This window comes from Salvelinus alpinus, chromosome 2 (genome assembly GCF_045679555.1).
Source record: "Salvelinus alpinus chromosome 2, SLU_Salpinus.1, whole genome shotgun sequence".
Taxonomy (NCBI): Eukaryota; Metazoa; Chordata; class Actinopteri; order Salmoniformes; family Salmonidae; genus Salvelinus; species Salvelinus alpinus.
The window spans coordinates 95,051,964-95,167,938 of NC_092087.1; the positions used below are offsets into that span (position 1 = coordinate 95,051,964).

The window sequence follows — 115,975 nt, forward strand, 5'->3', positions numbered from 1 at the left end:
AGACAGACAGAATGTAGAGTAGTGGACCAGAGCCTGTGTAGTACTGATCCTCCCATGGTAAGACCTTCACTGATAAGACAGACAGAATGTAGAGTAGTGGACCAGAGCCTGTGTACTACTGATCCTCCCATGGTAAGACCTTCACTGATAAGACAGACAGAATGTAGAGTAGTGGACCAGAGCCTGTGTACTACTGATCCTCCCATGGTAAGACCTTCACTGGAAAAAAAGACAAGTTGAATATGTTTCTATTACATTTCTCTTCATAATCTTTCAAATCTATTGTTTTTCAATTTTAGAGGTCTCTTGAAAACTTTGAACCAGAAATCTATGATCACGAGGGCAAGGGAGCATACAGGTAACTCAGTATTATTTTACTTGTTTTCTCATGAATAGTTTGTAAGGACAATGCCTTATTTTTCAAATCATATTCAGGGAATGTAATTAAAATGTAATTCTTCACCATTGTTTCCTCTAGGTTCCAGTGCCCCAGTGCAGGTCTGTTCCAGTGCAGTATAACAGGCCTGGTGTTTAGGATGGAGGGAGAGGGAGAGGTGTTCTATAAGACAGTCCACTGGGACAGGAGGCTTCTATCCCAGAGAGGCAAGAGACCTGCAGGACCCCTGTTCAACATCGACTGCCCTCAGAAGTCTGTCTGTCAACTACACCTCCCACACTGTCAGATTCATTCTGGTGAGTATTTTCATGAATGAAAGATGTTCAACTGCCCTGAACAAGATTGTAAATTTAATTTGTTCATTGCCTCATTTGTCATTGCTATTGTAGTATATCAGAGAAAGCTCAATGTTCTCTTTTGGGAGATTCTCAATTGGACCCGTCTGCCTAAAAAGAATAGTAATAATTACTAATGATGATGATAATAATAGAACGCTGATTGCCTCCTGCAGAAGAGGATGCTCAGGTCTATCCTCCCGCGGAAGAGTTACGAAATCAGCCCTTTGAAACAGCTGTTTTCTCATAAGAGAAAATAATTCATACCTTTAAAAACAATATGTTACTTCTCCATTCATCTATGAAACATCTAGCACAACTAACGACATGTCATTTGGGATTCCACCCCTGTAAATTTCATTTGCCTGATGACTCGCTAGTGGAGAAGGAGTCTCATTTCATACAAGCGCATTTGTTTCCACATTCCTTCTTCAATTACCTTTGACCTTTTTCAGAAGGAGGTGAGGAGAGGATGTGAGGAATTGAGGAAATCCAATTGCGTTTCTGTTTCTTTCCTAGATGGTGGATGTGACTTCCTGTCTGTTGCCCATGTGACTGATGACAACGTGGAGTTTCTCCCTCCCCATGAGACAACAGACACACATGTCATAATAAGCATCATTGGATCCTCTGCTTATGGTGATGTCACGGATGAGGATGCTCCCATCTCCCCTATCCAGGGGCTTGTGTTGTTGTTCTACCAACCGTTTGTCTCTGAAAAGAGGTCCATCCTGAATGTGTTGTTGCTTCCCAGAAATGTTGTGATCAGGGAGGTAAGCATAACTAAGATTTCAAATCCCACTTCTGTCTGGAATTCCATCAGGCTGGCAGTGTCACACAACATAGAAAAATAACATTCTCTCTGTGCCACAAGAATGCATGTTCATATACTTGTTGACACCAAACCAGAATCAAAAAATAATAATTCTGACAAAGGGCTTGAGTTTGCACAACATGTGTATTTGATTGAAGCATTTCTGTCCATTGTTGATTCTCAAGGTGCAAGAGGAGAGGAAGAGGAGGAATGGAGACAAAGAAACCTTTGTTGAAACAAATCCTCACTGCAATCTAACCCCGAAGAAAGCATACATCCTCTCCACAGATATTACAGATGGATATAAGATCACCCCAAGAGTAATTACTATCTAGACGTCATAAAGAGATTACAACTTTAGATATTTATTTAACTCTGACTTCAGTATCTTCACACTTCATGTAAGATCGTAGATACTGACTCTGGCTTTTTGTGTTCCAGACAGCAGAATTTATGGATTTCCAGTCCTATGAAAACTACTTCCCCACATTTCAGTTGTTCTTGCTGACTGTTGTTAAAGAGTTTGATCTTCTTGTGAAAGAAAATGGCAGCACTGAACATGAATGGGAGAGACGTGTCTGGCTTCCAGGTAACAGACATTTAGAGCTGAACTCAAATGAACTCTGACATGTGGTGTAGGTGGAAGTAGCATTAGGAATAGAAGTACAACTACAGGTGCTGCTGTTATTGAATTATGATGATATGTTCTCATCAGGTCTTCTATGATGATGATGATATGTTCTCATCAGGTCTTCTATGATGATGATGATATGTTCTCATCAGGTCTTCTATGATGATGATGAAATGTTCTCATCAGGTCTTCTATGATGATATGTTCTCATCAGGTCTTCTAGTTCTATTAGTCTCCTCCCTGATGGCCACCACATCACAAACAATGATAATATGAGGAAATCCCTTTTTTTTTTTTTTTTTTACGGTTCTTCTAATGGTTCTGTGTTGTAAAATGTATTACACCTGCAGCTCCTGTCCTGGTCCAACCCCATGGGCCTGTGGCACCAGTACCAGCAGCTTCTGTCCAGGCCCAGGCTCATGGCCCTGCAGTTCCTATCCAGCTTCAGGCAGTTCCAGCTCCGCATCAGCCTGCACCTCAGCCAGCAGGCCCCGCCCAGGTCCAGCCTCATGGGCCTGCAGCTCCTACTGCTATTGTCCGTCCATCTGTCCGTGAAGATTAACTAGACTTGAGATAATCAAATCAGCGGCTTCCAAATAAACATTTAATGAAAAGTATCTTAAAGGAGCAATCTGTGATTTAGTAGAGCTGGGAATTTCCAGGCACCTCTCAATACAATACTTAGGTGCCGATACGATATGTATTGTGATTCTGTACTGAACAAAAATAGAAATGCAATATGGAAAGTGTTGGTAACATGTTTCATGAGCTGAAACAAGGACCCCCAAAAATGTCATAAGCACTAAAAGCTTATTTCTCTCAAATTTTATGCACAAATTAGTTTACTTCCCTGTTAATGAGCATTTCTTGTTTGACAAGATAATCCATCCACGTGACAGGTGTGGTTTATCAAGAAGCTGATTAAACAGCATGATCATTACACAGGTGCACCTTGTGCTGGGGACAAAAGGCCACTCTAAAATGTGCAGTTTTGACGCACAACACTACAGATGTCTCAAGTTTTGTGGGTGTGTGTAATTGGCCTGCTGACCGCAGGAATGTCCACCAGAGCTGTTGCCAGAAAAGTTTGATTGTTTCTCGGCCGTAAGCTAACTCCAACGTCGTTTTAGAGAATTTGGCAGTATGTCCAACCGGCCTCACAACCTCCGACAAAGTGTAACCACGCCAGCCCAGGGCCTCCACATCCGGTTTCATCGTCTGAGACCAGCCACCCGGACAGCCTTTTTGTGGAGAAAAAATCATTTTGATTGGGTGGGCATGGCTCCTAAGTGGGTGGGCCTATGCCCACCCATGGCTGCGCCCCTGCCCAATAGTGGAATCCATAGATTAGAGACTAAATAATTAATTTCAATTGACTGATTTCCTAATATGATATCAGATATTTTATACACCAGGGTTGTGCTCAATTCAGAATTTGGGAATTGACTCCCATTCAACTCATGAGTTGAAATTAAATTTCAATTGGCCACACCACAGGATGTAGAATATGATTTTGAGTGACAGGAAGTATAATTTAATTCTGTGTAATTCAAAGAAATGTCACTCAGTCACAGAACATGGGAGTTTAATTGAATCTGACAGCTCACACTTCCAGATACCAAAGAAAATATCACTTTCTCCGTAAACAATGTTCATATAATCTATTAACCTTTGTGCTTAGAACAGACCATTATATTTCCTCCAACCATTTCATTTGTTTGACTTTGTCTTGAAGGCTTTAGGGTAAAATTGTGCATTAAACTAATGCATTGTGGGAAATGTAGTATTTCCCCCATATTGAACAACATTTAAGTAATTCATGAAATATAATAGCTACAGGTTTTGTTTTCCTTGTTTTCATTCATTTTAAGAGTTTGTTCTGAAAATCAATTGTTTCATCAATATTTTATATGCATGTATATAACATGTTTGGTATTTTATTTTCAATATGTATGTTTGTATAGACTACAACTATAGAATCGAATAGGCATTTGAATATGACTGAATTCAACTCTATTTCCTTGAATTGCAATTCGGTATCCTGCTTATTAATTCAACATTCATTAATTGGATTTATGAGCCATTCTCAATTCAATTCTGAATTCACCACGACTCTGTTATACATAACAAAATATTTCCCTGAGTGAAATGAGTCCCTGACATTGTCTGATTAAAGCTGGAATCCTTAATGGTTAAACAGCCACGTCCATTTGCAATATTACAAAGAAGCTACTGTAAACAACACTGTTTACCCCTTGAACATCATTTTATGCACAATAGAAGAGCACAATATTCACTTTAATTATTTTTAACATGGTACGCGACGCTCTGTCGCTTGGCAACAAAAACAACGGTGGTGGGGCAGACTGGTGCTGCTTCCCCCTACTGCTGATATACAGTATTTGTAATCTCAATTGAATTGAGGGAGATTAAATAGATTCATGCAACTACAAAACACTTTCCCAGATATTTATACACTACAAAATATGACATCTTTCCCTGAGAGTGAAATGAGTCCCTGAGATTCAGCCTGATGAAGTCTGTAATGGCAGAGAAGTCAAACATAAAGGACATATTCCTTATCTCAAGAGTTGCTCCTATTTCTCCTGATCAATCACAAAAGGAGACCACTAGTTACTATTGTTGGAAAATAAGGACATTTTAAAATATGCTCTTAAAATGACCATGATATAAACGTATACACTATCTAAACAGAGATATATCTTATGTTAAATCTCACATGTTGTTTCCTGAGACCTGCCCAAGATGATTCAACATTCACCATGTTCCAGATAGAAATTCAATGATCTTGTAGTCTGCAGCCAGTGTACCAGAGTAACACAGGTAGGTTGTCTGGTAGACAGTAGCCCTGATCTTGTAGTCTGCAGCCAGTGTACCAGAGTAACACAGGTAGGTTGTCTGGTAGACAGTAGCCCTGATCTTGTAGTCTGCAGCCAGTGTACCAGAGTAACACAGGTAGGTTGTCTGGTAGACAGTAGCCCTGATCTTGTAGTCTGCAGCCAGTGTACCAGAGTAACACAGGTAGGTTGTCTGGTAGACAGTAGCCCTGATCTTGTAGTCTGCAGCCAGTGTACCAGAGTAACACAGGTAGGTTGTCTGGTAGACAGTAGCCCTGATCTTGTAGTCTGCAGCCAGTGTACCAGAGTAACACAGGTAGGTTGTCTGGTAGACAGTAGCCCTGATCTTGTAGTCTGCAGCCAGTGTACCAGAGTAACACAGGTAGGTTGTCTGGTAGACAGTAGCCCTGATCTTGTAGTCTGCAGCCAGTGTACCAGAGTAACACAGGTAGGTTGTCTGGTAGACAGTAGCCCTGATCTTGTAGTCTGCAGCCAGTGTACCAGAGTAACACAGGTAGGTTGTCTGGTAGACAGTAGCCCTGATCTTGTAGTCTGTAGCCAGTGTACCAGAGTAACACAGGTAGGTTGTCTGGTAGACAGTAGCCCTGATCTTCTAGTCTGCAGCCAGTGTACCAGAGTAACACAGGTATGTTGTCTGGTAGACAGTAGCCCTGATCTTGTAGTCTGTAGCCAGAGTAACACAGGTAGGTTGTCTGGTAGACAGTAGTCCTGATCTTGTAGTCTGTAGCCAGTGTACCAGAGTAACACAGGTAGGCTGTCTGGTAGACAGTAGCCCTGATCTTGTAGTCTGCAGCCAGTCTACCAGAGTAACACAGGTAGGTTGTCTGGTAGACAGTAGCCCTGATCTTGTAGTCTGTAGCCAGTGTACCAGAGTTACACAGGTAGGTTGTCTGGTAGACAGTAGCCTCAGTGATGTCACCTTGCCTGAGACCTGGGGCTTGTATAGTAAACTACAGACTGATGGGAGTGCTGGTGAGAATGGTGTCCAATCACGTTACACACCAACCACCTCTGGTCAGGATGGCTCCTCCTCAAAGTGCTGCTCTCTGCCTCTGATACATTTTTTGAGATCTTCTGAGGTTGTGAGGTGGTATCCATGGCTACCTCTCAGTCTGTCTGTCTCTCTCAGGTCATGTATTAGTAGTAAAGTGATATATCTCCTGGTGTTGTTGTATCCAAGGTAACCTCTCAGGCTTTCTTCTCCAGGTCTCTGACCAGGAAGTGGTCTGCTTCTCTCAGGACTTGGTAGAACACTTCCTGGGCTTCAGCCCCTTTCCTTACCACCATGTCCAGCAGGGCCTGGTTCTGTAGGGTCTTGGTGGATTTACTGACCACCTCCTCCCTCTCCTCGCCAATCAGAACCCCACGATCCTGGAGACGCAGGAATAAGGGCTGTAAGAGTCCCAGGCGAGTCTCTAGAGACATTCTGTGTTTTTTTATGAAGGCTCTGCTGGAGGAGGTAGAGGGGTTGGCAGGAGGGGCTTCAGGGAGAGGGGGAAAGAAAAAAAAGAGTACCTTTAACATCTAGGATGATAAAATCAAGACTTCTGCAATCATCAAAGATAAATATGAACCAACAGTAATTAGTCAATATATTACAATTCTTATTAATACACACAACCAGCAGGTGTTATAAAGAATTGTTTTGTCATATGTTGTGAGGTTGCTGCCATTTGGTGATGTATCTAGTTTGTTATTGAGGTTTATAATGGTGGTGAATCTCTAGTTTGTTATTGAGAGGTTTATAATGGTGGTGAATCTCTAGTTTGTTATTGAGAGGTTTATAATGGTGGTGAAACTCTAGTTTGTTATTGAGGTTTATAATGGTGATGAATCTCTAGTGTGTTATTGAGAGGTTTATAATGGTGATGAATCTCTAGTGTGTTATTGAGAGGTTTATAATGGTGATGAATCTCGAGTTTGTTATTGAGGTTTATAATGGTGTTGAATGTCAGTGGAAGGTTAACAGTACTTGTAGAGATGACATCTGTCGGTGAGGCTGAGGATGAAAAGAGGTGTTTTACTATGTGATAAAAGGTATGTTGATTATAACCAACCATAATCACATGATATAAGCACATCATTGTTCAATAACAATAATACTATCAGAGAACTACACCATGTAACAGTCCTACTATCAGAGAACTACAACATGTAACAGTAATACTATCAGAGAACTACAACATGTAACAGTACACCTATCAGAGAACTACACCATGTAACAGTACTACTATCAGAGAACTACAACATGTAACAGTACTACAATCAGAGAACTACAACACGTAACAGTACTACAATCAGAGAACTACAACACGTAACAGTACTACAATCAGAGAACTACACCACGTAACAGTCTTGCTATCAGAGAACTACACCACGTAACAGTACTACTATCAGAGAACTACAACACGTAACAATACTACTATCAGAGAACTACAACACGTAACAGCAATACTATCAGAGAACTACAACACGTAACAGTACTGCTATCAGAGAACTACAACACGTAACAGTACTACTATCAGAGAACTACAACATGTAACAGTACTACTATCAGAGAACTACAACATGTAACAGTACTACTATCAGAGAACTACAACATGTAACAGTAATACTATCAGAGAACTACAACATGTAACAGTAATACTATCAGAGAACTACAACATGTAACAGCCCTACTACCAGAGAACTACAACATGTAACAGTACTACTATCAGAGAACTACAACATGTAACAGTACTACTATCAGAGAACTACAACATGTAACAGTACTACTATCAGAGAACTACAACATGTAACAGTACTACTATCAGAGAACTACACCATGTAACAGTACTACTATCAGAGAACTACAACATGTAACAGTACTACTATCAGAGAACTACAACATGTAACAGTACTACTATCAGAGAACTACACCATGTAACAGTACTACTATCAGAGAACTACAACATGTAAGAATAATACTATCAGAGAACTACAACATGTAACAGTACTACTATCAGAGAACTACAACACGTAACAATACTACTATCAGAGAACTACACCATGTAACAGTACAACTATCAGAGAACTACACCATGTAACAGTACTACTATCAGAGAACTACAACATGTAACAGTACTACTATCAGAGAACTACAACATGTAACAATACAACTATCAGAGAACTACAACATGTAACAGTACTACTATCAGAGAACTACAACATGTAACAGTACTACTATCAGAGAACTACAACATGTAACAGTACTACTATCAGAGAACTACAACATGTAACAGTACTACTATCAGAGAACTACAACATGTAACAGTACTACTATCAGAGAACTACAACATGTAACGGTACTACTATCAGAGAACTACAACATGTAACAGCACTACTATCAGAGAACTACAACATTACTTCCGGCGCCGAAAAGAGATGGCCGCCTCGCTTCGCGTTCCTTGGAAAATATGCAGTATTTTGTTTTTTTACGTGTTATTTCTTACATCGGTACCCCAGGTAATCTTAGGTTTCATTACATACAGTCGGGAGGAACTACTGAATATACGATTAACGTCAACTCATCATCGTTCCTACCAGGAATATGACTTTCCCGAAACGGATCCAGTGTTTTGCCTTCCACCCAATACAATGGATCTGATCCCAGCCGGCGACCCTGTGCGACGCCGAAAAAGGGGAAAACGAGGCGGTCTCGTGGTCAGGCTTCGGAGACGGGCACATCGCGCTCCACTCCCTAGCATACTACTCGCCAATGTCCAGTCTCTTGACAATAAGGTTGATGAAATCCGAGCACGGGTAGCATTCCAGAGAGACATCAGGGATTGCAACGTGCTCTGCTTCACGGAAACATGGCTAACTCAAGGGACGCTAACGGAGTCGGTGCAGCCAGCTGGTTTCTTCATGCATCGCGCCGACAGAAACAAACATCTTTCCGGTAAGAAGAGGGGCGGGGGGGTATGCCTTATGATTAACGAGAAGTGGTGTGATCATCATAACAACACACAGGAACTCAAGTCATTCTGTTCACCTGATCTAGAACTCCTCACAATCAAATGTCGACCGCATTATCTACCAAGGGAATTCTCTTCAATCATAATCACAGCCGTATATATTCCCCCCCAAGCAGACACATCGATGGCCCTGAACGAACTTTATCTGACTCTTTGTAAACTGGAAACCACACACCCTGAGGCTGCATTCATCGTAGCTGGGGATTTTAACAAGGCTAATCTAAAAACAAAACTCCCTAAATTCTATCAGCATATCGATTGTGCTACCAGGGCTGGAAAAACACTAGACCATTGTTATACTAATTTCCGCGACGCTTATAAGGCCCTCCCCCGCCCCCCTTTCGGAAAAGCTGACCACGACTCCATTTTGTTGATTCCAGCCTACAAACAGAAAGTCAAACAACAAGCTCCCGCGCTCAGGTCTGTTCAACGCTGGTCCGACCAATCTGAATCCACGCTTCAAGACTGCTTCGATCACGCGGATTGGAATATGTTCCGCATCGCGTCCAACAACAATATTGACAAATATGCTGATTCGGTGAGCGAGTTCATTAGGAAGTGCATTGACGATGTCGTACCCACAGCAACGATAAAAACATTCCCAAACCAGAAACCGTGGATTGACGGCAGCATTCGCGTGAAACTGAAAGCGCGAACCACTGCTTTTAACCAGGGCAAGGTGACCGGAAGCATGACCGAATACAAACAGTGTAGCTATTCTCTCCGCAAGGCAATCAAACAGGCTAAGTCTCAGTACAGAGACAAAATCGAGTCGCAATTCAACAGCTCAGACACAAGAGGTATGTGGCAGGGTCTACAGTCAATCACGGATTACAAAAAGAAAACCAGCCCCGTCGCGGACCAGGATGTCTTGCTCCCAGACAGGCTAAACAACTTTTTTGCCCGCTTTGAGGACAATACAGTGCCACTGACACGGCCCCCTACCAAAACCTGCGGGCTCTCCTTCACTGCAGCCGAGGTGAGTAAAACATTTAAACGTGTTAACCCTCGCAAGGCTGCAGGCCCAGACGGCATTCCCAGCCGCGTCCTCAGAGCATGCGCAGACCAGCTGGCTGGTGTGTTTACGGACATATTCAATCAATCCTTATCCCAGTCTGCTGTTCCCACATGCTTCAAGAGGGCCACCATTGTTCCTGTTCCCAAGAAAGCTAAGGTAACTGAGCTAAACGACTACCGCCCCGTAGCACTCACTTCCGTCATCATGAAGTGCTTTGAGAGACTAGTCAAGGACCATATCACCTCCACCCTACCGGACACCCTAGACCCACTCCAATTTGCTTACCGACCCAATAGGTCCACAGACGACGCAATCGCAACCACACTGCACACTGCCCTAACCCATCTGGACAAGAGGAATACCCATGTGAGAATGCTGTTCATCGATTACAGCTCAGCATTTAACACCATAGTACCCTCCAAACTCGTCATCAAGCTCGAGACCCTGGGTCTCGACCCCGCCCTGTGCAACTGGGTCCTGGACTTCCTGACGGGCCGCCCCCAGGTGGTGAGGGTAGGTAACAACATCTCCACCCCGCTGATCCTCAACACTGGGGCCCCACAAGGGTGCGTTCTGAGCCCTCTCCTGTACTCCCTGTTCACCCACGACTGCGTGGCCATGCACGCCTCCAACTCAATCATCAAGTTTGCGGATGACACTACAGTGGTAGGCTTGATTACCAACAACGACGAGACGGCCTACAGGGAGGAGGTGAGGGCCCTCGGAGTGTGGTGTCAGGAAAATAACCTCACACTCAACGTCAACAAAACAAAGGAGATGATTGTGGACTTCAGGAAACAGCAGAGGGAGCACCCCCCTATCCACATCGACGGGTCAGTAGTGGAGAAGGTGGAAAGTTTTAAGTTCCTCGGTGTACACATCACGGACAAACTGAATTGGTCCACCCACACAGACAGCGTTGTGAAGAAGGCGCAGCAGCGCCTCTTCAACCTCAGGAGGCTGAAGAAATTCGGCTTGTCACCAAAAGCACTCACAAACTTCTACAGATGCACAATCGAGAGCATCCTGTCGGGCTGTATCACCGCCTGGTACGGCAACTGCTCCGCCCACAACCGTAAGGCTCTCCAGAGGGTAGTGAGGTCTGCAGAACGCATCACCAGGGGCAAACTACCTGCCCTCCAGGACACCTACACCACCCGATGTCACAGGAAGGCCATAAAGATCATCAAGGACAACAACCACCCAAGCCACTGCCTGTTCACCCCGCTATCATCCAGAAGGCGAGGTCAGTACAGGTGCATCAAAGCAGGGACCGAGAGACTGAAAAACAGCTTCTATCTCAAGGCCATCAGACTGTTAAACAGCCACCACTAACATTTAGCGGCCGCTGCCAACATACTGACTCAACTCCAGCCACTTTAAAAATGGGAATTGATGGAAATTATGTAAAAATGTACCACTAGCCACTTTAAACAATGCCACTTAATACAATGTTTACATACCCTACATTACCCATCTCATATGTATATACTGTACTCTATATCATCTACTGCATCTTGCCATCTTTATGTAATACATGTACCACTAGCCACTTTAAACTATGCCACTTTATGTTTACATACCCTACAGTACTCATCTCATATGTATATACCGTACTCTATACCATCTACTGCATCTGCCATGCCGTTCTGTACCACCACTCATTCATATATCTTTATGTACATATTCTTTATCCCTTTACACTTGTGTGTGTGTGTAAGGTAGTAGTTGTGGAATTGTTAGGTTAGATTACTGTTGGTTATTACTGCATTGTCGGAACTAGAAGCACAAGCATTTCGCTACACTCGCATTAACATCTGCTAACCATGTGTATGTGACTAATAAAATTTGATTTGATTTGATTTGATTTAACAGTACTACTATCAGAGAACTACAACATGTAACAGTACTACTATCAGAGAACTACACCATGTAACAGTACTACTATCAGAGAACTACAACATGTAACAGTACTACTATCAGAGAACTACAACATGTAACAGTACTACTATCAGAGAACTACAACATGTAACAATACAACTATCAGAGAACTACAACATGTAACAGTAATACTATCAGAGAACTACAACATGTAACAGTACTACTATCAGAGAACTACAACATGTAACAGTACTACTATCAGAGAACTACAACATGTAACAGTACAACTATCAGAGAACTACAACATGTAACAGTACTACTATCAGAGAACTACAACATGTAACAGTACTACTATCAGAGAACTACAACATGTAACAATAATACTATCAGAGAACTACAACATGTAACAGTACTGCTGTTCCTGGTCTGACTTGATTTGATTTGAGCTCTGAATGTCTGTTACCTGGCAGCCAGACAAGTCTGTTCCATACAAGTTCATCACCTTCCTTTTCTTTCAGAAGCAGATCAACTTCTTTAACTATAGTTTGTAAGAACAACTGAAAAGTGGGGTAGTAGTAGTTTTCATAGGAATCAAATTTCACAAACTCTGCTTCCTGAAATAAAGAGACATTACTAGTCAGTGAGTGAGAATGAAATGAAAAATTACATAGTAATAAAAAAATGTTTAAGTCAAATATAGCCCAGATTTACTTTTGGCTGTATTCGATGTCCATCTGCAGAATTAGTGGAGAGGGTGTATTCTTGCGTCGGGGTTAGTTTACACGGAGAAGTTGTAAGAATTTCTCTAATTCCATCCCTTTCAATCACCTCCCGCACCTTGAAAGGACCAACAATAGACAGGTTAGTTGTGCTTCAAAATTACTTTTTAAAATATTTAATTTATGGGTAAAAAACAATACTTAAAGCTTGAGAATAATGCAAAAAGGTCAGCAGATGGAATTCAGTCTAACTTGCTACTTGGTCCTTGCTACTCTCCATAATGGTTTGACTACATGTTTAGCCGTCATGCTGGTATTACCTTTCCCATTGTGTGTTTGATTGAATACCAGCCAAATATAAGTGGGTTTGTAGGGTTGTAGGGTTCCAGCTCACCTCTTTTCTCACAACATTACTGGGAAGCAAAAACACATTCAGGATGGACCTCTGTTCAGGGACAAACGGTTGGTGGAATAACAACACAAGCCCCTGGATAGGGGAGATGGGAGCATCTTCTTCATGGACATTTCCATAAGCAGAGAATCCAGTGATGTTAATTATGATGTGTGTTTCTGTTATCTCAAGTGGAGGGATAAACTCCATGTTGTCATCAGTCACATGGGCTACAGACAGGAAGTCACATCCACCACCTGGGAAAGAAAGAGAATATTTAGAGCTTTCTCAGATATACAATAGAAATGACAATGAAGACAATGTAGCATATTAGCAGAGTTATCTTGTTTAGAGCAGTCTTGACAGAGAAATTCCTCTTTCATTCCTGAAAGTTACTTGTAATGAATACTTACCAGAATGAATCTGACAGTGTGGGAGGTGTAGTTGACAGACAGACCCCTTAAGGCATGTAAACTTGAACAGGGGTCCTGCAGGTCTCTTGCCATTCTGGGATAGAAGCCTCCTGTCCCAGTGGACTGTCCTATAGAGCACCTCTCCCTCTCCCTCCATCCTGAACACCAGGCCTGTTATACTACACTGGAACAGACATGCACGGGGGCACTGGAACAGACCTGCACTGGGGCACTGAAACCTAGAGGAAACAGCATGAGGAATATAATGTAATAATATTTCCTATCTACGACCATACAATGAGAAAACAAGAAATATATGTTACCGGTAAGTTCCGTTGCCCTCATGATTCAAGACGTCTGGAGTAAATTCATTACAAAGTTCCTAAAATGTAATTACAACAGCTCTTAAACCAACTGTTTAAATAAAAGGTTAAATAAAATCAATAAAACAAAAATGTGGTTTGTTCATGATGACATTTGACCTCTCAGACATGACCACTAGTGTTACCTTCATGAACCTCATCTCCTTCTTCAGACTAGAGATCTCAGTCTCCAGACGGCGACGCTTCTCTCCAGACCAGGTCGACCTGGACACAGGAAACAGTCACACACTGTTCTGTTCCCCTACACCACCACCACATGCTGTGGTCACTACACTGTTCTGTTCCCTACACCACCACATGCTGTGGTCACTACACTGTTCTGTTCCCCTACACCACCACCACATGCTGTGGTCACTACACTGTTCTGTTCCCCTACACCACCACCACATGCTGTGGTCACTACACTGTTCTGTTCCCCTACACCACCACATGCTGTGGTCACTACACTGTTCTGTTCCCCTACACCACCACCACATGCTGTGGTCACTACACTGTTCTGTTCCCCTACACCACCACCACATGCTGTGGTCACTACACTGTTCTGTTCCCCTACACCACCACCACATGCTGTGGTCACTACACTGTTCTGTTCCCCTACACCACCACCACATGCTGTGGTCACTACACTGTTCTGTTCCCCTACACCACCACCACATGCTGTGGTCACTACACTGTTCTGTTCCCCTACACCACCACCACATGCTGTGGTCACTACACTGTTCTGTTCCCCTACACCACCACCACATGCTGTGGTCACTACACTGTTCTGTTCCCCTACACCACCACCACATGCTGTGGTCACTACACTGTTCTGTTCCCCTACACCACATGCTGTGGTCACTACACTGTTCTGTTCCCTACACCACCACCACATGCTGTGGTCACTACACTGTTCTGTTCCCTACACCACCACCACATGCTGTGGTCACTACACTGTTCTGTTCCCCTACACCACCACATGCTGTGGTCACTACACTGTTCTGTTCCCCTACACCACCACCACATGCTGTGGTCACTACACTGTTCTGTTCCCCTACACCACCACTACATGCTGTGGTCACTACACTGTTCTGTTCCCCTACACCACCACATGCTGTGGTCACTACACTGTTCTGTTCCCCTACACCACCACATGCTGTGGTCACTACACTGTTCTACATTCATTTCAGTCAGTTCATGAGGATGATGTAATAGAGGTATAGAAGAGATGTTCGAGGGTCAATTCACCACTTTTAAAGTTGATTATCTCTCCAGCACCAGAAGACTCATATATTCAATGTTACCAGTATCTATAGCAAATCAATCAAATGTATTTTATAAATCCCTTTTATATCAACTGATGTCAAAGAGCTATACAGAAACCCAGCCTAAAACCCCAAGCAGCAGGCAATACAGAGGCAGAAGCACAGTGACTGGGAAGAAACCTAGAGAGGAACCAGGCTCTGAGAGGTGTCCAGTCCTCTTCTTTACCGGTAGTGTCACGTTCTGACCATAGTTCTTGTGTGTTTTACTTGTTTTAGTGTTGGTCAGGACGTGAGCTGGGTGGGCATTCTATGTTGTGTGTCTAGTTTGTCTGTTTCTATGTTTGGCCGAATATGGTTCTCAATCAGAGGCAGGTGTTTTGTGATGTCTCTGATTGAATCATATTTAGGTGGCTTGTTTTGTGTCGGGGTTTGTGGGTGGTTGTTTCCTGTCTTTGTGTTCGTTTCACCAGAAGGACTGTTTCGGTTTGCCACGTTTGTTATTTTTGTATTTTGTAAGTGTTCACGTTATTCGTCTTGAATTAAACATGTTGAGCACAAACTACGCTGCGTCTTGGTCCGATCCCTGCTACACCTCCTCTTCAGACGAAGAGGAGGAAGGCTGCGGTTACAGGTAGAGAACAGACTAATACAGAATGTGAATTACACCTGGGGGGTCTCTATTATGATTAATGATAAAAATGTCATTTAATTTATGACCTTTTTAACGTGGCATGAACACAACCAGTCATGATGCTTTCATCTGATTGTCAAACAAATCCCTTCTAAAAGTAGGCTCCCTGTACATGTTCATCCACTCCTAAATAATTACACCATCTAAACAGTGGACTGCATGTATACTGACACCATCTAAACAGTGGACTGCATGTATACTGGCACCATCTAAACAGTGGACTGCATGTATACTGACACCATCTAAACAGTGGACTGCATGTATACTGACACCATCTAAACAGTGGACTGCATGTATACTGGCACCATCTAAACAGTGGACTGCATGTATACTGACACCATCTAAACAGTGCGACTGCATGTATACTGACACCATCTAAACAGTGGACTGCATGTATACTGACACCATCTAAACAGTGGACTGCATGTATACTGACACCATCTAAACAGTGGACTGCATGTATACTGACACCATCTAAACAGTGGACTGCATGTATACTGACACCATCTAAACAGTGGACTGCATGTATACTGACACCATCTAAACAGTGGACTGCATGTATACTGGCACCATCTAAACAGTGGACTGCATGTATACTGACACCATCTAAACAGTGGACTGCATGTATACTGACACCATCTAAACAGTGGACTGCATGTATACTGGCACCATCTAAACAGTGGACTGCATGTATACTGACACCATCTAAACAGTGGACTGCATGTATACTGACACCATCTAAACAGTGGACTGCATGTATACTGACACCATCTAAACAGCGTACTGCATGTATACTGGAACCATCTAAACAGTGGACTGCATGTATTCTGGCACCATCTAAACAGTGGATGCATGTATACTGACACCATCTAAACAGTGGACTGCATGTATACTGGCACCATCTAAACAGTGGATGCATGTATACTGACACCATCTAAACAGTGGACTGCATGTATACTGGCACCATCTAAACAGTGGACCGCATGTATACTGGCACCATCTAAACAGTGGACCGCATGTATACTGACACCATCTAAACAGTGGACTGCATGTATACTGGCACCATCTAAACAGTGGACTGCATGTATACTGACACCATCTAAACAGTGGACTGCATGTATACTGACACCATCTAAACAGTGGACTGCATGTATACTGACACCATCTAAACAGTGGACTGCATGTATACTGGCACCATCTAAACAGTGGACTGCATGTATACTGACACCATCTAAACAGTGGACTGCATGTATACTGGCACCATCTAAACAGTGGACTGCATGTATACTGACACCATCTAAACAGTGGACTGCATGTATACTGACACCATCTAAACAGTGGACTGCATGTATACTGACACCATCTAAACAGTGGACTGCATGTATACTGACACCATCTAAACAGTGGACTGCATGTATACTGACACCATCTAAACAGTGGACTGCATGTATACTGACACCATCTAAACAGTGGACTGCATGTATACTGACACCATCTAAACAGTGGACTGCATGTATACTGGCACCATCTAAACAGTGGACTGCATGTATACTGACACCATCTAAACAGTGGACTGCATGTATACTGACACCATCTAAACAGTGGACTGCATGTATACTGGCACCATCTAAACAGTGGACTGCATGTATACTGACACCATCTAAACAGTGGACTGCATGTATACTGACACCATCTAAACAGTGGACTGCATGTATACTGACACCATCTAAACAGCGTACTGCATGTATACTGGCACCATCTAAACAGTGGACTGCATGTATACTGACACCATCTAAACAGTGGACTGCATGTATTCTGGCACCATCTAAACAGTGGATGCATGTATACTGACACCATCTAAACAGTGGACTGCATGTATACTGGCACCATCTAAACAGTGGATGCATGTATACTGACACCATCTAAACAGTGGACTGCATGTATACTGGCACCATCTAAACAGTGGACCGCATGTATACTGGCACCATCTAAACAGTGGACTGCATGTATACTGGCACCATCTAAACAGTGGACTGCATGTATACTGACACCATCTAAACAGTGGACTGCATATACACTGACACCATCTAAACAGTGGACTGCATGTATACTGGCACCATCTAAACAGTGGACTGCATGTATACTGGCACCATCTAAACAGTAGACTGCATGTATACTGACACCATGTGATGAATAGAACTAGACATCTGTTATAAAACACCATAAAGTGAATAATGACATGCAGCGACTGCCATTGATTAGAGATACATTAATTGATGCTTCTTGATGACAAATGTGCTTTTTTGGGGGGAAATCTGAAGTGGGACTGAAACTGTCCCAGGAACAACTGGATCGTCACCCTGACACACACGCTGTCAATTTACTAGACTAGACTACAATGTGTATTACCATGAACTTCTAATAGGCCTACCAGTAACCGGTGATGTAGTGGTAAGAAAATAGATGGGTAAACTCTGATAGCCGGTCGCGGTGAAAAGAGTAACGATCCCAATACTTTAATGCATTTCTCTGAAAAAGTTGGTCAACTGTGTTTTCTTGTGTTTACCCTCCACTAGACCTACACCACTGCTGGTAGCCTACACTCTCAGAAGAGGCAATTTTACACACTTGAACACACACAGAACAATATAATATATGAGTTGAATCAAAACATGTTTACACCCTAGTTCATGAGTTGTCCATAATTCATGAATGTTTGGAGTCTTCACAGATCATGTGACATAAAACACTACCTTTCTTTCCTTACATTAATTACATTTGACAGTTTTATTTGTCATTATTAAGAATTGAAGACATTATTTTGGATTTGTGTGCCCATGACAACTGTTTTCACAGTGAAACCTAATTCAATATTATGTAGGCATAGTTACACTTACAGTGTATTTTCAGAGATCAAGATAGAAGATTATTACAGGGTTTAAATTCAATGTTCTAATTCAATTGTTAAATTATTAATAATGACAAATTAAACTGTCATAAATGTAATAATGTAAGGAAAGAAAGGTAGTGTTTTATGTCACATGATCTGTGAAGACTCCAAACATTCATGAATTATGGACAACTCATGAACTAGGGTGTAAACATGTTTTGATTCAACTCATGTATTATGTTGAATGTAGGCTACCTGTTCTGTGTGTGTTCAAGTGTGTAAAATTGCGTCATCTGAGAGTGTAGGCTACCAGCAGTGGTGTAGGTCTCGTGGAGGGTAAACACAAGTAAATGCAGTTGACCCACTTTTCTCTGAAAAAGGTATTGAAAGTTTTGGGAGAGTTACTTTTTTCACCGCGACCGGCAATCAGTGCTGAAGGTAAGACGACTCAAAAGGGGGGTTACAAGTTTATCAACTTTCAAAGCTGAATTACTTTCCCATTGTTCCTCAACTGCAGTGTGTGAAATACCATTTAGTAGCTCTGAGTCTCTACTTTTATCCAATGTAAAAAATACAATTTCAGATTTTGCTACATAAGACCAAATCCAGGTGGTGAGTCACATATGCCATTGTAAAACCAAATACTTTTCACAGAAAGAATCAATTATAGGCCTCCTGTCATTAACGTATACTTGTTGGATGGATTGGATGCCCATTGTGTCTAAAGGAGCTCAACTGAGGCTGAAATGCAACACTACTGAGTGGACAGCACCTCTGTCTAGCCAGCTATAGAATTCTACAGTACACCATTCATGGGCAGGGAGAGAGTTTACAGGGTTGGGGAGTAAAGGATTACATGTAAGGGATTACAAAAAAACTGTAATCCATTACGTTACCAGCAAAAATATTGTAATCAGATTACAGGTACTTTTGAAAAACTAGATGATTACTTTGAGGATTACTTTTAAATTCAGAAAATATGTTTGTGGAAAAAAATCTTTGACACTTCTCTGTTATCTCAATGACATTTAAATCAGCATTGAAAAAAGGCGCAAGTTTAAGTTTGTTCCACCTGAGCGAGTCTGACCACAAATCAGAGACCACTATGATGACACACCAAATGTGTTTGATGGATCGCGGGAAACGAGCAGGAATAGGCTTTTGTAAGCTACAGTCTAAGCTACGTCTTCCATTGGTGCGACTGCTGTCAGTATCAAACTTGAATAAACGCTGCGAGGTAAGGATGACGGCGATACGGATATCACTTAATATTGATCTACATAGCGCATGGATGTGAATCACACTGCTGCTCTCTCATTTACCTTATGGATTGTGGTTGTTGTGGATGGCTGTTCACAAATCTAAATGTGTATTTGAACCCAATAATGGTTGAATTCAAGAAGTTTAAGCTGCCTATCAATCATTGTTTTTGAAATCAGTGGCCAGCGAGTGAAAAATGAGCTTTTGCAACAGCTGCATAGTGCAGATCCCGGCTTATGGAATAAAAGTGGGGCTTTTTTTGCTAAAACTTTTGCTAGACTTAAAGGTCCAATCTGTAGTTGCTACATCCATTTTTTGATTTTTAAATTACATATACAAGACCAGTCAAAAGTTTGGACACACTTACTCATTCAAGGGTTTTTCTTTATTTGTACTATTTTCTACATTGTGTTGAACAAATCAAAATATATTTTGTATTTGAGATTCTTCAAAGTAGCGACCCTTTGCCTTGATGACAGCTTTGCACACTCTTGGTAAAACATGCCATTTCATGAGAGCAGCATTTATTTCTCAACTAGAATCAATGAGCCCAATCAGTCCTCCATGACAACAACATCATAAACAACAGAGTAGGCTGGCTAAGTCCTTCGTTTTGGGGTCATGCTCAGGTAAAACAATTTGGCTAATCTATACTTCCATATTTCCAAGTCCTATTCTTGAACATCAAGGGGTATAACATTATTGGAATGACTGGAATCTTGATAGACTTTGTTTTTTAATGTAAAGATATAATTGAATAGTTGTATTATATGAAGTGGAAAGTGATGGTTTAGAAGAAGCCTACATAACCACCACAAAGTCAAATTTTCCATCCATATATGGCCAGCTATGTAAAATTTAACATTGATTTATCCTGCAATAGATGTCGTTCAATTGGTCACATGCATTTTTGTCTACTTCTAATGTCTCTTAAGGGGAAAGTAATCTAAAAGTAACGGAATGTAATCAGATTACGTTACTGAGTTTGGGGGTAATCCAAAAGTTCCGTTACTGATGACATTTTTGGACAGGTAACTTGTAACTGTAACGGATCACATTTAGAAAGTAATCTACCCAACCCTGACGGTTTATTTGAGCTCCCCCATAATTCGCACCCTGGACTAATATACTCTATGTCCACTCATATCCACTCTGAGGGGTGTCCCTGGCTGTACCAGGTAGATAATATACTCTATGTTCAGTCATATCCTCTAAGGGGTGTCCCTGGCTGTACCAGGTAGATAATATACTATATGTTCACTCATATCCTATAAGGGGTGTCCCTGGCTGTACCAGGTAGAGAATCGATAATATACTATATGTCCACTCACATTCCAGAAGAGGTGCTGGGGAGTTCGCTGGAAGGCTCTTCACTCTCCTCCCCTGCTGGCTTCCTTTCCTTCTCAGAGGCAGCTACCTCCTACACACACACACACACACACACACAGTCTGTCTTGACTGAAGTATTTTCTATTGAGGACCACATTGAGGGTCTAGGCGTGTAATAAAACTTAATGGATGAGACAGTCATTGTTGAGAACACTATGTCTCTTGACAACATCTCTTGAGGTGCTTTAACATATGAGGGTAGAACTGTAGAACTGACTATAACAGTGAGTACAGGTGTTTTAACATATGAGGGTAGAACTGTAGAACTGACTATGACAGTGAGTACAGGTGTTTTAACATATGAGGGTAGAACTGTAGAACTGACTATGACAGTGAGTACAGGTGATGTAACATATGAGGGTAGAACTGTAGAACTGACTATAACAGTGAGTACAGGTGATGTAACATATGAGGGTAGAACTGACTATAACAGTGAGTACAGGTGATGTAACATATGAGGGTAGAACTGTAGAACTGACTATGACAGTGAGTACAGGTGTTTTAACATATGAGGGTAGAACTGACTATAACAGTGAGTACAGGTGTTTTAACATATGAGGGTAGAACTGACTATGACAGTGAGTACAGGTGTTTAACATATGAGGGTAGAACTGTAGAACTGACTATGACAGTGAGTACAGGTGTTTAACATATGAGGTTAGAACTGTAGAACTGACTATGACAGTGAGTACAGGTGATGTAACATATGAGGGTAGAACTGTAGAACTGACTATAACAGTGAGTACAGGTGTTTTAACATATGAGGGTAGAACTGTAGAACTGACTATGATAGTGAGTACAGGTGATGTAACATATGAGGGTAGAACTGTAGAACTGACTATAACAGTGAGAACAGGTGATGTAACATATGAGGGTAGAACTGACTATAACAGTGAGAACAGGTGTTTTAACATGAGGGTAGAACTGACTATAACAGTGAGTACAGGTGTTTAACATATAAGGGTAGAACTGTAGAACTGACTATGATAGTGAGTACAGGTGATGTAACATATGAGGGTAGAACTGTAGAACTGACTAGAACAGTGAGTACAGGTGATGTAACATATGAGGGTAGAACTGTAGAACTGACTATAACAGTGAGTACAGGTGATGTAACATATGAGGGTAGAACTGTAGAACTGACTATGACAGTGAGTACAGGTGTTTTAACATATGAGGGTAGAACTGTAGAACTGACTATAACAGTGAGTACAGGTGATGTAACATATGAGGGTAGAACTGTAGAACTGACTATGACAGTGAGTACAGGTGATGTAACATATGAGTGTAGAACTGTAGAACTGACTATGACAGTGAGTACAGGTGATGTAACATATGAGGGTAGAACTGTAGAACTGACTATAACAGTGAGTACAGGTGTTTTAACATATGAGGGTAGAACTGTAGAACTGACTATGATAGTGAGTACAGGTGATGTAACATATGAGGGTAGAACTGTAGAACTGACTATAACAGTGAGAATAGGTGATGTAACATATGAGGGTAGAACTGACTATAACAGTGAGAACAGGTGTTTTAACATATGAGGGTAGAACTGTAGAACTGACTATGATAGTGAGTACAGGTGATGTAACATATAAGGGTAGAACTGTAGAACTGACTATGACAGTGAGAACAGGTGTTTTAACATATGAGGGTAGAACTGTAGAACTGACTATGATAGTGAGTACAGGTGATGTAACATATGAGGGTAGAACTGTAGAACTGACTATAACAGTGAGTACAGGTGATGTAACATATGAGGGTAGAACTGTAGAACTGACTATAACAGTGAGTACAGGTGTTTAACATATGAGGGTAGAAGTGATCCTACACTTCTCTAACCGTCCTCTTACCTGTGAGCTGAGCTGTCCTGAGCTACCAGATATTGATGACAACTCCTTAGACGAGCCAGGTTGAAGGAAGGAGGGGGAGATGGAGAGATGTTGGTATTTGCGTTTCATTGGGGAGAAGATGGGTCGGTGCCTGGGTTGGTCAAAGAACTTGTGTGAGGAAGTGACAGTACCTGAGAAAGAGGGAGAAACTGGGGAAACAGAGGGGAAGACAGGAGGGGGGATAGAGAGTCAGTTAGGGTCCTTGTCTACAATCCTACTTCTCTGATCTCTAATTTCTCTGCCAGATTATTCTGGTTCATCTTCCAGATTAGGAAGCTCAGGAAGAGATATACAGTCATGATTAGAAAGTCTCATCTGTTTGTGAAATCTTCACTACTGTATTGGTGATTATATGTATGGAATGTAATGAATGTTGGATTGTTGTTTAATATAATGGGGTCACCTGGATACATCATCATTTCCGCTCGGGCAGCCGAGCGGAAATGGAGGAAAACTCGCCTCCCTGCGGACCTGGCATCCTTTCACTCCCTCCTCTCTACATTCTCCTCTTCTGTCTCTGCTGCTAAAGCCACTTTCTACCACTCTAAATTCCAAGCATCTGCCTCTAACCCTAGGAAGCTCTTTGCCACCTTCTCCTCCCTCCTGAATCCTCCTCCCCCTCCTCCCCCCTCCTCCCTCTCTGCGGATGACTTCGTCAACCATTTTGAAAAGAAGGTCGACGACATCCGATCCTCGTTTGCTAAGTCAAACGACACCGCTGGTTCTGCTCACACTGCCCTACCCTGTGCTTTGACCTCTTTCTCCCCTCTCTCTCCAGATGAAATCTCGCGTCTTGTGACGGCCGGCCGCCCAACAACCTGCCCGCTTGACCCTATCCCCTCCTCTCTTCTCCAGACCATTTCCGGAGACCTTCTCCCTTACCTCACCTCGCTCATCAACTCATCCTTGACCGCTGGCTACGTCCCTTCCGTCTTCAAGAGAGCGAGAGTTGCACCCCTTCTGAAAAAACCTACACTCGATCCCTCCGATGTCAACAACTACAGACCAGTATCCCTTCTTTCTTTTCTCTCCAAAACTATTGAACGTGCCGTCCTTGGCCAGCTCTCCTGCTATCTCTCTCAGAATGACCTTCTTGATCCAAATCAGTCAGGTTTCAAGACTAGTCATTCAACTGAGACTGCTCTTCTCTGTGTCACGGAGGCGCTCCGCACTGCTAAAGCTAACTCTCTCTCCTCTGCTCTCATCCTTCTAGACCTATCGGCTGCCTTTGATACTGTGAACCATCAGATCCTCCTCTCCACCCTCTCCGAGCTGGGCATCTCCGGCGCGGCCCACGCTTGGATTGCGTCCTACCTGACAGGTCGCTCCTACCAGGTGGCATGGCGAGAATCTGTCTCCGCACCACGTGCTCTCACCACTGGTGTCCCCCAGGGCTCTGTTCTAGGCCCTCTCCTATTCTCGCTATACACCAAGTCACTTGGCTCTGTCATATCCTCACATGGCCTCTCCTATCATTGCTATGCAGACGACACACAATTAATCTTCTCCTTTCCCCCCTCTGATAACCAGGTGGCGAATCGCATCTCTGCATGTCTGGCAGACATATCAGTGTGGATGACGGATCACCACCTCAAGCTGAACCTCGGCAAGACGGAGCTGCTCTTCCTCCCGGGGAAGGACTGCCCGTTCCATGATCTCGCCATCACGGTTGACAACTCCATTGTGTCCTCCTCCCAGAGCGCTAAGAACCTTGGCGTGATCCTGGACAACACCCTGTCGTTCTTAACTCACATCAAGGCGGTGACCCGTTCCTGTAGGTTCATGCTCTACAACATTCGCAGAGTACGACCCTGCCTCACACAGGAAGCGGCGCAGGTCCTAATCCAGGCACTTGTCATCTCCCGTCTGGATTACTGCAACTCGCTGTTGGCTGGGCTCCCTGCCTGTGCCATTAAACCCCTACAACTCATCCAGAACGCCGCAGCCCGTCTGGTGTTCAACCTTCCCAAGTTCTCTCACGTCACCCCGCTCCTCCGCTCTCTCCACTGGCTTCCAGTTGAAGCTCGCATCCGCTACAAGACCATGGTGCTTGCCTACGGAGCTGTGAGGGGAACGGCACCTCCGTACCTTCAGGCTCTGATCAGGCCCTACACCCAAACAAGGGCACTGCGTTCATCCACCTCTGGCCTGCTCGCCTCCCTACCTCTGAGGAAGTACAGTTCCCGCTCAGCCCAGTCAAAACTGTTCGCTGCTCTGGCACCCCAATGGTGGAACAAACTCCCTCACGACGCCAGGTCAGCGGAGTCAATCACCACCTTCCGGAGACAATTGAAACCCCACCTCTTTAAGGAATACCTAGGATAGGATAAAGTAATCCTCCTAAACCCCCCCTCCCCCTTAAAAGAGTTAGATGCACTATTGTAAAGTGGTTGTTCCACTGGATATCATAAGGTGAATGCACCAATTTGTAAGTCGCTCTGGATAAGAGCGTCTGCTAAATGACTTAAATGTAAAATGTAAAATGAATAAACATTATAAAAGAGGAGCCTGCTGAATGTTATAATGAAGTCAGTTGAATGTTCTTTCTGGTTAGACCTACACTGAACTGTGATGGTGATGTATAGATTGATGTACATTCTGGCTATGTTACCTCTAGTGTAATATCTCTCTAAATTCTCTGCCAGATCATCCAGATTAATCTCCCTCAGGATTCTCAGTGTTTTCCTAACAGCTTCCTCAGGGCTGTATCTCTCCACCATCTGATCCACTGTGTCCTGTCTGTCAGAGTTCTCCAGCTGACTCTCTGGGATGGGAGGAGAGCCTAACATCCTGCCAACATTCAGTTTAGACTGAAATGTCTTCAGCTGATCTTCAGTGAGCTCCTCCAGACTGATCAGCAGTAGAACTGGAAAGAGAGAAACAGGGGAAATAGAGGGGAAGACAGGAGGGGGGACAGAGAGTCAGTTAGGGTCCTTGTCTATAATCCTACTTCTCTGATCTCTAATTTCTCTGCCAGATCATTCTGGTTCATCTTCCAGATTAGGAAGCTCAGGAAGAGATATACAGTCATGATTAGAAAGTCTCATCTGTTTGTGAAATCTTCCCTACTGTATTGGTGACTGTATGTATGGAATGTAATGAATGTTGGATTGTTGTTTAATCATAATGTGGTCACCTGGATACATCATGAATACACATTATAAAAGAGGGGTCTGCTGAATGTTATTATGAAGTCAGTTGAATGTTCTTTCTGGTTAGACCTACACTGAACTGAGATGGTTGATGTATAGATTGATGTACATTGTTGTTATGTTACCTCTAGTGTGATCTCTCTGTAAATTCTCTGCTAGATCATCCAGCTTCATCTCCCTCAGGATGCAGAATGTGATCCCCACAGCTCTCTCAGGGCCGTATCTCTGCACCATCTGATCCACTGTGTCCTGTCTGTCAGAGTTCTCCAGGTGGCTCTCTGGGATGAGAGGAAAGCCTAACATCCAGCCATTAGTCAGGTGAGACTGAAATGTCTTCAGCTGTTCTTCAGTGAGCTCCTTCAGACTGGTCAGCAGCAGAGCTGGAACATCCAACATGGAGAGTCTCTAAAATAACAAAGATGATATGATGTATCATCATATCATAGCTCTGGATAAGAGCGTCTGCTAAATGACTTAAATGTAAATGTAAATGATGTAAGGACGAGAATATAAAAACTGACTAGTGATATCAAATAAAGATCATTAATATATTAATATTTTTAAGACGTACTAGAATATTTATACAGGTCACTCAATATCTCATATGATCATGAAATACATTACATTAGGAACTTTAACACACACACGCACGCGCACACACACACAGCAGTGTATTCAGAGAATACTGTGATCTACTGTATGTGGTTTGCTCACATTGACTTTAGACATGGCCAGTAGTCTTACCTTCAGCACCTCCAGGTTCCGCTTCAGACTAGAGATCTCAGTCTCCCGACTACGACACTTCACTTCAGACCAGGTCAACCTGGACACAGGAAACAGTCACTCACTGTTCTGTTCCCCTACACCACCACCACATGCTGTGGTCACTACACTGTTCTGTTCCCCTACACCACCACCACATGCTGTGGTCACTACACTGTTCTGTTCCCCTACACCACCACCACATGCTGTGGTCACTACACTGTTCTGTTCCCCTACACCACCACCACATGCTGTGGTCACTACACTGTTCTGTTCCCCTACACCACCACATGCTGTGGTCACTACACTGTTCTGTTCCCCTACACCACCACCACATGCTGTGGTCACTACACTGTTCTGTTCCCTACACCACCACCACATGCTGTGGTCACTACACTGTTCTGTTCCCTACACCACCACCACATGCTGTGGTCACTACACTGTTCTGTTCCCCTACACCACCACATGCTGTGGTCACTACACTGTTCTGTTCCCCTACACCACCACCACATGCTGTGGTCACTACACTGTTCTGTTCCCTACACCACCACATGCTGTGGTCACTACACTGTTCTGTTCCCCTACACCACCACTACATGCTGTGGTCACTACACTGTTCCGTTCCCCTACACCACCACCACATGCTGTGGTCACTACACTGTTCTGTTCCCCTACACCACCACCACATGCTGTGGTCACTACACTGCTCTGTTCCCCTACACCACCACCACATGCTGTGGTCACTACACTGTTCTGTTCCCCTACACCACCACTACATGCTGTGGTCACTACACTGTTCTGTTCCCCTACACCACCACCACATGCTGTGGTCACTACACTGTTCTGTTCCCCTACACCACCACCACATGCTGTGGTCACTACACTGTTCTGTTCCCCTACACCACCACCACATGCTGTGGTCACTACACTGTTCTGTTCCCCTACACCCCCACCACATGCTGTGGTCACTAAACTGTTCTGTTCCCCTACACCACCACCACATGCTGTGGTCACTACACTGTTCTGTTCCCCTACACCACCACCACATGCTGTGGTCACTACACTGTTCTGTTCCCCTACACCACCACCACATGCTGTGGTCACTACACTGTTCTGTTCCCCTACACCACCACCACATGCTGTGGTCACTACACTGTTCTGTTCCCCTACACCACCACCACATGCTGTGGTCACTACACTGTTCTGTTCCCCTACACCACCACCACCACATGCTGTGGTCACTACACTGTTCTGTTCCCCTACACCACCACCACATGCTGTGGTCACTACACTGTTCTGTTCCCCTACACCACCACCACATGCTGTGGTCACTACACTGTTCTGTTCCCTACACCACCACATGCTGTGGTCACTACACTGTTCTGTTCCCCTACACCACCACATGCTGTGGTCACTACACTGTTCTGTTCCCCTACACCACCACCACATGCTGTGGTCACTACACTGTTCTGTTCCCCTACACCACCACTACATGCTGTGGTCACTACACTGTTCTGGTCCCCTACACCACCACATGCTGTGGTCACTACACTGTTCTGTTCCCCTACACCACCACCACATGCTGTGGTCACTCCACTGTTCTGTTCCCCTACACCACCACATGCTGTGGTCACTACACTGTTCTGGTCCCCTACACCACCACATGCTGTGGTCACTACACTGTTCTGTTCCCCTACACCACCACCACATGCTGTGGTCACTACACTGTTCTGTTCCCCTACACCACCACCACATGCTGTGGTCACTACACTGTTCTGTTCCCCTACACCACCACCACATGCTGTGGTCACTACACTGTTCTGTTCCCCTACACCACCACCACATGCTGTGGTCACTTCACTGTTCTACATTCATTTCACTCAGTTCATGAGGATGATGTAATAGAGGTATAGAAGAGATGTTAGAGGGCCAATTCACCACTTTTAAAGTTGATTATCTCTCCAGCACCAGAAGACTCATATATTCAATGTTACCAGTGTCTATAGAAAATCAATCAAATGTAATTTATAAAGTCCTTTTTAAATCAGCAGTTGTCACAAAGAGCTTTACAGAAACCCAGCCTAAAACCCCAAGCAGCAAGCAATGCAGATGTAGAAGCACAGTGACTGGGAAGAAACTCCCTAGAAAGGCAGGAACTGAGGAAGAAACCTAGAGAGGAACCAGGGTCTGACATCATCTAAACAGTGAACTGCATGTATACTGACACCATCTAAACAGTGGACTGCATGTATACTGGCACCATCTAAACAGTGGACCGCATGTATACTGACACCATCTAAACAGTGGACTGCATGTATACTGGCACCATCTAAACAGTGGACTACATGTATACTGGCACCACCTAAACAGTGGACTGCATGTATACTGGCACCATCTAAACAGTGGACTACATGTATACTGGCACCATCTAAACAGTGTACTGCATGTATACTGGCACCATCTAAACAGTGGACTGCATGTATACTGGCAACATCTAAACAGTGTACTGCATGTATACCGACACCATCTACACAGTGTACTGCATGTATACTGGCACCATCTAAACAGTGTACTGCATGTATACTGACACCATCTAAACAGCGGACTGCATGCATACTGGCACCATCTAAACAGTGGACTGCATGTATACTGACACCATCTAAACAGTGTACTGCATGTATACTGACACCATCTAAACAGTGTACTGCATGTATACTGACACCATCTAAACAGTGTACTGCATGTATACTGGCACCATCTAAACAGTGTACTGCATGTATACTGACAACATCTAAACAGTGTACTGCATGTATACTGGCACCATCTAAACAGTGTACTGCATGTATACTGACACCATCTAAACAGTGGACTGCATGTATACTGACACCATCTACTGACACCATCTAAACAGCGGACTGCATGTATACTGGCACCATCTAAACAGCGGACTGCATGTATACTGGCACCATCTAAACAGCGGACTGCATATATACTGACACCATCTAAACAGCGGACTGCATGTATACTGACACCATCTAAACAGCGGACTGCATGTATACTGGCACCATCTAAACAGCGGACTGCATGTATACTGGCATCATCTAAACAGTGGACTGCATGCATACTGACACCATCTAAACAGTGGACTGCAAGCATACGGGCACATCTAAACAGTGGACTGCATGTATACTGGCACCATCTAAACAGTGTACTGCATGTATACTGGCACCATCTAAACAGTGGACTGCATGTATACTGACACCATCTAAACAGTGGACTGCATGTATACTGACACCACCTAAACAGTGGACTGCATGTATACTGGCACCATCTAAACAGTGGACTGCATGTATACTGACACCATCTAAACAGTGTACTGCATGTATACTGACACCATCTAAACAGTGTATTGCATGTATACTGACACCATCTAAACAGTGTACTGCATGTATACTGACACCATCTAAACAGTGTACTGCATGTATATTGACACCATCTAAACAGTGGACTGCATGTATACTGACACCATCTACTGACACCATCTAAAACAGTGGACTGCATGTATACTGACACCATCTAAACAGGGGACTGTGTGTATACTCACACCATCTAAACAGTGTACTGCGTGCACACTGGCACCATCTAAACAGTGTACTGCGTGTATACTGGCACCATCTAAACAGTGGACTGCGTGTATTCTGACACCTTCTAAACAGTGGACTGCATGTATACTAACACCATCTAAACAGTGGACTCCATGTATACTGACACCATCTAAACAGTGGACTGCATGTATACTGGCACCATCTAAACAGTGGACTGCATGTATACTGATACCACCTAAACAGTGGACTGCATGTACACTGGCACCATCTAAACAGTGGACTGCATGTATACTGACACCATCTAAACAGTGTAATGCATGTATACTGACACCATCTAAACAGTGGACTGCATGTATACTGACACCATCTACTGACACCATCTAAACAGTGTACTGCATGTATACTGACACCATCTAAACAGTGTACTGCATGTATACTGACAACATCTAAACAGTGTACTGCATGTATACTGGCACCATCTAAACAGAGTACTGCATGTATACTGACACCATCTAAACAGTGGACTGCATGTATACTGACACCATCTACTGACACCATCTAAACAGCGGACTGCATGTATACTGGCACCATCTAAACAGCGGACTGCATGTATACTGGCACCATCTAAACAGCGGACTGCATATATACTGACACCATCTAAACAGCGGACTGCATGTATACTGACACCATCTAAACAGCGGACTGCATGTATACTGGCACCATCTAAACAGCGGACTGCATGTATACTGGCATCATCTAAACAGTGGACTGCATGCATACTGACACCATCTAAACAGTGGACTGCAAGCATACGGGCACATCTAAACAGTGGACTGCATGTATACTGGCACCATCTAAACAGTGTACTGCATGTATACTGGCACCATCTAAACAGTGGACTGCATGTATACTGACACCATCTAAACAGTGGACTGCATGTATACTGACACCACCTAAACAGTGGACTGCATGTATACTGGCACCATCTAAACAGTGGACTGCATGTATACTGACACCATCTAAACAGTGTACTGCATGTATACTGACACCATCTAAACAGTGTATTGCATGTATACTGACACCATCTAAACAGTGTACTGCATGTATACTGACACCATCTAAACAGTGTACTGCATGTATATTGACACCATCTAAACAGTGGACTGCATGTATACTGACACCATCTACTGACACCATCTAAAACAGTGGACTGCATGTATACTGACACCATCTAAACAGGGGACTGCGTGTATACTCACACCATCTAAACAGTGTACTGCGTGCACACTGGCACCATCTAAACAGTGTACTGCGTGTATACTGGCACCATCTAAACAGTGGACTGCGTGTATTCTGACACCATCTAAACAGTGGACTGCATGTATACTGACACCATCTAAACAGTGGACTGCATGTATACTGACACCATCTAAACAGTGGACTGCATGTATACTGGCACCATCTAAACAGTGGACTGCATGTATACTGACACCACCTAAACAGTGGACTGCATGTACACTGGCACCATCTAAACAGTGGACTGCATGTATACTGACACCATCTAAACAGTGTAATGCATGTATACTGACACCATCTAAACAGTGGACTGCATGTATACTGACACCATCTACTGACACCATCTAAACAGTGGACTGCATGTATACTGGCACCATCTAAACAGTGTACTGCATGTATACTGACACCATCTAAACAGTGTACTGCATGTATACTGACACCATCTAAACAGTGGACTGCATGTATACTGACACCATCTAAACAGTGGACTGCATGTATACTGGCACCATCTAAACAGCGGACTGCATGTATACTGACACCATCTAAACAGTGGATTGCATGTATACTGACACCATCTAAACAGTGGATTGCATGTATACTGACACCATCTAAACAGTGGACTGCATGGATACTGACACCATCTAAACAGTGGACTGCATGTATACTGGCACCATCTAAACGGTGTACTGCATGTATACTGGCACCATCTAAACAGTGTACTGCATGTATACTGGCACCATCTAAACAGTGGACTGCATGTATTCTGACACCATCTAAACAGTGGACTGCATGTATACTGACACCATCTAAACAGTGGACTGCATGTATACTGACACCATCTAAACAGTCTAAACAGTGCATGTATACTGGCACCATCTAAACAGCGGACTGCATGTATACTGGCACCATCTAAACAGCGGACTGCATGTATACTGACACCATCTAAACAGTGGATTGCATGTATACTGACACCATCTAAACAGTGGATTGCATGTATACTGACACCTTCTAAACAGTGGACTGCATGTATACTGACACCATCTAAACGGTGTACTGCATGTATACTGGCACCATCTAAACAGCGGACTGCGTGTATACCGACACCATCTAAACAGTGGACTGCATGTATACTGACACCATCTAAACAGTGGATTGCATGTATACTGACACCATCTAAACAGTGGGCTGCATGTATACTGACACCATCTAAACAGTGGACTGCATGTATACTGACACCATCTAAACAGGGGACTGCATGTATACTGACACCATCTAAACAGTGGGCTGCATGTATACTGACACCATCTAAACAGTGGACTGCATGTATACTGGCACCATCTAAACAGTGGACTGCATGTATACTGACACCTTCTAAACAGTGTACTGCATGTATACTGACACCATCTAAACAGTGGACTGCATGTATACTGACACCATCTAAACAGTGGACTGCATGTACACTGACACCATCTACTGACACCATCTAAACAGCGGACTGCATGTATAATGGCACCATCTAAACAGCGGACTGCATGTACACTGACACCATCTACTGACACCATCTAAACAGTGGACTGCATGTATAATGGCACCATCTAAACAGCGGACTGCATGTATACTGGCACCATCTAAACAGCGGACTGCATGTATACTGGCACCATCTAAACAGTGGACTGCATGTATACTGGCACCATCTAAACAGTGGACTGCATGGATACTGACACCATCTAAACAGTGGACTGCATGTATACTGGCACCATCTAAACGGTGTACTGCATGTATACTGGCACCATCTAAACAGTGTACTGCATGTATACTGGCACCATCTAAACAGTGGACTGCATGTATTCTGACACCATCTAAACAGTGGACTGCATGTATACTGACACCATCTAAACAGTGGACTGCATGTATACTGACACCATCTAAACAGTCTAAACAGTGCATGTATACTGGCACCATCTAAACAGCGGACTGCATGTATACTGGCACCATCTAAACAGCGGACTGCATGTATACTGACACCATCTAAACAGTGGATTGCATGTATACTGACACCATCTAAACAGTGGATTGCATGTATACTGACACCTTCTAAACAGTGGACTGCATGTATACTGACACCATCTAAACGGTGTACTGCATGTATACTGGCACCATCTAAACAGCGGACTGCGTGTATACCGACACCATCTAAACAGTGGACTGCATGTATACTGACACCATCTAAACAGTGGATTGCATGTATACTGACACCATCTAAACAGTGGGCTGCATGTATACTGACACCATCTAAACAGTGGACTGCATGTATACTGACACCATCTAAACAGGGGACTGCATGTATACTGACACCATCTAAACAGTGGGCTGCATGTATACTGACACCATCTAAACAGTGGACTGCATGTATACTGGCACCATCTAAACAGTGGACTGCATGTATACTGACACCTTCTAAACAGTGTACTGCATGTATACTGACACCATCTAAACAGTGGACTGCATGTATACTGACACCATCTAAACAGTGGACTGCATGTACACTGACACCATCTACTGACACCATCTAAACAGCGGACTGCATGTATAATGGCACCATCTAAACAGCGGACTGCATGTACACTGACACCATCTACTGACACCATCTAAACAGTGGACTGCATGTATAATGGCACCATCTAAACAGCGGACTGCATGTATACTGGCACCATCTAAACAGCGGACTGCATGTATACTGGCACCATCTAAACAGCGGACTGCATGTATACTGGCACCATCTAAACAGCGGACTGCATGTATACTGGCACCATCTAAACAGTGGACTGCATGTATACTGACACCATCTAAACAGTGGACTGCATGTATACTGGCACCATCTAAACAGTGGACTGCATGTATACTGACACCATCTAAACAGTGTACTGCATGTATACTGACACCATCTAAACAGTGGACTGCATGTATACTGGCACCATCTAAACAGCGGACTGCATGGATACTGACACCATCTAAACAGTGGACTGCATGTATACTGGCACCATCTAAACGGTGTACTGCATGTATACTGGCACCATCTAAACAGTGTACTGCATGTATACTGGCACCATCTAAACAGTGGACTGCATGTATTCTGACACCATCTAAACAGTGGACTGCATGTATACTGACACCATCTAAACAGTGGACTGCATGTATACTGACACCATCTAAACAGTCTAAACAGTGCATGTATACTGGCACCATCTAAACAGCGGACTGCATGTATACTGGCACCATCTAAACAGCGGACTGCATGTATACTGACACCATCTAAACAGTGGATTGCATGTATACTGACACCATCTAAACAGTGGATTGCATGTATACTGACACCTTCTAAACAGTGGACTGCATGTATACTGACACCATCTAAACAGGGGACTGCATGTATACTGACACCATCTAAACAGTGGGCTGCATGTATACTGACACCATCTAAACAGTGGACTGCATGTATACTGGCACCATCTAAACAGTGGACTGCATGTATACTGACACCTTCTAAACAGTGTACTGCATGTATACTGACACCATCTAAACAGTGGACTGCATGTATACTGACACCATCTAAACAGTGGACTGCATGTACACTGACACCATCTACTGACACCATCTAAACAGCGGACTGCATGTATAATGGCACCATCTAAACAGCGGACTGCATGTACACTGACACCATCTACTGACACCATCTAAACAGTGGACTGCATGTATAATGGCACCATCTAAACAGCGGACTGCATGTATACTGGCACCATCTAAACAGCGGACTGCATGTATACTGGCACCATCTAAACAGCGGACTGCATGTATACTGGCACCATCTAAACAGCGGACTGCATGTATACTGGCACCATCTAAACAGTGGACTGCATGTATACTGACACCATCTAAACAGTGGACTGCATGTATACTGGCACCATCTAAACAGTGGACTGCATGTATACTGACACCATCTAAACAGTGTACTGCATGTATACTGACACCATCTAAACAGTGGACTGCATGTATACTGACACCATCTAAACAGCGGACTGCATGTATACTGACACCATCTAAACAGTGGACTGCATGTATACTGACACCATCCAAACAGCGGACTGCATGCACACTGGCACCATCTAAACAGTGTACTGCGGGTATACTGGCACCATCTAAACAGTGTACTGCGTGTATACTGGCACCATCTAAACAGCGGACTGCGTGTATACCGGCACCATCTAAACAGTGGACTGCATGTATACTGACACCATCTAAACAGTCTAAACAGTGCATGTATACTGGCACCATCTAAACAGCGGACTGCATGTATACTGGCACCATCTAAACAGTGGATTGCATGTATACTGACACCTTCTAAACAGTGGACTGCATGTATACTGACACCATCTAAACAGGGGACTGCATGTATACTGACACCATCTAAACAGTGGGCTGCATGTATACTGACACCATCTAAACAGTGGATTGCATGTATACTGACACCTTCTAAACAGTGGACTGCATGTATACTGACACCATCTAAACAGGGGACTGCATGTATACTGACACCATCTAAACAGTGGGCTGCATGTATACTGACACCATCTAAACAGTGGACTGCATGTATACTGGCACCATCTAAACAGTGGACTGCATGTATACTGACACCTTCTAAACAGTGTACTGCATGTATACTGACACCATCTAAACAGTGGACTGCATGTATACTGACACCATCTAAACAGTGGACTGCATGTACACTGACACCATCTACTGACACCATCTAAACAGCGGACTGCATGTATAATGGCACCATCTAAACAGCGGACTGCATGTACACTGACACCATCTACTGACACCATCTAAACAGTGGACTGCATGTATAATGGCACCATCTAAACAGCGGACTGCATGTATACTGGCACCATCTAAACAGTGGACTGCATGTATACCGGCACCATCTAAACAGCGGACTGCGTGTATACCGACACCATCTAAACAGTGGACTGCATGTATACTGACACCATCTAAACAGTGGATTGCATGTATACTGACACCATCTAAACAGTGGGCTGCATGTATACTGACACCATCTAAACAGTGGACTGCATGTATACTGACACCATCTAAACAGGGGACTGCATGTATACTGACACCATCTAAACAGTGGGCTGCATGTATACTGACACCATCTAAACAGTGGACTGCATGTATACTGGCACCATCTAAACAGTGGACTGCATGTATACTGACACCTTCTAAACAGTGTACTGCATGTATACTGACACCATCTAAACAGTGGACTGCATGTATACTGACACCATCTAAACAGTGGACTGCATGTACACTGACACCATCTACTGACACCATCTAAACAGCGGACTGCATGTATAATGGCACCATCTAAACAGCGGACTGCATGTACACTGACACCATCTACTGACACCATCTAAACAGTGGACTGCATGTATAATGGCACCATCTAAACAGCGGACTGCATGTATACTGGCACCATCTAAACAGCGGACTGCATGTATACTGGCACCATCTAAACAGCGGACTGCATGTATACTGGCACCATCTAAACAGCGGACTGCATGTATACTGGCACCATCTAAACAGTGGACTGCATGTATACTGACACCATCTAAACAGTGGACTGCATGTATACTGGCACCATCTAAACAGTGGACTGCATGTATACTGACACCATCTAAACAGTGTACTGCATGTATACTGACACCATCTAAACAGTGGACTGCATGTATACTGGCACCATCTAAACAGCGGACTGCATGGATACTGACACCATCTAAACAGTGGACTGCATGTATACTGGCACCATCTAAACGGTGTACTGCATGTATACTGGCACCATCTAAACAGTGTACTGCATGTATACTGGCACCATCTAAACAGTGGACTGCATGTATTCTGACACCATCTAAACAGTGGACTGCATGTATACTGACACCATCTAAACAGTGGACTGCATGTATACTGACACCATCTAAACAGTCTAAACAGTGCATGTATACTGGCACCATCTAAACAGCGGACTGCATGTATACTGGCACCATCTAAACAGCGGACTGCATGTATACTGACACCATCTAAACAGTGGATTGCATGTATACTGACACCATCTAAACAGTGGATTGCATGTATACTGACACCTTCTAAACAGTGGACTGCATGTATACTGACACCATCTAAACAGGGGACTGCATGTATACTGACACCATCTAAACAGTGGGCTGCATGTATACTGACACCATCTAAACAGTGGACTGCATGTATACTGACACCATCTAAACAGTGGACTGCATGTATACTGACACCATCTAAACAGTGGACTGCATGTACACTGACACCATCTACTGACACCATCTAAACAGCGGACTGCATGTATAATGGCACCATCTAAACAGCGGACTGCATGTACACTGACACCATCTACTGACACCATCTAAACAGTGGACTGCATGTATAATGGCACCATCTAAACAGCGGACTGCATGTATACTGGCACCATCTAAACAGCGGACTGCATGTATACTGGCACCATCTAAACAGCGGACTGCATGTATACTGGCACCATCTAAACAGCGGACTGCATGTATACTGGCACCATCTAAACAGTGGACTGCATGTATACTGACACCATCTAAACAGTGGACTGCATGTATACTGGCACCATCTAAACAGTGGACTGCATGTATACTGACACCATCTAAACAGTGTACTGCATGTATACTGACACCATCTAAACAGTGGACTGCATGTATACTGGCACCATCTAAACAGCGGACTGCATGTATACTGACACCATCTAAACAGTGGACTGCATGTATACTGACACCATCCAAACAGCGGACTGCATGCACACTGGCACCATCTAAACAGTGTACTGCGTGTATACTGGCACCATCTAAACAGTGTACTGCGTGTATACTGGCACCATCTAAACAGCGGACTGCGTGTATACCGGCACCATCTAAACAGCGGACTGCGTGTATACCGACACCATCTAAACAGTGGACTGCATGTATACCGACACCATCTAAACAGTGTACTGCATGTATACTGGCACCATCTAAACAGTGGACTGCATGTATACTGACACCATCTAAACAGTGGACTGCATGTATACTGACACCATCTAAACAGTGGACTGCATGTATACTGACACCATCTAAACAGTGGACTGCATGTATACTGGCACCATCTAAACAGTGGACTGCATGTATACTGGCACCATCTAAACAGTGTACTGCATGTATACTGACACCATCTAAACAGTGGACTGCATGTATACTGACACCATCTAAACAGTGGACTGCATGTATACTGGCACCATCTAAACAGTGGACTGCATGTATACTGGCACCATCTAAACAGTGTACTGCATGTATACTGACACCATCTAAACAGTGGACTTCAAGCATACGGGCACATCTAAACAGTGGACTGCATGTATACTGGCACCATCTAAACAGTGTACTGCATGTATACTGGCACCATCTAAACAGTGGACTGCATGTATACTGACACCATCTAAACAGTGGACTGCATGTATACTGACACCATCTAAACAGTGGACTGCATGTATACTGGCACCATCTAAACAGTGGACTGCATGTATACTGACACCATCTAAACAGTGTACTGCATGTATACTGACACCATCTAAACAGTGTATTGCATGTATACTGACACCATCTAAACAGTGTACTGCATGTATACTGACACCATCTAAACAGTGTACTGCATGTAAATTGACACCATCTAAAAAGTGGACTGCATGTATACTGACACCATCTACTGACACCATCTAAAACAGTGGACTGCATGTATACTGACACCATCTAAACAGTCTAAACAGTGCATGTATACTGGCACCATCTAAACAGCGGACTGCATGTATACTGGCACCATCTAAACAGCGGACTGCATGTATACTGACACCATCTAAACAGTGGATTGCATGTATACTGACACCATCTAAACAGTGGATTGCATGTATACTGACACCTTCTAAACAGTGGACTGCATGTATACTGACACCATCTAAACAGTGGACTGCATGTATACTGGCACCATCTAAACGGTGTACTGCATGTATACTGGCACCATCTAAACGGTGTACTGCATGTATACTGGCACCATCTAAACAGTGGACTGCATGTATTCTGACACCATCTAAACAGTGGACTGCATGTATACTGACACCACCTAAACAGTGGACTGCATGTATACTGGCACCATCTAAACAGTGGACTGCATGTATACCGGCACCATCTAAACAGCGGACTGCGTGTATACCGACACCATCTAAACAGTGGACTGCATGTATACTGACACCATCTAAACAGTGGATTGCATGTATACTGACACCATCTAAACAGTGGGCTGCATGTATACTGACACCATCTAAACAGTGGACTGCATGTATACTGACACCATCTAAACAGGGGACTGCATGTATACTGACACCATCTAAACAGTGGGCTGCATGTATACTGACACCATCTAAACAGTGGACTGCATGTATACTGGCACCATCTAAACAGTGGACTGCATGTATACTGACACCTTCTAAACAGTGTACTGCATGTATACTGACACCATCTAAACAGTGGACTGCATGTATACTGACACCATCTAAACAGTGGACTGCATGTACACTGACACCATCTACTGACACCATCTAAACAGCGGACTGCATGTATAATGGCACCATCTAAACAGCGGACTGCATGTACACTGACACCATCTACTGACACCATCTAAACAGTGGACTGCATGTATAATGGCACCATCTAAACAGCGGACTGCATGTATACTGGCACCATCTAAACAGTGGACTGCATGTATACTGGCACCATCTAAACAGTGTACTGCATGTATACTGACACCATCTAAACAGTGGACTTCAAGCATACGGGCACATCTAAACAGTGGACTGCATGTATACTGGCACCATCTAAACAGTGTACTGCATGTATACTGGCACCATCTAAACAGTGGACTGCATGTATACTGACACCATCTAAACAGTGGACTGCATGTATACTGACACCACCTAAACAGTGGACTGCATGTATACTGGCACCATCTAAACAGTGGACTGCATGTATACTGACACCATCTAAACAGTGTACTGCATGTATACTGACACCATCTAAACAGTGTATTGCATGTATACTGACACCATCTAAACAGTGTACTGCATGTATACTGACACCATCTAAACAGTGTACTGCATGTAAATTGACACCATCTAAAAAGTGGACTGCATGTATACTGACACCATCTACTGACACCATCTAAAACAGTGGACTGCATGTATACTGACACCATCTAAACAGTCTAAACAGTGCATGTATACTGGCACCATCTAAACAGCGGACTGCATGTATACTGGCACCATCTAAACAGCGGACTGCATGTATACTGACACCATCTAAACAGTGGATTGCATGTATACTGACACCATCTAAACAGTGGATTGCATGTATACTGACACCTTCTAAACAGTGGACTGCATGTATACTGACACCATCTAAACAGTGGACTGCATGTATACTGGCACCATCTAAACGGTGTACTGCATGTATACTGGCACCATCTAAACGGTGTACTGCATGTATACTGGCACCATCTAAACAGTGGACTGCATGTATTCTGACACCATCTAAACAGTGGACTGCATGTATACTGACACCACCTAAACAGTGGACTGCATGTATACTGGCACCATCTAAACAGTGGACTGCATGTATACCGGCACCATCTAAACAGCGGACTGCGTGTATACCGACACCATCTAAACAGTGGACTGCATGTATACTGACACCATCTAAACAGTGGATTGCATGTATACTGACACCATCTAAACAGTGGGCTGCATGTATACTGACACCATCTAAACAGTGGACTGCATGTATACTGACACCATCTAAACAGGGGACTGCATGTATACTGACACCATCTAAACAGTGGGCTGCATGTATACTGACACCATCTAAACAGTGGACTGCATGTATACTGGCACCATCTAAACAGTGGACTGCATGTATACTGACACCTTCTAAACAGTGTACTGCATGTATACTGACACCATCTAAACAGTGGACTGCATGTATACTGACACCATCTAAACAGTGGACTGCATGTACACTGACACCATCTACTGACACCATCTAAACAGCGGACTGCATGTATAATGGCACCATCTAAACAGCGGACTGCATGTACACTGACACCATCTACTGACACCATCTAAACAGTGGACTGCATGTATAATGGCACCATCTAAACAGCGGACTGCATGTATACTGGCACCATCTAAACAGCGGACTGCATGTATACTGGCACCATCTAAACAGCGGACTGCATGTATACTGGCACCATCTAAACAGCGGACTGCATGTATACTGGCACCATCTAAACAGTGGACTGCATGTATACTGACACCATCTAAACAGTGGACTGCATGTATACTGGCACCATCTAAACAGTGGACTGCATGTATACTGACACCATCTAAACAGTGTACTGCATGTATACTGACACCATCTAAACAGTGGACTGCATGTATACTGGCACCATCTAAACAGCGGACTGCATGTATACTGACACCATCTAAACAGTGGACTGCATGTATACTGACACCATCCAAACAGCGGACTGCATGCACACTGGCACCATCTAAACAGTGTACTGCGTGTATACTGGCACCATCTAAACAGTGTACTGCGTGTATACCGGCACCATCTAAACAGCGGACTGCGTGTATACCGGCACCATCTAAACAGCGGACTGCGTGTATACCGACACCATCTAAACAGTGGACTGCATGTATACCGACACCATCTAAACAGTGTACTGCATGTATACTGGCACCATCTAAACAGTGGACTGCATGTATACTGACACCATCTAAACAGTGGACTGCATGTATACTGACACCATCTAAACAGTGGACTGCATGTATACTGACACCATCTAAACAGTGGACTGCATGTATACTGGCACCATCTAAACAGTGGACTGCATGTATACTGGCACCATCTAAACAGTGTACTGCATGTATACTGACACCATCTAAACAGTGGACTGCATGTATACTGACACCATCTAAACAGTGGACTGCATGTATACTGGCACCATCTAAACAGTGGACTGCATGTATACTGGCACCATCTAAACAGTGTACTGCATGTATACTGACACCATCTAAACAGTGGACTGCAAGCATACGGGCACATCTAAACAGTGGACTGCATGTATACTGGCACCATCTAAACAGTGTACTGCATGTATACTGGCACCATCTAAACAGTGGACTGCATGTATACTGACACCATCTAAACAGTGGACTGCATGTATACTGACACCACCTAAACAGTGGACTGCATGTATACTGGCACCATCTAAACAGTGGACTGCATGTATACTGACACCATCTAAACAGTGTACTGCATGTATACTGACACCATCTAAACAGTGTATTGCATGTATACTGACACCATCTAAACAGTGTACTGCATGTATACTGACACCATCTAAACAGTGTACTGCATGTAAATTGACACCATCTAAACAGTGGACTGCATGTATACTGACACCATCTAAACAGGGGACTGCGTGTATACTCACACCATCTAAACAGTGTACTGCGTGCACACTGGCACCATCTAAACAGTGTACTGCGTGTATACTGGCACCATCTAAACAGTGGACTGCGTGTATTCTGACACCATCTAAACAGTGGACTGCATGTATACTGACACCATCTAAACAGTGGACTGCATGTATACTGACACCATCTAAACAGTGGACTGCATGTATACTGGCACCATCTAAACAGTGGACTGCATGTATACTGACACCACCTAAACAGTGGACTGCATGTACACTTGCACCATCTAAACAGTGGACTGCATGTATACTGACACCATCTAAACAGTGTAATGCATGTATACTGACACCATCTAAACCAGGGGTGTCAAACTCATTTCGCATCGTGGGCCACATACGGCCTAGGGAGATGTCAAGTGGGCCGGACCATTAAAATTATACCATACTCTGCTATAAATAACCAAAATATCATATAGCTGGCTTTTACCGCTGCTTCACTGACTTCTCGGCTCTGGATGAAAGTTGACTGCTGTTTCCTCAGACCCGCCAGCAATTCGTTAATCTTATCTCTTCTCAGTTGTCCTTGCAAGCCGTCATATTTTTCGCTGTGATGAGTCTCGTAGTGGCGTCGAATATTATATTCCTTCAATACCGAAACTTGTTGCAAACACACCAAGCACGAAGGTTTTCCGTGCATCTCTGTAAATAAATAGGACGTGGTCCATTTTTCTTTGAAAATTCTACACTCCTTATCTACTTTTCTCCGTTTGGATAACGACATTTTGGCTAATGAGGGTGTAGCGGAGAGGTAGAGACCAAGGTATTAACAACGTCGTAACAAGCAGCAGATGGCGCATTGATACCGTCTGCTGTTTTCAGTCTGTCTCAGTGATGCGGCTTGTCTTCTACTCTGATGGAAAGAGTGCGCCCCTTAGCGGATAATCCATGAATTGCAGCGAATTAAAAATATTAATTCCATGTCTTTTATGCATTTTTTCCACTTTCAAATTATCCTGCGGGCCTGATCGAACCTCCTTGGGGGCCGGTTCCGGCCCGCGGGCCGTATGTTTGACACCCCTGATCTAAACAGTGGACTGCATGTATACTGGCACCATCTAAACAGTGTACTGCATGTATACTGACACCATCTAAACAGTGTACTGCATGTATACTGACACCATCTAAACAGTGGACTGCATGTATACTGACACCATCTAAACAGTGGACTGCATGTATACTGGCACCATCTAAACAGCGGACTGCATGTATACTGACACCATCTAAACAGTGGATTGCATGTATACTGACACCATCTAAACAGTGGATTGCATGTATACTGACACCATCTAAACAGTGGACTGCATGTATACTGACACCATCCAAATAGTGGACTGCATGTATACTGACACCATCCAAATAGTGGACTGCATGTATACTGACACCATCTAAACAGTGGACTGCATATACACTGGCACCATCTAAACAGTGGACTGCATGTATACTGGCACCATCTAAACAGTGGACTGCATGTATACTGACACCATCTAAACAGTGGACTGACACCATGTGATGAATAGAACTAGACATCTGTTATAAAACATCATAAAGAGTGAATAATGACATGCAGCGACTGCCATTGATTAGAGATACATTAGTTGATGCTTCTTGATGACAAATTGACATCTGAAGTGGGACTGAAACTTTCCCAGGAACAACTGGATGGTCACCCTAACACACACGCTGTCAATTTACTAGACTAGACTACAATGTGTATTACCATGAACTTCTAATAGGCCGACCAGTAACCGGTGATGTAGTGGTAAGAAAATAGATGGGTAAACTCTGATAGCCGGTCGCGGTGAAAAGAATAACGCTCCCAATACTTTCAATGCATTTGTCTGAAAAAGGTGGGTCAACTGCATTTACCCTCCACCAGACCTACACCACTGCTGGTAGCCTACACTCTCAGATGAGGCAATTTTACACACATCAACACACGCAGAACAGGTAGCCTACATTCAACATAATACATGAGTTGAATCAAAACATGTTTACACCCTAGTTCATGAGTTGTCCATAATTCATGAATGTTTGTAGTCTTTACAGATCATGTGACATAAAACACTACCTTTCTTTCCTTACATTAATTACATTTGACAGTTTTATTTGTCAAATAAACAATTTGGCTAATCTATACTTTCATATTTCCAAGTCCTATTCTTGAACATCAAGGGGTATAACATTATTGTAATGACTGGAATCCTGATGGACTTTGGTTTTTAATGTAAAGATATAATTGAATAGTTTTATTATATGGGGTTGAAAGTGATGGTTTAGAAGAAGCCTACTTAACAACCCATAAAGTCATATTTAACATCCATATATGGCCAGCTATGTAAACTTTAACATTGATTTATCCTGCAATAGATGTCGTTCAATTGGTCACATGCATTTTTGTCTTCTTCTCATGTCTCTTAAGGGGAAAGTAATCTAAAAGTAACAGGATGTTATCAGGTAACATTACTGAGTTTGTGTAATCCCAAAGTTACGTTACTGATTTCAATTTTGGACAGGTAACTTGTAACGGATCACATTTAGAAAGTAATCTACCCGACCCTGACGGTTTATTTGAGCTCCCCCATAATTCGCACCCTGGACTAATATACTCTGTGTTCACTCTGAGAGGTGGTCCTGGCTGTACCAGGTAGATAATATACTCTATGTTCACTCACATTCCAGAAGAGGTGCTGGGGAGTTCCCTGGACGGCTCTTCACGCTCCTCCCCTGCTGGCTTCCTTTCCTTTTCAGAGGCAGCTACCTCCTACACACACACACACACACACACACACACACACACACACACGCACTGTAGAACTGACTATAACAGTGAGTCCAGGTGTTTAACATATGAGGGTAGAACTGTAGAACTAAGACAGTGAGTACAGGTGTTTAACATATGAGGGTAGAACTGACTATAACAGTGAGTACAGGTGTTTAACATATGAGTGTAGAACTGACTATGACAGTGAGTACAGGTGATGTAACATATGAGGGTAGAACTGTAGAACTGACTATAACAGTGAGTACAGGTGTTTCAACACATGAGGGTAGAACAGACTATAACAGTGAGTACAGGTGTTTTAACATATGAGGGTAGAACTGTAGAACTGACTATGACAGTGAGTATAGCTATTTTAACATATGAGGGTTGAACTGTAGAACTGACTATAACAGTGAGTACAGGTGTTTTAACACATGAGGGTAGAACAGACTATAACAGTGAGTACAGGTGTTTAACATATGAGGGTAGAACTGTAGAACTGACTATGACAGTGAGTACAGGTGTTTTAACATATTAGGGTAGAACTGACTATAACAGTGAGTACAGGTGTTTAACATATGAGGGTAGAACTGTCGAACTGACTATGACAGTGAGTACAGGTTTTTTAACATATGAGGGTAGAACTGTAGAACTGACTATAACAGTGAGTACAGGTGTTTTAACATATGAGGGTAGAACTGTAGAACTGACTCTGACAGTGAGTACAGGTGATGTAACATATGAGGGTAGAACTGTAGAACTGACTATGACAGTGAGTACAGGTGATGTAACATATGAGGGTAGAACTGTAGAACTGACTATGACAGTGAGTACAGGTGTTTAACATATGGGGGTATAACTGAAGAACTGACTATGACAGTGAGTACAGGTGTTTAACATATGAGGGTAGAACTGAAGAACTGACTATGACAGTGAGTACAGGTATTTTAACATATGAGGGTAGAACTGACTATAACAGTGAGTACAGGTGTTTAACATATGAGGGTAGAACTGTAGAACTGACTATGACAGTGAGTACAGGTGATGTAACATATGAGGGTAGAACTGTAGAACTGACTATGACAGTGAGTACAGGTGTTTAACATATGGGGGTATAACTGAAGAACTGACTATGACAGTGAGTACAGGTGTTTAACATATGAGGGTAGAACTGACTATAACAGTGAGTACAGGTGTTTAACATATGAGGGTAGAACTGTAGAACTGACTATGACAGTGAGTACAGGTGATGTAACATGAGGGTAGAACTGTAGAACTGACTATAACAGTGAGTACAGGTGTTTAACATATGAGGATAGAACTGACTATAACAGTGAGTACAGGTGATTTAACATATGAGGGTAGAACTGTAGAACTGACTATAACAGTGAGTACAGGTGTTTTAACATATGAGGATAGAACTGACTATAACAGTGAGTACAGGTGATGTAACATATGAGGGTAGAACTGTAGAACTGACTATGACAGTGAGTACAGGTGTTTAACATATGAGGGTAGAACTGACTATAACAGTGAGTACAGGTGGTTTAACATATGAGGGTAGAACTGTAGAACTGACTATACCAGTGAGTACAGGTGTTTTAACATATGAGGGTAGAACTGACTATAACAGTGAGTACAGGTGTTTAACATATGAGGGTAGAACTGTAGAACTGACTCTGACAGTGAGTACAGGTGATGTAACATATGAGGGTAGAACTGTAGAACTGACTATAACAGTGAGTACAGGTGTTTTAACATATGAGGGTAGAACTGTAGAACTGACTATGACAGTGAGTACAGGTGATGTAACATATGAGGGTAGAACGTACTATAACAGTGAGTACAGGTGTTTAACATATGAGGGTAGAACTGTAGAACTGACTATGACAGTGAGTACAGGTGATGTAACATATGAGGGTAGAACTGTAGAACTGACTATAACAGTGAGTACAGGTGATGTAACATATGAGGGTAGAACTGTAGAACTGACTATGACAGTGAGTACAGGTATTTTAACATATGAGGGTTGAACTGTAGAACTGACTATAACAGTGAGTACAGGTGTTTTAACATATGAGGGTAGAACTGTAGAACTAACTATAACAGTGAGTACAGGTGTTTCAACACATGAGGGTAGAACTGACTATAACAGTGAGTACAGGTGTTTAACATATGAGGGTAGAACTGACTATAACAGTGAGTACAGGTGTTTTAACATATGAGGGTAGAACTGACTATAACAGTGAGTACAGGTGTTTTAACATATGAGGGTAGAACTGTAGAACTAACTATAACAGTGAGTACAGGTGTTTCAACACATGAGGGTAGAACTGACTATAACAGTGAGTACAGGTGTTTAACATATGAGGGTAGAACTGTAGAACTGACTATGACAGTGAGTACAGGTGATGTAACATATGAGGGTAGAACTGACTATAACAGTGAGTACAGGTGTTTAACATATGAGGGTAGAACTGACTATGACAGTGAGTACAGGTGTTTTAACATATGAGGGTAGAACTGTAGAACTGACTATAACAGTGAGTACAGGTGTTTTAACACATGAGGGTAGAACTGACTATAACAGTGAGTACAGGTGTTTAACATATGAGGGTAAAACTGACTATGACAGTGAGTACAGGTGTTTTAACATATGAGGGTAGAACTGTAGAACTGACTATGACAGTGAGTATAGCTATTTTAACATATGAGGGTTGAACTGTAGAACTGACTATAACAGTGAGTACAGGTGTTTTAACACATGAGGGTAGAACAGACTATAACAGTGAGTACAGGTGTTTAACATATGAGGGTAGAACTGTAGAACTGACTATGACAGTGAGTACAGGTGTTTTAACATATTAGGGTAGAACTGACTATAACAGTGAGTACAGGTGTTTAACATATGAGGGTAGAACTGTAGAACTGACTATGACAGTGAGTACAGGTATTTTAACATATTAGGGTAGAACTGACTATAACAGTGAGTACAGGTTTTTTAACATATGAGGGTAGAACTGTAGAACTGACTATAACAGTGAGTACAGGTGATGTAACATATGAGGGTAGAACTGTAGAACTGACTATGACAGTGAGTACAGGTGATGTAACATATGAGTGTAGAACTGTAGAACTGACTATAACAGTGAGTTCAGGTGTTTAACATATGAGGGTAGAACTGACTATAACAGTGAGTACAGGTGTTTAACATATGAGGGTAGAACTGTAGAACTGACTATGACAGTGAGTACAGGTGATGTAACATATGAGGGTAGAACTGTAGAACTGACTATGACAGTGAGTACAGGTGTTTAACATATGGGGGTATAACTGTAGAACTGACTATAACAGTGAGTACAGGTGTTTAACATATGAGGGTAGACCTGTAGAACTGACTATGACAGTGAGTACAGGTGATGTAACATGAGGGTAGAACTGTAGAACTGACTATAACAGTGAGTACAGGTGTTTAACATATGAGGATAGAACTGACTATAACAGTGAGTACAGGTGATTTAACATATGAGGGTAGAACTGTAGAACTGACTATAACAGTGAGTACAGGTGTTTTAACATATGAGGATAGAACTGACTATAACAGTGAGTACAGGTGATGTAACATATGAGGGTAGAACTGTAGAACTGACTATGACAGTGAGTACAGGTGTTTAACATATGAGGGTAGAACTGACTATAACAGTGAGTACAGGTGGTTTAACATATGAGGGTAGAACTGTAGAACTGACTATACCAGTGAGTACAGGTGTTTTAACATATGAGGGTAGAACTGACTATAACAGTGAGTACAGGTGTTTAACATATGAGGGTAGAACTGTAGAACTGACTCTGACAGTGAGTACAGGTGATGTAACATATGAGGGTAGAACTGTAGAACTGACTATACCAGTGAGTACAGGTGTTTTAACATATGAGGGTAGAACTGACTATAACAGTGAGTACAGGTGTTTAACATATGAGGGTAGAACTGTAGAACTGACTCTGACAGTGAGTACAGGTGATGTAACATATGAGGGTAGAACTGTAGAACTGACTATGACAGTGAGTACAGGTGATGTAACATATGAGGGTAGAACTGTAGAACTGACTATAACAGTGAGTACAGGTGTTTTAACATATGAGGGTAGAACTGTAGAACTGACTATGACAGTGAGTACAGGTGTGTTAACATATGAGGGTAGAACTGTAGAACTGACTATAACAGTGAGTACAGGTGATGTAACATATGAGGGTAGAACTGTAGAACTGACTATAACAGTGAGTACAGGTGTTTAACATATGAGGGTAGAACTGACTATAACAGTGAGTACAGGTGTTTAACATATGAGGGTAGAACTGTAGAACTGACTATACCAGTGAGTACAGGTGTTTTAACATATGAGGGTAGAACTGACTATAACAGTGAGTACAGGTGTTTTAACATATGAGGGTAGAACTGACTATAACAGTGAGTACAGGTGTTTTAACATATGAGGGTAGAACTGTGGAACTGACTATGACAGTGAGTACAGGTGTGTTAACATATGAGGGTAGAACTGTGGAACTGACGATGACAGTGAGTACAGGTGATGTAACATGAGGGTAGAACTGTAGAACTGACTATAACAGTGAGTACAGGTGTTTAACATATGAGTGTAGAACTGACTATAACAGTGAGTACAGGTGATTTAACATATGAGGGTAGAACTGTAGAACTGACTATAACAGTGAGTACAGGTGTTTTAACATATGAGGATAGAACTGACTATAACAGTGAGTACAGGTGATGTAACATATGAGGGTAGAACTGTAGAACTGACTATGACAGTGAGTACAGGTGTTTAAAATATGAGGGTAGAACTGACTATAACAGTGAGTACAGGTGTTTAAAATATGAGGGTAGAACTGACTATAACAGTGAGTACAGGTGTTTTAACATATGAGGATAGAACTGACTATAACAGTGAGTACAGGTGATGTAACATATGAGGGTAGAACTGTAGAACTGACTATAACAGTGAGTACAGGTGTTTAACATATGAGGGTAGAACTGTAGAACTGACTATAACAGTGAGTACAGGTGTTTAACATATGAGGGTAGAACTGACTATAACAGTGAGTACAGGTGTTTAACATATGAGGGTAGAACTGTAGAACTGACTATAACAGTGAGTACAGGTGTTTAACATATGAGGGTAGAACTGACTATGACAGTGAGTACAGGTGTTTTAACATATGAGGGTAGAACTGACTATAACAGTGAGTACAGGTGTTTAACATATGAGGGTAGAACTGACTATAACAGTGAGTACAGGTGTTTAACATATGAGGGTAGAACTGTAGAACTGACTATAACAGTGAGTACAGGTGTTTAACATATGAGGGTAGAACTGTAGAACTGACTATAACAGTGAGTACAGGTGTTTAACATATGAGGGTAGAACTGACTATGACAGTGAGTACAGGTGATGTAACATATGAGGGTAGAACTGACTATAACAGTGAGTACAGGTGTTTAACATATGAGGGTAGAACTGACTATAACAGTGAGTACAGGTGTTGTAACATATGAGGGTAGAACTGACTATGACAGTGAGTACAGGTGTTTAACACATGAGGGTAGAACTGACTATAACAGTGAGTACAGGTGTTTAACATATGAGGGTAGAACTGACTATAACAGTGAGTACAGGTGTTTAACATATGAGGGTAGAACTGACTATGACAGTGAGTACAGGTGTTTAACACATGAGGGTAGAACTGACTATAACAGTGAGTACAGGTGTTTAACATATGAGGGTAGAACTGACTATAACAGTGAGTACAGGTGTTTAACATATGAGGGTAGGACTGACTATGACAGTGAGTACAGGTGTTTAACATATGAGGGTAGAACTGTAGAACTGACTATGACAGTGAGTACAGGTGTTTAACATATGAGGGTAGAACTGTAGAACGGACTATAACAGTGAGTACAGGTGTTTAACACATGAGGGTAGAACTGACTATAACAGTGAGTACAGGTGTTTAACATATGAGGGTAGAAGTGGTCCTACACTTCTCTAACCGTCCTCTTACCTGTGAACTGAGGTGTCCTGAACTACCAGCAGAAGATAATGACAACTTCTGAGACGAGCCAAGGGAGAGGAAGGAAGGGGAGCTGGAGAAAAGGGGGTGTATTGCGCCGCAGAGGTGGGAGAGGGAGGATTTGGGCCTGAGTTGGAAAGAGGACCTGTATGAGGAAGTGACAGTACCTGAGAAAGAGGGAGAAACTGGGGAAACAGAGGGGAAGACAGGAGGGGGGATAGAGAGTCAGTTAGGGTCCTTGTCTACAATCCTACTTCTCTGATCTCTAACTTCTCTGATAGATCATTCTGGTTCATCTTCCAGATTAGGAAGCTCAGGAAGAGATATACAGTCATGATTAGAAAGTCTCATCTGTTTGTGAAATCTTCACTACTGTATTGGTGACTGTATGTATGGAATGTAATGAATGTTGGATTGTTGTTTAATCATAATGGGGTCACCTGGATACATCATGAATACACATTATAAAAGAGGGGTCTGCTGAATGTTATTATGAAGTCAGTTGAATGTTCTTTCTGGTTAGACCTACACTGAACTGAGATGGCGATGTATAGATTGATGTACATTCTGGCTATGTTACCTCTAGTGTGATGTCTCTGTAAGTTCTCTGAACTGTGATGGTGATGTATAGATTGATGTACATTATTGTTATGTTACCTCTAGTGTGATGTCTCTGTAACTTCTCTGAACTGTGATGGTGATGTATAGATTGATGTACATTCTGGTTATGTTACCTCTAGTGTGATCTCTCTCTAACTTGTCTGCCAGATCATTCAGCTTCATCTCCCTCAGGATCCAGAGTGTGATCTCCACAGCTCTCTCAGGGCCGTATCTCTTCACCATATGATCCACTGTGTCCTGTCTGTCAATGTTCTCCAGCTGGCTCTCTGGGATGGGAGGAAAGCCTAACATCCAGCCCCTAGTCAGGTGAGACTGAAATGTCTTCAGCTGTTCTTCAGTGAGCTCCTCCAGAGTGGTCAGCAGCAGAGCTGGAACATCCAACATGAAGGGTCTCTAAAACAACAAAGATGATAAGATATAAGAGAATAGAAAAACTGACTAGTGATATAAAATAAAGATCATGAATATATTAATATTGGTAGGACATACTAGATTCTTTCTACTGGTCTCTCAATATCTCATTCTCATATCATCATGAAATAGATTACATTAGGAACTTTAACACACACACACACACACACACACAGTATGTGGCTGTGATCTATATGTGGTATGATCACAATGACATTTGACCTCTCAGACATGGCCACTAGACTTACGTTCAGCTTCCGCTTCCGCCTAGAGATCTCCAGAAAACGACGCTTCCCTCCAGACGGGGTCCACCTGAACACAGGAAACAGTCACATACAGGAAACAGTCACATACAGGAAACAGTCACACACAGGAAACAGTCACAGACAGGAAACAGTCACACACAGGAAACATTCACACACAGGAAACAGTCACACACAGGAAACATTCACACACAGGAAACAGTCACACACAGGAAACAGTCACACACAGGAAACAGTCACATACTGTTCTGTTCCCCTACACCACCACCACATGCTGTGGTCACTACACTGTTCTGTTCCCCTACACCACCACCACATGCTGTGGTCACTACACTGTTCTGTTCCCCTACACCACCACCACATGCTGTGGTCACTACACTGTTCTGTTCCCCTACACCACCACCACATGCTGTGGTCACTACACTGTTCTGTTCCCCTACACCACCACCACATGCTGTGGTCACTACACTGTTCTGTTCCCCTACACCACCACATGCTGTGGTCACTACACTGTTCTGTTCCCCTACACCACCACCACATGCTGTGGTCACTACACTGTTCTGTTCCCCTACACCACCACATGCTGTGGTCACTACACTGTTCTGTTCCCTACACCACCACCACATGCTGTGGTCACTACACTGTTATGTTCCCCTACACCACCACATGCTGTGGTCACTACACTGTTCTGTTCCCTACACCACCACCACATGCTGTGGTCACTACACTGTTCTGTTCCCCTACACCACCACTACATGCTGTGGTCACTACACTGTTCTGTTCCCCTACACCACCACCACATGCTGTGGTCACTACACTGTTCTGTTCCCTACACCACCATCACATGCTGTGGTCACTACACTGTTCTGTTCCCCTACAGCACCACCACATGCTGTGGTCACTACACTGTTCTGTTCCCCTACACCACCACCACTTGCTGTGGTCACTCCACTGTTCTGTTCCCCTACACCACCATCACATGCTGTGGTCACTACACTGTTCTGTTCCCTACACCACCACCACATGCTGTGGTCACTCCACTGTTCTGTTCCCCTACACCACCACCACATGCTGTGGTCACTCCACTGTTCTGTTCCCCTACACCACCATAACATGCTGTGGTCACTACACTGTTCTGTTCCCCTACACCACCACCACATGCTGTGGTCACTACACTGTTCTGTTCCCCTACACCACCACATGCTGTGGTCACTACACTGTTCTGTTCCCTACACCACCACCACATGCTGTGGTCACTACACTGTTATGTTCCCCTACACCACCACATGCTGTGGTCACTACACTGTTCTGTTCCCTACACCACCACCACATGCTGTGGTCACTACACTGTTCTGTTCCCCTACACCACCACCACATGCTGTGGTCACTACACTGTTCTGTTCCCCTACACCACCATCACATGCTGTGGTCACTACACTGTTCTGTTCCCTACACCACCATCACATGCTGTGGTCACTACACTGTTCTGTTCCCCTACACCACCATCACATGCTGTGGTCACTACACTGTTCTGTTCCCTACACCACCACCACATGCTGTGGTCACTCCACTGTTCTGTTCCCCTACACCACCACCACATGCTGTGGTCACTACACTGTTCTGTTCCCCTACACCACCACCACATGCTGTGGTCACTACACTGTTCTGTTCCCCTACACCACCACCACATGCTGTAGTCACTACACTGTTCTGTTCCCCTACACCACCACCACATGCTGTGGTCACTACACTGTTCTGTTCCCCTACACCACCACCACATGCTGTGGTCACTACACTGTTCTGTTCCCCTACACCACCACCACATGCTGTGGTCACTACACTGTTCTGTTCCCCTACACCACCACCACATGCTGTGGTCACTACACTGTTCTGTTCCCCTACACCACCACTACATGCTGTGGTCACTACACTGTTCTGTTCCCCTACACCACCACCACATGCTGTGGTCACTACACTGTTCTGTTCCCCTACACCACCACCACATGCTGTGGTCACTACACTGTTCTGTTCCCCTACACCACCACCACATGCTGTGGTCACTACACTGTTCTGTTCCCCTACACCACCACCACATGCTGTGGTCACTGCACTGTTCTGTTCATCTACACCACCATAACATGCTGTGGTCACTACACTGTTCTGTTCCCCTACACCACCACCACATGCTGTGGTCACTACACTGTTCTGTTCCCCTACACCACCACATGCTGTGGTCACTACACTGTTCTGTTCCCTACACCACCACCACATGCTGTGGTCACTACACTGTTATGTTCCCCTACACCACCACATGCTGTGGTCACTACACTGTTCTGTTCCCTACACCACCACCACATGCTGTGGTCACTACACTGTTCTGTTCCCTACACCACCATCACATGCTGTGGTCACTACACTGTTCTGTTCCCCTACACCACCATCACATGCTGTGGTCACTACACTGTTCTGTTCCCTACACCACCACCACATGCTGTGGTCACTCCACTGTTCTGTTCCCCTACACCACCACCACATGCTGTGGTCACTACACTGTTCTGTTCCCCTACACCACCACCACATGCTGTGGTCACTCCACTGTTCTGTTCCCCTACACCACCACCACATGCTGTGGTCACTACACTGTTCTGTTCCCCTACACCACCACCACATGCTGTGGTCACTACACTGTTCTGTTCCCCTACACCACCACCACATGCTGTGGTAACTACACTGTTCTGTTCCCTACACCACCACCACATGCTGTGGTCACTACACTGTTCTGTTCCCCTACACCACCACCACATGCTGTGGTCACTACACTGTTCTGTTCCCCTACACCACCACTACATGCTGTGGTCACTACACTGTTCTGTTCCCCTACACCACCACCACATGCTGTGGTCACTACACTGTTCTGTTCCCCTACACCACCACCACATGCTGTGGTCACTACACTGTTCTGTTCCCCTACACCACCACCACATGCTGTGGTCACTGCACTGTTCTGTTCATCTACACCACCACCACATGCTGTGGTCACTACACTGTTCTGTTCCCCTACACCACCACCACATGCTGTGGTCACTACACTGTTCTGTTCCCCTACACCACCACCACATGCTGTGGTCACTACACTGTTCTGTTCCCCTACACCACCACCACATGCTGTGGTCACTACACTGTTCTGTTCCCTACACCACCACCACATGCTGTGGTCACTACACTGTTCTGTTCCCTACACTACCACCACATGCTGTGGTCACTACACTGTTCTGTTCCCCTACACCACCCCTACACGCTGTGGTCACTACACTGTTCTGTTCCCTACACCACCACCACATGCTGTGGTCACTACACTGTTCTGTTCCCCTACACCACCACCACATGCTGTGGTCACTACACTGTTCTGTTCCCCTACACCACCACCACATGCTGTGGTCACTACACTGTTCTGTTCCCCTACACCACCACCACATGCTGTGGTCACTACACTGTTCTGTTCCCCTACACCACCACATGCTGTGGTCACTACACTGTTCTGTTCCCCTACACCACCACTACATGCTGTGGTCACTACACTGTTCTGTTCCCCTACACCACCACCACATGCTGTGGTCACTACACTGTTCTGTTCCCCTACACCACCACCACATGCTGTGGTCACTACACTGTTCTGTTCCCCTACACCACCACCACATGCTGTGGTCACTGCACTGTTCTGTTCATCTACACCACCACCACATGCTGTGGTCACTCCACTGTTCTGTTCCCCTACACCACCACCACATGCTGTGGTCACTACACTGTTCTGTTCCCCTACACCACCACCACATACTGTGGTCACTACACTGTTCTGTTCCCCTACACCACCACCACATGCTGTGGTCACTACACTGTTCCGTTCCCCTACACCACCACCACACGCTGTGGTCACTACACTGTTCTGTTCCCTACAGCACCACCACATGCTGTGGTCACTACACTGTTCTGTTCCCCTACACCACCACCACATGCTGTGGTCACTACACTGTTCTGTTCCCCTACACCACCACCACATGCTGTGGTAACTACACTGTTCTGTTCCCTACACCACCACCACATGCTGTGGTCACTACACTGTTCTGTTCCCCTACACCACCACCACATGCTGTGGTCACTACACTGTTCTGTTCCCCTACACCACCACTACATGCTGTGGTCACTACACTGTTCTGTTCCCCTACACCACCACCACATGCTGTGGTCACTACACTGTTCTGTTCCCCTACACCACCACCACATGCTGTGGTAACTACACTGTTCTGTTCCCTACACCACCACCACATGCTGTGGTCACTACACTGTTCTGTTCCCCTACACCACCACCACATGCTGTGGTCACTACACTGTTCTGTTCCCCTACACCACCACTACATGCTGTGGTCACTACACTGTTCTGTTCCCCTACACCACCACCACATGCTGTGGTCACTACACTGTTCTGTTCCCCTACACCACCACCACATGCTGTGGTCACTACACTGTTCTGTTCCCCTACAGCACCACCACATGCTGTGGTCACTACACTGTTCTGTTCCCCTACACCACCACCACATGCTGTGGTCACTACACTGTTCTGTTCCCCTACACCACCACCACATGCTGTGGTCACTACACTGTTCTGTTCCCCTACAGCACCACCACATGCTGTGGTCACTACACTGTTCTGTTCCCCTACAGCACCACCACATGCTGTGGTCACTACACTGTTCTGTTCCCTACACTACCACCACATGCTGTGGTCACTACACTGTTCTGTTCCCTACACCACCCCTACACGCTGTGGTCACTACACTGTTCTGTTCCCTACACCACCACCACATGCTGTGGTCACTACACTGTTCTGTTCCCCTACACCACCACCACATGCTGTGGTCACTACACTGTTCTGTTCCCCTACAGCACCACCACATGCTGTGGTCACTACACTGTTCTGTTCCCCTACACCACCACCACATGCTGTGGTCACTACACTGTTCTGTTCCCCTACACCACCACCACATGCTGTGGTCACTACACTGTTATGTTCCCCTACACCACCACCACATGCTGTGGTCACTACACTGTTCTGTTCCCCTACACCACCACCACATGCTGTGGTCACTACACTGTTCTGTTCCCCTACACCACCACCACATGCTGTGGTCACTACACTGTTCTGTTCCCCTACACCACCACCACATGCTGTGGTCACTACACTGTTCTGTTCCCCTACACCACCACATGCTGTGGTCACTACACTGTTCTGTTCCCCTACACCACCACTACATGCTGTGGTCACTACACTGTTCTGTTCCCCTACACCACCACCACATGCTGTGGTCACTACACTGTTCTGTTCCCCTACACCACCACCACATGCTGTGGTCACTACACTGTTCTGTTCCCCTACACCACATGCTGTGGTCACTACACTGTTCTGTTCCCCTACACCACCACCACATGCTGTGGTCACTACACTGTTCTGTTCCCTACACCACCACCACATGCTGTGGTCACTACACTGTTCTGTTCCCTACACCACCACCACATGCTGTGGTCACTACACTGTTCTGTTCCCTACACCACCCCTACACGCTGTGGTCACTACACTGTTCTGTTCCCTACACCACCACCATATGCTGGGGTCACTACACTGTTCTGTTCCCCTACACCACCACCACATGCTGTGGTCACTACACTGTTCTGTTCCCGTACACCACCACCACATGCTGTGGTCACTACACTGTTCTGTTCCTGTACACCACCACCACATGCTGTGGTCACTACACTGTTCTGTTCCTGTACACCACCACCACATGCTGTGGTCACTACACTGTTCTGTTCCCGTACACCACCACCACATGCTGTGGTCACTACACTGTTCTGTTCCTGTACACCACCACCACATGCTGTGGTCACTACACTGTTCTGTTCCCGTACACCACCACCACATGCTGTGGTCACTACACTGTTCTGTTCCTGTACACCACCACCACATGCTGTGGTCACTACACTGTTCTGTTCCTGTACACCACCACCACATGCTGTGGTCACTACACTGTTCTGTTCCTGTACACCACCACCACATGCTGTGGTCACTACACTGTTCTACATTCATTTCAGTCAGTTCATGAGGATGACGTAATAGAGGTATAAAAGAGATGTTAGAGGGTCAATTCACCACTTTTAAAGTTGATTATCTCTCCAGCACCAGAAGACTCATATATTCAATGTTACCAGTATCTATAGCAAATAAATCAAATGTATTTTACAAATCCCTTTTATATCAACTGATGTCAAAGACCTATACAGAAACCCAGCCTAAAACCCCAAGCAGCAGGCAATACAGAGGCAGAAGCACAGTGACTAGGAAGAAACCTAGAGAGGAACCAGGCTCTGAGAGGTGTCCAGTCCTCTTCTTTACCGGTAGTGTCACGTTCTGACCATAGTTCTTGTGTGTTTTACTTGTTTTAGTGTTGGTCAGGACGTGAGCTGGGTGGGCATTCTATGTTGTGTGTCTAGTTTGTCTGTTTCTATGTTTGGCCGAATATGGTTCTCAATCAGAGGCAGGTGTTTTGTGTTGTTTCTGATTGGGAATCATATTTAGGTGGCTTGTTTTGTGTTGGGGTTTGTGGGTGGTTGTTTCCTGTCTTTGTGCTCGTTTCACCAGAGAGGACTGTTTCGGTTTGCCACGTTTGTTATTTTTGTATTTTGTAAGTGTTCACGTTATTCGTCTTGAATTAAACATGTTGATCCGATCCCTGCTACACCTCCTCTTCAGACGAAGAGGAGGAAGGCTGTGGGTACAGGTAGAGAACAGACTAATACAGAATGTAAATTACACCTGGGGGGTCTCTATTATGATTAATGATAAAAATGTCATTTAATTTATGACCTTTTTAACGTGGCATGAACACAACCAGTCATGATGCTTTCATCTGATTGTCAAACAAATCCCTTCTAAAAGTAGACTACCTGTAACATGTTGATCCACTCCTAAATAATTACACCATCTAAACAGTGGACTGCATGTATACTGGCACCATCTAAACAGTAGACTGCATGTATACTGGCACCATCTAAACAGTGGACTGCATGTATACTGACACCATCTAAACAGTGGACTGCATGTATACTGGCACCATCTAAACAGTGGACTGCATGTATACTGGCACCATCTAAACAGTGGACTGCATGTATACTGGCACCATCTAAACAGTGGACTGCATGTATACTGACACCATCTAAACAGTGGACTGCATATACACTGGCACCATCTAAACAGTGGACTGCATGTATACTGACACCATCTAAACAGTGGACTGCATGTATTCTGACACCATCTAAACAGTGGACTGCATGTATACTGACACCATCTAAACAGTGGACTGCATATACACTGACACCATCTAAACAGTGGACTGCATGTATACTGGCACCATCTAAACAGTGGACTGCATGTATACTGACACCATCTAAACAGTGGACTGCATGTATACTGACACCATCTAAACAGTGGACTGCATGTATACTGACACCATCTAAACAGTGGACTGCATGTATACTGGCACCATGTGATGAATAGAACTAGACATCTGTTATAAAACACAATAAAGACTGAATAATGACATGCAGTGACTGCCATTGATTAGAGATACATTAGTTGATGCTTCTTGATGACAAATGTGCTTTTTTGGGGGAAATCTGAAGTGGGACTGAAACTGTCCCAGGAACTGGATCGTCACCCTAACACACACGCTGTCAATTTACTAGACTACAATGTGTATTACCATGAAATTCTAATAGGCCTACCAGTAACCGGGGATGTAGTGGTAAGAAAATAGATAGGTAAACTCTGATTGCCGGTCGCAGTGAAAAGAGTAACGATCCCAATACTTTAATGCATTTGTCTGAAAAAGGTGGGTCAACTGTGTTTACCCTCCACTAGACCTACACCACTGCTGGTAGCCTACACTCTCAGACGAGGCAATTTTACACACATCAACACACGCAGAACAGGTAGCCTACATTCAACATAATACATGAGTTAAATCAAAACATGTTTACACCCTAGTTCATGAGTTGTCCATAATTCATGAATGTTTGTAGTCTTTACAGATCATGTGACATAAAACACTACCTTTCTTTCCTTACATTAATTACATTTGACAGTTTTATTTGTCAAATAAACAATTTGGCTAATCTATACTTTCATATTTCCAAGTCCTATTCTTGAACATCAAGGGGTATAACATTATTGGAGTGACTGGAAATCTGACAACTTTGGTTTTTAATGTAAATATATAATTGAATCGTATTATTATATGTGGAAAGTGATGGTTTAGAAGAAGCCTACTTAACAACCCATAAAGTCATATTTAACATCCATATATGGCCAGCTATGTAAACTTTAACATTGATTTATCCTGCAATAGATGTCGTTCAATTGGTAACATGCATTTTTGTCTTCTTCTAATGTCTCTTAAGGGGAAAGTAATCTAAAAGTAACAGAATGTAATCAGATTACGTTACTGAGTTTGGGGGTAATCCAAAAGTTACGTTACTGATTACATTTTTGGACAGGTAACTTGTAACTGTAACGGATCACATTTAGAAAGTAATCTACCCAACCCTGACGGTTTATTTGAGCTCCCCCATAATTCGCACCCTGGACTAATATACTCTATGTCCACTCATATCCACTCTGAGGGGTGTCCCTGGCTGTACCAGGTAGATAATATACTATATGTTCACTCATATCCTATAAGGGGTGTCCCTGGCTGTACCAGGTAGAGAATCGATAATATACTATATGTCCACTCACATTCCAGAAGAGGTGCTGGGGAGTTCGCTGGAAGGCTCTTCACTCTCCTCCCCTGCTGGCTTCCTTTCCTTCTCAGAGGCAGCTACCTCCTACACACACACACACACACACACACACACACACACACACACACACACACACACACACACACACACACACACACACACACACACACACACACACACACACACACACACACACACACACACACACACACACACACACACACACACACACACACACACACACACACACTGTCTTGACTGAAGTATTTTCTATTGAGGACCACATTGAGGGTCTAGGCGTGTAATAAAACTTAATGGATGAGACAGTCATTGTTGAGAACACTATGTCTCTTGACAACATCTCTTGAGGTGCTTTAACATATGAGGGTAGAACTGTAGAACTGACTATAACAGTGAGTACAGGTGTTTTAACATATGAGGGTAGAACTGTAGAACTGACTATAACAGTGAGTACAGGTGTTTTAACATATGAGGGTAGAACTGTAGAACTGACTATAACAGTGAGTACAGGTGTTTAACATATGAGGGTAGAACTGTAGAACTGACTATAACAGTGAGTACAGGTGTTTAACATATGAGGGTAGAACTGTAGAACTGACTATAACAGTGAGTACAGGTGTTTTAACATATGAGGGTAGAACTGTAGAACTGACTATAACAGTGAGTACAGGTGTTTAACATATGAGGGTAGAACTGACTATGACAGTGAGTACAGGTGTTTAACATATGAGGGTAGAACTGTAGAACTGACTATAACAGTGAGTACAGGTGTTTAACATATGAGGGTAGAACTGTAGAACTGACTATAACAGTGAGTACAGGTGTTTAACATATGAGGGTAGAACTGACTATGACAGTGAGTACAGGTGTTTAACATATGAGGGTAGAACTGTAGAACTGACTATAACAGTGAGTACAGGTGTTTAACATATGAGGGTAGAACTGACTATGACAGTGAGTACAGGTGTTTAACATATGAGGGTAGAACTGTAGAACTGACTATAACAGTGAGTACAGGTGTTTTAACATATGAGGGTAGAACTGACTATAACAGTGAGTACAGGTGTTTTAACATATGAGGGTAGAACTGACTATGACAGTGAGTACAGGTGTTTTAACATATGAGGGTAGAACTGTAGAACTGAGTATGACAGTGAGTACAGGTGTTTTAACATATGAGGGTAGAACTGACTATGACAGTGAGTACAGGTGTTTTAACATGAGGGTAGAACTGTAGAACTGAGTATGACAGTGAGTACAGGTGTTTTAACATATGAGGGTAGAACTGACTATGACAGTGAGTACAGGTGTTTTAACATATGAGGGTAGAACTGACTATAACAGTGAGTACAGGTGTTGTAACATATGAGGGTAGAACTGACTATGACAGTGAGTACAGGTGTTTAACACATGAGGGTAGAACTGACTATAACAGTGAGTACAGGTGTTTAACATATGAGGGTAGAACTGACTATAACAGTGAGTACAGGTGTTTAACATATGAGGGTAGAACTGACTATGACAGTGAGTACAGGTGTTTAACACATGAGGGTAGAACTGACTATAACAGTGAGTACAGGTGTTTAACATATGAGGGTAGAACTGACTATAACAGTGAGTACAGGTGTTTAACATATGAGGGTAGGACTGACTATGACAGTGAGTACAGGTGTTTAACATATGAGGGTAGAACTGTAGAACTGACTATGACAGTGAGTACAGGTGTTTAACATATGAGGGTAGAACTGTAGAACGGACTATAACAGTGAGTACAGGTGTTTAACACATGAGGGTAGAACTGACTATAACAGTGAGTACAGGTGTTTAACATATGAGGGTAGAAGTGATCCTACACTTCTCTAACCGTCCTCTTACCTGTGAACTGAGGTGTCCTGAACTACCAGCAGAAGATAATGACAACTTCTGAGACGAGCCAAGGGAGAGGAAGGAAGGGGAGCTGGAGAAAAGGGGGTGTATTGCGCCGCAGAGGTGGGAGAGGGAGGATTTGGGCCTGAGTTGGAAAGAGGACCTGTATGAGGAAGTGACAGTACCTGAGAAAGAGGGAGAAACTGGGGAAACAGAGGGGAAGACAGGAGGGGGGATAGAGAGTCAGTTAGGGTCCTTGTCTACAATCCTACTTCTCTGATCTCTAACTTCTCTGATAGATCATTCTGGTTCATCTTCCAGATTAGGAAGCTCAGGAAGAGATATACAGTCATGATTAGAAAGTCTCATCTGTTTGTGAAATCTTCACTACTGTATTGGTGACTGTATGTATGGAATGTAATGAATGTTGGATTGTTGTTTAATCATAATGGGGTCACCTGGATACATCATGAATACACATTATAAAAGAGGGGTCTGCTGAATGTTATTATGAAGTCAGTTGAATGTTCTTTCTGGTTAGACCTACACTGAACTGAGATGGCGATGTATAGATTGATGTACATTCTGGCTATGTTACCTCTAGTGTGATGTCTCTGTAAGTTCTCTGAACTGTGATGGTGATGTATAGATTGATGTACATTATTGTTATGTTACCTCTAGTGTGATGTCTCTGTAACTTCTCTGAACTGTGATGGTGATGTATAGATTGATGTACATTCTGGTTATGTTACCTCTAGTGTGATCTCTCTCTAACTTGTCTGCCAGATCATTCAGCTTCATCTCCCTCAGGATCCAGAGTGTGATCTCCACAGCTCTCTCAGGGCCGTATCTCTTCACCATATGATCCACTGTGTCCTGTCTGTCAATGTTCTCCAGCTGGCTCTCTGGGATGGGAGGAAAGCCTAACATCCAGCCCCTAGTCAGGTGAGACTGAAATGTCTTCAGCTGTTCTTCAGTGAGCTCCTCCAGAGTGGTCAGCAGCAGAGCTGGAACATCCAACATGAAGGGTCTCTAAAACAACAAAGATGATAAGATATAAGAGAATAGAAAAACTGACTAGTGATATAAAATAAAGATCATGAATATATTAATATTGGTAGGACATACTAGATTCTTTCTACTGGTCTCTCAATATCTCATTCTCATATCATCATGAAATAGATTACATTAGGAACTTTAACACACACACACACACACACACACAGTATGTGGCTGTGATCTATATGTGGTATGATCACAATGACATTTGACCTCTCAGACATGGCCACTAGACTTACGTTCAGCTTCCGCTTCCGCCTAGAGATCTCCAGAAAACGACGCTTCCCTCCAGACGGGGTCCACCTGAACATAGGAAACAGTCACATACAGGAAACAGTCACATACAGGAAACAGTCACACACAGGAAACAGTCACAGACAGGAAACAGTCACACACAGGAAACATTCACACACAGGAAACAGTCACACACAGGAAACATTCACACACAGGAAACAGTCACACACAGGAAACAGTCACACACAGGAAACAGTCACATACTGTTCTGTTCCCCTACACCACCACCACATGCTGTGGTCACTACACTGTTCTGTTCCCTACACCACCACCACATGCTGTGGTCACTACACTGTTCTGTTCCCCTACACCACCACCACATGCTGTGGTCACTACACTGTTCTGTTCCCTACACCACCACCACTACATGCTGTGGTCACTACACTGTTCTGTTCCCCTACACCACCACTACATGCTGTGGTCACTACACTGTTCTGTTCCCCTACACCACCACCACATGCTGTGGTCACTACACTGTTCTGTTCCCCTACACCACCACCACATGCTGTGGTCACTACACTGTTCTGTTCCCCTACAGCACCACCACATGCTGTGGTCACTACACTGTTCTGTTCCCCTACACCACCACCACATGCTGTGGTCACTACACTGTTCTGTTCCCCTACACCACCACCACATGCTGTGGTCACTACACTGTTCTGTTCCCCTACACCACCACCACATGCTGTGGTCACTACACTGTTCTGTTCCCCTACACCACCACCACATGCTGTGGTCACTACACTGTTCTGTTCCCCTACACCACCACCACATGCTGTGGTCACTACACTGTTCTGTTCCCCTACACCACCACCACATGCTGTGGTCACTACACTGTTCTGTTCCCCTACACCACCACCACATGCTGTGGTCACTACACTGTTCTGTTCCCCTACACCACCACATGCTGTGGTCACTACACTGTTCTGTTCCCCTACACCACCACCACATGCTGTGGTCACTACACTGTTCTGTTCCCCTACACCACCACATGCTGTGGTCACTACACTGTTCTGTTCCCTACACCACCACCACATGCTGTGGTCACTACACTGTTATGTTCCCCTACACCACCACATGCTGTGGTCACTACACTGTTCTGTTCCCTACACCACCACCACATGCTGTGGTCACTACACTGTTCTGTTCCCCTACACCACCACTACATGCTGTGGTCACTACACTGTTCTGTTCCCCTACACCACCACCACATGCTGTGGTCACTACACTGTTCTGTTCCCTACACCACCATCACATGCTGTGGTCACTACACTGTTCTGTTCCCCTACACCACCATCACATGCTGTGGTCACTACACTGTTCTGTTCCCTACACCACCACCACATGCTGTGGTCACTCCACTGTTCTGTTCCCCTACACCACCACCACATGCTGTGGTCACTCCACTGTTCTGTTCCCCTACACCACCATAACATGCTGTGGTCACTACACTGTTCTGTTCCCCTACACCACCACCACATGCTGTGGTCACTACACTGTTCTGTTCCCCTACACCACCACATGCTGTGGTCACTACACTGTTCTGTTCCCTACACCACCACCACATGCTGTGGTCACTACACTGTTATGTTCCCCTACACCACCACATGCTGTGGTCACTACACTGTTCTGTTCCCTACACCACCACCACATGCTGTGGTCACTACACTGTTCTGTTCCCTACACCACCATCACATGCTGTGGTCACTACACTGTTCTGTTCCCCTACACCACCATCACATGCTGTGGTCACTACACTGTTCTGTTCCCTACACCACCACCACATGCTGTGGTCACTCCACTGTTCTGTTCCCCTACACCACCACCACATGCTGTGGTCACTACACTGTTCTGTTCCCCTACACCACCACCACATGCTGTGGTCACTACACTGTTCTGTTCCCCTACACCACCACCACATGCTGTAGTCACTACACTGTTCTGTTCCCCTACACCACCACCACATGCTGTGGTCACTACACTGTTCTGTTCCCCTACACCACCACCACATGCTGTGGTCACTACACTGTTCTGTTCCCCTACACCACCACCACATGCTGTGGTCACTACACTGTTCTGTTCCCCTACACCACCACCACATGCTGTGGTCACTACACTGTTCTGTTCCCCTACACCACCACTACATGCTGTGGTCACTACACTGTTCTGTTCCCCTACACCACCACCACATGCTGTGGTCACTACACTGTTCTGTTCCCCTACACCACCACCACATGCTGTGGTCACTACACTGTTCTGTTCCCCTACACCACCACCACATGCTGTGGTCACTACACTGTTCTGTTCCCCTACACCACCACCACATGCTGTGGTCACTGCACTGTTCTGTTCATCTACACCACCATAACATGCTGTGGTCACTACACTGTTCTGTTCCCCTACACCACCACCACATGCTGTGGTCACTACACTGTTCTGTTCCCCTACACCACCACATGCTGTGGTCACTACACTGTTCTGTTCCCTACACCACCACCACATGCTGTGGTCACTACACTGTTATGTTCCCCTACACCACCACATGCTGTGGTCACTACACTGTTCTGTTCCCTACACCACCACCACATGCTGTGGTCACTACACTGTTCTGTTCCCTACACCACCATCACATGCTGTGGTCACTACACTGTTCTGTTCCCCTACACCACCATCACATGCTGTGGTCACTACACTGTTCTGTTCCCTACACCACCACCACATGCTGTGGTCACTCCACTGTTCTGTTCCCCTACACCACCACCACATGCTGTGGTCACTACACTGTTCTGTTCCCCTACACCACCACCACATGCTGTGGTCACTCCACTGTTCTGTTCCCCTACACCACCACCACATGCTGTGGTCACTACACTGTTCTGTTCCCCTACACCACCACCACATGCTGTGGTCACTACACTGTTCTGTTCCCCTACACCACCACCACATGCTGTGGTAACTACACTGTTCTGTTCCCTACACCACCACCACATGCTGTGGTCACTACACTGTTCTGTTCCCCTACACCACCACCACATGCTGTGGTCACTACACTGTTCTGTTCCCCTACACCACCACTACATGCTGTGGTCACTACACTGTTCTGTTCCCCTACACCACCACCACATGCTGTGGTCACTACACTGTTCTGTTCCCCTACACCACCACCACATGCTGTGGTCACTACACTGTTCTGTTCCCCTACACCACCACCACATGCTGTGGTCACTACACTGTTCTGTTCCCTACACTACCACCACATGCTGTGGTCACTACACTGTTCTGTTCCCCTACACCACCCCTACACGCTGTGGTCACTACACTGTTCTGTTCCCTACACCACCACCACATGCTGTGGTCACTACACTGTTCTGTTCCCCTACACCACCACCACATGCTGTGGTCACTACACTGTTCTGTTCCCCTACACCACCACCACATGCTGTGGTCACTACACTGTTCTGTTCCCCTACACCACCACCACATGCTGTGGTCACTACACTGTTCTGTTCCCCTACACCACCACATGCTGTGGTCACTACACTGTTCTGTTCCCCTACACCACCACTACATGCTGTGGTCACTACACTGTTCTGTTCCCCTACACCACCACCACATGCTGTGGTCACTACACTGTTCTGTTCCCCTACACCACCACCACATGCTGTGGTCACTACACTGTTCTGTTCCCCTACACCACCACCACATGCTGTGGTCACTGCACTGTTCTGTTCATCTACACCACCACCACATGCTGTGGTCACTCCACTGTTCTGTTCCCCTACACCACCACCACATGCTGTGGTCACTACACTGTTCTGTTCCCCTACACCACCACCACATACTGTGGTCACTACACTGTTCTGTTCCCCTACACCACCACCACATGCTGTGGTCACTACACTGTTCCGTTCCCCTACACCACCACCACACGCTGTGGTCACTACACTGTTCTGTTCCCTACAGCACCACCACATGCTGTGGTCACTACACTGTTCTGTTCCCCTACACCACCACCACCACATGCTGTGGTCACTACACTGTTCTGTTCCCCTACACCACCACCACCACATGCTGTGGTCACTACACTGTTCTGTTCCCCTACACCACCACCACATGCTGTGGTAACTACACTGTTCTGTTTCCCTACACCACCACCACATGCTGTGGTCACTACACTGTTCTGTTCCCCTACACCACCACCACATGCTGTGGTCACTACACTGTTCTGTTCCCCTACACCACCACTACATGCTGTGGTCACTACACTGTTCTGTTCCCCTACACCACCACCACATGCTGTGGTCACTACACTGTTCTGTTCCCCTACACCACCACCACATGCTGTGGTCACTACACTGTTCTGTTCCCCTACACCACCACCACATGCTGTGGTCACTACACTGTTCTGTTCCCCTACAGCACCACCACATGCTGTGGTCACTACACTGTTCTGTTCCCCTACACCACCACCACCACATGCTGTGGTCACTACACTGTTCTGTTCCCCTACACCACCACCACATGCTGTGGTAACTACACTGTTCTGTTTCCCTACACCACCACCACATGCTGTGGTCACTACACTGTTCTGTTCCCCTACACCACCACCACATGCTGTGGTCACTACACTGTTCTGTTCCCCTACACCACCACTACATGCTGTGGTCACTACACTGTTCTGTTCCCCTACACCACCCCCACATGCTGTGGTCACTACACTGTTCTGTTCCCCTACACCACCACCACATGCTGTGGTCACTACACTGTTCTGTTCCCCTACACCACCACCACATGCTGTGGTCACTACACTGTTCTGTTCCCCTACACCACCACCACATGCTGTGGTCACCACACTGTTCTGTTCCCCTACAGCACCACCACATGCTGTGGTCACTACACTGTTCTGTTCCCCTACAGCACCACCACATGCTGTGGTCACTACACTGTTCTGTTCCCTACACCACCACCACATGCTGTGGTCACTACACTGTTCTGTTCCCTACACTACCACCACATGCTGTGGTCACTACACTGTTCTGTTCCCTACACCACCCCTACACGCTGTGGTCACTACACTGTTCTGTTCCCTACACCACCACCACATGCTGTGGTCACTACACTGTTCTGTTCCCCTACACCACCACCACATGCTGTGGTCACTACACTGTTCTGTTCCCCTACACCACCACCACATGCTGTGGTCACTACACTGTTCTGTTCCCCTACACCACCACCACATGCTGTGGTCACTACACTGTTCTGTTCCCCTACACCACCACCACATGCTGTGGTCACTACACTGTTATGTTCCCCTACACCACCACCACATGCTGTGGTCACTACACTGTTCTGTTCCCCTACACCACCACCACATGCTGTGGTCACTACACTGTTCTGTTCCCCTACACCACCACCACATGCTGTGGTCACTACACTGTTCTGTTCCCCTACACCACCACCACATGCTGTGGTCACTACACTGTTCTGTTCCCCTACACCACCACATGCTGTGGTCACTACACTGTTCTGTTCCCCTACACCACCACTACATGCTGTGGTCACTACACTGTTCTGTTCCCCTACACCACCACCACATGCTGTGGTCACTACACTGTTCTGTTCCCCTACACCACCACCACATGCTGTGGTCACTACACTGTTCTGTTCCCCTACACCACATGCTGTGGTCACTACACTGTTCTGTTCCCCTACACCACCACCACATGCTGTGGTCACTACACTGTTCTGTTCCCTACACCACCACCACATGCTGTGGTCACTACACTGTTCTGTTCCCTACACCACCACCACATGCTGTGGTCACTACACTGTTCTGTTCCCTACACCACCCCTACACGCTGTGGTCACTACACTGTTCTGTTCCCTACACCACCACCATATGCTGGGGTCACTACACTGTTCTGTTCCCCTACACCACCACCACATGCTGTGGTCACTACACTGTTCTGTTCCCGTACACCACCACCACATGCTGTGGTCACTACACTGTTCTGTTCCTGTACACCACCACCACATGCTGTGGTCACTACACTGTTCTGTTCCTGTACACCACCACCACATGCTGTGGTCACTACACTGTTCTGTTCCCGTACACCACCACCACATGCTGTGGTCACTACACTGTTCTGTTCCTGTACACCACCACCACATGCTGTGGTCACTACACTGTTCTGTTCCCGTACACCACCACCACATGCTGTGGTCACTACACTGTTCTGTTCCTGTACACCACCACCACATGCTGTGGTCACTACACTGTTCTGTTCCTGTACACCACCACCACATGCTGTGGTCACTACACTGTTCTGTTCCTGTACACCACCACCACATGCTGTGGTCACTACACTGTTCTACATTCATTTCAGTCAGTTCATGAGGATGACGTAATAGAGGTATAAAAGAGATGTTAGAGGGTCAATTCACCACTTTTAAAGTTGATTATCTCTCCAGCACCAGAAGACTCATATATTCAATGTTACCAGTATCTATAGCAAATAAATCAAATGTATTTTACAAATCCCTTTTATATCAACTGATGTCAAAGACCTATACAGAAACCCAGCCTAAAACCCCAAGCAGCAGGCAATACAGAGGCAGAAGCACAGTGACTAGGAAGAAACCTAGAGAGGAACCAGGCTCTGAGAGGTGTCCAGTCCTCTTCTTTACCGGTAGTGTCACGTTCTGACCATAGTTCTTGTGTGTTTTACTTGTTTTAGTGTTGGTCAGGACGTGAGCTGGGTGGGCATTCTATGTTGTGTGTCTAGTTTGTCTGTTTCTATGTTTGGCCGAATATGGTTCTCAATCAGAGGCAGGTGTTTTGTGTTGTTTCTGATTGGGAATCATATTTAGGTGGCTTGTTTTGTGTTGGGGTTTGTGGGTGGTTGTTTCCTGTCTTTGTGCTCGTTTCACCAGAGAGGACTGTTTCGGTTTGCCACGTTTGTTATTTTTGTATTTTGTAAGTGTTCACGTTATTCGTCTTGAATTAAACATGTTGATCCGATCCCTGCTACACCTCCTCTTCAGACGAAGAGGAGGAAGGCTGTGGGTACAGGTAGAGAACAGACTAATACAGAATGTAAATTACACCTGGGGGGTCTCTATTATGATTAATGATAAAAATGTCATTTAATTTATGACCTTTTTAACGTGGCATGAACACAACCAGTCATGATGCTTTCATCTGATTGTCAAACAAATCCCTTCTAAAAGTAGACTACCTGTAACATGTTGATCCACTCCTAAATAATTACACCATCTAAACAGTGGACTGCATGTATACTGGCACCATCTAAACAGTAGACTGCATGTATACTGGCACCATCTAAACAGTGGACTGCATGTATACTGACACCATCTAAACAGTGGACTGCATGTATACTGGCACCATCTAAACAGTGGACTGCATGTATACTGGCACCATCTAAACAGTGGACTGCATGTATACTGGCACCATCTAAACAGTGGACTGCATGTATACTGACACCATCTAAACAGTGGACTGCATATACACTGGCACCATCTAAACAGTGGACTGCATGTATACTGACACCATCTAAACAGTGGACTGCATGTATTCTGACACCATCTAAACAGTGGACTGCATGTATACTGACACCATCTAAACAGTGGACTGCATATACACTGACACCATCTAAACAGTGGACTGCATGTATACTGGCACCATCTAAACAGTGGACTGCATGTATACTGACACCATCTAAACAGTGGACTGCATGTATACTGACACCATCTAAACAGTGGACTGCATGTATACTGACACCATCTAAACAGTGGACTGCATGTATACTGGCACCATGTGATGAATAGAACTAGACATCTGTTATAAAACACAATAAAGACTGAATAATGACATGCAGTGACTGCCATTGATTAGAGATACATTAGTTGATGCTTCTTGATGACAAATGTGCTTTTTTGGGGGAAATCTGAAGTGGGACTGAAACTGTCCCAGGAACTGGATCGTCACCCTAACACACACGCTGTCAATTTACTAGACTACAATGTGTATTACCATGAAATTCTAATAGGCCTACCAGTAACCGGGGATGTAGTGGTAAGAAAATAGATAGGTAAACTCTGATTGCCGGTCGCAGTGAAAAGAGTAACGATCCCAATACTTTAATGCATTTGTCTGAAAAAGGTGGGTCAACTGTGTTTACCCTCCACTAGACCTACACCACTGCTGGTAGCCTACACTCTCAGACGAGGCAATTTTACACACATCAACACACGCAGAACAGGTAGCCTACATTCAACATAATACATGAGTTAAATCAAAACATGTTTACACCCTAGTTCATGAGTTGTCCATAATTCATGAATGTTTGTAGTCTTTACAGATCATGTGACATAAAACACTACCTTTCTTTCCTTACATTAATTACATTTGACAGTTTTATTTGTCAAATAAACAATTTGGCTAATCTATACTTTCATATTTCCAAGTCCTATTCTTGAACATCAAGGGGTATAACATTATTGGAGTGACTGGAAATCTGACAACTTTGGTTTTTAATGTAAATATATAATTGAATCGTATTATTATATGTGGAAAGTGATGGTTTAGAAGAAGCCTACTTAACAACCCATAAAGTCATATTTAACATCCATATATGGCCAGCTATGTAAACTTTAACATTGATTTATCCTGCAATAGATGTCGTTCAATTGGTAACATGCATTTTTGTCTTCTTCTAATGTCTCTTAAGGGGAAAGTAATCTAAAAGTAACAGAATGTAATCAGATTACGTTACTGAGTTTGGGGGTAATCCAAAAGTTACGTTACTGATTACATTTTTGGACAGGTAACTTGTAACTGTAACGGATCACATTTAGAAAGTAATCTACCCAACCCTGACGGTTTATTTGAGCTCCCCCATAATTCGCACCCTGGACTAATATACTCTATGTCCACTCATATCCACTCTGAGGGGTGTCCCTGGCTGTACCAGGTAGATAATATACTATATGTTCACTCATATCCTATAAGGGGTGTCCCTGGCTGTACCAGGTAGAGAATCGATAATATACTATATGTCCACTCACATTCCAGAAGAGGTGCTGGGGAGTTCGCTGGAAGGCTCTTCACTCTCCTCCCCTGCTGGCTTCCTTTCCTTCTCAGAGGCAGCTACCTCCTACACACACACACACACACACACACACACACACACACACACACACACACACACACACACACACACACACACACACACACACACACACACACACACACACACACACACACACACACACACACACACACACACACACACACACACACACTGTCTTGACTGAAGTATTTTCTATTGAGGACCACATTGAGGGTCTAGGCGTGTAATAAAACTTAATGGATGAGACAGTCATTGTTGAGAACACTATGTCTCTTGACAACATCTCTTGAGGTGCTTTAACATATGAGGGTAGAACTGTAGAACTGACTATAACAGTGAGTACAGGTGTTTTAACATATGAGGGTAGAACTGTAGAACTGACTATAACAGTGAGTACAGGTGTTTTAACATATGAGGGTAGAACTGTAGAACTGACTATAACAGTGAGTACAGGTGTTTAACATATGCGGGTAGAACTGACTATGACAGTGAGTACAGGTGTTTAACATATGAGGGTAGAACTGTAGAACTGACTATAACAGTGAGTACAGGTGTTTTAACATATGAGGGTAGAACTGTAGAACTGACTATAACAGTGAGTACAGGTGTTTTAACATATGAGGGTAGAACTGTAGAACTGACTATAACAGTGAGTACAGGTGTTTAACATATGAGGGTAGAACTGTAGAACTGACTATAACAGTGAGTACAGGTGTTTAACATATGAGGGTAGAACTGTAGAACTGACTATAACAGTGAGTACAGGTGTTTTAACATATGAGGGTAGAACTGTAGAACTGACTATAACAGTGAGTACAGGTGTTTAACATATGAGGGTAGAACTGACTATGACAGTGAGTACAGGTGTTTAACATATGAGGGTAGAACTGTAGAACTGACTATAACAGTGAGTACAGGTGTTTAACATATGAGGGTAGAACTGTAGAACTGACTATAACAGTGAGTACAGGTGTTTAACATATGAGGGTAGAACTGACTATGACAGTGAGTACAGGTGTTTAACATATGAGGGTAGAACTGTAGAACTGACTATAACAGTGAGTACAGGTGTTTAACAGATGAGGGTAGAACTGTAGAACTGACTATAACAGTGAGTACAGGTGTTTAACATATGAGGGTAGAACTGACTATGACAGTGAGTACAGGTGTTTAACATATGAGGGTAGAACTGTAGAACTGACTATAACAGTGAGTACAGGTGTTTTAACATATGAGGGTAGAACTGACTATAACAGTGAGTACAGGTGTTTTAACATATGAGGGTAGAACTGACTATGACAGTGAGTACAGGTGTTTTAACATATGAGGGTAGAACTGTAGAACTGAGTATGACAGTGAGTACAGGTGTTTTAACATATGAGGGTAGAACTGACTATGACAGTGAGTACAGGTGTTTTAACATGAGGGTAGAACTGTAGAACTGAGTATGACAGTGAGTACAGGTGTTTTAACATATGAGGGTAGAACTGACTATGACAGTGAGTACAGGTGTTTTAACATATGAGGGTAGAACTGACTATGACAGTGAGTACAGGTGTTTTAACATATGAGGGTAGAACTGTAGAACTGAGTATGACAGTGAGTACAGGTGTTTTAACATATGAGGGTAGAACTGACTATGACAGTGAGTACAGGTGTTTAACATATGAGGGTAGAACTGACTATGACAGTGAGTACAGGTGTTTTAACATATGAGGGTAGAACTGACTATGACAGTGAGTACAGGTGTTTAACATATGAGGGTAGAACTGACTATGACAGTGAGTACAGGTGTTTTAACATATGAGGGTAGAACTGACTATGACAGTGAGTACAGGTGTTTTAACATATGAGGGTAGAACTGACTATGACAGTGAGTACAGGTGTTTTAACATATGAGGGTAGAACTGACTATGACAGTGAGTACAGGTGTTTTAACATATGAGGGTAGAACTGACTATGACAGTGAGTACAGGTGTTTTAACATATGAGGGTAGAACTGACTATAACAGTGAGTACAGGTGTTTAACATATGAGGGTAGAACTGAGTATGACAGTGAGTACAGGTGTTTAACATATGAGGGTAGAACTGACTATGACAGTGAGTACAGGTGTTTTAACATATGAGGGTAGAACTGACTATGACAGTGAGTACAGGTGTTTAACATATGAGGGTAGAACTGACTATGACAGTGAGTACAGGTGTTTTAACATATGAGGGTAGAACTGACTATGACAGTGAGTACAGGTGTTTTAACATATGAGGGTAGAACTGACTATGACAGTGAGTACAGGTGCTTTAACATATGAGGGTAGAACTGTAGAACTGACTATGACAGTGAGTACAGGTGTTTTAACATATGAGGGTAGAACTGTAGAACTGACTATAACAGTGAGTACAGGTGATGTAACATATGAGGGTAGAACTGACTATGACAGTGAGTACAGGTGTTTTAACATATGAGGGTAGAACTGTAGAACTGACTATAACAGTGAGTACAGGTGATGTAACATATGAGGGTAGAACTGACTATGACAGTGAGTACAGGTGTTTTAACATATGAGGGTAGAACTGACTATGACAGTGAGTACAGGTGATGTAACATATGAGGGTAGAACTGTAGAACTGACTATGACAGTGAGTACAGGTGTTTAACATATGAGGGTAGAACTGTAGAACTGACTATAACAGTGAGTACAGGTGTTTTAACATATGAGGGTAGAACTGTAGAACTGACTATAACAGTGAGTACAGGTGTTTAACATATGCGGGTAGAACTGACTATGACAGTGAGTACAGGTGTTTAACATATGAGGGTAGAACTGTAGAACTGACTATAACAGTGAGTACAGGTGTTTTAACATATGAGGGTAGAACTGTAGAACTGACTATAACAGTGAGTACAGGTGTTTTAACATATGAGGGTAGAACTGTAGAACTGACTATAACAGTGAGTACAGGTGTTTAACATATGAGGGTAGAACTGTAGAACTGACTATAACAGTGAGTACAGGTGTTTAACATATGAGGGTAGAACTGTAGAACTGACTATAACAGTGAGTACAGGTGTTTCAACATATGAGGGTAGAACTGTAGAACTGACTATAACAGTGAGTACAGGTGTTTAACATATGAGGGTAGAACTGACTATGACAGTGAGTACAGGTGTTTAACATATGAGGGTAGAACTGTAGAACTGACTATAACAGTGAGTACAGGTGTTTAACATATGAGGGTAGAACTGTAGAACTGACTATAACAGTGAGTACAGGTGTTTAACATATGAGGGTAGAACTGACTATGACAGTGAGTACAGGTGTTTAACATATGAGGGTAGAACTGTAGAACTGACTATAACAGTGAGTACAGGTGTTTAACATATGAGGGTAGAACTGTAGAACTGACTATAACAGTGAGTACAGGTGTTTAACATATGAGGGTAGAACTGACTATGACAGTGAGTACAGGTGTTTAACATATGAGGGTAGAACTGTAGAACTGACTATAACAGTGAGTACAGGTGTTTTAACATATGAGGGTAGAACTGACTATAACAGTGAGTACAGGTGTTTTAACATATGAGGGTAGAACTGACTATGACAGTGAGTACAGGTGTTTTAACATATGAGGGTAGAACTGTAGAACTGAGTATGACAGTGAGTACAGGTGTTTTAACATATGAGGGTAGAACTGACTATGACAGTGAGTACAGGTGTTTTAACATGAGGCTAGAACTGTAGAACTGAGTATGACAGTGAGTACAGGTGTTTTAACATATGAGGGTAGAACTGACTATGACAGTGAGTACAGGTGTTTTAACATATGAGGGTAGAACTGACTATGACAGTGAGTACAGGTGTTTTAACATATGAGGGTAGAACTGTAGAACTGAGTATGACAGTGAGTACAGGTGTTTTAACATATGAGGGTAGAACTGACTATGACAGTGAGTACAGGTGTTTAACATATGAGGGTAGAACTGACTATGACAGTGAGTACAGGTGTTTTAACATATGAGGGTAGAACTGACTATGACAGTGAGTACAGGTGTTTAACATATGAGGGTAGAACTGACTATGACAGTGAGTACAGGTGTTTTAACATATGAGGGTAGAACTGACTATGACAGTGAGTACAGGTGATGTAACATATGAGGGTAGAACTGACTATGACAGTGAGTACAGGTGTTTTAACATATGAGGGTAGAACTGACTATGACAGTGAGTACAGGTGTTTTAACATATGAGGGTAGAACTGACTATGACAGTGAGTACAGGTGTTTTAACATATGAGGGTAGAACTGACTATAACAGTGAGTACAGGTGTTTAACATATGAGGGTAGAACTGAGTATGACAGTGAGTACAGGTGTTTAACATATGAGGGTAGAACTGACTATGACAGTGAGTACAGGTGTTTTAACATATGAGGGTAGAACTGACTATGACAGTGAGTACAGGTGTTTAACATATGAGGGTAGAACTGACTATGACAGTGAGTACAGGTGTTTTAACATATGAGGGTAGAACTGACTATGACAGTGAGTACAGGTGTTTTAACATATGAGGGTAGAACTGACTATGACAGTGAGTACAGGTGCTTTAACATATGAGGGTAGAACTGTAGAACTGACTATGACAGTGAGTACAGGTGTTTTAACATATGAGGGTAGAACTGACTATGACAGTGAGTACAGGTGTTTAACATATGAGGGTAGAACTGACTATGACAGTGAGTACAGGTGTTTTAACATATGAGGGTAGAACTGACTATGACAGTGAGTACAGGTGTTTTAACATATGAGGGTAGAACTGACTATGACAGTGAGTACAGGTGTTTTAACATATGAGGGTAGAACTGACTATGACAGTGAGTACAGGTGTTTTAACATATGAGGGTAGAACTGACTATGACAGTGAGTACAGGTGTTTTAACATATGAGGGTAGAACTGACTATAACAGTGAGTACAGGTGTTTAACATAGGAGGGTAGAACTGAGTATGACAGTGAGTACAGGTGTTTAACATATGAGGGTAGAACTGACTATGACAGTGAGTACAGGTGTTTTAACATATGAGGGTAGAACTGACTATGACAGTGAGTACAGGTGTTTAACATATGAGGGTAGAACTGACTATGACAGTGAGTACAGGTGTTTTAACATATGAGGGTAGAACTGACTATGACAGTGAGTACAGGTGTTTTAACATATGAGGGTAGAACTGACTATGACAGTGAGTACAGGTGCTTTAACATATGAGGGTAGAACTGTAGAACTGACTATGACAGTGAGTACAGGTGTTTTAACATATGAGGGTAGAACTGTAGAACTGACTATAACAGTGAGTACAGGTGATGTAACATATGAGGGTAGAACTGACTATGACAGTGAGTACAGGTGTTTTAACATATGAGGGTAGAACTGTAGAACTGACTATAACAGTGAGTACAGGTGATGTAACATATGAGGGTAGAACTGACTATGACAGTGAGTACAGGTGTTTTAACATATGAGGGTAGAACTGACTATGACAGTGAGTACAGGTGATGTAACATATGAGGGTAGAACTGTAGAACTGACTATGACAGTGAGTACAGGTGATGTAACATATGAGGGTAGAACTGTAGAACTGACTATGACAGTGAGTACAGGTGTTTTAACATATGAGGGTAGAACTGACTATGACAGTGAGTACAGGTGATGTAACATATGAGGGTAGAACTGACTATGACAGTGAGTACAGGTGTTTTAACATATGAGGGTAGAACTGTAGAACTGACTATAACAGTGAGTACAGGTGATGTAACATATGAGGGTAGAACTGACTATGACAGTGAGTACAGGTGATGTAACATATGAGGGTAGAACTGTAGAACTGACTATAACAGTGAGAACAGGTGATGTAACATATGAGGGTAGAACTGACTATGACAGTGAGTACAGGTGTTTTAACATATGAGGGTAGAACTGACTATAACAGTGAGTACAGGTGATGTAACATATGGGGGTAGAACTGTAGAACTGACTATGACAGTGAGTACAGGTGATGTAACATATGAGGGTAGAACTGTAGAACTGACTATGACAGTGAGTACAGGTGTTTAACATATGAGGGTAAAAGTGGTCCTACACTTCTCTAACCGTCCTCTTACCTGTGAGCTGAGCTGTCCTGAACTACCAGCAGAAGTTAACGACAACGTTTGAGACGAGTCAAGGGAGAGGAAGGAGCTGGAGAGAAGGGCGTCGTCGAAGGAGGATTTGGGCCTGAGTTGGAAAGAGGACTTGTATGAGGCAGTGGGAATACCTGAGAAAGAGGGAGAAACATGGGAAACAGAGGGGAAGTTGGGAAGGGGGACAGAGAGTCAGTTAGGGTCCTTGTCTACAATCCTACTTCTCTGATCTCTAATTTCTCTGATAGATCATTCTGGTTCATCTTCCAGATTAGGAAGCTCAGGAAGAGATATACAGTCATGATTAGAAAGTCTCATCTGTTTGTGAAATCTTCACTACTGTATTGGTGATTGTATGTATGGAATGTAATGAATGTTGGATTGTTGTTTAATCATAATAGGGTCACCTGGATACATCATGAATACACATTATAAAAGAGGGGTCTGCTGAATGTTATTATGAAGTCAGTTGAATGTTCTTTCTGGTTAGACCTACACTGAACTGTGATGGTGATGTATAGATTGATGTACATTCTGGTTATGTTACCTCTAGTGTAATCTCTCTGTAAATTCTCTGCCAGATCATCCAGCTTCATCTCCCTCAGGATCCAGAGTGTGATCTCCACAGCTCTCTCAGGGCCGTATCTCTTCACCATATGATCCACTGTGTCCTGTCTGTCAGTGTTCTCCAGCTGTCTCTCTGGAATGGGAGGAAAGCCAAACAGCTGGCCACTAGTCAGGTGAGACTGAAATGTCTTCAGCTGTTCTTCAGTGAGCTCCTCCAGAGTGGTCAGCAGCAGAGCTGGAACATCCAACATCAAGGGTCTCTAAAATAACAAAGATGATAAGAGAATAGAAATACTGACTACTGAAATAAAATAAAGAACATGAATATGTAATTACAACAGCTCTTAAACCAACAGTTTAAATAAAATCAATAAAATAAAAATGTGGTTTGTTCATGATGACATTTGACCTCTCAGACATGACCTCTAGTGTTACCTTCATGAACCTCATCTCCTTCTTCAGCCTAGAGATCTCAGTCTCCAGACGGCGACGCTTCTCTCCAGACGGGGTCAACCTGGACACAGGAAACAGTCACACACTGTTCTGTTCCCCTACACCACCACCACATGCTGTGGTCACTACACTGTTCTGTTCCCCTACACCACCACCACATGCTGTGGTCACTACACTGTTCTGTTCCCTACACCACCACCACATGCTGTGGTCACTACACTGTTCTGTTCCCCTACACCACCACCACATGCTGTGGTCACTACACTGTTCTGTTCCCCTACACCACCACCACATGCTGTGGTCACTACACTGTTCTGTTCCCCTACACCACCACTACATGCTGTGGTCACTACACTGTTCTGTTCCCCTACACCACCACCACATGCTGTGGTCACTACACTGTTCTGTTCCCCTACACCACCACATGCTGTGGTCACTACACTGTTCTGGTCCCCTACACCACCACATGCTGTGGTCACTACACTGTTCTGTTCCCTACACCACCACCACATGCTGTGGTCACTACACTGTTCTGTTCCCCTACACCACCACCACATGCTGTGGTCACTACACTGTTCTGTTCCCCTACACCACCATCACATGCTGTGGTCACTACACTGTTCTGTTCCCCTACACCACCACCACATGCTGTGGTCACTACACTGTTCTGTTCCCCTACACCACCACCACATGCTGTGGTCACTACACTGCTCTGTTCCCCTACACCACCACCACATGCTGTGGTCACTACACTGTTCTGTTCCCTACACCACCACCACATGCTGTGGTCACTACACTGTTCTGTTCCCCTACACCACCACCACATGCTGTGGTCACTACACTGTTCTGTTCCCCTACACCACCACCACATGCTGTGGTCACCACACTGTTCTGTTCCCTACACCACCACCACATGCTGTGGTCACTACACTGTTCTGTTCCCCTACACCACCACCACATGCTGTGGTCACTACACTGTTCTGGTCCCCTACACCACCACCACATGCTGTGGTCACTACACTGTTCTGTTCCCCTACACCACCACCACATGCTGTGGTCACTACACTGTTCTGTTCCCCTACACCACCACCACATGCTGTGGTCACTACACTGTTCTGTTCCCCTACACCACCACCACATGCTGGGGTCACTACACTGTTCTGTTCCCCTACACCACCACCACATGCTGTGGTCACTACACTGTTCTGTTCCCCTACACCACCACCACATGCTGTGGTCACTACACTGTTCTGTTCCCCTACACCACCACCACATGCTGTGGTCACTACACTGTTCTGTTCCCCTACATGCTGTGGTCACTACACTGTTCTGTTCCCCTACACCACCACTACATGCTGTGGTCACTACACTGTTCTGTTCCCCTACACCACCACCACATGCTGTGGTCACTACACTGTTCTGTTCCCCTACACCAACACTACATGCTGTGGTCACTACACTGTTCTGTTCCCCTACACCACCACTACATGCTGTGGTCACTACACTGTTCTGTTCCCCTACACCACCACCACATGCTGTGGTCACTACACTGTTCTGTTCCCCTACACCACCACCACATGCTGTGGTCACTACACTGTTCTGTTCCCCTACATGCTGTGGTCACTACACTGTTCTGTTCCCCTACACCACCACTACATGCTGTGGTCACTACACTGTTCTGTTCCCCTACACCACCACCACATGCTGTGGTCACTACACTGTTCTGTTCCCCTACACCAACACTACATGCTGTGGTCACTACACTGTTCTGTTCCCCTACACCACCACTACATGCTGTGGTCACTACACTGTTCTGTTCCCCTACACCACCACCACATGCTGTGGTCACTACACTGTTCTGTTCCCCTACACCACCACCACATGCTGTGGTCACTACACTGTTCTGTTCCCCTACACCACCACTACATGCTGTGGTCACTACACTGTTCTGTTCCCCTACACCACCACCACATGCTGTGGTCACTACACTGTTCTGTTCCCCTACACCACCACCACATGCTGTGGTCACTTCACTTCTACATTCATTTCACTCAGTTCATGAGGATGATGCAATAGAGGTATAGAAGAGATGTTAGAGGGTCAATTCACCACTTTTAAAGTTGATTATCTCTCCAGCACCAGACCAGTAGACTCAGATATTCAATGTTACCAGTATCTATAGCAAATAAATCAAATGTATTTTATACATCCTTTTTATATCAACTGATGTCACAAAGAGCTATACAGAAACCCAGCCCAAAACCCCAAGCAGCAGGCAATACAGAGGCAGAAGCACAGTGACTGGGAAGAAACCTAGAGAGGAACCAGGCTCTGAGAGGTGTCCAGTCCTCTTCTTTACCGGTAGTGTCACGTTCTGACCATAGTTCTTGTGTGTTTTACTTGTTTTAGTGTTGGTCAGGACATGAGCTGGGTGGGCATTCTATGTTGTGTGTCTAGTTTGTCTGTTTCTATGTTTGGCCGAATATGGTTCTCAATCAGAGGCAGGTGTTTTGTGTTGTCTCTGATTGGGAATCATATTTAGGTGGCTTGTTTTGTGTTGGGGTTTGTGGGTGGTTGTTTCCTGTCTTTGTGCTCGTTTCACCAGAGAGGTGAAAAGAGGACTCTTCAGACGAAGAGGTGGAAGGCTGCGGTTACAGGTAGAGAACAGACTAATACAGAATGTGAATTACACCTGGGGGGTCTCTATTATGATTAATGATAAAAATGTCATTTAATTTATGACCTTTTTAACGTGGCATGAACACAACCAGTCATGATGCTTTCATCTGATTGTCAAACAAATCCCTTCTAAAAGTAGGCTCCCTGTAACATGTTGATCCACTCCTAAATAATTACACCATTTAAACAGTGGACTGCATGTATACTGACACCATCTAAACAGTGGACTGCATGTATACTGACACCATCTAAACAGTGGACTGCATGTATACTGACACCATCTAAACAGTGGACTGCATGTATACTGGCACCATCTAAACAGTGGACTGCATGTATACTGACACCATCTAAACAGTGGACTGCATGTATACTGGCACCATCTAAACAGTGGACTGCATGTATACTGGCACCATCTAAACAGTGGACTGCATGTATACTGACACCATCTAAACAGTGGACTGCATGTATACTGACACCATCTAAACAGTGGACTGCATGTATACTGACACCATCTAAACAGTGGACTGCATGTATACTGGCACCATCTAAACAGTGGACTGCATGTATACTGACACCATCTAAACAGTGGACTGCATGTATACTGACACCATCTAAACAGTGGACTGCATGTATACTGACACCATCTAAACAGTGGACTGCATGTATACTGGCACCCTCTAAACAGTGGACTGCATGTATACTGACACCATCTAAACAGTGGACTGCATGTATACTGACACCATCTAAACAGTGGACTGCATGTATACTGGCACCATCTAAACAGTAGACTGCATGTTTACTGGCACCATCTAAACAGTGGACTGCATGTATACTGGCACCATCTAAACAGTGGACTGCATGTATACTGACACCATCTAAACAGTGGACTGCATGTATACTGGCACCATCTAAACAGCGGACTGCATGTATACTGACACCATCTAAACAGTGGACTGCATGTATACTGGCACCATCTAAACAGTGGACTGCATGTTTCCTGGCACCATCTAAACAGTGGACTGCATGTATACTGACACCATCTAAACAGTGGACTGCATGTATACTGACACCATCCAAACAGTGGACTGCATGTATACTGGCACCATCTAAACAGTGGACTGCATGTATACTGACACCATCTAAACAGTGGACTGCATGTATACTGACACCATCTAAACAGTGGACTGCATGTATACTGGCACCATCTAAACAGTAGACTGCATGTATACTGGCACCATCTAAACAGTAGACTGCATGTATACTGACACCATCTAAACAGTGGACTGCATGTATACTGACACCATCTAAACAGTGGACTGCATGTATACTGACACCATCTAAACAGTGGACTGCATGTATACTGACACCATCTAAACAGTGGACTGCATGTATACTGACACCATCTAAACAGTGGACTGCATGTATACTGACACCATCTAAACAGTGGATTGCATGTATACTGGCACCATCTAAACAGTGGACTGCATGTATACTGGCACCATCTAAACAGTGGACTGCATGTATACTGACACCATCTAAACAGTGGACTGCATGTATACTGACACCATCTAAACAGTGGACTGCATGTATACTGACACCATCTAAACAGTGGACTGCATGTATACTGACACCATCTAAACAGCGGACTGCATGTATACTGACACCATCTAAACAGTGGACTGCATGTATACTGACACCATCTAAACAGTGGACTGCATGTATACTGACACCATCTAAACAGTGGACTGCATGTATACTGGCACCATCTAAACAGTGGACTGCATGTATACTGGCACCATCTAAACAGTGGACTGCATGTATACTGGCACCATCTAAACAGTGGACTGCATGTATACTGACACCATCTAAACAGTGGACTGCATGTATACTGACACCATCTAAACAGTGGACTGCATGTATACTGACACCATCTAAACAGTGGACTGCATGTATACTGACACCATCTAAACAGTGGACTGCATGTATACTGACACCATCTAAACAGTGGACTGCATGTATACTGACACCATCTAAACAGTGGACTGCATGTATACTGACACCATCTAAACAGTGGACTGCATGTATACTGGCACCATCTAAACAGTGGACTGCATGTATACTGACACCATCTAAACAGTGGACTGCATGTATACTGACACCATGTGATGAATAAAACTAGACATCTGTTATAAAACACCATAAAGAGTGAATAATGACATGCAGCGACTGCCATTAATTGATGCTTCTTGATGACAAATGTGCTTTTTTGGGGGGAAATCTGAAGTGGGACTGAAACTGTCCCAGGAACAACTGGATCGTCACCCTAACACACACGCTGTCAATTTACTAGACTAGACTACAATGTGTATTACCATGAACTTCTAATAGGCCGACCAGTAACCGGTGATGTAGTGGTAAGAAAATAGATGGGTGTCACGTTCCTGACCTGTTTTCTGTTAGTTTTTATGTGTTAGTTGGTCAGGACGTGAGTTTGGGTGGGCAGTCTATGTTTTCTGTTTCTATGTTGGTTAATGGGTACCTAATATGGTTCTCAATTAGAGGCAGGTGGTTTTCATCTCCTCTGATTGAGAATCATATTAAGGTAGGTGTTGTCACATTGTTTGTGGTGGGTGGTTGTTTCCTGTCTCTGTGTCTGTACTCTGCACCAGATAGGACTGTCTCGGGCTTTCACGTTTGTTATTTTGTTATTTGTTAATGTTCACAGTTTATATTATTATTAAACATGTTGAACAATAACCGCGCTGCATTTTGGTCCTCTCCTTCACCCCTGGAAGAAAGCCGTTACAGAACCACCCACCATACCAGAACCAAGCAGCGTGAGTTTGAACAGCGGACAAGTAACCAGGACTCGTGGACATGGGAGGATGTATTGGACGGCAAGGGTTGCTACACATGGGAGGAGATCCGAGCTGGAAGAGATCGCCTTCCATGGGAACAGCTGGAGGCGATTAGGAGAGCGGAGGCAACCGGAGAGCGGAACCGCAGTTATGAAGGTATGCGGCTAGCAAGGAAGCCCGAGAAGAAACCCCAAAAATTTCTTGGGGGGGGAGCTAAGAGGTAGTGGGCCAAGGGCAGGTAGGAGACCTGCGCCCACTTCCCATGCTTACCGTGGAGAGCGGGAGTACGGGCAGACACCGTGTTACGCAGTAGAGCGCACGGTGTCTCCTGTACGTGTGCATAGCCCGGTGCGGGTTATTCCACCTCCCCGCACTGGTAGGGCTAGATTGAGCATTGAGCCAAGTGCCATGAAGCCGGCTCTACATATCTGGCCACCAGTGCGTCTCCTTGGGCCGGCTTACATGGCACCAGCCTTACGCATGGTGTCCCCGGTTCGCCTACATAGCCCGGTGCGGGTTATTCCACCTCCCCGCACTGGTCGGGCGACGGGGAGTATTCAACCAGGTAAGGTTGGGCAGGCTCGGTGCTCAAGGGAGCCAGTACGCCTGCACGGTCCGGTATTTCCGGCGCCACCTTCCCGCCCCAGCCTAGTACCACCAGTGCCTACACCACGCACCAGGCTTCCAGTGCGTTTCCAGAGCCCTGTTCCTCCTCCACGCACTCTTCCTATGGTGCGTGTCTCCAGCCCAGTGCCTCCAGTTCCGGCACCACGCACCAAGCCTCATGTGCGTCTCCAGAGCCCTGTACACACTGTTCCTTCTCCCCGTACTCGCCCTGATGTGCGTGCCCTCAGCCCGGTGCCACCAGTGCCGGTACCACGCACCAGGCCCATAGTACGTTTTGAGAATCCAGTGTGCCCTGTCCCTGCTCCCCGCACTAGCCTGAAGTTGCGTGTCCTTAGCCCGGTGCCTCCAGTTCCGGCACCACGCACCAGGCCTACAGTGCGCCTCATCCGGCCTGAGCCATCCGTCTCCCCAGCGCCATCTGAGCCATCCGTCTCCCCAGCGCCATCTGAGCCATCCGTCTCCCCAGCGCCATCTGAGCCATCCGTCTCCCCAGCGCCATCTGAGCCATCCGTCTCCCCAGCGCCATCTGAGCCATCCGTCTCCCCAGCGCCATCTGAGCCATCCGTCTCCACAGCGCCATCTGAGCCATCTGTCTCCACAGCGCCATCTGAGCCATCCGTCTGCCCAGTGCCGTCTGAGCCATCTGTCTGTCCTGAGCCATTAGAGCCGCCCGTCTGTCCCGAGCCGTCAGAGCCGTTCGTCAGTCAGGAGCCGCTAGAGCCATTCGTCAGTCAGGATCTGCCAGAGCCGCCAACCAGACAGGATCTGCCAGAGCAGCCAACCAGACAGGATCTGCCAGAGCCGCCAACCAGACAGGATCTGCCAGAGCCGCCAACCAGACAGGATCTGCCAGAGCCGCCAACCAGACAGGATCTGCCAGAGCCGCCAACCAGACAGGATCTGCCAGAGCCGCCAACCAGACAGGATCTGCCAGAGCCGCCAACCAGACAGGATCTGCCAGAGCCGCCAACCAGACAGGAGCAGCTAGAGCCGTCAGCAAGCCATGAGCGTCCAGAGCCGTCAGCCAGCCATGAGCGTCCAGAGCCGTCAGCCAGCCATGAGCGTCCAGAGCCGTCAGCCAGCCATGAGCGTCCAGAGCCGTCAGCCAGCCATGAGCGTCCAGAGCCGTCAGCCAGCCATGAGCGTCCAGAGCCGTCAGCCAGCCATGAGCGTCCAGAGCCGTCAGCCAGCCATGAGCGTCCAGAGCCGTCAGCCAGCCATGAGCGTCCAGAGCCGTCAGCCAGCCATGAGCGTCCAGAGCCGTCAGCCAGCCATGAGCGTCCAGAGCCGTCAGCCAGCCATGAGCGTCCAGAGCCGTCAGCTAGCCATGAGCGTCCAGAGCCGTCAGCCAGCCATGAGCTGCCCCTCAGCCCAGAGCTGCTATTTATCCAGAACTGCCCCTCAGTCCGGAGCTGTCTCTCTGTCCTGAGCTACCTCTTTATCCTGACCTACCTCTCTGTCATGAGCTACCTCTCTGTCATGAGCTACCTCTCTGTCATGAGCTACCTCTCTGTCATGAGCTACCTCTCTGTCATGAGCTACCTCTCTGTCATGAGCTACCTTATCCCGGTGCTGCCCCTTATCTTGAGGTTACTCGTTAAAGTAAGTGGGTGTAATAGGAGGGTGGTCATTCTAAGGGGGAAACGTAAGCTGGGATTGACTATGGTGGGGTGGGGACCTCGCCCAGAGCCTGAGCCACCACCGTGGTCAGATGCCCACCCAGACCCTCCCCTGGACTTTGTGCTGGTGCGCCCGGAGTTCGCACCTTAAGGGGGGGGGTTATGTCACGTTCCTGACCTGTTTTCTGTTAGTTTTTATGTGTTAGTTGGTCAGGACGTGAGTGTGGGTGGGCAGTCTATGTTTTCTGTTTCTATGTTGGTTAATGGGTACCTGATATGGTTCTCAATTAGAGGCAGGTGGTTTTCATCTCCTCTGATTGAGAATCATATTAAGGTAGGTGTTTTCACATGGTTTGTGGTGGGTGGTTGTTTCCTGTCTCTGTGTCTGTACTCTGCACCAGATAGGACTGTCTCGGCTTTCACGTTTGTTATTTTGTTATTTGTTAATGTTCACAGTTTATATTATTATTAAACATGTTGAACAATAACCGCGCTGCATTTTGGTCCTCTCCTTCACCTCTGGAAGAAAGCCGTTACAATGGGTAAACTCTGATAGCCGGTCGCAGTGAAAAGAGTAACGCTCCTAATACTTTCAATGCATTTATCTGAAAAAGGTGGGTCAACTGTGTTTACCCTCCACTAGACCTACACCACTGCTGGTAGCCTACACTCTCAGACGAGGCAATTTTACACACATCAACACACGCAGAACAGGTAGCCTACATTCAACATAATACATGAGTTGAATCAAAACATGTTTACACCCTAGTTCATGAGTTGTCCATAATTCATGAATGTTTGGAGTCTTCACAGATCATGTGACATAAAACACTACCTTTCTTTCCTTACATTAATTACATTTGACAGTTTTATTTGTCATTATTAAGAATTGAAGACATTATTTTGTTTTTGTGTGCCCATGACAACTGTTTTCACAGTGAAACATAATTCAATATTATGTAGGCATAGTTACACTGACAGTGTATTTTCAGAGATCAAGATAGAGGATTATTACATTATTTAAATTCAATGTTCTAATTCAATTGTTAAATTATTAATAATGACAAATTAAACTGTCATTAATGGATCGCGGGAAAAGAGCAGGAATAGGTTTTTGTAGGCTACAGTCCAAGCTACGTCTTCCAATGGTGCGACTGCTGTCAGTATCAAACTTGAATAAACGCTGCGAGGTAAGGATGACGGCGATACGGATATCACTTAATATTGATCTACATAGCGCATGGATGTGAATCACACTGCTGCTCTCTCATTTACCTTATGGATTGTGGTTGTTGTGGATGGATGTTCACAAATCTAAATGTGTATTTGAACCCAATAATGGTTGAATTCAAGAAGTTCAAGCTGAAAAATACACTCTTGCAACAGCTGCATAGTGCGGATCCCAGCCTATGGAATAAAAGTTGGACTTTTTTTGCTAAAACTTTTGATAGGCTTAAAGGGCCAATCTGTAGTTGCTACATCCATTTTTGGACTTATAAATTATAAATACAGTACCAGTCAAATGTTTGGTCACACCTACTCATTCAAGGGTTTTTCTTTATTTTGACTATTTTCTACATTGTAGAATAATAGTGAAGACATCAAAACTATGAAATAACACAGAAGGAATCATGTAGTGAACAAATCAAAATATATTTTGTATTTGAGATTCTTCAAAGTAGCGACCCTTTGCCTTGATGACAGCTTTGCACACTCTTGGTAAAACATGCCATTCCATGAGAACAGCATTTATTTTTCAACTCAAATCAATGAGCCCAATCAGTCCTCCATGACAACAATATCATAGACAACAGAGTAGGCTGGCTAAGTCCTTAGTTTTGGGGTCATGCTCAGATCAAACAATTGGCTAATCTATACTTCCATATTTCCAAGTCCTATTCTTGAACATCAAGGGGTATAACATTATTGGAATGACTGGAATCCTGATGGACTTTGGTTTTTAATGTAAAGATATAATTGAATAGTTTTATTATATTGGGTTGAAAGTGATGGGTTATAAGAAGCCTACATAACCAACCCATAAAGTCAAATGTAACATCCATATATGGCCAGCTATGTACACTTTAACATTGATTTATCCTGCAATAGATGTCGTTCAATTGGTCACATGCATTTTTGTCTTCTTCTAATGTCTCTTAAGGGGAAAGTAATCTAAAAGTAACGGAATGTAATCAGATTACGTTACTGAGTTTGGGTAATCCGAAAGTTACGTTACTGATGACCATTTTGGACAGGTAACTTGTAACTGTAACGGATCATATTTAGAAAGTAATCTACCCAACCCTGACGGTTTATTTGAGCTCCCCCATAATTCGCACCCATGACTAATTTCCTCTATGTTCACTCACATTCCAGAAGAGGTGCTGGGAAATTCGCTGGAAGGCTCTTCACTCTCCTCCCCTGCTGGCTTCCTTTCCTTCTCAGAGGCAGCTAACTCCTACACACACACACACACACACCACACACAATCTGTCTTGACTGAAGTATTTTCTATTGAGGACCACATTGAGGGTCTAGGCGTGTAATAAAACTTAATGGATGAGATAGTCATTGTTGAGAACACTATGTCTCTTGACAACATCTCTTGATTGAAATCTCAACAGTTTACCAGTTAACGTTACAAAGTAAATCATAAACGATTTCCGCTTTATTCGCTACTTCGAATGACGTGCCAAGTGCTAGCTATGAATTAATATGATATTACTGCGTTATGAATTCATAGCAAGATTAGAATATATAGTTCATAGGCCTACAATAAAATGTCTATTACATCACATCTTCTTGCATTTAATCATGTAAATCACTTTTTCCGATACTTTGATCGAGTCAATCTCGCACTTCCATGTTGCTGTAAGTGAAATTTCCAAATCAAATCAAATCAAATCAAATTTTATTAGTCACATACACATGGTTAGCAGATGTTAATGCGAGTGTAGCGAAATGCTTGTGCTTCTAGTTCCGACAATGCAGTAATAACAACAAGTAATCTAACCTAACAATTCCACAACTACTACCTTATACACACAAGTGTAAAGGGATAAAGAATATGTACATAAAGATATATGAATGAGTGATGGTACAGAACGGCATAGGCAAGATGCAGTAGATGGTATAGAGTACGGTATATACATATGAGATGAGTACTGTAGGGTATGTAAACATAAAGTGGCATAGTTTAAAGTGGCTAGTGGTACATGTATTACATAAAGATGGCAAGATGCAGTAGATGATATAGAGTACAGTATATACATATACATATGAGATGGGTAATTTGAAACGGATACAATGTAGCCTACTTAACTGTATCGACAAACTTTTCAGGGTCGTTTACAGATAAAATAGCAACATACTAAGTTTCCTTTCCAAACTATAAACAAACTTTTCAGGGACGTTTACAGATAAAATAGCAACATACTAAGTTTCCTTTCCAAACTATAAACAAACTTTTCAGGGACGTTTACAGATAAAATAGCAACATACTAAGTTTCCTTTCCAAACTATATTGTCTTACTTTTGATGAGTCCATTTTCAGACACTCCAGGCGCAGCCAGCCGACTGTAAAATAATGAAGCCTTGTGGCAGAGCGCTACCGTTTCCTTTCGTTTTGAGCAGCCCAGCCCATCCCATGACACATCCTACCTATAGGTCTCTAGTAGTGCGTCGCCCTCTTGTGGATAAACTGACACCAAACCAAAATAGGTGTGAGAGTCAGTCAAGAGACCATGGTTAAACCTTTCTAATCGAGCTGCGAAGTCGATATAACATCTCTGATATGATCTTGTTCTTTATGTTTCCAGTTGGACCACAGGTTGTATTTGTAATAAAATAATATTTTGACTCTTGGCTTTGTAGGATTTATTTAAGATATGAAGAATGCATACAATATATATGTTTCCTGCGTATACCCTCCTGATTCAGGGAATCCTCCAACAGGGATTTTGGGAAAACGAGGGAATTTATTAAAATATTCAGCAATTTTGCAACCCTATGTAGGACACTTATCCCTATCTCTAGGGCCCCCTGGTGGTTCAGCGGGACATTACACTGTAATGTGTGATGATGGGAAGAGGTGGAAGAGGTGGAGGAAGAGGAAGAGGAGGAGGAGCCATGGGCATGTGATGCTGTGAGGGAGGAATGCGAGAGAGATATAGATATTGTTGCGTCAAAAAACAGAACACTCAAAACATGAGCACAATGTTAGCTCTTCCTTTAAAGAACTCCAGGCCTCAAGAGGGCACGGGTGGAACTAAAAAATTGAGCCAGGATTTCTGGAGGGACTACTTTTACATGCGCACCTGGCAGATAAGCATGGGTATAAAATGTTTGGTCCTCAACATACACACAGCTCATTGTTCAACCCTAAAGACGCAACTGGTATGTAATGTTTGGAATTATTTATTATGTTGCATGCAGTGCTTAGCACAATTTACATGTTTAACTCTGGTAGGAGTGGTGACTTCTTTTGTTGTGGATATTTTCTGACTGCAGAAGTAATTGCTAGAAGTGCTAGATTAAATTGTTTAAACGTTTACTTTATTCAAAGCCATGCTTTGTTGCTGTGTCATGCATTGTTTGTGTAAAATAATGCATGTTTATTCTCTGTTTAAGGTTATCAACCTATTCCTATTCCTTATTCCTCTGTCATTCAACTACTCTATTCAACAAATCAACATATTCAGCAAATGGCATCAACACCATAATAAAACACTGGAAAGGAATTGAGTTGTCCCTTTGCATCCTTCACGGGTTGAGCAAGCCGTTTTCAAGCATGTTCAATTGTAGAAATTAATGATAGCATAAATGTAAATGTTTGCATTTGTAGCATGAAGTGAGTTGATGACTTCGTGTTTGTGGGGTGGATATGAATTGACGGGAAAATGTAAATATACACTGAACAAAAATATAAATACAACATGTAAAGTGTTGGTCCCATGTTTCATGAACTGAAATAAAAGATCCCAGAAGTGTTCCAGATGCACAAAAAGCTTATTTCTCTCAAATGTTGTGTATAAATTTGTTAACACCCATGTTAGTGAGCACTTCTCAATTGCCAAGATAATCAATCCACCTGTCGGGTGTGACATATCAAGAAGCTGATTAAACAGCATTATCATTACACAGGTGCACCTTGTGCTAGGGACAATAAAAGGCCACTCAAATGTGTAGTTTTGTCCCAAAATATAATGTCCCAAGTTGAGGGAGTGTGCAATTGGCATGCTGACTGCAGGTGTGTTCACCAGAGCTGTTGCCAGATAATTTAATGTTAACTTCTCTACCAAAAGCCACCTCCAATGTCATTATAAAGAATTTGGCAGTACGTCCAACCGGCCTCACAACCACCGACAACATATAACCACCAGCCCAGGACTTCCACATCCGGCTTCAGCTGCGGGATCATCAGAGACCAGCCAACTGGACAGGGTATGAAACTGAGGAGTATTTCTGTCTGTAATTAAGCCCTTTTGTGGGGAAAATCTCCTTCTGATTGGCTGGGCCTGGCTCCCAAGTGGGTGGGCCTATTCCCTCCCAAGCCCACCCATGGCTGCGCCCCTGCCCAATCGTGAAATCCATAGATTAGAGTCTAATTTATTGATTTGAATTGACCGATTCCGTAATATGAACTAACTCAGTAAATTTGTTGAAATTGTTGCGTTTATATTTTTGTTCAGTATAGATTAATGCAATTGAAAAACACTATCTGATATTTTATACACCAGGGTTGTGCTCAAATCTGCATTTTAGAATAGACTCCAATTCAACTCATGAGTTGAAATTAGAATTCAATTGGCAACACCCCACAGGACGTAGAATAAGAATTTGAGTGACAGGAAGTATATATGAATTTAGTGCAATTCAAATGTCACTCAGTCACAGAACATGCGAGTTTAATTGAATCTGACAGCTCACACTTCCAGATACCAAAGAATATATCACTTTTCTCTGGAAACAATATTCATATACTCTATTAACCTTAGTGCTTAGAATAGACCAGGGTTTCCAAAACTCGGTCCTGGGCGTTAGTTGTGGCGTGTCTTTACTATCATTAAATGAAGACTTAGTTTTTATCAAAGATTCTCTGTAATTAGTATTACGCGATTAAACTGATTAATCATGTAACTGTAATTAACTAGGAAGTCGGGGCACCAAGGAAAATATTCAGATTACAAAGTTTTAATTTTCCTAATACAACTTTCAGATATTTTAATATTTGATCAATTAGTCTTCTGATTATTTAATTATTCTTTACCTCATGTTAGTCTCATTCCAAACGTCGTAAATTGTTGGTTATCTGCACGAACCCAGTCTTCACTATGAGTCATCCATACATCAATTGTCTTAAATCATTTATTTACTAACTAAGTAATCAAAGAAATACACAAACAAACAAGTAGATATGGTTACAAGGAAATGATAGGGGAATGTGCCCTAGTGGGCTAAACCGGCATGGCGGCTTGGTGTACAAAAGGGAAGTGGGGGTCGACTGAGAAGACAACACACAGTTGATAATTATAACAATTGAAATGCTAATCCTTTGCACATGAAAGCTCACTCATTCGGGAATAATTGCAATCAATATATATATTTACGCTCAGTGTGTCATCAGGATCTCTGTTGGAAAGTTTGTTTCTGTTGGAGAGTTTGTCCACCCTCTCTGTCTCTGTCGTGGTTAGAATGAATAGTTCAGAGTAACATTCAGCAATGTAGGAATGGATGTTTCGGCGGTTGTCGGTCCTCGCATTCACGGGTACATAATTCCTAGCTGCAGACTAGTAATTAGTATCAAAGATTTGTTCTTATTCTCTCGGTATCGATAGTCCCAGAGTTTAACCACGTGGTCTGGTTAAGAATTCAGCAATGGGCTCAAACCTTAGCACTCTCGTAATTGAGAGAAGCCTGGTCTCTACACAAACCTTAGCACTCTCGTAATTGAGAGAAGCCTGGTCTCTACACAAACCTTAGCCCTCTCGTAATTGAGAGAAGCTTGGTCTCTACACAAACCTTAGCCCTCTCGTAATTGAGAGAAGCCTGGTCTCTACACAAACCTTAGCCCTCTCGTAATTGAGAGAAGCCTGGTCTCTACACAAACCTTAGCCCTCTCGTAATTGAGAGAAGCATGGTCTCTATTCAAACCTTAGCCCTCTCGTAATTGAGAGAAGCATGGTCTCTATTCAAACCTTAGCCCTCTCGTAATTGAGAGAAGCCTGGTCTCTACACAAACCTTAGCCCTCTCGTAATTGAGAGAAGCATGGTCTCTATTCAAACCTTAGCCCTCTCGTAATTGAGAGAAGCCTGGTCTCTACACAAACCTTAGCCCTCTCGTAATTGAGAGAAGGTCTAAAGAGTGGGAAACACAGGTGGGTGTTTTATTCGGGACATAGAAAAGGGCTGTCCCATGACGCCAGGTCATGTCTGTGCTCCTGGGGGCTGGCCAATGACTTAGTGAAACTTTAAACAGAAATACAATCTCTCACATTAACAACATTACATAGCATCACATCATTTCACAAACAGTTTTCATCTTCACTCATTCATTTTATACAACAATTAGATGTAAGCCTATTAAAACTTCTTAAGACTAGGGGGCGGTATTTTAACTTTTGGATAAAAATGTACCCATTTGAAACTGCCTATTTCTCAGCCCCCGAAACTAGAATATGCATATAATTGTCAGATTAGGATAGACAACACTCTAAAGTTTCCAAAACTGTCTTAATATTGTCTGTGAGTTAAACAGAACTGATATTGCAAGCGAATACCGGAGGATAATCCAATCAGGATTATCCTCCTGATTATCCTCCTGATTATCCTCCTCTGGATAATCCAATCCAATCAGGAATTTATGACCTGCCTAACAGAGCCTGGAGAATAGAGAGAGGGGGATGGTGCAGAGAGAGAGGGGGATGGTGCAGAGAGAGAGGGGGATGGTGCAGAGAGAGAGGGGGATGGTGCAGAGAGAGAGGGAGATGGTGCAGAGAGAGAGGGGGATGGTGCAGGGAGAGAGGGGGATGGTGCAGAGAGAGAGGGAGATGGTGCAGAGAGAGAGGGGGATGGTGCAGAGAGAGAGGGGGATGGTGCAGAGAGAGAGGGAGATGGTGCAGAGAGAGAGGGGGATGGTGCAGAGAGAGAGGGGGATGGTGCAGAGAGAGAGGGGGATGGTGCAGAGAGAGAGGGGGATGGTGCAGAGAGAGAGGGGGATGGTGCAGAGAGAGAGGGGGATGGTGCAGAGAGAGAGGGGGATGGTGCAGAGAGAGAGGGGGATGGTGCAGAGAGAGAGGGGGATGGTGCAGAGAGAGAGGGAGATGGTGCAGAGAGAGAGGGGGATGGTGCAGAGAGAGAGGGGGATGGTGCAGAGAGAGAGGGGGATGGTGCAGAGAGAGAGGGGGATGGTGCAGAGAGAGAGGGGGATGGTGCAGAGAGAGAGGGGGATGGTGCAGAGAGAGAGGGGGATGGTGCAGAGAGAGAGGGAGATGGTGCAGAGAGAGAGGGAGATGGTGCAGAGAGAGAGGGAGATGGTGCAGAGAGAGAGGGGGATGGTGCAGAGAGAGAGGGGGATGGTGCAGAGAGAGAGGGAGATGGTGCAGAGAGAGAGGGGGATGGTGCAGAGAGAGAGGGGGATGGTGCAGAGAGAGAGGGGGATGGTGCAGAGAGAGAGGGGGATGGTGCAGAGAGAGGGGGATGGTGCAGAGAGAGAGGGGGATGGTGCAGAGAGAGAGGGGGATGGTGCAGAGAGAGAGGGGGATGGTGCAGAGAGAGAGGGGGATGGTGCAGAGAGAGAGGGGGATGGTGCAGAGAGAGAGGGGGATGGTGCAGAGAGAGAGGGAGATGGTGCAGAGAGAGAGGGGGATGGTGCAGAGAGAGAGGGGGATGGTGCAGAGAGAGAGGGGGATGGTGCAGAGAGAGAGGGAGATGGTGCAGAGAGAGAGGGGGATGGTGCAGAGAGAGAGGGGGATGGTGCAGAGAGAGAGGGGGATGGTGCAGAGAGAGAGGGGGATGGTGCAGAGAGAGAGGGGGATGGTGCAGAGAGAGAGGGGGATGGTGCAGAGAGAGAGGGGGATGGTGCAGAGAGAGAGGGGGATGGTGCAGAGAGAGAGGGGGATGGTGCTCGCTGTATCCAAAGAGGGCAACGTCATGACAGTTGGATACTAATACATCGAACTTGCCAGGCAGTATTATTAACTATCTGCTATCTAACTAACCAATGTTTATTGACTTGATTATTCACATAATCCTTATCTAAGTGGTATAGTCGTTGTGCGTTTCAATGGATTTCAGAGCATTGTCTCATGCAGAATAACTGATGAATTTACGAATGCTCAACACCCGTTGAATATGACCAGTGTCAGCAAATAAGAAAACGCTTAATAAATTGTTGCCAGCAGCACAGTTACAGTCGCCAACGCTCTGGATAACATAAAAACAGCCTAACCAGCTCTGCTATGGCCAGTAAAATGGTCAGAGTGATGTGTTCTCTCATTTGTGACTGAAAGTAGCTAGCCAACGTTAGCCAGTTAGCTTGGTTGCTTGACAGCCGCAGTTGTCGTTGAACGCTCGGATCCCTTGTACTCCTTGGCCAGAGCGTCTAGTGTGCACACTGAGCGCTCTTAGAACGAAATGCTCTGAATTTACAAACTGACAACGCTCTGGATTTACAAACATCCAGAGCGCACTCTGGCACTGCAGATTGAATTTACGAACACACATGAAATTGTAAAATGTTTAGCTTGTCATTTGTTATGCTAACAAGCTAGCAAGAGGTTACATAGCAACAGTGGCAGGTAGCCTAGTGGTTAGAGCATTGGGTCAGTAACCGAAAGGTTGCTAGATCAAATCCCCGAACTGACACGGTAAAAATCTGTCATTCTACCCCTAAACAAGGCAGTTAACCCACTGTTCCTAGGCTGTCTTTGTAAATAAGATTTTGTTCTTAAGTCTCACATGTTGTTGTTTCCTGAGACCTGTCCAAGATGATTCAACATTCACCATGTTCCAGATAGAAATTCAATCAAATTGTAGTCTGTAGCCAGTGTACCAGAGTAACACAGGTAGGTTGTCTGGTAGACAGTAGCCCTGATCTTGTAGTCTGCAGCCAGTGTACCAGAGTAACACAGGTAGGTTGTCTGGTAGACAGTAGCCCTGATCTTGTAGTCTGCAGCCAGTGTACCAGAGTAACACAGGTAGGTTGTCTGGTAGACAGTAGCCCTGATCTTGTAGTCTGTATCCAGTCTACCAGAGTAACACAGGTAGGTTGTCTGGTAGACAGTAGCCCTGATCTTGTAGTCTGCAGCCAGTGTACCAGAGTAACACAGGTAGGTTGTCTGGTAGACAGTAGCCCTGATCTTGTAGTCTGCAGCCAGTGTACCAGAGTAACACAGGTATGTTGTATGGTAGACAGTAGCCCTGATCTTGTAGTCTGCAGCCAGTCTACCAGAGTACCACAGGTAGGTTGTCTGGTAGACAGTAGCCCTGATCTTGTAGTCTGCAGCCAGTGTACCAGAGTAACACAGGTATGTTGTATGGTAGACAGTAGCCCTGATCTTGTAGTCTGCAGCCAGTGTACCAGAGTACCACAGGTAGGTTGTCTGGTAGACAGTAGCCCTGATCTTGTAGTCTGCAGCCAGTGTACCAGAGTAACACAGGTAGGTTGTCTGGTAGACAGTAGCCCTGATCTTGTAGTCTGCAGCCAGTGTACCAGAGTAACACAGGTATGTTGTATGGTAGACAGTAGCCCTGATCTTGTAGTCTGCAGCCAGTGTACCAGAGTACCACAGGTAGGTTGTCTGGTAGACAGTAGCCCTGATCTTGTAGTCTGCAGCCAGTGTACCAGAGTAACACAGGTAGGTTGTCTGGTAGACAGTAGCCCTGATCTTGTAGTCTGCAGCCAGTGTACCAGAGTAACACAGGTATGTTGTCTGGTAGACAGTAGCCCTGATCTTGTAGTCTGTAGCCAGTCTACCAGAGTAACACAGGTAGATTGTCTGGTAGACAGTAGCCCTGATCTTGTAGTCTGTAGCCAGTGTACCAGAGTAACACAGGTAGGTTGTCTGGTAGACAGTAGCCCTGATCTTGTAGTCTGTAGCCAGTCTACCAGAGTAACACAGGTTGGTTGTCTGGTAGACAGTAGCCCTGATCTTGTAGTCTGCAGCCAGTGTACCAGAGTAACACAGGTAGGTTGTCTGGTAGACAGTAGCCCTGATCTTGTAGTCTGCAGCCAGTGTACCAGAGTAACACAGGTAGGTTGTCTGGTAGACAGTAGCCCTGATCTTGTAGTCTGCAGCCAGTGTACCAGAGTAACACAGGTAGGTTGTCTGGTAGACAGTAGCCCTGATCTTGTAGTCTGCAGCCAGTGTACCAGAGTAACACAGGTAGGTTGTCTGGTAGACAGTAGCCCTGATCTTGTAGTCTGCAGCCAGTCTACCAGAGTAACACAGGTAGGTTGTCTGGTAGACAGTAGCCCTGATCTTGTAGTCTGCAGCCAGTGTACCAGAGTAACACAGGTAGATTGTCTGGTAGACAGTAGCCCTGATCTTGTAGTCTGCAGCCAGTGTACCAGAGTAACACAGGTAGGTTGTCTGGTAGACAGTAGCCCTGATCTTGTAGTCTGCAGCCAGTGTACCAGAGTAACACAGGTAGGTTGTCTGGTAGACAGTAGCTCCTCCTCAAAGTGCTGCTCTCTGTCTCTGATAAATGTTTTGATATCTTCTGAGGTTGTGAGGTTGTATCCATGGTTACCCTTCAGTCTGTCTGCTCTTCCAGGTCTTCGACCAGGCAGGGATCTACTTCCTTCAGGACCTGGTAGACGTGTTCCTGGGCACGAGCCCCCTTCCTTACCACCATGTCCAGTAGGGCTTGGTTCTGTAGGGTCTTGGTGGATTTACTGACCACCTCCTCCCTCTCCTCGTCAATCAGAACCCCACGATCCTGGAGACGCAGGAATAAGGGCTGTAAGAGCCCCAGGCGAGTCTCTAGAGACATCCTGTGTCTTCTGATGAAGGCTCTACTACGGGGGGGGGGGGGGGGGGGGGGGGGGGCAGAGGGGTTGGCAGGAGGGGCTGCAGGGGAAACAGCTAAAACTGGGAGGGGGAAATTATGTATTAAAACCCTGTCTAGGATGACAAGATACTGTCTAGGGTGATAAGATACTGTGTAGGATGATAAGACACTGTCTAGGGTGATAAGATACTGTCTAGGGTGATAAGACACTGTCTAGGATGATAAGATACTGTCTAGGATGATAAGATACTCTCCAGGATGATAAGACACTGTCTAGGGTGATAAGACACTGTCTAGGGTGATAAGACACTGTCTAGGATGATAAGACACTGTCTAGGATGATAAGATACTCTCCAGGATGATAAGACACTGTCTAGGGTGATAAGATACTGTCTAGGATGATAAGACACTGTCTAGGATGATAAGACACTGTCTAGGATGATAAGACACTGTCTAGGATGATAAGATACTGTCTAGGATGATAAGACACTGTCTAGGATGATAAGATACTGTCTAGGGTGATAAGACACTGTCTAGGGTGATAAGACACTGTCTAGGATGATAAGATACTGTATAGGATGATAAGATACTGTCTAGGATGATAAGATACTGTCTAGGATGATAAGACACTGTCTAGGGTGATAAGATACTGTCTAGGATTAACTTTAGTTTGTTATTGAGGTTTATAATGGTGGTGAATCTCTAGTTTGTTATTGAGGTTTATAATGGTGATGAATCTCTAGTTTGTTAGTGAGAGGTTTATAATGGTGGTGAAACTCTAGTTTGTTAGTGAGAGGTTTATAATGGTGGTGAATCTCTAGTTTGTTAGTGAGGTTTATAATGGTGGTGAATCTCTAGTGTGTTATTGAGAGGTTTATAATGGTGGTGAATCTCTAGTTTGTTATTGAGAGGTTTATAATGGTGTGATCTCTAGTGTGTTATTGAGGTTTATAATGGTGATGAATGTCAGTGGAAGGTCAACAGTACCTGTAGAGGTGACATCTGTTAGTGAGGCTGAGGATGAAAAGAGGTGTTTTACTATGTGATAAAATGTTCATTATAACCAACCATAATCATATGATATAAGCACATCATTGTTCAATAACAATAATACTATAATAGAACTACAACATGTAACAGTACTACTATCAGAGAACTACATGTAACAGTACTACTATCAGAGAACTACAACACGTAACAGTGATACTATCAGAACTACAACATGTAACAGTACTGCTATCATAGAACTACAACATGTAACAGTACTACTATCAGAGAACTACAACATGTAACAATAATACTATCAGAACTACAACATGTAACAGTACTACTATCATAGAACTACAACATGTAACAGTACTACTATCAGAGAACTACAACATGTAACAGTACTACTATCAGAGAACTACAACATGTAACAGTACTGCTATCAGAGAACTACAACATGTAACAGTACTACTATCAGAGAACTACAACATGTAACAGTACTACTATCATAGAACTACAACATGTAACAGTACTACTATCAGAGAACTACAACATGTAACAGTACTACTATCAGAGAACTACAACATGTAACAGTACTACTATCAGAGAACTACAACATGTAACAGTACTACTATCAGAGAACTACAACATGTAACAGTACTACTATCAGAGAACTACAACATGTAACAGTTCTACTATCAGAGAACTACAACATGTAACAGTACTACTATCAGAGAACTACAACATGTAACAGTACTACTATCAGAGAACTACAACATGTAACAGTACTGCTATCAGAGAACTACAACATGTAACAGTACTACTATCAAAGAACTACAACATGTAACAGTACTACTATCAGAGAACTACAACATGTAACAGTACTACTATCAGAGAACTACAACATATAACAGTACTACTATCAGAGAACTACAACATGTAACAGTACTACTATCAGAGAACTACAACATGTAACAGTACTACTATCAGAGAACTACAACATGTAACAGTGATACTATCAGAGAACTACAACATGTAACAGTACTACTATCAGAGAACTACAACATGTAACAGTACTACTATCAGAGAACTACAACATGTAACAGTGATACTATCAGAGAACTACAACATGTAACAGTACTACTATCAGAGAACTACAACATGTAACAATAATACTATCAGAGAACTACAACATGTAACAGTACCACTATCAGAGAACTACAACATGTAACAGTACTACTATCAGAACTACAACATGTAACAGTACTACTATCAGAGAACTACAACATGTAACAGTACTACTATCAGAGAACTACAACATGTAACAGTACTACTATCAGAGAACTACAACATGTAACAGTACTACTATCAGAGAACTACAACATGTAACAGTACCACTATCAGAGAACTACAACATGTAACAGTACTACTATCAGAGAACTACAACATGTAACAGTACCACTATCAGAGAACTACAACATGTAACAGTACTACTATCAGAGAACTACAACATGTAACAGTACCACTATCAGAGAACTACAACATGTAACAGTACTACTATCAGAGAACTACAACATGTAACAGTACTACTATCAGAGAACTACAACACGTAACAGTACTGCTATCAGAGAACTACAACACGTAACAGTACTGCTATCAGAGAACTACAACATGTAACAGTACTACTATCAGAGAACTACAACATGTAACAGTAATACTATCATAGAACTACAACATGTAACAGTACTACTATCAGAGAACTACAACATGTAACAGTTCTACTATCAGAGAACTACAACATGTAACAGTAATACTATCAGAGAACTACAACATGTAACAGTACTACTATCAGAGAACTACAACATGTAACAGTACTACTATCAGAGAACTACAACATGTAACAGTACTACTATCAGAGAACTACAACATGTAACAGTACTACTATCAGAGAACTACAACATGTAACAGTACTACTATCAGAGAACTACAACATGTAACAGTACTACTATCAGAGAACTACAACATGTAACAGTAATACTATCAGAACTACAACATGTAACAGTACTACTATCAGAGAACTACAACATGTAACAGTGATACTATCAGAGAACTACAACATGTAACAGTGATACTATCAGAGAACTACAACATGTAACAGTGATACTATCAGAGAACTACAACATGTAACAGTACTACTATCAGAGAACTACAACATGTAACAGTACTACTATCAGAGAACTACAACATGTAACAGTTCTACTATCAGAGAACTACAACATGTAACAGTTCTACTATCAGAGAACTACAACATGTAACAGTTCTACTATCAGAGAACTACAACATGTAACAGTACTACTATCAGAGAACTACAACATGTAACAGTCATACTATCAGAACTACAACATGTAACAGTAATACTATCAGAACTACAACATGTAACAGTACTACTATCAGAGAACTACAACATGTAACAGTACTACTATCAGAGAACTACAACATGTAACAGTACTACTATCAGAGAACTACAACATGTAACAGTACTACTATCAGAGAACTACAACATGCAACAGTCCTACTATCAGAGAACTACAACATGTCACAGTACTGCTATCAGAGAACTACAACATGTAACAGTACTACTATCAGAGAACTACAACATGTAACAGTACTACTATCAGAGAACTACAACATGTAACAGTACTACTATCAGAGAACTACAACATGTAACAGTACTACTATCAGAGAACTACAACATGTAACAGTACTACTATCAGAGAACTACAACATGTAACAGTCCTACTATCAGAGAACTACAACATGTCACAGTACTACTATCAGAGAACTATATGTAACAGTACTACTATCAGAGAACTACAACATGTAACAGTACTGCTATCAGAGAACTACAACATGTAACAGTACTACTATCAGAGAACTACAACATGTAACAGTACTACTATCAGAGAACTACAACATGTAACAGTGATACTATCAGAGAACTACAACATGTAACAGTACTACTATCAGAGAACTACAACATGTAACAATAATACTATCAGAGAACTACAACATGTAACAGTACCACTATCAGAGAACTACAACATGTAACAGTACTACTATCAGAACTACAACATGTAACAGTACTACTATCAGAGAACTACAACATGTAACAGTACTACTATCAGAGAACTACAACATGTAACAGTACTGCTATCAGAGAACTACAACATGTAACAGTACTACTATCAGAGAACTACAACATGTAACAGTACTACTATCAGAGAACTACAACATGTAACAGTACTACTATCAGAGAACTACAACATGTAACAGTACCACTATCAGAGAACTACAACATGTAACAGTACTGCTATCAGAGAACTACAACACGTAACAGTACTGCTATCAGAGAACTACAACATGTAACAGTACTACTATCAGAGAACTACAACATGTAACAGTAATACTATCATAGAACTACAACATGTAACAGTACTACTATCAGAGAACTACAACATGTAACAGTTCTACTATCAGAGAACTACAACATGTAACAGTAATACTATCAGAGAACTACAACATGTAACAGTACTACTATCAGAGAACTACAACATGTAACAGTACTACTATCAGAGAACTACAACATGTAACAGTACTACTATCAGAGAACTACAACATGTAACAGTACTACTATCAGAGAACTACAACATGTAACAGTACTACTATCAGAGAACTACAACATGTAACAGTACTACTATCAGAGAACTACAACATGTAACAGTACTACTATCAGAGAACTACAACATGTAACAGTCCTACTATCAGAGAACTACAACATGTAACAGTCCTACTATCAGAGAACTACAACATGTAACATTACTACTATCAGAGAACTACAACATGTAACAGTCCTACTATCAGAGAACTACAACATGTAACAGTACTACTATCAGAGAACTACAACATGTAACTGTACTGCTGTTCCTGGTCAGTGTGTGTGTGTGAGAGAGTAAGTGAGGTTATGACTTGTACATTTGTAAAGACTACACCGAAAGAGTAGAAGACAGAACTGAAGAATCAGTGTGTGTGTGTGTGAGAGAGTAAGTGAGGTTATGACTTGTACATTTGTAAAGACTACACCTAAAGAGTAGAAGACAGAACTGAAGAATCAGTGTGTGTGTGTGAGAGAGTAAGTGAGGTTATGACTTGTACATTTGTATAGACTACACCTAAAGAGTAGAAGACAGAACTGAAGAATCAGTGTGTGTGTGAGAGAGTAAGTGAGGTTATGACTTGTACATTTGTATAGACTACACCGAAAGAGTAGAAGACAGAACTGAAGAATCAGTGTGTGTGTGTGTGAGAGAGTAAGTGAGGTTATGACTTGTACATTTGTAAAGACTACACCGAAAGAGTAGAAGACAGAACTGAAGAATCAGTGTGTGTGTGTGTGAGAGAGTAAGTGAGGTTATGACTTGTACATTTGTAAAGACTACACCTAAAGAGTAGAAGACAGAACTGAAGAATCAGTGTGTGTGTGAGAGAGTAAGTGAGGTTATGACTTGTACATTTGTATAGACTACACCGAAAGAGTAGAAGACAGAACTGAAGAATCAGTGTGTGTGTGTGAGAGAGTAAGTGAGGTTATGACTTGTACATTTGTATAGACTACACCTAAAGAGTAGAAGACAGAACTGAAGAATCAGTGTGTGTGTGTGTGAGAGAGTAAGTGAGGTTATGACTTGTACATTTGTATAGACTACACCGAAAGAGTAGAAGACAGAACTGAAGAATCAGTGTGTGTGTGTGAGAGAGTAAGTGAGGTTATGACTTGTACATTTGTATAGACTACACCTAAAGAGTAGAAGACAGAACTGAAGAATCAGTGTGTGTGTGTGAGAGAGTAAGTGAGGTTATGACTTGTACATTTGTAAAGACTACACCGAAAGAGTAGAAGACAGAACTGAAGAATCAGTGTGTGTGTGTGAGAGAGTAAGTGAGGTTATGACTTGTACATTTGTATAGACTACACCTAAAGAGTAGAAGACAGAACTGAAGAATCAGTGTGTGTGTGAGAGAGTAAGTGAGGTTATGACTTGTACATTTGTATAGACTACACCGAAAGAGTAGAAGACAGAACTGAAGAATCAGTGTGTGTGTGTGAGAGAGTAAGTGAGGTTATGACTTGTACATTTGTATAGACTACACCTAAAGAGTAGAAGACAGAACTGAAGAATCAGTGTGTGTGTGTGAGAGAGTAAGTGAGGTTATGACTTGTACATTTGTAAAGACTACACCGAAAGAGTAGAAGACAGAACTGAAGAATCAGTGTGTGTGTGTGAGAGAGTAAGTGAGGTTATGACTTGTACATTTGTATAGACTACACCTAAAGAGTAGAAGACAGAACTGAAGAATCAGTGTGTGTGTGTGAGAGAGTAAGTGAGGTTATGACTTGTACATTTGTAAAGACTACACCGAAAGAGTAGAAGACAGAACTGAAGAATCAGTGTGTGTGTGTGTGAGAGAGTAAGTGAGGTTATGACTTGTACATTTGTATAGACTACACCTAGAGAGTAGAAGACAGAACTGAAGAATCAGTGTGTGTGTGTGAGAGAGTAAGTGAGGTTATGACTTGTACATTTGTATAGACTACACCTAAAGAGTAGAAGACAGAACTGAAGAATCAGTGTGTGTGTGTGAGAGAGTAAGTGAGGTTATGACTTGTACATTTGTATAGACTACACCTAAAGAGTAGAAGACAGAACTGAAGAATCAGTGTGTGTGTGTGAGAGAGTAAGTGAGGTTATGACTTGTACATTTGTAAAGACTACACCGAAAGAGTAGAAGACAGAACTGAAGAATCAGTGTGTGTGTGTGTGAGAGAGTAAGTGAGGTTATGACTTGTACATTTGTATAGACTACACCTAAAGAGTAGAAGACAGAACTGAAGAATCAGTGTGTGTGTGTGAGAGAGTAAGTGAGGTTATGACTTGTACATTTGTATAGACTACACCTAAAGAGTAGAAGACAGAACTGAAGAATCAGTGTGTGTGTGTGAGAGAGTAAGTGAGGTTATGACTTGTACATTTGTATAGACTACACCTAAAGAGTAGAAGACAGAACTGAAGAATCAGTGTGTGTGTGTGAGAGAGTAAGTGAGGTTATGACTTGTACATTTGTAAAGACTACACCGAAAGAGTAGAAGACAGAACTGAAGAATCAGTGTGTGTGTGTGTGAGAGAGTAAGTGAGGTTATGACTTGTACATTTGTATAGACTACACCTAAAGAGTAGAAGACAGAACTGAAGAATCAGTGTGTGTGTGTGAGAGAGTAAGTGAGGTTATGACTTGTACATTTGTATAGACTACACCTAGAGAGTAGAAGACAGAACTGAAGAATCAGTGTGTGTGTGTGTGAGAGTAAGTGAGGTTATGACTTGTACATTTGTATAGACTACACCTAAAGAGTAGAAGACAGAACTGAAGAATCAGTGTGTGTGTGTGTGAGAGTAAGTGAGGTTATGACTTGTACATTTGTATAGACTACACCTAAAGAGTAGAAGACAGAACTGAAGAATCAGTGTGTGTGTGTGAGAGAGTAAGTGAGGTTATGACTTGTACATTTGTATAGACTACACCTAAAGAGTAGAAGACAGAACTGAAGAATCAGTGTGTGTGTGTGAGAGAGTAAGTGAGGTTATGACTTGTACATTTGTAAAGACTACACCGAAAGAGTAGAAGACAGAACTGAAGAATCAGTGTGTGTGTGTGTGAGAGAGTAAGTGAGGTTATGACTTGTACATTTGTATAGACTACACCTAAAGAGTAGAAGACAGAACTGAAGAATCAGTGTGTGTGTGTGAGAGAGTAAGTGAGGTTATGACTTGTACATTTGTATAGACTACACCTAGAGAGTAGAAGACAGAACTGAAGAATCAGTGTGTGTGTGTGTGAGAGTAAGTGAGGTTATGACTTGTACATTTGTATAGACTACACCTAAAGAGTAGAAGACAGAACTGAAGAATCAGTGTGTGTGTGTGTGAGAGTAAGTGAGGTTATGACTTGTACATTTGTATAGACTACACCTAAAGAGTAGAAGACACACTTTCATTTCACAGAATTCAATTATATTTTCTTTCATTCAAATTCAAATTGCAATTATGAATCCTGTTTACTACTTCAATTCAAATTAATTTAATTGGAATTTCAGTCATTCTCAATTCAATTCTGAAATTGGCCACAACCCTGTTATACACTACAAAATACAACCTATTTCCCTGAGAGTGAAAAGAGTCCCTGACATTCAGTCTGATTAGATCTGGAATCCATAATGGTGAAACAGCCACGTCCGTTTGAGATATTACAACGGAGAAGTCACTATAAACAACCACACTGTTTTCCCCTCAGACATCATTATACACATGATAGAAGAGCACAATATGAACTGCAATTATTTTTACCATGCTGCACGGCGCTCCGCAGCTAAGCAACAAAAACAAGGTGGTGGGGAGGCCAGTGGTGCCGTTACCCCCTACTGCTGACTCCAATATGGCCAAAACTTCATAGTTACCTTCAAATAATTGTTTGGATAAAGGATATACAGTATTTGCAATCTCAAGAGCGAGAGTTGCGCATATTTATCCTGATCAATCACAAAAAGGAGACCACTAGTCCCTATTGTTAGAAAATAATGACATTTTAAAAGATGCTCTTAAAATAGGTAAAGACATTGTCACACAAATACTTTGATTGAAAAGGGGGTTTGGTTTGTGTTGAAATACTTTGATTGAAAAGGGGGTTTGGTTTGTGATGAAATACTTTGATTGAAAAGGGGGTTTGGTTTGATTAAATACTTTGATTGAAAAGGGGGTTTGGTTTGATGAAATACTTTGATTGAAAAGGGGGTTTGGTTTGTGATGAAATACTTTGATTGAAAAGGGGGGTTTGGTTTGATGTAATACTTTGATTGAAAAGGGGAAGGGGGTTTGGTTTGGGGGTTCTAAGTGCAGAGTTTTGAGGATGATGATTCAGGTCTCGTCTGAATGGAGCCTCAAATATGGACTTGGTTTAAACACTGTTAGAATTTCTCTAATTCCATCCCTTTCAATCACCTCCCGCACCTTGAAACGACCAACAATTGTGTTTCCTTCATTTCTTTGAAGAGAATGTGAGTAAAACAATACTTAAAGCTTGAGAATAATGCAAAAAGGTCAGCAGATGGAATTCAGTCAAACTTGCTACTTGGTCCTTGCTACTCTCCATGATGGTTTGATTAAATGTTTAGCCGTCATGCTGGTATTACCTTTCCCATTGTGTGTTTGATTGAATTCCAGCCAGATAGAAGTGGGTTTGTAGGGTTGTAGGGTTCCAGCTCACCTCTTTTCTCACAACATTACTGGGAAGCAACAACACATTCAGGATGGACCTCTGTTCAGGGACAAACGGTTGGTGGAATAACAACAACAATAACTCCCCTGGATAGGGGAGATGGGAGCATCTTCTTCAGGGACGATGCCATAAACAGAGAATCCAGTGACGTTTATAATGATGTGTGTTTCTGTTAGAATAAGGCTGTAACGTAACAAAATGTGGAAAATTCAAGGGGTCTGAATACTTTCAGAATGCACTGTATGTGTATTGTTATTATTGGCTTTACTTGTAGCCTAAAACAATTATACATCCACACAAGTGTGGCTCTAAAACGTATTGATATCAAAGTAGGCTAGGGACTAGCCTAAACAGACAAGAGGGGAAACCAGTATCTTTGATACAACTTCATAACTGTGAGAACGCAAGTGCCATGTTTGGTGACTTGATGGAAAAATGTTATGCGATTTGTTAAGTCGCAAAAGCTTACTAAAGTTAACTACAATGAAGATTATAACCTTGCTATGAATTCATATGATATTACAGTGTTATGAATTCATAGCAAGATTAATTAACATTTATCCAGACATTGTATCATGTTTCTTGGTCAAGTCAATCTCGAACTAACATGTTTCTGTACGTGAAACGGATACTACTACTGTACTGTACAGATATAATATATTTATCCATGAAATAATAGCATACGCAGTCTTCCTTAAACTATATTTCTTACCATGGATGGGTCCGTTTACAGTTTACGTGTTTCCAACAGCCCAGCCCATCCTTCTTCTTCGTTGTGGTTTAACGGCGGTTGGCAACCAATAAATGTTGCATCACAGGTAGGCTGGACACATGACATTTTTAACAACGTTTGTTTTTAATAAAAACTAGTTCATTGCATCCGCCGTGGAGCCCAGTTTCATAATATGACCATATTTCCCAGATGCTTGACGTCGTTTTGAAGTGATCATGAAAAAACAGGCCTTATTTTAGGGCATTTTTCACCCTGCCAGCTCTTATTAGTTCTATTGAACACTGTGGCACCAACTCGCTTTCCAAACGTTCTATTCCCAGCCCATTGTTCAACGCCAGCTTCGGTATTGTTGGCAATGAGACCTGCTCACGTCGTTTATAGTTCAAATGTAAACAACAACAAAAATTATCTTGGAACTCTGAGGTCGTCCCGTTGTTTCCTATAGAGGGAATATAGGCATGTCTGTCTATTTCGCCAAATATCTCGCAATGTGTATATTTCGATTTTTTTCCCAAGCCAGACGCCATTTCAATCATGAGAATCTCCTCTTTGTAATTATGTAAATCTGGGCAGCGGGCTTGTTTTCATTTTTTCACCTACTTTCTCATTACGCAGACATAAGCACAGTTGACACCATCGAGGTGTTTACTTTCTCATTACGCAGACATAAGCACAGTTGACACCATCGAGGTGTTTACTTTCTCATTACGCAGACATAAGCACAGTTGACACCATCGAGGTGTTTACTTTCTCATTACGCAGACATAAGCACAGTTAACACCATCGAGCTGTTTACTTTCTCATTACGCAGACATAAGCACAGTTGACACCATCGAGGTGTTTACTTTCTACACAAGTTATTTTTTTCCAGTTTCGTCCGAGGAACGGATTGTAGTGGTAAAATAAAAATATTTTTTTTTGTTGTTGTGCCATTTAGGCGAAATGGAATTCTAAGCATCACTCCAGTCAAAACAGCTCTGCGAACGTTCGAGCAAGAGAACACAAGCTAAGGTTAAACATTCTTCTCCAAAGACTGAATATCGTTTCTAGATAAATACTTACTGTTGGAAATGCTTGTTCTCAATGCATCAGTAAGGTTTTGACAAAAACAAGTCAGTTCAATAATGATGATGGTGGTGGAGTTGATGATGACTGCACTTTGGGACCTGTGACCACAATAATCTCATGATAACAGTTTTTCTTAATTCAATGAAATGAAGGATTTGATGAATGAATCGATTCGATAAATATGTTAATGTAGGGATAATGATGTGAAAATGTTAAACGCTTAAAAAATACCTTTATATACTTATGCAGTGTATCCTACTATAAATCAAATCAAAGGTTTATTCATCACGTGCACAGGATACAGCAGGGTGTAAATGGCACAGGGAAATTCATACTTGCCAGCTCCTACAGTTGAAGTCGGAAGTTTACATACACTTAGATTGGAGTCATTAAAACTCGTTTTACAACCACTCCACGTATTTGTTGTTAACAAACTATAGTTTTTGCATGTCGGTTAGGACATCTACTTTGTGCATGACACAATACATTTTTCCAACAATTGTTTACAGACAGATTATTTCACTTATAACTCACTTTATCAGAGCTCCAGTGGGTCAGAAGTTTACATACTGTAACGTCCTGACCAGAGTTATTATGTGTTTTGCTTGTTTAGTGTTGGTCAGGACGTGAGCTGGGTGGGAATTCTATGTTGTGTGTCTAGTTTGTCTGTTTCTGTGTCCAGCCTAATATGGTTCTCAATCAGAGGCAGCTGGTAATCGTTGTCCCTGATTGAGAATCATATATAGGAGGCTTGTTTGGCGTTGGGATTTTGTGGGTGATTGTTTCCTGTCTCTGTGTTTTGTCTGCACCAGATAGGTCTGTCTCGTTTTTTTCACATTTGTTATTTTGTATGTTGTTTGTAGTGTCTCACTTGTTCTTTATTAAACATGTTGAACACTAGCCGCGCTGCACTTTGGTCCTCTCCTTCACCCCAGGAAGAAAGCCGTAACACATACACTCAATCAAATTCAATCAAATGTATTTATAAAGCCCTTCTTACATCAGCTGATGTCACAAAGTGCTGTACAGAAACCCAGCCTAAAACCCCAAACAGCAAGCAAAGCAGGTGTAGAAGCACAGTGGCTAGGAAAAACTCCCTAGAAAGGCCAGAACCTAGGAAGAAACCTAGAGAGGAACCAGGCTATGAGGGGTGCCCAGTCCTCTTCTGGCTGTGCCGTGTGGAGATTATTAACAGAACATGGCCAAGATGTTAAAATGATCATAGATGACCAGCAGGGTCAAATAATAATAATCAGAGTGGTTGTAGAGGGTGCAACAGGTCAGCACTTCAGCACACTAAGTTGACTGTGCCTTTAAACAGCTTGGAAAATTCCAGAAAATGATGTCATGGCTTTAGAAGCTTCTGATAGGCTAATTGACATAATTTGAGTCAATTGGAGGTGTACCTGTGGATGTATTTCAAGGCTTACCTTCAAACTCAGTACCTCTTTGCTTGACATCATGGGAAAATCAAAAGAAATCAGCCAAGACTTCAGAAAAAAACCTTCACAAGTCTGGTTCATCCTTGGGAGCAATTTACAAACGCCTGAAGGTACCACGTTCATCTGTACAAACGCAGCTGTCATACCGCTCAGGAAGGAAACACTTTCTGTCTCCTATAGATGAACGTACTTTGATGCAAAAAGTGCAAATCAATCCCAGAACAACAGTAAAGGACCTTGTGAAGATGCTGGAGGAAACAGGTACAAAAGTATCTATATCCACAGTAAAATGAGTCCTATATCAACATAACCTGAAAGGCCGCTCAGCAGGGAAGAAGCCACTGCTCCAAAACCACCATAAAAAAGCCAGACTACGGTTTGCAACTGAACATGGGGACAAAGATCATACTTTTTGGAGAAATGTCCTCTGGCCTGATGAAACAAAAATAGAACTGTTTGGCCATAATGACCATCATTATGTTTGGAGGAAAAAGGGGGATGATTGCAAGCCGAAGAACACCATTCCAACCGTGAAGCACGAGGGTGGCAGCATCATGTTGTGGAGGTGCAGGAAGGACTGCTGCAGGAAGGACTGGTGCACTTCCCAAAATAGATGGCATCATGAGGGAGGAAAATTATGTGGGTATATTGAAGCAACATCTCAAGACATCAGTCAGGAAGTTAAAGCTTGGTCGCAAATGGGTCTTCCAAATGGACAATGACTCAGTTAAACCAGCTCTGTCAGGAGGAATGGGCCAAAATTCACCCAACTTATTGTGGGAAGCTTGTGGAAGGCTACCCGAAACGTTTGACCCAAGTTAAACAATTTAAAGGCAATGCTACCAAATACTAATTGAGTGTATGTAATCTTCTGACCCACTGGGAATGTGATGAAAGAAATAAAAGCTGAAAAAAATCTCTCTCTACACTATTATTCTGACATTTCACATTCTTAAAAGTAAGTGGTGATCCTAACTGACCAAAGACAGGGAATTGTCAGGAATTGTGAAAAACTGAGTTTAAATGTATTTGGCCTGGGTGCATGTAAACTTCCGACTTCAACTGTATATACAATGATATAAAACATATGTCCCTTATTTGACCATTAAAAAGCAGTCCCTGAGCAGTGACCACCTGAGACATGAGGCTCATTCAAGACAGTTCATGGGATTCTCCGGTACTTTTGTATACTTTT

General features: G+C 43.5%; 2 protein-coding genes and 1 long non-coding RNA gene across 4 annotated transcripts in view; 2 read left to right on the plus strand and 1 right to left on the minus strand.

The window, feature by feature from the left end:
* Positions 1-2,794, plus strand: part of LOC139545600 (uncharacterized) — a 4,496-nt gene extending 1,702 nt beyond the window's left edge. The window contains exons 1-7 of one of the 2 annotated variants that reach the window (XM_071353559.1): positions 104-207; positions 300-358; positions 479-693; positions 1,252-1,505; positions 1,732-1,866; positions 1,988-2,135; positions 2,528-2,794. In XM_071353559.1, the coding sequence (XP_071209660.1) occupies positions 130-207; positions 300-358; positions 479-693; positions 1,252-1,505; positions 1,732-1,866; positions 1,988-2,135; positions 2,528-2,739 (1,101 nt within the window). In that variant the 5' untranslated portion in view covers positions 104-129 and the 3' untranslated portion in view covers positions 2,740-2,794. Of the gene's footprint in view, positions 1-103; positions 208-299; positions 359-478; positions 694-1,251; positions 1,506-1,731; positions 1,867-1,987; positions 2,136-2,527 lie in introns of those variants that run through there. The other variant, XM_071353568.1, reaches the window with a different exon arrangement.
* A 3,209-nt stretch (positions 2,795-6,003) lies between these two features.
* LOC139545501 (uncharacterized) lies at positions 6,004-94,206 on the minus strand. Its single transcript, XM_071353350.1, has 27 exons — positions 93,683-94,206; positions 92,520-92,608; positions 82,350-82,428; positions 81,895-82,174; positions 81,330-81,481; positions 75,112-75,200; positions 65,970-66,033; positions 65,424-65,703; positions 64,681-64,874; positions 62,780-62,868; positions 53,920-53,983; positions 53,374-53,653; positions 52,631-52,824; positions 46,464-46,552; positions 27,143-27,221; positions 26,524-26,803; positions 25,858-26,112; positions 23,208-23,395; positions 21,294-21,382; positions 14,003-14,081; positions 13,818-13,876; positions 13,495-13,733; positions 13,085-13,338; positions 12,683-12,808; positions 12,435-12,585; positions 7,029-7,055; positions 6,004-6,537 (listed from the first exon to the last, which is right to left on the minus strand). The coding sequence occupies exons 1-27, from the start codon at positions 93,695-93,697 to the stop codon at positions 6,245-6,247; spliced, it is 4,077 nt and encodes a 1,358-aa protein (XP_071209451.1). The 5' UTR covers positions 93,698-94,206; the 3' UTR covers positions 6,004-6,244.
* A 141-nt stretch (positions 94,207-94,347) lies between these two features.
* On the plus strand, positions 94,348-94,889 carry LOC139551546 (uncharacterized). Its single transcript, XR_011670293.1, has 2 exons — positions 94,348-94,545; positions 94,780-94,889. It is a non-coding gene; the product is annotated as an uncharacterized lncRNA (long non-coding RNA).
* Positions 94,890-115,975: the final 21,086 nt, after the last annotated feature.

Coding starts and splice junctions, on each gene's coding strand:
- LOC139545501 (XM_071353350.1), bottom strand. Junction 64,875..65,423: donor AGAGAGAGATCACACTAGAG/GTAACATAACCA, acceptor CTGTTTCCCCAG/TTTCTCCCTCTTTCTCAGGT. Junction 62,869..64,680: donor CAGGACACCTCAGTTCACAG/GTAAGAGGACGG, acceptor GTGTGTGTGTAG/GAGGTAGCTGCCTCTGAGAA.